This window comes from Mustelus asterias, chromosome 1, assembly GCF_964213995.1.
Source record: "Mustelus asterias chromosome 1, sMusAst1.hap1.1, whole genome shotgun sequence".
Classification (NCBI taxonomy): domain Eukaryota; kingdom Metazoa; phylum Chordata; class Chondrichthyes; order Carcharhiniformes; family Triakidae; genus Mustelus; species Mustelus asterias.
Window position 1 is genome coordinate 175,967,979 of NC_135801.1, and position 144,179 is coordinate 176,112,157.

The 144,179-nt window shown below is 43.7% G+C and overlaps 2 protein-coding genes across 11 annotated transcripts; one reads left to right on the forward strand and one right to left on the reverse strand.

Annotated features, from left to right (window-relative positions):
- Window positions 1–10,970: 10,970 nt before the first annotated feature.
- On the reverse strand, window positions 10,971–117,171 carry LOC144500542 (zinc finger matrin-type protein 1-like). 10 transcript variants are annotated; one of them, XM_078223675.1, is made up of 8 exons: window positions 117,005–117,168; window positions 86,982–87,009; window positions 30,726–30,829; window positions 26,025–26,129; window positions 21,227–21,389; window positions 18,279–18,575; window positions 14,672–14,768; window positions 10,971–12,155 (listed from the first exon to the last, which is right to left on the reverse strand). In XM_078223675.1, the coding sequence occupies exons 2-8, from the start codon at window positions 87,007–87,009 to the stop codon at window positions 11,336–11,338; spliced, it is 1,614 nt and encodes a 537-aa protein (XP_078079801.1). In that variant the 5' UTR covers window positions 117,005–117,168; the 3' UTR covers window positions 10,971–11,335. The 10 variants fall into 10 exon arrangements, with proteins under 10 accessions (XP_078079801.1, XP_078079819.1, XP_078079754.1 ...); XM_078223693.1 differs by lacking the exon at window positions 86,982–87,009 and adding an exon at window positions 101,084–101,292; XM_078223628.1 differs by lacking the exon at window positions 86,982–87,009 and adding an exon at window positions 98,293–98,340 and having other exon boundaries at window positions 117,005–117,162.
- A 10,031-nt stretch (window positions 117,172–127,202) lies between these two features.
- On the forward strand, window positions 127,203–128,189 carry LOC144479690 (olfactory receptor class A-like protein 1). The gene has a single exon (XM_078198754.1). It carries the CDS (start codon window positions 127,203–127,205, stop codon window positions 128,187–128,189), a length of 987 nt encoding a protein of 328 aa, XP_078054880.1.
- Window positions 128,190–144,179: the final 15,990 nt, after the last annotated feature.

Sequence of the window (144,179 nt, forward strand, 5' to 3'; positions counted from 1 at the left end):
CATCAGAATTAAAGGTGTAGCAACTTTATGAACAAAAGTCAGATGGCCTGGAATGGCGGGGGGGGGGGGGGGGGGGGGAATTTGCATGAGAGCGTAGAGAGGCACTGGTATGGTCATTGTTTGGACCTGGAAAAATCAATTTTGATTCCAATTTCCACTCCTGCTTAACCTTCACATCTCTGGCACTTCCTTTCCTTGGCTTCTCTGTCTCCATTTCTGCTGATAAACTGACCACCAATATTCATGACAAGCCCACTGACTCCCACAGCTACCTTGAATAGAGGTCCTCAAATTCTGATTCCTATAAGGACTCCATGCTGTTCTCCCAGGTTCTCAGTCTACATTGCATCTGTTATAGAGTCATAGAGTCATCAAGGTTTACAGCATGGAAACAGGCCCTTCGGCCCAACTTGTCCATGCCGCCCTTTTTATTAAAACCCCGAAGCTAAACCCAATTGCCGCATTTGGCCCATATCCCTCTATACCCATCGTACTCTTGTAACTATCTAAATGCTTTTTAAAAGACAAAATTGTACCCGCCTCTACTACTACCTCTGGCAGCTTGTTCCAGACACTCACCACCCTGTGTGTGAAAAAATTGCCCCTCTGGACACTTTTGTATCTCTCCCCTCTCACCTTAAATCTATGCCCTCTAGTTTTAGACTCCCCTATCTTTGGGAAAAGATATTGACTAGCTGATCTGTGCCCCTCATTATTTTATAGACCTCTATAAGGTCACCCCTCAGACTCCTACGCTCCAGAGAAAAAAGTCCCAGTCTATCCAGCCTCTCCTTATAACTCAATCCATCAAGTCACGGTAGCATCCTGGTAAATCTTTTCTGCATTCTTTCCAGTTTAATAATATCCTTTCTATAATAGGGTGACCAGAATTGCACACAGTATTCCAAGTGTGGCCTTACCAATGTCTTGTACAACTTCAACAAGACATTCCAACTCCTGTATTCAATGTTCTGACCAATGAAACCAAGCATGCCGAATGCCTTCTTCACCACTCTGTCCACCTGTGACTCCACTTTCAAGGAGCTATGAACATGTACCCCTAGATCTCTTTGTTCTGTAACTCTCCCCAACGCCCTACCATTAACTGAGTAAGTCCTGCCCTGGTTCAATCTACCAAAATGCATCACCTCGCATTTGTCTAAATTAAACTCCATCTGCCATTCATCAGCCCACTGGCCCAATTGATAAAGATCCCATTGCAATTGGAGATAACCTTCTTCACTGTCCACTATGCCACCAATCCTAGTGTCATCTGCAAACTTACTAACCATGCCTCCTATATTCTCATCCAAATCATTAATATAAATGACAAATAACAGTGGACCCAGCACTGATCCCTGAGGCACACTGCTGGTCACAGGCCTCCAGTTTGAAAAACAATTCTCTACAACCACCCTCTGGCTTCTGTCAAGAAGCCAATTTTGTATCCATTTGGATACCTCACCCTGGATCCCGTGAGATTTAACCTTTTGCAACAATCTACCACGTGGTACCTTGTCAAAGACCTTGCTAAAGTCCATGTAGACAACATCAACTGCGCTGCCCTCATCTACCTTCTTGGTTACCCCTTAAAAAACTCAATCAAATTTGTGAGACATGATTTTCCACTCACAAAGCCATGCTGACTGTCCCTAATTAGTACTGTTCAGATGATGCCACCTTCGAAAATGGTTCTTCTGACATGTCAGCCTTTTCCTTTACCAAGGTTCTCTCTCTCCCTCACCACACCCCCGTGATTGACAGGGCACTTAACCAGGTTAAGCCCATTTCCCACACCCCTTTCCTGCCTCCCAGAAACATGATAAGGTTGCCCTTATCCCCACTTACCACCTCATCAGCTTCCACACTCAAAGGATCATCCTCTGCAGTTTTTGCCAACTCCAGCATGGTGCCACCACCAAGCACATCTTCCCCTCACCCTTTCTGTCAGCAGGAACAATTCCCTCTGTGACACCCTGGCCCATTCCTCCATCACCTTCCCATGGCACCTTCCCATGCATTCACGGAAGATGTAACACCTGCCCCTTTACCTCCTCACCATTCAAGGCCCCAAACACTCTTTTCAGGTGAAGCTGCGTGTCACTTTGCCCGTCCTTCAATTTGGTCTACTGTATTCGCTGCTCCCAATGCTGTCTCCTCTACATCGCGCAACTAAACGTGGGCTGGGTGACCGCTTTGTGGAACACCTTCGCTCAGTCCACAAGCATGATCCCAACCTTCCTGTTCCTTGCCAGTTTAACTCAGCATCTTGCCCTTATGCCCACGTCTGTCCTTGGCCTGATGCCATGTTCCAGCGAAGCACCAGCTGGAGGAGCAGCATCTCATCTTATGATTGGGCACGTCGCAGCCCTCGGGACTCAACATTGTTGTTCAACAACTTTAGACTGTGACCTCTCTTCTCAGATTGGCAGACCCGCTGGGGTTTTCCAGCATTCTTTGTTCCTGTTTCAGATTCCAGCATCTGCAGTATTTTAGTGGTTTCTATGCATGTGGGTAATGTGACAGAGATGTGGATGGAGTCCATTACATGCTGATACAGCATTAAAGGGAATTACATGACACACAAAATATCTCAGAGACAGTGAGAATCCAGGCTATTCCTGGCAGCAGGAGGAGATGCCAATGACAGTGGTAGCCTCCAGTGCAATCCTGAAGTAAAGGCACTATTCTTGAACGAGATTGAAACCGAGTCCTAATCTGCCCTTTCAGCTGGCATTAAAAAAACTCAATATTATTATTCTGCAGAACATGAGAAATGGGATCAAAAGTATACAGCTTGCTACTATCGTGACTTACCCTCTGTCTCAACTCTACTTTCCTGTCTGTGCTTCATAGGCCTCAATTCCCTGGGAAACCAAAGATCTGTCTTTGGAAGTACTGCATTGCAACAACTGGTAACCAGGGCCTAACAACAATAGAGGTTTATTGATTACATGCTGCGTGTTTGCCTGCACCCAAGGGAGACCTCCCGTGCTCCCAACACATGGTCCTTTTTGTACCTGCATCATCCCAATGTCCACATGACCACCCGGTCTACATCTTCCCCATTTAAATTGGAATAACCAGTAGGACTGAGGTGTAACAGTGTGCGAGATCAGTTACAAGGCATAAACTATTTACAGCATATGAAATTGAACAGGGCTAACAGCACATAACTATTCACATTGTGCAAAACACTGATTGGCTTGCTGCATCTGGTGCATAGCCCATCATGTCTCCTTCCCCAACTCCCATCCCTTTAAAAAACAAAGTCCATTTTTAAAAATTCATTCATGGGATATGGGCATCGCTGGCTGGCCAGCATTTATTGCTCATCCCTACTTGTCCAAGGGCAGTTGAGAGTCAAACACATTGCTGTGGGTCTGGAGCCACATTTAGGCCAGACAAGGTCAGGACAGCAAATTTCCTTTCCAGTGAACCAGATGGGTTTTTCCGACAATCGACAATGGTTTCATGGTCATCAATAGATTCTTAATTCCAGATATTTCTATTGAATTCAAATTCTACCATCTGCCGTGGCAGGATTCAAACCCAGGTGCCCAGAACATAAGAACATAGAACATAGAACAGTACAGCACAGAACAGGCCCTTCGGCCCACGATGTTGTGCCGAGCTTTATCTGAAACCAAGATCAAGCTATCCCACTCCCTATCATCCTGGTGTGCTCCATGTGCCTATCCAATAACCACTTAAATTTTCCTAAAGTGTCTGACTCCACTATCACTGCAGGCAGTCCATTCCACACCCCAACCACTCTCTGCGTAAAGAACCTACCTTTGATATCCTTCCTATATCTCCCACCATGAACCCTATAGTTATGCCCCCTTGTAATAGCTCCATCCACCCGAGGAAATAGTCTTTGAACGTTCACTCTATCTATTCCCTTCATCATTTTATAAACCTCTATTAAGTCTCCCCTCAGCCTCCTTCGCTCCAGAGAGAATAGCCCTAGCTCCCTCAATCTTTCCTCATAAGACCTACCCTCCAAACCAGGCAGCATCCTGGTAAATCTCCTCTGCACTCTTTCCAGCGCTTCCACATCCTTCTTATAGTGAGGTGACCAGAACTGCACACAATATTCCAAATGTGGTCTCACCAAGGTCCTGTACAGTTGCAGCATAAACCCACGGCTCTTAAACTCCAACCCCCTGTTAATAAAAGCTAACACACTGTAGGCCTTCTTCACAGCTCTATCCACTTGAGTGACAGGCTAGCAACCTGCCTCCAGTCCGAAAATTTTCCATCCACCACCACCCTCTGTCTTTGATCAGACAGCCAGTTACCTATCCAATCGGCCAACTTTCCCTCTATCCCACACCTCCTTACTTTCATCATAAGCCGACCATGGGGGACCTTATCAAACGCCTTACTAAAATCCATGTATATGACATCAACTGCCCTACCTTCATCAACACACTTAGTTACCTCCTCAAAAAATTCAATCAAATTTGTGAGGCACGACTTGCCCTTCACGAATCCGTGCTGACTATCCCGGATTAATCTGCATCTTTCTAAATGGTCGTAAATCCCATCTCTAAGGACCTTTTCCATCAATTTACCAACCACCGAAGTAAGACTAACCGGTCTATAATTACCAGGGTCATTTCTATTCCCTTTCTTAAACAGAGGAACAACATTCGCCACTCTCCAGTCCTCTGGCACCATCCCCGTGGACAGTGAGGGCCCAAAGATCAAAGCCAAAGGCTCTGCAATCTCATCCCTTGCCTCCCAAAGAATCCTAGGATATATTTCATCAGGCCCCAGACAGGACAGCTAGTCTCCAGACAGGACAGCTCGTGAGATTTCACACAGACAATGTGAGTGGAGGGAGCATTAAGCACAGGTTAAAGAGATGTGTGTTGTCTCCAGACAGGACAGCTGGTGAGATTTCTCACTAGCTGTCCTGTCTGGAGACAAAATCTCACTAGCTGTCCTGTCTGGAGACAATACACATCTCTTTAACCTGTGCAATGCTCCCTCCACTCACATTGTCTGTACCTTTAAGACTTGATTAGCTGTAAAGACTCACATTCTAATCATTATTCATGTAAATTGAGTTTGTGTCTTTGTGCCCTGTTGGTAATCAGAACTCCCACCCACCTGACGAAGGGACAGCCTGTTCTGAAAGCTAGTGGCTTTTGCTACCAAATAAACCTGTTGGACTTTAACCTGGTGTTGTTAGACTTCTTACTGACAGAGAGGCATTCCTTTCTTCCACCAGCCCCAGGCAGCAACTGTTCTTTATTTTTAAATGAAAATGAAATTGTTTCTTCCTGCAAGCTTAGCCCCTCCCATTAACCACATGACTCTGTCTGTCAATCAACCTAATCAAATCTCACATGACTCTGCATACCTAGTTTAAAATACCAGGAGAACACAAGTAAACAAAAGGTCCATTAACTCTACAAAGCAACACATTCTAAGTTAAAATCAGTTATTATCCTGCATTCTCATAATTTGTGTTGCATGTTTTCCCAAACAAACTGACTCTTGTAACAAAACACTGCCCCTTAAAGCAGCCGCACCTTAAACAGAAAATATATCATCATAGTAACACCATGCCATAATAAATACCTGGTTTCAGAATCACCATTGAGTCTGTGCAGCAGGCTGTCTGAAGTATGGGGATGCCTTTGCATATCCTTGAATAAACAGCTGGAAGAACTTGAGTCTTGCCTGACCTGTAGGGAAAACTAGAGGGAGACTGAACTCCAAGAAATTTACCCTTTCATACCTGACATAATTTAAAAGCCAATTAATGCTTGAAAAGGAAGTTGAGTAAATGGGCTTTGAGAAAGGGTAGGGAAACAAGGTGAGGTGGCATGATTTTAACCTGGGAGAACTCTTGTTGAATGCAGTTATTGTAATAGCCTAAAGCACTGCCACCAATGATGGAGCAGGGGCAGGACAAATATTCAAGTCAAAAGAGTGGAAGATAAATCCACAACTTGAACACAAACACTTTCAGACAAGCACCGTAAGTACTGATTGTTATTGAGCCTCATAATATTGCTTCCTACCTAGCAAGTAATTGTACAGTGGTTTGGTTGCACAGAACTGTTTATGCAAGTTCTGCATTGCTGCAGCCGAGCTGATACTAGTTGCAGAAGAAAGCCACCTACAAATGGAATAGAAACTAAGGTGAGCCCAACTTCTACATGCTCCTGTTTTCAAATTAAGAAGAAACATCAGAAGGCCCACACAGTTTCTATTTTACTTCAGGTGTTATGATCTAAGTTGATGGTAATTAACATAGAAGGAGGAGGCGGCCATTTGGCCCTTCGAGCCTGCTCCGCCATTCATCACGATCATGGCTGATCGTCCAACTCAATTATTACTGTTCAGATTTTTAAAAGAGTTTTGTGCCACTATAAACCTCTTCAGCTCGGTACCTCACTCCTCCTTTTAGACACTCTGTAGAACCTTTTCTTTTAACCAAACATTTGGTTCCTTGCCCCAACGTAGTAACGTCTTTATTATCTGGCATGAGTGGGGAATGGATGGTTCTGGTTAATCAAAAATGCCATTACCTAAATATTTCTTTCTCAATTTATCCTGGGTGATCTTACGGGATACAACGCTGCATAAAATCCATTCTTGTCGACAGAGATCTTCTGTTGTCAAAATCGGAATGCCTCCATCTCCAGGATACGTACGAGGAATGAACAGGTCTGTCAACATTCCCTTGGAAGTTCCCCTCCTTGTCACTCGCCATCCTGACTTGGAAATAAATCACCATTCCTTCACTGACGCTGGGTCAAAATCCTGGAACTCCCTCCCTAGCAGCACTGTGGGTGTACCTAAAGTACATGGACTGCAACAGTTCAAGAAGGCAGCTCACCAGCACCTTCTCAAGGGCAATTAGAGATGGGGAATAAATGCTGACCTAGCCAATGACACCCACATCCCATAAAAATGCATTGACAAAAAAAGGATACATTAGCTTGTGACTAAGCCTCTCACTGTATCTGCGGAAGCTAACGCATTAACTCTGGAAACCGAGTGTCAGCGTTGTCTTTTCCTACCACTTCGCACGTTACTGAAGCCCGAGGGAATTGACAAAATCTTTGGCCTAATTGTCATGTTCCTTCACGCTGGCTTTTAACTTCCTGGTGACTTTACTCTTGAGTTTAGTGGTTGATTTGGGGAAAAAGAGAGCCGTGTGAAATTCTGGTTACTAGAGAATTCTGGTTGGTAAAGTCCCGGGTAACACAAATTTTACAGTAACTACCCTCCCCTCCCTCCGATCACCCGGAATAGACACACACAAACCAATGTGTCGCTAGCATCAACTTTGGTGGAGAGCCTTGGGATTATTTACTGCATTAAGTGCTTCATAAAAATGAATGTTACATAGAACATAGAAAGCCACAGCACAAACAGGCCCTTCGGCCCACAAGTTGCGCTGATCATATCCCTACCTCTAGGCCTATCTATAGCCCTCAATCCCATTAAATCCCATGTACTCATCCAGAAGTCTCTTAAAAGACCCCAACGAGTTTGCCTCCACCACCACCGACGTCAGCCGATTCCACTCACCCACCACCCTCTGAGTGAAAAACTTACCCCTGACATCTCCTCTGTACCTACCCCCCAGCACCTTAAACCTGTGTCCTCTCGTAGCAACCATTTCAGCCCTTGGAAATAGCCTCTGAGAGTCTACCCTATCCAGACCTCTCAACATCTTGTAAACCTCTATCAGGTCACCTCTCATCCTTCGTCTCTCCAGGGAGAAGAGACCAAGCTCCCTCAACCTATCCTCATAAGGCATGCCCCCCAATCCAGGCAACATCCTTGTAAATCTCCTCTGCACCCTTTCAATGGCTTCAACATCTTTCCTGTAATGAGGTGACCAGAACTGCGCGCAGTACTCCAAGTGGGGTCTAACCAGGGTCCTATAAAGCTGCAGCATTATCTCCCGACTCCTAAACTCAATCCCTCGATTAATGAAGGCTAGTACGCCGTACGCCTTCTTGACCGCATCCTCCACCTGCGAGGCCGATTTAAGAGTCCTATTGACCCGGACCCCAAGGTCCTTCTGATCCTCTACACTGCTAAGAATGGTACCCTTCATATTATACTGCTGCTTCATCCCATTGGATCTGCCAAAATGGATCACTACACACTTATCCGGGTTGAAGTCCATCTGCCACTTCTCCGCCCAGTCTTGCATTCTATCTATGTCTCGCTGCAATTTCTGACATCCCTCCAAACTATCCACAACACCACCTACCTTGGTGTCGTCAGCAAACTTACCAACCCATCCCTCCACTTCCTCATCCAGGTCATTTATGAAAATGACAAACAGCAAGGGTCCCAGAACAGATCCCTGGGGCACTCCACTGGTCACTGACCTCCATGCAGAGAAAGACCCCTCCACAGCCACTCTCTGCCTTCTGCAGGCAAGCCAGTTCTGGATCCACAAGGCAACAGCCCCTTGGATCCCATGCCCTCTCACTTTCTCAAGAAGTCTTGCATGGGGGACCTTATCGAACGCCTTGCTGGAATACTGTGTGCAATTCTGGTCACCCTATTATAGAAAGGATATTATTAAACTAGAAAGAGTGCAGAAAAGATTTACTAGGATGGTACCGGGACTTGATGGATTGAGTTATAAGGAGAGGCTGAATAGACTGGGACTTTTTTTCTCTGGAGCGTAGGAGGCTGAGGGGTGACCTTATAGAGGTCTATAAAATAATGAGGGGCATAGACAAGGTAGATCGTCAATATCTTTTCCCAAAAGTAGGGAAGTCTAAAACTACTTTGTGAGATGGGAGAGATACAAAAGTGTCCAGAGGGGCAATTTTTTCACACAGAGGGTGGCGAGTGTCTGGAACAAGCTGCCAGAGGTAGTAGTAGAGGCAGGTACAACTTTATCTTTTAAAAAGCATTTAGATAGTTACATGGGTGCGATGGGTATAGAGGGATATGGGCCAAATGCGGGCAATTGGGATTAGTTTAGGGGTTTTAAAATAAAAGGGCGGCATGGACAAGTTGGGCCGAAGGGCCTGTTTCCATGCTGTAAACTCTATGACTCAGTAATTTTTTTGGCAAAGTTAGTCCAGATGCAAAATTGGAGGATTGTTATATGCACGGAAATGTTTTTGTTTTTGCCATTCGGATAAATTTTAAAGTTTATTTATGAGGATAGGTTGAGTGAGCTCGGCCTTTTCTCCTTGGAGAGACGAAGGATGAGGGGTGACCTGATAGAGGTGTATAAGATGTTGAGAGGTATTGATCGAGTGGACAGTCAGAAGCTTTTTCCTAGGGCTGAAATGGTTGCCACAAGAGGACACAGGTTTAAGGTGCTGGGGGGTAGGTACAGAGGAGATGTCAGGGGTAAGTTTTTCACTGAGGGTGGTGGGTGCGTGGAATGGGCTGCCAGCAACGGTGGTGGAGGCGGATTCGATAGGGTCTTTTAAGAGACTTTTAGATAAGTACATGGAACTTAGTAAGATCGAGGGTTATAGGTAAACCTAGTAATCGCTAAGGTAGGGAGGGACATGTTCGGCACAACTTTGTGGGCTGAAGGGCCTGTATTGTGCTGTAGTTTTTCTATGTTTCTATTAGTGTTACAAGTAGGCTTACATTAACACTGCAATGAAGTTACTGTGAAAATCCCCTAGTTACCACACTCCAGCGCCTATTCGGGTACACTGAGGGAGAATTTAGCATGGTCAATGCACCTAACCTGCACGTTTTTCAGGACTGTGGGAGGAAACCAGAGCACCTGGAGGGAAACCCACGCAGACACGGGGAGAACGTGCAGACTCCACACAGACAGTGACCCAAGGCGGAATCGAACCCAGGTCCCTGGGGCTGTGAGACAGCTGTGCCACCGTTAGTCCCAGCATTTGGTACAGTTTAGTTCCACAGTACCTAAGGGTCTCCCAGAGGCCTGAACCTGGTCTGGCCTACATGTGGCTTCAGAACTGCAACAAAGGTAGGCAGCACGGTGGCACAGTGGTGGAGAAGATGTTTCCTCTGGTCAGAATCTAGAACTAGGGGATCACAGTTTAAAAATAAGTGGTCGCTTATTTAAGCCAAAGATGAGGAAATTTTTTCTGAGGGTTGTGAGTCTCTGGATCTCTCTTCCTCAAAAGTCAGTGGAAGCAGAGTCTTTGAATAGTTTTAAAGCAGAGCTAGATAGAATCTTGATTAACAAGGGGGTGAAAGGTTATTGGGGATTGGCAGGAATGTGGAGTTGAAGTTCCGATCAGATCAGCCATGATTTTATTGAATGGCAGAAGAGGCTTGAGGGACCGAGTGAGCTACGCCGGCTGCTAATTCATATGGGTGCAGGCTCAATGGGCCGAATGGCCTCCTTCTGCACTGTATGGATTGTATGAAACATTGGCTGTACAGAAAGATCAGTTCGGATGTTGCAGACATCATGGCACTGATACTTTTTGTCCCTGGAGATATTTTCTGTACATCACTAAAGACTGCTTTTGCTTCTCGATCCATTTTGTTGCTGAAAAGCGCTATAGAACTTCACATTAGACAACGTATGACACCTAGTGAGACAGTCAGAAAGTACACACAAAATCTCCAGTGCCCTACTCGCAATATGACAGGGAATGTGAGATTGCATATGAATAGGAACAATTGCACCGAGGAAGTATTATTCTGCTGTGGAAGAGTAAATGAGTGGCTCTTAAAGGTTACAAAATCTTTAACCATCTGTTTGTTGGGGGTTTGTCTATACATTCCAAAAGCTGTCCATATTTCATTGTACATACTCCCCAATACTCCAAAATGTACTACCAAAATTTGTATTAGACAGTGTGCGACATCTGAAGTGTACTAGACAGGAAATACATGCACATAAAGAGGTTGTTATGCAAATAAATGTTTTTTATAAGGATGTCTTTCCGGATCAGCTCTATATATGTGCGCCTTTTCATGTAGCATGTATACGTTGTGTCATGTTACTTAATCAGAAAACATTTAAAACTACAAGCCGTTTATTAAAAGTTGAACATGTCTGAATGGCCCAAGGATTTACAATTTACCCTTACTTATTAGAGTTCCAGTTTCGACAAGGCTAACAGCAAGTCTATAAGGACACTTAAAACATGAGTTTCAACATCAGTGTTATATTTTGTAACGAAGGTTGCTGCTGATTGGAAAATATGGTCACGACAAACAGAATTCATAGAGATGGCCAACATTGGAACAATATTAATTTACTGGAGAGAAAAGTAATAGAATCTTCAAATGCATCTATTAACAACCACATATTTTTATTCTTAAAATGCTTGAGCAAATTAAAGCAGTGATCAAGCATCAAAGTCTGCACAGTTTCTTTGCATCAAATTCCCAAAATAGATTCATCCCAAAGCTTTTCCTCTTCTGTTCTCATATCAACTTCCTTCTTCTTTTTCTGCTTTTTATGTTTTAGTTTCATTTCTTCTCTTTCTTGATAAACGTCCTTTTTTTCCTTTTTATGTTTTAACTTTTCTTCTCTGCCCAGTACTAGTTCTTCTTTGTCCTTTTGCTCTGGTTTCTGCTTTGATTGTTCCTTCCATTGTTCTAAACCCAGCCCTTCAGGGCTTCTCTCTGTTCTGTAGCTTGGATGCTCACACTCCTGTTTAGATTCGGCCTCCTTGTTCCTTTTCTCCCTTCTGCGCACCTTTTTCCTCCCCGTACTTTTGTCTTTCTTGGGTGAGCCAGTGCTGTCGTCAGAGGTCATGGGTCTACATTCGTTGGTGGACTCCACGCTGGATGGATCTCGACTATTTTCTGGGTGAGTTGGCATTTCCGCGTAGCATGCTATATGCAAGTCATTGTCTTGCTCGCGCTTGTTCCTCGGTTGGTCATTCCACAACGGAGGCCACTGTTCAGCTTCAGCATCCACAGCCGTTGGGAAAAACTGCTCATTTGGGAAGGGAATTAGGTTGGCCCCAGACATGCCCTGCCTGACCTCCAACTGGTATTCAGCAGAACGGAATGGGCTGCCTGCAGCTAAGTCCTCCATCTCCTCTTCTGCAATATGCTCACATTTTCTAAAGGACACCTTTGGCACAAGGCCCCTGGCTTTCTGAACTTTGATGAAATCATCAAGTTCATCCTGGAACGAATCATATATCTTTGACTTTGTATTCTTTACCAGGTTAACCACTTTGTTTTCTCTGTAAATAAATAAAAATAAATGTCAGCTCTCGTTTTTAACAAATCCTGTTGGTTATTTTGACAATATGGCTCAGTGAAGGATGCAAGCTCTCAGATTACAAGCTCATTATTTCACTGTGTCTATGAGGAATCATAAAGAAGTGACAGGTGCCTGATCCATTAAGATTGTACCAGACACAAATGTGGTGCCTGAAGTACCTGAAGTCTTGTTGTTTAGACAGCCCCTATCCACCAGAAGATCTGTAATCTTTTGGGAGTGGCAATAAATCAGACTAAAGCAAAATTAATCCAATTGGGAACAAAAATGATCTGGAAACAAGTCTTTTTCTGCCTGCATTTATATCTACATGTCAAAAATCAACACAATAGTTGGAAAATTTTGCTAAACAATGAAATATAATTTTATTCAAAAGCGCCAAACAGGTTGTCAGTTGAGGAGGAACTTGTAGGGTCATATAGATTTTGAAAACTTTGCAGAGAGTAAGAAAAAGCATTGAAAGACTTTTATTCCATAGAATCATAGAGGCTTACAGCATGGAAACAGGCCCAACTTGTCCAAGCCTCCCAGTTTTTAACCAGTAAGCTATTCACAATTGCTGTGTTTGGCCCATATCCATCTTACCCATATAACTGTCCAAATGCTTTTTAAAAGACAATATTGTACCCGCCTCTATTACTACCTCTGGCAGCTTGTTCCAGACACTCACCACCCTGTGTGTGAAAACATTGTCCCTCAGGACCCTTTTGTATCTCTCCCCTCTCACCTTAAACCTATACCCTCTAGTTTTGGACTCCCCTACCTTTGTGAAAAGATGTTGACTATCTACCTTATCTATGTCCTCATTATTTTATAGACCTCTATAAGATCACCCCTAAGCCTCCTACGCTCCAGGAAAAAAAGTCTCAGTTGATCCAACCTCCCCTTATAACTCAAAACATCAAGTCCTGGCAGCATCCTAGTAAATCTTTTCTGCACTCTTTCTAGTTTAATAATATCTTTTTCATAATAGGGAGACCAGAACTGTATACAGTATTCCAAGTGTGGCCTTACCAATGTCTTGTACAAATTCAACAAGACGTCCCGACTCCTGTATTCAATGTTCTGACCAATGGAACCAAGCATGCCGAATACCTTCTTCACTACCCTGTCCATCTGTGATTCCACTTTCAAGGAGTTATGAACCTGTACCCCTAGATCTCTTTGTTCTATTACTCTCCCCACGCCCTACCATTAACTGAGTAACTCCTGCCCTGGTTCGATCTACCAAAATGCATCACCTTGCATTTATCTAAATTAAACCATTCGTCAGCCCATTGGCCCAATTGATCAAGATCCCGTTGCAATCCTAGATAACCTTCTTCACTATCCATTTTGTCACCAATCCTGGTGTCATCTGCAAACGTACTAACCATGCCTCTTAAATTCTCATCCAAATCATTAATATAAATGACAAATAACAGTGGACCGAGCACTGATCCCTGAGGCACACCGCTGGTCACGTGCAAACTCCACACAGACAGTGACCCAAGCCGGGAATTGAACCTGGATCCCTGGAACTGTGAGGCAGCAGTGCTAACAACTGTGCCACCGTGCTGAGGAAGGCAAGACCAGCAGGTTTAGGCATCCACTGGAGCAACTGTAGAACCAAGCCGAGAACCAACCAGAGTATCTTCCAAGTAGCGAGGGACCAAATTACTTTAAAATTGAAATCAATCCGAACATTAACCCTGAAATCAGACTTTTATATACATTGTATGTAAATGCTGTGTAATTTCCAACATGAACCAGCCTAGTCAACTAACACTGAAAATTTAGGAATAACTTGCATTATGCGGTGCCTTCAAGCAGTCAGAACATTGTAAAGTGTTTCATCTTTAATGTAATCACTTTTGCAATTTTGGTACATATGCAAACCAATGTGCAGACGGAACAATGAGGCAATCTGCTCAAAATAAAAACAAAAATGCTGGAAAAATTCAGGCCTAGCAGCATCTATGGAGAGAGAAACACAGTTAATGTTTCAGATTGATAACCTGTCGTCAGGACTGTTTTCCCACCATTTGTTTTTATTTGAGATCTCCAGCATCTGCATTATTTTGCTCGAGTAGAGAGCGGGTTTTGCTGACATTGACTGAGAGTTTAATGTTACATAGAAACCCGACAGTGCAGAAGGAGGCCATTCAGCCCATCGAGTCTGCACTGACAACAATCCCACCTCAGCCCTATCCCCGATTTGACCAGGACACCAGAAAAAAAAGTCAGTCGCACGTCATATTTTACATCTATCCGAGCAGGCAGTCGGAGTTTCATGTCTTCCTCTGAGACAATGGCATCTCTGACAGTGCTGTACTCCCTCAGTAATGCGCTCCTTCAGCCTTGATTAAATGCTCAAGTGTCTGGCTCATAACCACCGAGCCTTCAAGCTACCTGATATATTGTCATTCAATCCAATCATTCAGGTTACATGTGCTTTGGTAGCAATGGGATTTGGCTGAAAAAATATAAAACTCTTACTTCAGTTGATGTTTGTATCCTTGCAGGTGACACTGGTATTGTTCAATGGAATTGAGTGTAACATTGCAGATAGCACACAGATGGTCACCTGCTCCTGCTACAAAACATGGAGTCAATTATTTTTCCAATCAATTTTCAGATGCCTACAAAATTAAGATTGTTACACAATTTACTGACTTTCAAACATCCAAACGTTTAGAGGTTAAGTGTGTAAATTATAATCAATGCAATCTATGCTTTTTCTATCAATTTTAAATGTTTAATAATACAGTACTTGTGTCTACTGCATATTGTACAGTTCTGAAGGAGTCCAGAGTCTCTCAGACATCTCTTCCCTCAGCTTTACATAGCTGAAGCAAGCAGGTGCATTGCTGTATTATCAACTGCGTTTAACTCTTATTATATTATTGGACCTTCTTTGGATGCCCTTCTCAATTGTAGTTTGAGTCATGCAAACTGCTCCCTCTTAAGAAAGGGACACTGAGTATCCTTGGATCACCGGATTAAATTTTAGCTTTATAGAGTCCTCAGGAACCACAGTCGTGACGCATGTTATTATACAGTTGGGTCAGTGTGTGTCTGGGAGCAGCTACATTAAACAACACTCGAGAAACTCAATGCCATCCAGTTGCTTCCTGTCGCTGGATTCAATATTCTCTCTGCCTTCTCTGGCGTATTAGGGTGGCACGGTGGCACACTGCTGCCTCACAGTGCCAGGGACCCTTGTTCAATTCTGGCCTTCGGCGACTGGGCGGAGTCTGCACGTTCTCCTCGTGTCTGCGTGGGTTTCCTCCAGGTGCTCCGGTTTCCTCCCACACTCCAAAGACGTGCGGGTTAGGTGGATTGGCCATGCTAAATTGCCTCTTAGTCAAGGGGACTAGCAGGATAGTGGGTTACTTGGATAGAGCCTGGGTGGGTTTGTGGTCGGTGCAGACTCAATGGGCCGAATAGCCTCCTTCTGCACTGTAGGGTTTCTATAGATTCTATGATTTTGACTGCAGTATGTACTATCTATGCTGAATAAACTCATGAAGCTGGCTTACGGTGTCTCCCAGCTCATTCTTACCACTGAGAATGATGAGAGTAACACCATAATTTCCCAGGTTTCCCATCACCTGTTCTGGATATATCACCACCACATCCTTATTGTCACTGGGATAAAAATCTTAGAATTCCCAACGACACCCCATAGTGGAGTTAAATCTACAGTGTTGCAAGAAGGCCGCCCCCTTAACACCATTTCAAGGTCATTAAGTTTTAGTTTATTTATGAGCGTCACAAGTAGGCTTACATTAACGCTGCAATGAAGTTACTGTGAAAATCCCTTAGTTGCCACACTCCGCCGCCTGTTCGGGTACACTGAGGGAGAATTTAGTTTGGCCAATGCACCTAACCAGCACGTCTTTCCGATTGTGGGAGGAAACCGCAGCACCCGGAGGAAATACACACAGACATGGGGAGAACGTGCAGGCTCCCCACAGACAGTGATCCAAGCCGGGAATCAAATCTGAGTTCCTGGCGCTGAGAGGCAGCAATGCTAAGCACTGTGCCACCGGGCCACCCCTAGGGATTGGAACAGGAGTAAGCCATTGAGGCCCTTTTAATGAGATCAAGACTGATCTGTATCCTAACTCTATCTAACTACCTTGGCTAGGTGGTTGAAGGACAAGGGCAGCATACGTATGGGAACACCAACCCCAAGCCACTCATCATCCTAACATGGTACTAGATCACTGTTGCTTCATTGTTGCTAGGTCAAAATCTTGGAACTCCCTCCCTAACAGGACTGTGGGTCTACCTGCTCCAGATGGACTCCAGCATGTTATGAAATCCAACTTATTTTTAAAGTTGGAAACTCCCAAGTCCTCACTGATCTCAGGTGTTTTGTGCTTGCGCTGGCTGGGAGTGGGCGGTGCACGCACAATGCAGCATTTTAAGTTCTTCAGGGCCCAATGTGCTTGTACAAAAATAAAACAGCATGGAAAACTGGGTCATGTGACCCAGAAGCAGGGCACCATAGGGGAGATGGGTCCCAGACAGCAGACAGGGAAAGGTTCCAATTAAGTTAAGGGGAAAGAGGAGCCGAGAATGAAGCTACAAGCAGACTTAGTGCCGAGGGTTCAGGTGAGACTCCGGCAATTGAAGAGGGCTCAGGAGAAACCTGGTGATTAAAGAAACCAGCGGAAGACTGATGACTCTGTGCTGCGGGCTGGAGGGACTACTGCAGCAGTAGTATTCTGCTCGGGGTGGTTGAAGAGCTGAAGTTGTGCTTGTGAGTTAGTGCTTGAGTATGTACTTAGGAATCCAGGGGAACAGAAACCCGGGAGACGAGATGGAAACCCTGCAAGGTGAGCCGTCATTGAGGCTGTCCGAGTTACAGCAACCTTTGGAGAGAATGCAAAGGTTAGATCTTCAAAGGTGAAGACTGGAATCCCTCGTGTGAGAGATCGAGCTTCAACAAGATTAGTTGACTCATAGCGGTTACTAACTTCTGTGGGTTATTGATAAATCCATGGAATCTGTCTTGTCCGCATCTGACATTTATCGTGCATTGAGATATATTTGGCTGTAGTTTACCTGTAAATTCACATGCACTTCATATTAACCCTGAATGTTAGAGTATAAGATAGGTATTGTAAATTCTTTTATTTTTCGACGCTGGCGAGCCAGAAAATTCTAGCCTAATACCTTTATTTGTGAAACCCAAGGTGCCACATGTTTTTTGCTAACTACTCTTTCAATATATCCTATCACCTTCAAAGACTTACACACAGGGGGCCCCCCAATCCCTCAGTCCCTGTACCCTTTAGAACTGTTAGCATTAAGTCTGTATTATCTCTCCCTATCCCTTCTGCTAAAATGCATCATCTCAAAGTTTTCTATCAAATTCCATCTCCCACTTATTCACCCATTCTGTTAGCCTATGTCCTGCTGCCGTGTTTTTTTAAATCCTTTTGTGGGATTGCAGCATTGCTGAGAAGGTCAGCATTTGTTTCTCATCCCTAATTGCTCTTGAGAAATGTCTTCCATCGTGTTTTGTTACACAAGGTGGCTGTTTTATATTTAAATGGTTGCATGATTGCTTTAAGTGCAGGTCACATGATTTGATCACAAGGTCATTGGGTGTTTCACAGGCTTCTGTCTGAGTTTCATTTTCTGTTCTGTGCACGGAATATCTCTTTCAATAAACCTGCCGTGTGTTACTTTGAATCTACGCAAACCACATCTTTTTCTTTTTGTGTAAGACCCACAAACCCCGAACATAGTTAGGACATTACTGGGTCATGTGACCCAGAAGCAGGACATCATATGGGAGATGGGTCCCAGACAGCGGACAGGGAAAGGTTCCAATTAAGTTACATTTAGTCGGTGGCCGCTTCCTTAAAGATTGCACAAGTGTTTTGTGATCAACAGGTTTACATTAAGACACTCGGGGCACATTTTTTTTGCTTTCCTTCCTGGCATTTTTCAGATCTTGTAAAATTGTAAAATTTTGATTTTGAGTTTGCGAAGCCAGTAGACATAACCAGAATCTGGGTAAAAACATTCTGTTGGACCTCTCCTTATCTGTTCAAATGATAATTAATAATTACAAATGGTTACTAACCATTCTTTTCAGGAGAATCCGTCTCCTTCCCCAATTCCTCCACTAACTGTCTCCTTATGTCATTTTTCTTGTGCTTCTTGCCATTATAATGCTGTTGGGCCATGAGTGGGTTGTTGAAGGAGGCACTACACAGTTTGCAGAACTTGTTGGGATCCTCCAGGTCCAAAGCTGTGGAAGCTGCAGAGCCTTCATGAACTGCCTCCTGTTTGCCCTTTTCCAGCTGTTCATTCTGCACGCAGCTCTTCTCCTCTGAAGGTGCACTTGCTTCCTCCGTGGACACTGTGATAGAACACAGCACTGAAATTCAAAGTAATGGCTGCAATGATTCAAGGTAGCTTTCAAATTTCACCCTTCACATTGCTGTTTCTGAAAATTAAACAGTGTACGGACTGGATACAAAGGCCAATTGTTCTGAGCAGCTAATAGATCATACTTATAATCAGCGTATAATTCAAGCCCCAAATTTGTGGTCTTAAAAAGACACAGGTACAATTTATGCACATTTCAAATGTTCAATCTAAGTCAGGCAGTAGTTATATTCAAATATTTCACTCCAATGTTGAATTAATGAGTACTAGATTGCAGTAACTTATCAATTAAACCCTTAATCAATTAAACCCACTGTCCCCCCGCAACGCCACCGTCTCCCCTCCCAAGAATACAAATGAACCAGTGGTGCTTTTTAATTGGAAACCAGATATTTTCAACTCTCCTAGACCAGCTACTGACAGCAGATTCATACAACTCTTCACAGTTTTAGACTTGAAAATTGAACATTGCAGTTGATATAGTCGGTAGGCTCCGAGTGTGTAAGATTGAGTTCATATTTTTAAGCAACACATTAACATAATTTCATTTCTCTGAAACACTTCAATTGATCAGTCGTTCCCACATATGCAAAACTCTAGTGTTGAAATTCTGTTCCCATAACAACAATTGCAGAAGGAAGTGGATATGAAAGCAAATATAACGTTCGGGTTGGCTGGCCTTAGTGTAAACCTGAATGTTATACAATGAACTCAATTTCTGCATCCAAGTTGAGGCTAGGGTGCAGCGAGGGTTTGGGAGAAGTGTTGAGATGCATTGCCAGGCCCTTTGGGAGCCATGCATAAAGTGTGACCAACAACTTGATAGAAAAAAACTAAGTAATTGTGCATTTAGGAGAACAATAATCAGTTTCAAGGGATGTTGTCTTTTCTAATTAAAGAAAGCTCACGACAGATGCAACCTCCGTGAGATTGACTGGACTGAATGTTAACATAACTTGTAAGTTATGCGGCACGGTAGCACAGTGGTTAGCACTGCTGCTTCACAGCTCCAGGGTCCCGGGTTCGATTCCCGGCTCGGGTCACTGTCTGTGTGGAGTTTGCACATTCTCCTCGTGTCTGCGTGGGTTTCCTCCGGGTGCTCCGGTTTCCTCCCACAGTCCAAAGATGTGCGGGTTAGGTTGATTGGCCAGGTTAAAAAAATTGCCCCTTAGAGTCCTGGGATGCGTAGGTTAGAGGGATTAGTGGGTAAAATATGTGGGGGTAGGGCCTGGGTGGGATTGTGGTCGGTGCAGACTCGATGGGCCGAATGGCCTCCTTCTGCACAGTAGGGTTTCTATGATTTCTTCTATGAAGTTACAGCCGTCTAATGCACAAAGATACTTTTAATAGCTGTCCAATTTCTAATAGGTAGAAGGTTTGTTTTAGTAAATTTGCTTTGATAAGTTAACTTAAAATTTATTTATTAGAGTAACAAGTAGGCTTACATTAACACTGCAATGAAGTTACTGTGAAAATCCCATAGTCGCCACATCCCAGCGCCTGTTTGGGTACACTGAGGGAGACTTTAGCATGCCAATGCACCTAACCAGCACGTCATGTTGCAGCTATATAAAACCTTGGTTAGGCCGCATGTGGAGTATTGCGTGCAGTTCTGGTCACCATACTATCAGAAGGACGTGGAAGCTTTGGAGAGAATGCAAAGAAGCTTCACCAGGATGTTGCCTGGTCTCGAGGGTGTTGGCTATGAGAAGAGGTTGAACAATCTCAGATTATTTTCACTGGAAAGATGGAGGCTGAGGGCAGACCTGATAGAGGTCCACAAAATTCTGAGAGGCATAGGCAGGATGAATAGTCAGAGGCTTTTTCCCAGGGTGGAAGTGCCAATTACAAGGAGGCACAGGTTCAAGGTGAGAGGGGGAAAGTTTAAGGGAGATGTGCGGGGGAAGTTTTTCATACAGAGTGGGGTGGGTGCCTGGAACATGCTGTCAGAGGAGGTGGTGGAAGCGGGCACATTAGCAACATTTAAGAGGCATCTGGATGGGTACATAAATAGGGAGGGAATGGAGGGATATGGACCGAGTAAGAGCAGAAGGTTTTTTTTAGTTTGGGCATCATGATCAGCACAGGCTTGGAGGGCTGAAGGGCCTGTTCCTGTGCTGTACTTCTCTTTGTTCTTTGTTTGTCTTTTGGACTGTGGGAGGAAACCGGAGCACCCGGAGGAAACCCACGCAGACACGGGGAGAATGTGCAGACTCCAAACAGATAGTGACCCAAGCTGGGAATTGAACCCGAGTCCCTGGCGCTGTGAGGCAGCAGTGCTAACCACTGTGCCACCATGCTGCCCTTGTTTGTACTAGGTTTTGTTACCCAGGGTGTATTGCCAAAGTATTCTAAACAGTGGCTAATACAATGTAGAAACCATTTTCAGATAATATAACTTTTTGTGAAAGGAGCGACAGGAATGTATGCGGGAAAGAGCAAATTGTAAGTTGAAAGGGTGTGTATCATGAATCGACTGGGGTCGGAATCAGATATCTGAACTCAGCGCCAATGGTTTGAGCTGCCATTCGTGAACCACAACCTACCAGGTTAACTGAGACCAGCTAATATTCTGACAAAATCAGACACTGAACACAAACACAGAGCTGAAAATGGATTCCACAGAAGAGTTTATCCTACCAGTCTGTGGCTGTGTGACACACGGCTGCTCTCCTACAAGCTGTTTGAGCCGCTTTGCGTGGATCTTTCCTTGATAATGGGATTGAGCAACTACGGGGGATGTGAAAACCATGTTGCACAGAATGCAAAATTTATTCTTGTCCACTTCTCCAGTTCCAGCATCCTGCAATCAAAGCATCAGGTACAATCTCAGTAAATATACTTGCTGTCCAATTATAATTCTGTTATTTGGCCAACTGGCTGTGCTTTGAACATCTGATTGCATAGCAACTTATATTTTTTTTACGAACATATGAACAAGGAGGAGTAGGCCAATCAATCCCTTGACCCTCATGGTGATCTATGTGCTCTGAAGTTGGCTTCAGCAGTGAAAACTGGAGATCTTTTAGCAACACAGGCCAGTAGCTATGTCTCCATCCACCCCTGCTTCTCTTTCTGTTTGCTTTGATTTCTGAACTGCAAATTTGCATTCCAGTGCTTTAATAAGAACATTTTAAAAATTCATTCATAGGGTGTGAGAGTCAATGGCAAGGTCAGTATTTATTGCCTATCCTTCTTAAGTTTATAAGATTGTTATGTCTTGGGACTGTCTCTTTAATTTAAGGTAAAATGGAAGGAGGTCAAGTAATCTGTTCCGAGTTCTGTTCAACAAGAAGCTTGGGTGCCTTGGTTGTAAAAGTTAAAAAGACCCAGGTTGTTTTACTGGGAAGGAGGTGTGGGATGTTCACTCCTGTAGACAATGGCAAGCGCATAGGCAATGACTGTGGATAGACTGATAGTCTTCGAGTCTCACTGGGAGGTGTTAGAAATGTCAGGTTTTATAAACAGTTATACTTTGTCTATTAAATTTCATGACATAATGGAGTTAGGGGTTTAAAGGATAGCTAATTAGAACAAAGAACAGTACAGCACAAGAACAGGCCCTTTGGCCCATCAAGAAGCACTTATACTTGGATATCAGGCCCATATGATTCATATTGCCTTGGGTATGGGCTTTAAGAAATAATAGTCCATAGGAAGCCATTATAGGATCAGGTTGTAGGTTTTCTTAAGGGATCCCTGAGCCTCACAGACGGTCAGTCCGCAAGAATGAGAGAGAGAGGAAACAGAGAGATGGATGCAGCCAGTGCCTGTTATTCACCGCTCAGAATATGGTTGGAAGCTCACGCTCAGATTGAAGAGACAAAGTTCATGAGTATTTAAATAAGGTTGGAAGGTTCACCTAGATTTGATTACAGGGAACAATCCCTAAAGTCATCCACATAGTGAAAGTCAGTTCAGGGATTAGAAGTTTTCCGGCTGGAAAAGGAAACAGGCAGCAAGCCACTGGGAGCTCGAAAAGCTTTGGGCTTTTCCTGGAGAATGAAATATCCATTTAAGGGATAGCGTAAGCTATAACCATAGAGGGGGGATTTTCAGTCAGCTTATAAATTAAGTGGGGATGATCTTTTCTTTAGGTTAGAGTACAAGTTGCCTGTCTGCGTTTAGGCAATAAAATAAAAGCAAAATGTTGCAGATGCTGGAAATATCAAATAAAAACAAAAAGCACTGGAAAAATTCAGCAGGTTTGGCAACATTGTCAAAGAGAGAAACAGAGTTAATGTTTCGAGTTCAATATGACTTCCCTTTATTTCAAATTTCCAACATTGGCAGTATTTTGTTTTTATTGTGCTTGAACAATATTGCTTTTAGTTTATCACAGTAAAAGTCTTAGAACCTGAAACTTTACTGTGTAATCTTTTCAGTTGGAATTCAATTTTATTTTTAAAAGTTGGTTCTTTTTGGGGATCATACAGCCTTATTGCTCATGAAAGGTGGTGATGAGCCTCTGCCTTATATTGCTGCAGTCCATGTGGTGATAGTATACCGACAGTGCTGTTAGGAGGGAGTTCCAAGACTTTGATTTGATTGGATTCATTATTATTACATGTATTAGCATACAATGAAAAGTATTGTTTCTTGCACGCTATACAGATAAGGCATACCGTTCATAGAGAAGGAAACGAGAGGCTGCAGAATGTAGTGTTACAGTTATAACTAGGGTGTAGAGAAAGATCAACTTAATGCAGGGTAGGTCCATTCAAAAGTCCTCTGGTAGCTCATTTGACATACATACCCCCTTCTGTGTAAAAAAGTTGCTCCTCACATTCCCATTAATTCTTTCCCCTCTTAACATAAACCTATGCCCTCTAGTTCTCGATTCCCCAACCCTGGGAAAAAGACTGAGTGTTTTTACATTATCCATGCCTCTCATGATCTTATACATCTCTGTAAAATCACCCCTCAGTCTCCTGCGCTCCAAAGAAAAAAGTCCTAGCCTGTCCAATCTCTCCCTATAACTCAACGCGTTGAGTCCTGGCAACATCCTTGTAAATCTCTCCAGTTTAATAACATCTCTCCTATAGCAAGGTGACCAAAACTGAACACAATACTCCTGGTACGGCCTCACCAACGTCCTATACAACTGCAACATAACTTCCCAACTTCTATACTCAATGCCCTGACTGATGAAGGCTGGCATGCCAAAAGCCTCCTTCACTGCCCTTTCTACCTGTGACTCCACCTTTTGAGAATCATGTACCTGAACTCCAAGGTCCCTCTGTTCCACAATACCCCCTAAGGTCCTACCATTCACCGTGAAAGTTCTACCTTGATTTGACTTTCCAAAATGCAACACCTCACACTTATCTGTATTGAACTCCATTTGCCATTTCTTGGCCCACTTCCCCAGCTGATCAAGATCTTGCTGTAATTTTTGATAATCTTCCTCACTGTCTACAATACCACCTGTTTTAGTGTCATCTGGCTGATCCAGTTGAGTTTCTGGATCGTGTTGAACCCAGATGATGGGGGAATCTGATGATGGCATTGCCATTGAATGTCAAAGAGCTTCTCTCTTGTTGGAGATGGTCATTGCCTGGCATTTCTGTGATGCAAGTATTACCTTCCACTTCTGAACCCAAGCCTGAACATTGACCTGGTTTCCTGCATGCAGGCATAGACTACTTCAGTGTCTGCAGACTTGCAAGTGCATCTGAACACTGCAATCAGCAAACATCCCTACGTTTGATCTTATGATGGGATGAAGGATAATGTTGAAGCACCTGAATCTCGCTGAGCAGAGGACACTGCCCTGAGGAATTCGTGCAATCTTCCTCTGTACTAAGTATGACTCCCCCAGCAGAGATTCCCCCCTCATCACCCACTGACTCCAATTTTACTCGGACTCCTTGATGTCTCATTCGGTCAAACGCTGCCTTAACATCAAGAGTACACTGCCACCCCACCTCTGGAATTCAGTTCTTTTGTCTATGTTTGAACCAAGACCGTAATGAGTTCTGGAGTCTCGAAGTCTGGTAAAATCCAAACTAAGCATTAGTGAGCCGGTTCCTGGTGAGTAAATGCCGATTGACAACATCTTCCATCATTGTGATGATCATAGAATCCCTACAGTAGAGGGATATAGAGGCCATTCAGCCCATCAAGTCTGCACCGACCACAATCCCACCCAGGCCCTATCCTCATAACCCCATGCATTTACCCTAGCTAGTTCCTTGACACTAAGGGGCAACTTAGAATGGCCAATCAACCTAACCCACACATCTTCGTGGGAGGAAATGGAGCACATGGAGGAAACCCATGCAGACACGGGGAGAAGGGGTAAACTCCACACAGACAGTGACCCAAGCCGGGAATCGAACCCAGGTCCCTGGTGCTGTGAAGCAGCAGTGCTAACCACTGTGCCATCATGCCACCCTTATTGAGGGACAATAATTAGCTAGATTGAATTTTGTCATGAAATTAGTTTTTGTTGAAAAATGATTTGGGAAAAAAAAACTCAACTTGAATTCTGTAATTTAAAATGAGACAAAACAAATGCTTTAAACTTCGAGGTGACCTCCCAAAGTGGTGAGAAAAGCATTTCCAACAGTAAGTTACTATCCATAAAAACAGACATAAGTTACAAAAATATGACTGATGACCAATCATTGAAAATTGGATGGTGCACTGACACCTGATAAAATGTAACCACCATCATATAATTGTAGAATGGTACAGCACAGAATTAAGCTATTCGGCCCATCATTCCCGTGCCAGCTCTTTGAAAGAGCTAATCAACTGGTTCCTCTTCCTGGCTCTTTCTCCATAGCTCTGCAAATTACTATCGAATTAGCTCATGTTCTTTCAGGCAGCATATTCCACATCATAGCAACTCGTTAATTATTTTCATATTGTCTTTGATCTTTATTAATGATCTTAAATTACTTTAAAAAGCATTTAGGCAGTTACATGGGTAAGATGTGTATAGAGGGATATGGGCCAAATGCGGGCAATTGGGACTAGCTTAGTGGTAAAAACTGGGCGGTATGGACAAGTTGGGCCGAAGGGCCTGTTTCCATGCTGTAAACCTCTGATTCTACTGTCCTCTGGTTGCCAACCCTTCTGGAACTGGAAATATTTTCTCCTTATTTCTTCAATCGAAAACCTTTTATAATTTAGAACACTTATACTGAATCTCCCCTTATCTTTCCTGCTCTTTGAAGAGTAAGCCCACTTTCTCTGGTTTCTCCAGATAACTGAGACCCCCCATGCCTGGTACCAGTTTAAAAAATCTGCTTTGCACTCTCTGCCAGGTCTAGGTGTCCTTCCTAAAATGTGGTGCCCAGAAGTGGAGACCATGCTCCAGCTGCGGCCTTACTGAGTGTTTGATAATAGTGCAGCATTGCTGTAAATACTTGCCCAGCTCAACTGCAATTTCAGTTCTGAGAAAGATCTCCAAGAATGTCACAATACCCACCTGAAAACCAACAGCAACATTCTCTGTTTTGAGTTTTTTTGACGGTGTCCCTTCTTCTTTATGCATTTGAAGATAAGACCGCACCTTGTTGGCATGTTTTTTGCTCTTTAAAACAAAAAGCACAGGGAAGGAGTTTAAACCTATTGTCAATTACCTTTAAACAGAAAAGAAACAGCCATGAGTAACAGGGCAATGGTGAGGCAGGGAGAAGAGGGAAATGAAGGGGAGCGGGCTAACACAAGACAACACACGGTCATAGAGTTTCTCCTACCTTTTATTTCCTTATTGTCTTTTTTTCTTTTTCCACCCCCCCCCCACTCTTTCCCCCTATTTTATCACCCCTTTTATTACCTTTTCATCCGCTTTGCTTCCCCATCCATCTTCCCCCTCCCCCCCACATCTTCATCTGTCAGTTTACCTTCTAATTTCAGCTTCTCTGCCGTTTGGCCATTCACATCTTCTATTCTCTCTATGGACTGCCATTAGCACCTCTTTGCCTTTCCCCTTGTTTTTGTGTCTGCGACTCATCTTTCATTCCCTCACCCGACAGTATAAACATCTCCCACTTTCTATGCCTTTTAGCTTTGACAAAGGGTCATTTGGACTCGAAACGTCAGCTCTTTTCTCTCCTTACAGATGTTGCCAGACCTGCTGAGATTTTCCAGCATTTTCTCTTTTTGGGCATAGTTTCTCCTTGGTTTCACCACACTGACAGACAGATTCCAAGTTAATTGGCTGAACTAACACAAAAGACAAGGGAATTTTAAACCTGAATCATACTCAAAATCACCGATGTTCATGTTGTGCGCTGTTTCAAATTCGTTCAGATCAGGATCATCCCACAAAGCTGGTCAAGCCCTCAGGTGAAATCTGTGAGGTTCTACCTATTGAGCTAGTTCATAGAATCCCTGCATTGCAGAGGGAGGCCATTCGGCCCATCAAGCCTACACTGACAACAATCCCACCCAGGCCCCATCCCTGTAATCCCATGCATTTAACCCTGCTACTCCCCCTGACACTAAGGTGCAAGTTAGCATGGCCAATCCACCTAACTCACACATCTTTGGACTATGGGAGAACCCGGAGGAAACCCACAGACACAGGGAAAACATGCAAACTCCACACGGTCACCCAAGCCGGGAATCGAACCTGGGTCCCTGGTGCTGTGAAGCAGCAGTGCTAACAATTGTACCATCATACCAGAAAGGGACTTCAGATTGCGCTCATTTTCTTAAGCACTTTTGCATCAAAACTTTTAAATTTACTTCAAAACTGACGCGATCTTTCAATGCTCCAATGAAAATATTACACAGTCCAGTGTAGCTTTTAATGCCATTTTCAGTTACTTTAAACCTGATCGTTCACAGGAGGAGGATTGGACATGTTAATTTAAAATGCTTTTTTGTTAATTACTCCATCGACACAACCATTGACACCGCAAACTGCCGGCTCCAAGTGGAGAGGAGCTCCAAGAATCTCTCGTGTGCACCATGGGTATTAGCTGCTCTTTTACCTTCTGACTAACTGCTTATGGCATACATTGCCTGACAGGTGGATATTTTTTACAGCACCATTTTTGGGTGGCACGGTGGTTAGCACTGCTGCCTCACAGCGCCAGGGACCCAGGTTCAATTCCAGCCGTAGGTCACTGTCTGTGTGGAGTCTGCACATTCTCCTCGTGTCTCCTGGTGTTCCAGGGCGGCACGGTAGCGCAGTGGTTAGCACTGCTGCTTCACAGCTCCAGGGTCCCGGGTTCGATTCCCGGCTCGGGTCACTGTCTGTGTGGAGTTTGCACGTTCTCCTCGTGTCTGCGTGGGTTTCCTCCGGGTGCTCCGGTTTCCTCCCACAGTCCAAAGATGTGCGGGTTAGGTTGATTGGCCAGGTTAAAAATTGCCCCTTAGAGTCCTGAGATGCATAGGTTAGAGGGATTAGTGGGTAAATATGTGGGGGTAGGGCCTGGGTGGGATTGTGGTTGGTGCAGACTCGATGGGCCGAATGGCCTCCTTCTGTACTGTAGGGTTTCTATGATTTCCTCCCACAGTCCAAAGATGCCTTGGCGGGTAAGATTAAGGAGAATCCCAAGGCTTTCTACAAATATGTCAAGAGTAAAAGGATGAGATGTGAAGGCATAGGACCCTTAAAAGGTGAAGGGGGAAAAGTTTGTGCGGAACCGTTAGAAATGGCGGAGGTGCTTAATGAATACTTTACCTCGGTATTCACGGTGGAAAGGGATCTGGGTGGTTGTACTGCTGGTTTGCAGTGGACAGAAAGGATCGAGCATGTGGACATAAAGAAAGAGGATGTGTTGGAACTATTGAATGGCATCAAGGTTGGTAAGTCGCCGGGACCGGATGGGATGTACCCCAGGTTACTGTGGGAGGCGAGGGAGGAGATTGCGGAGCCTTTGGCGATGATCTTTGCATCGTCGATGGAGACGGGAGAGGTTCCGGAGGATTGGAGGATTGCAGATGTGGTCCCTATATTCAAGAAAGGGAACAGGGACAGCCCGGGAAATTACCGACCGGTGAGTCTAACCTCAGTGGTTGGTAAGTTGATGGAGAGGATCCTGAGAGACAGGATTTATGATCATCTAGAGAAGTTTAGTATGATCAAAAGTAGTCAGCACGGCTTTGTCAAGGGCAGGTCGTGCCTTACGAGCCTGGTTGAGTTCTTTGAAAATGTGACCAAACACATTGACGAAGGAAGAGCGGTGGATGTGGTCTATATGGACTTCAGCAAGGCGTTCGATAAGGTCCCCCATGCAAGACTTCTTGAGAAAGTGAGAGGGCATGGGATCCAAGGGGCTGTTGCCTTGTGGATCCAGAACTGGCTTGCCTGCAGAAGGCAGAGAGTGGCTGTGGAGGGGTCTTTCTCTGCATGGAGGTCAGTGACCAGTGGAGTGCCCCAGGGATCTGTTCTGGGACCCTTGCTGTTTGTCATTTTCATAAATGACCTGGATGAGGAAGTGGAGGGATGGGTTGGTAAGTTTGCTGACGACACCAAGGTAGGTGGTGTTGTGGATAGTTTGGAGGGATGTCAGAAGTTGCAGCGAGACATAGATAGAATGCAAGACTGGGCGGAGAAGTGGCAGATGGACTTCAACCCGGATAAGTGTGTGGTGATCCATTTTGGCAGATCCAATGGGATGAAGCAGCAGTATAATATGAAGGGTACCATTCTTAGCAGTGTAGAGGATCAGAAGGACCTTGGGGTCCGGGTCCATAGGACTCTTAAATCGGCCTCGCAGGTGGAGGATGCGGTCAAGAAGGCGTACGGCGTACTGGCCTTCATTAATCGAGGGATTGAGTTTAGGAGTCGGGAGATAATGCTGCAGCTTTATAGGACCCTGGTTAGACCCCACTTGGAGTACTGCGCGCAGTTCTGGTCACCTCATTACAGGAAAGATGTTGAAGCCATTGAAAGGGTGCAGAGGAGATTTACAAGGATGTTGCCTGGATTGGGGGGCATGCCTTATGAGGATAGGTTGAGGGAGCTTGGTCTCTTCTCCCTGGAGAGACGAAGGATGAGAGGTGACCTGATAGAGGTTTACAAGATGTTGAGAGGTCTGGATAGGGTAGACTCTCAGAGGCTATTTCCAAGGGCTGAAATGGTTGCTACGAGAGGACACAGGTTTAAGGTGCTGGGGGGTAGGTACAGAGGAGATGTCAGGGGTAAGTTTTTCACTCAGAGGGTGGTGGGTGAGTGGAATCGGCTGACGTCGGTGGTGGTGGAGGCAAACTCGTTGGGGTCTTTTAAGAGACTTCTGGATGAGTACATGGGATTTAATGGGATTGAGGGCTATAGATAGGCCTAGAGGTGGGGATGTGATCGGCGCAACTTGTGGGCCGAAGGGCCTGTTTGTGCTGTGGCTTTCTATGTTCTATGTTCTATGTGCGGGTTAGGTGGATTGGCCATGCTAAATTGACCTTAGTGTCAGGGGGATTAGCAGGGTAAATATGTGGGGTTACAGGAATAGGGCCTGGGTGGGATTATGGTTGGTGCAGACTCAATGGGCCGAATGGCCTCCTTCCACACTGTACGGATTCTATGCTTCTAAACCACAAAGGAAGTATGCTTCAGAAGATCACATTGAAAATGAAACAATTTTTCAATGAGTTAGTGTCCACGTTACACAGAAAATAAAGAATGGTTTAGCACTTGTCTGTGACACAGAAGCGGCATTTGAAGATCAAGTTACAACAGCAAAGTTTGATTGAATGACACATCCCTTTAAACTGAGAGGTACAGGTGCCCTGATGAGGCATTGTACGAAATGAAACTGGGGTCTTCAAAATTTCCTTCAACTATTCTAGTGCATGAAAACAAAATACATGTTACACATACGGTGGCACAGTGGTCAGCACTGCCGCCTCACAGCGCCAGGGAGCCGGGTTCAATTCCTGGCTTGGGTCATTGTTTGTGCGGAGTCTGCACATTCTCCCCGTGTCTGTGTGGGTTTCCTCAGGGTGCTCCGGTTTCCTTCCACAGTCCAAAAGACGTGCTGATTAGGTGCATTGGCCATGCTAAATTCTCCCTCAGTGTTACCCAAACAGGCGTCGGAGTGTGGCGACTGGGGGATTTTCACAGTAACTTCATTGTAGTGTTAATGTAAGCCTACTTGTGACATCAATAAACTTAAAACTTATAAGGGGCGGCAATATGTTGTTTATACATGTTTATCATTAAAAACATATAAAGTACCTCATAATGTGTGGTCCTTTGGATTTCCGAGATCAGCATGGCACAGCAAACCTTGCAGTAGTTATCCATGAAAAGTTCACTGTCAGTGTGACCACCCATCTGGTCTGCAAAGAAGAACTTAACGTATCAATGGCAGTGTTTAGGAATCGATGCAAGTCCATCTCTACGTATTGTCCACACCTTTCAATTCAAAGTAATTTCTTTGCAGCAGAGGAAACACTTAAATTTTCCAACCATTGAAGTAAATATAAATAACACAGCAATGTGGGAATTTTGGTTCTTAAAAAAATGATTTCGAATCAGGAATCAGACGGCCATCTTCAAATTGCTCCCCTTGGAGTGAACATCATTTTTTAAATTCATTCGTGAGACATGGGTGTCGCTGGCTGGCCAGCATTTATCACCCATCCCTAGTTGCCCTTGGAGGGCAGTGGAGAGTCAACCACATTGCTGTGGCTCTGGAGTCACATGTAGGTCAGACCAGCTAAAGAGGGCGGATTTCCTTCCCTAAAGGATGTCAGTGAACCAGATAGGTTTTTCCGTCAATTGACAATGGTTTCATGGTCACCAATAGATTATCAATTACAGATTTTAAAAATTGAATTCTAGTTCCATCATCTGTTGTGGTGGGATTCGAAAACGGATCCTCAGAACATTAGCTGAATTTCGGGATTAATAATCTGGCAATAATACCACTAGGCCATTGCCTCCCGGTAGAACAAATGTTTTTGGTTAAAAAAATGCAGATTTCATGTATAATTGGGCAACTACTAAAAACTCAATGTTACATTCTCCACATTGATGAGATTGATGTTATTTTGACAACAGTCATAGCTGAGTCAAATAAAGAGACACAAGGAAAGATGATCAACAGCTTGGTCAAAGAGATTGGTTTAAAGGAGGAAAGCAAGGTCGAAGGTTATAAAATGGTATTCCAGAGCTTAGGGCCATTCAGCTGATGGAACGGCCACCCACGTGGGAACAATTAAAATCAGAAAGAGAACAGATCCAGCAAAGCACAAAGGTCTCGGCAGTGTGGCACCTAATGTTGAATTTTCACTGCACTGCAGTGGGCAGATGGAGTTTAATTTAGATAAATGCGAGGTGATGTATTTTGGTAGATCGAACCAGGGCAGGACTTACTCAGTTAATAGAAGGGTGTTGGGGTGAGTTACAGAACAAAGAGATCTAGAGTTTCAGGTTCATAGCTCCTTGAAAGTGGAGTCACAGTGGACAGAGTGGTGAAGGCGGCATTTGGCATGCTTGGTTTCATGGTCAGAACATTGAAGCGGAGATGCCGGCGTTGGACTGGGGTAAACACAGTAAGAGTTTTAACAACACCAGGTTAAAGAACAACAGGTTTATTTGGTAGCAAATGCCATTAGCTTTCGGAGCGCTGCTCCTTCGTCAGATGGAGTGGATATCTGGTTTCGCAGATATCCACTCCATCTGACGAAGGAGCAGCGCTCCGAAAGCTAATGGCATTTGCTACCAAATAAACCTGTTGGACTTTAACCTGGTGTTGTTAAAACTCTTACAGAACATTGAATACAGGAGTTGGGACATCTTGTTGAAGTTGGACAAGACATTGGTAAGGCCACACTTGGAATACTGTGTACAGATCTGGTCACCCTATTATAGAAAGGATATTATTAAACTGGAAAGAGTGCAGAAAAGATTTACCAGGATGCTACCGGGACTTGATGGTTTGAGTTATAAGGAGGCTGGACAGACTGAGACTTTTTTCCCTGGAGTGTAGGAGGCTTAGGGGTGATCTTATAGAGGTCTGTAAAATAATGAGGGGCATAGATGAGATAGATAGTCAACATCCTTTCCTAAAATTAGAGGTCATAGGTTTAAAGTGAGAGGGGAGAGATACAAAAGGGTCCAGAGGGGCAATTTTTCCTTACAGAGGGTGGTGAATGTCTGGAACGAGCTGCGAGAGGCAGTAATAGAGGCGGGTTCAATTTTGTCTTTTAAAAAGCATTTAGACAGTTACATGGGTAAGATGGGTATTGAGGGATATGGGCCAAAAGTGGGCAATTGGGACTAGCTTAATGGTAAAAATGGGGCGGCTTGGACAAGTTGGGCTGAAGGGCCAGTTTCCATGCTGTAAACCTCTATGACTCTATTTGAGTATTGGGGTGCTATCCTCCAGTATGGTAAAATGATTCCGGTTGAGTAGCCATCTGTGTGGAGTTTGTTGTTCCTGTGCCACATTGTTGGAGATGTTGTATTACAGATGACAGATTAAACCACAGAATCCTTACAGTGCAGAAGGAGGCCATTCAGCCCAAAAATTCTCCAAAAGAGCAACTCACCCAGACCACCCGCCATCCCTGTATCCCTGCGAAATTACCCTAACCTGCACATTTTTGGACACTAAGAGGTAATTTTGCGTGGCCAATCCACCTAACCTACACAATTTTGGAGTGTGGGAGGAAACCGGAGCACCTGGAGGAAACCCACGCAGACACAGGAACAACAAACTCCACACAAACAGTGACTCAAGGCTGGAATCGAACCCTGGTCCCTGGCGCAGTGCCAGCAATGGCTTTTCTGCCTCCTCAAGTGGATGTAAAAGATCCCAGGACACAAATTTGACCTGGACAATATTTATACTCAACCAACTTTGCTGAAGAAAAACAGGTCATCCGGTTATTATCACATTCCTGTTTGTGGGAGCTTACTGTGCACAAATGGCTGCCACATTTCCTATGTTACAAAACTGACTACACTTCAAGAGTACTCAGCATGCTGTGAAGCACTTTGGGAGCATCCCGAGGTCATGAAAAACACTATAGGCCGGATTTTACTTTTCATATGGCATGAGTCAGTCGATAGGGTTACACACGCTGGTGGGAGCACATCGCAATTGCAGACCAGCTGTCGTAGACTGCGATAGTCCAGATCGTGGACACTTGGACAAGTGTTGGAGGTGAGCTGGATATTAGTTGGAGGCTGATTACGAACCTCTGGAGTCATCGTCAAGCGGAAGATCTCTAAAAACTCTTTCACGGGATGTGAAGCCAGCATTTATTATTGTCCATCCTCAATTGCCTTCAAGAAGGTGGTGGTGGGCCACCCGCTTGAACTGCTGCAGTCCATGTGGTGTAGGGACACCTGTAGTGCTGTTGGGGAGGGAGTTCCAGGATTTTGACTCAGCGACAATGAAAGTCAGGATTGTTTGTGACTTGGAGTGGAACTCACAGGTGGTGGTGCTCCTATGCATCTGCTGCCTTTGTTCTTCTAAGTGGTAGAGGTTGTGGGTTTGGAAGGACTTGTCAAAGGAGCCTTGATAAGTTGCTACAGTGCATCTTGTAGGTGGTACACACTGCTGCCACTGTGCATTGGTGATGGAGGGAGTGGATGTTCAAGGTGGTGCCAATCGAGCTGGCTGCTTTATTCTGGATGGTGTTCAGCTTCTTGAGTGTTGGAGCTGAACTCAAGTGGAGAGTATTCCATCACAATCCTGACTTGTGCCTTGTAGATGGTGGACATGCTTTGGGGAATCAGTAGTGAGTTACTCTCCACAGAATTCCTCTGACCTGCTCTTGTAGCCACAGTATTTAAATGGCTGGTCCAGTTGAGTTTCTGGTCAATGGCAACCCTCAGAATGTTGATAGTGGGAGATTCAGCAATGATAATGCCATTGAATGTCAAGAGGAAATGGTTGGATTCTTTCTTGTGGGAGATAGTCATTGCCTGGCACTCCTGTGGCATGAATGTTACTTGCCACTTGTCAGCCCAAGCTGGATATTGTTCAGGTCTTGCTGCATAAGGGCACAAATGCTTCAGTATTTAAGGAGTTGCAAATGATACTGAACCTTGTGCAATCATCACCAAACATCCTCACGTCTGATCTTATGATGGAAGGGAGGTCATTGATGAAGCGGCTGAAGATGGTTGGGCTGAGGACACTATCCTGAGGAACTCCTGCAGTGATGTCCTGGGATTGAGAGGATTGACCTCCAACAACCACAACCATCTTCCTATGTGCTAGGCACGGCTCCAAACAGTAGCGGGCTTCCTCCCCGATTCCCATTGACTCCAGTTTTGCGAGGGTTCCTTGATGCCATACTCGGTCAATTGCTACATTGATGTCAAGGACAGTCACTCTCACCTCACCTCTTGAGTTCAGCTTTTTGTCCATGTTTGGACCAAGGCTGAAATGGTTCCGCCAGAGGCTTTGGCGGAACTTAAACTGAATGCAAGTGAGCAAGTTGTTGTTAACTAAGTGTCACTTGACGGCACAGTTGATGGCACCCTCCATCACTTTGCTGGGAATGCCACAACCAGGAATTTCCACTCCAAGTCATTCACCATCCTGACTTGCAATGATATCACCGTTTCTTCACTGTCACTGGGTCCAAATCCTGCAAACCCCTCCCGAACAGCACTGTGGATGTATATTGATTCGAATCTGCATTATTGCTGGAGCTGTGTCTACGAGTTGTTCTAGCTTCAGTTACGTTTCATGTCTGCTGCATCCTGTTTGGGATTGAATTGACTGACTGCTATCAAGGGAATTATTGCTCCCGTGGGTCCCTTTGGGCTGCCTCACCATTGGCACACGCACATCGGCCCTGATGCCGACACCCCGGAGCCACAAAAATTAGGGAAGTGAAGCAAAGATGTTGTTGTTTGACGAATTCCACACTCCTAGGTAAAACATCTTATTATAAGAGAGTCTCTCTGCCGTCCAAGCCTGTTGTACACTGCGTTCCATTGTTGGCTGACATAGTTCTTCCTGCGTTCTGAGACTTGTCGTCAGAGGATGCAACTTGCTCCGATAGATCATCCTCTGCCTGGACCTCCCCTCTCTGGGGCGCCAGGTTGGGTAGACCACTCCAATAGACCACTACACTTCATGATACACGAGCCAGAGAATATTGCAGAAAGCCATCTACATGGTCCAAGCAGTGGAATCTCATTTTGAGCAGACCACGATGATGGAGGTATGTGGCTCTAACTGTAACTCATCTCAGCGTCTGTCCACGGATTTCTCTCAAACCATCTCTTCATTCCTCGTCTCCAAGAAACCAACACTCTAATGATTCTGGTGGACAGAATATTCGTGGCACCCGGACGTGGCCAGGGATGTAAGAGTTGTGACTACTCCCAGGATAGCAGGCACACATCTGCAAGATCCTTTGATGATGGTCACAAGCAAGTTGGACATTGATTGAATGAAAACATTTATGATTGACAAGTACCCTTGGCTGACCCGATGGAGCCTCAGTGGTCACATGCAATGTACCACACATTGAATATGGGGGATTCTAGGAATACACAGAAAGCCCGTGGCTCTCTCGGCCTGACTAATGTCATTGGTAGTGAAGGAGATGAAATCATTCACTTGCCTGAACATTGCATCCATGACTAACTTTATGCAATGGTGCGTTAAGTTAGAGATATGTTGCAAAGGTCACTGACTGCTGCCCAGAATGACAGTGATGCATAAAGATTCAAGGCACCATTCAGCTTGACAGTGACAGACATAAGGCTGCCACCCATGCAATTCAAAACAGCTCTCCAGCCAGTCCTTCCCTGGTCTGGCCTACATGTGACTCCAGAGCCACAGCAATGTGGTTGACTCTCAATTGCCCTCGGACAACGAGGGATGAGAAATAAATGCTGGCCAGCCAGCGACGCCCACGTCCCACAAATGAATAAAAAAAATATTGTAAATTGTTCCAGTTGGTCATCTTGACTACATCTTTCCCATTATTACATTTCACTATAATGAATGAAGATAGACTTGCACTCAGAACCATAGAAAAGTTACAGCACAGCAGGAGGCCATTTGGCCCATCTTGTCCATGCCAGTCCAAGGACACCGAGGTGCCCTTTCTAATCTCACCTTCCTGCACCTGAACCTTAGCCCTCTAGCTTACAGCGCTTAAGGTGCAGATCCAGGTACTTGTCAAAAGAGTTTAGGGTCTCTGGCTCCACCAACAACTCAAGCAGCGAATTCCAGACACCCACTACCCTTTGCGTAAAAAGGGTAAAAAAGGGTCGTTCACCCTTTGATATAGAAGGGTAAAAAGGTTCTTCCTCATGTCCACTCTACACCTCCTGCCACATATCTTGAATCTATGTCCCCTGGTTCAAGAATTCTCCACCAAGGGAAATAATTTTATTCCGTCCACTCTATCTCTTTCCCTCAATGTTGTTCACCTCTGGATTCTGGGCTGGATTTTATGGAGGCAAATCAGGCCCATCCCTGCATCAGGCTGGCAGTACAACATCATCCCACCAATCTCCAATAATAAGGAAGGCCAAATAGGAAATCTGTCCGCCATTTTGAAAAAACCAACTAACAAGCTACTGAACTTGTTAAAAAGCCAATCGACTGCAATCTTTCACTGTCCACTCCATCTTTTATTAGTCACATGGGAAAAACATGGAGAGTGAATTATGCCAGCTTTCTGTGAATTGTGGTTGCAATTTAAAACCAAGTCAGTGCTGTTGCATGGCTGCAGAAAGATCAATTACTGGCAGACATGATGCTGGGGTGGAGATAGGAAGTAGGACTGCACAGATCAGACAGGGGAATAATGTTTTCCATGAAACATGACAGTGGGTGGTGGAGAATCAGAAGCAGCATGGAAAGGGCTAAACAGCTGATTGATAATGGCTGCTCAAGGAACTCACGGTGGTGTTGGCCAAGAACGGGCAGCAACAAAGTGGAAATAGAAGGTCTAAGGATGATAATACACAAGTGACAGCTGTGTGAACTTGCAGTTTAAATTAAAGGCAAAACACTGCAGATGCTGGAATCTGAAACAAAAACGGAAAATGCTGGAAAAACTCAACAGGTCTGACAGCATCTGAGGAGAGAGAATAGATCCAATGTTCCGAGTCTGGATGACCCACCCAGACTTGAAACGTAGGCTCTATTCTCTCTCCACAGATGCTGTCAGACCTGCTGAGCTTTTCCGGAATTTCCTGTTTTTGATGCAGTTTAAAATGTTGTTCCCTTTGAGATTAGGCATTCTTGCAAATCTGTCCTGATGAGTCCAAGATGAAAAGCTTCAACAGCATGTCTAGTTGTTCAGCAATACTATGGTAGAAATTTAGTGGGTTTTATGTCATTGGAATTGGGTAGGAAAAGGAAGGAAGGACAAAAGGGAAGGTCTGGGATATAGTTGAGGGTGTAAGAGATTTAAGAGGTGACGGGACAAAAGGCAAAGGGAGTGGTAATGGTTGTAGTAAAGAAACAAAGCGTTGGTTCACAGTGAATAGCAAGATAATGAAGCGCTCTCTTCATCAGGATTCTCACTAACTTTTACAGATGCACCATAGAAAGCATTCTTTCTGGTTGTATCACAGCTTGGTGTGGCTCCTGCTCTGCCCAAGATCGCAAGAAACTACAAAGGGTTGTGAATGCAGCCCAGCCTCCAATCCATTGGCTCCATCTACACTTGCCGCTGCCTCAGCAAAGCAGCCAGCATAATCAAGGCCCCACGCACCCCGGACATTCTCTCTTCCACCTTCTTCTGTCGGGAAAAAGATACAATGGCCTGAGGTCACGTATCCACCGATTCAAGAACAGCTTCTTCCCTGCTGCTTGTCAATCTTTTGAATGGACTTACCTCATATTAAGCTGATCTTTCTCTACACCCTAGCTATGACTAACACTACATTCTGCATCCTCTCCTTTCCTTCTCTACGGTATGCTTTGTCTGTTTAGTGCACAAGAAACAATACTTTACACTGTATACTAATATATGTGACAATAATAAATCAAATCAGAAAATCAAAATCTCAAAGCTGTCCTGTTCACAGTTCCACGTCATCTGTTGTCTCATCCGATGCTTTAACAAGGTGCTGGAGATGCTGGAGGTGGGTGACTGTGCAGAGTTTGCACGTTCTCATGTCTACATGGGTTTCCTCCCACATTCCAAAGATGTGCAGGTTAGGTGGATTGGCCAAGTTAAATTGACCCTTATTGTCAGAAGGGTAGATACGTGGGGTTACAGGAATAGGGCCTGGGTGGGATTGTTGTCGTGCAGGAGCGATGGGCCGAATGGCCTCCTTCTGCACTGCAGGGATTCTATGATTCTATCAAAAAACGCTTTGCTCTTCCTTTCAGGTGTTATAGGATGCAAGCTCCAACAACTCATGGATAGCAACACCCCTCTAGATTATCTTCTCCTTCACTTCCCTCTTACCCCATCCCTTTTTCTAATTTCACCTCTCTCTGTGTATTCCTCTGATCTTCCCCTCTCTGACACTGAATGACCTGTACTTGGAAAAGGACAGTAAGAAGTCTCACAAACCAGGTTAAAGTCCAACAGGTTTATTTGGCAGCACAAGCTTTCGGAGCGCTGTTCCTTCATCAGGTGAGTGAGCACTTGTGCTTGGCCCTCTCTCCACTCACATTGTCTGTATGTACCTTTAAGACTTGATTACCTGTAAAGACTCGCATTCCAACCATTATCTTGTAAATTGAGTTTGTGTCTACGTATGCCCTGTTTGTGAAGACAAGTCCTCACTCACCTGATGAAGGAGTAGCGCTCCGAAAGCTTGTGCTGCCAAATAAACCTGTTGGACTTTAACCTGGTGTTGTTGTGTGAGACTTCTTACTGTGCTTACCCCAGTCCAACGCCAGCATCTCCACATCTTGGAAAAGGACTCAGCTTTATTCCCTTACCCATCTCAATGAATTGAGCTTGGCACAATGTTGAGCTCTTCTTCTATTGCCTCCTCCTCCGGGCTCATTTTTTTGGCCAAGAGTCCTGTCCCCAATCAGCAGACCCTTTCCCCCATCTCCAGTGTTCTCTCTTCACCTGGATCCCTCCCCGCTTACCCACTCTTGATCTTTTCATTGAGAATTATCGCTGAGACATCGGCCATCTTACTTTCTTTGCTCCCCTCACTCACTTTAAGTTATCTCCCCTGGACTTGCTGCACTCCATTCTCTCAGGTGATAGGTTGTCTGGTGTAGCGACCTCGACTTGGCAGAGGCTGAATGCCAACTGTCAGACACTTCTGCCTACCTCCCCCTGGCCAATGACTCCACCACATCAGGCCATTGTTTTCAGGTCTATCGCTGGCTTCATCTCCTCTGGATATCTTCCCTCTACAGCTTCTCACCTCATAGTCCCTCAACCCCACACAATCTGCTCCTGCCACCTTCCCAAAATCTACCTCTGGACTGTCCTGGTAAACCATTTCAGTTTCTGCTCTACTGAACTTCTTCCTATCCTGACTCTATTTTTTTCTTCCCTCATCCTGCCCCTTTCCCCCCATTCATTTGTGGGTCCAACAATTTCCCAGCATTAATCGCCTCCTCCTCACTATGGACATCCAATCTCGCTACACCTCCATCCCCACGAGGTGGAGTTAAGGACTCCCCGCTTCTTCCTGGAACAGAGGCCTGAATAATCTTCATCCACCAGCACCCTCCTCTGCCAAGCTGAACTTGTTCCTTTATCGAACAATTTTCCCTCCCGTCTCTTTCTCCACAGATGCTGCCAGACCTGCTGAGTATCTCCAGCACGACCTGAAACAAACACAGAAAATGCTGGAACATCTCAGCAGGTCTGACAGCATCTGTGGAGAGAGAACAGAGCCAATGTTTCGAGTCTGGATAGCCCTTCATCAGAGCTTTAGTGCCTTTATCCAGCGCTATCGGCTTTTATTCAGATTTTCAGCATCTACAGTATTAGGCTTTTCTATCGGCAGTTAATTGTGTTTACTGACCATCTATTTAATGTCTAACCTGACAACACAATATTTTATATTTAAAGTTTTTTGGTCGTTGCGGCAAATGTCACATGGCAGAAAAATTCAGGACAACTGTGAAAGCTTAAAAGGATTAAGCCCTTATAAACCTACTGTTGCAATCTGTCAGCAGCTGCTAGTTAAATAAAAAGGGCTGGAAAATGTACATTCAAACCATTAACTTAAAACGTTTCCTCTGGATCCAGAAATGAAGGTTTTGGCTATGAAAATCATAGAGGGCTCAATGTGCTTTCAGGTTTTGGATTCAATTTGTTGAGACTTCAGGGACAGCACAGTGGTTAGGACTACTGCCTCACAACGCCAGGGAACCCTGTGAGTGTGGAGTTTGCACATTCTCCCCGTGTCTGCATGGGTTTCCTCCGGATGCTCCGGTTTCCTCCCACAGTCCAAAGATGTGCGGGTTAGGTTTATTGGCCATGCTAAATTGTTCATTAGAGTCAGGGGGATTAGCAGGGTAAATATATGGGGTTACGGGGATAGGGCCTGGGTGGGATTGGCCGAATGGCCTCCTTCTGCACTGTAGGGATGCTATTCTATGAATTCCCCGAGATTTCCTTTGCACTTCCCTCCTTTCTAAGGCGCTGACTGGTGCTGGTGCGAGGTTTCATAAGCAGTGTCGGCCTCGGTTTTAGAAGGGCTATTTGAAATGCTAACCTTCTCTGAGGTCGATCTGCCCAGCAATATCTTCTGGTTTGTGTTGTCGTTAAGCTGCATCCTCTGCAGTTATCAACTTGTAAACACTGTCACTTTGGTAAAGCTTAGTTAGGACAGCGGATGTTGGAGCCTGGTTTATAGTGGAAGGGGACGTTGTAGCCTGCTTTATACTGCATTTTGTAGGTTGACTGGTTGTGAAATAGGCTGCAATCCAATCTCACATTCGCTACATAACGGACTGGATTCGCAGGTGGTGAACCGACGTTGCCATAACGTAGATTCAATTAGATAAGATTTTACACTGGCACAGATTCAAATGCATACCAAAGGCACACAGTAGAAATGCAGCAGCAGTGATAATCCACTCAGCCTTTTAACACACTCAGGTCAATCACAACAGCAGCCTCTTGTGGTAACTGGACTGAACCCTAAGCTACCTAGTGCTGTCTCTGTTAATATCAGCTAAAAGTGCACCAACGCAGGAGCAAACCCTTTGGGTTACGTCATATATAACTACATAAATATTTCATCCAGTTGGACACCAGGAGAGCTGGGTTAGTTTAGAACCCTGTCAGACAACCTCACAGTGCCAGGGACCTGGATTCAATTCCCAGCTTGGGCCACTGTCTGTGGAGTTTACACATTCTACCCGTGTCTGCGTGGTGCTCAGGTTTCCTCGCACAGTCTGAAAAGTGTGCTGGTTAAGTGCATCGGCCATGCTAAATTCTCCCTCAGTGTACAGGCACCGGAGTGTGGTGACTAGGGGATTTTCACAGTAACTTCATAGCAGTGTTAATGTAAGCCTACTGTGACACTAATAAATAAACTTAAACTCACAAAAATAATATTCCTGCTTTTTTTCTTTTACTTTTGCCCATAAATACAATGTTTTCCAATCTGCAGCTACTACAAGAAAACTTGCATCCATGCAGCCGCTTACATTAGCTATCAGAAACGTCTCAAATTCTTAATGTATCATGTGAAAGGTGGTAACTACAACAATCTAGTATTTCTTCACTCCTGCACCATGTTGTTAGTTTAGATCGTGGGGAATGGGATTGACCCGACAACCTCCGGTTCAGAAGGGGGGATGCGACCCATTGAGCCACAACAACCATCACTCTCACAAAAGCCAGGTGCTGAAGATCTGATATGGAGACTGATAATTAGGGAAACACTCAGCAGATCGGGCAATACTTCTGGAGGGAGACAAAAAGAGAAAATGCTGGAAAGTCTCAGCAGATCTGGCAGCATCTGTAAGGAGAGGAAAGAGCTGACGTTTCGAGTCCAGGCAACCCTTTGTGGGAGAAATAGCTAACGTTTTAGGTTGATGACTTCTCATCAAAATGTTCACTCCCTCCTGTACTGCACAGCGTGCACCATATTCAACGCGCATCGTTTAACCTTTCAGGACTCATTAGGATGATCGACGTCTCCATAAAGGCACAATAATATCGGATATTAAAGGTCAGCTTTATACATCAATCTGATTAGCAAATAGACAGTAATGACTCGACTAAAAATAAATCCTGGATGTTCACGATAAAAAATGTCGTGATATTCATAATTGTTCTTGACGGTTGCAGAATTACTGTGGGATTAACACTGAAACTGTATGATTGTTTCATAGAATGCTTGATACCAGGTACCTTTGCTTATACTGATAATACATCTTCTGCTTTATGAGATGGTACAATAGTCACCTTTCTCAAAAGCAGATCTGTTCAGACAAATGAAAAAGCTATTTGGTTTTAAAGCATAAATCTAGGTTACATAGTCATTATCCAAAGGCTTTTGGACACAATTCTTGTATTTGTTAGCAATGTGCATCTGAACATCTGGCATTACTAAGAGTGGTTTATTGATGCACAGTATAAAGAAAAAGAGGATACACAGTGTACGGCACAAAGAACAGGTAATTACTTCATATTGTACAGTGATAAAGCTCTCATTATATGAGCAAAGTAACTAACAGGTCTATTTGCTCCCAGTCCCATAATGATTTCATATGTCAAAATAATTAGTCTTCCCCAGAGACCCAAAGTCATTGAAGTAATTTGGTAGAGAAACGTATTCGCTTCACTCCAATAGGCAATGATGAGAAGAGGCAATTTAGCTCATCGCTCTGGTATCCTGCTGCATTTTGAAATTTCAAACTATGATTATTTTTCTTGGCTTTTTTTTCCTGCTCAGCTCTGTCAGAGATTAACATAAGAAAAACTGAACACTTCCACACTTCCAGTGCTGTTAGATAGAGTTCAGGGAATAGATGAAGAAAAATGGGCTGAATCTTTCTGATAGCGTGTGCAGTAGTAATGGTGCAGCTTTGTGGCATGTCATGATTATAACAATGGTGATGTTACTGAACTACTTAGTAATTAGGAGGCCTGGGTTAATGCTCTGATTTGATTTTGGATTTGTGTTGATTTGATTTATTATTGTCACATGTATTAGTATACACTGAGAAGTATCGTTTCTTGTGCACTGTACAGACAAAGCATACCATTCATAGAGAAGGAAACGAGAGAGTGGAGAATGTAGTGTTACAGTCATAGCTAGGGTGTAGAGAGAGATCAACTTAATGCAAGGTAGGTCCATTCAAACGTCTAATGGCAGCAGGGAAGAAGCTGTTCTTGAGTCGGTTGGTACGTGACCTCAGACTTTTGTATCTTTTTCCCAATGGAAGCAAGTGGAAGAGAGAATGTCTGGGGTACGTGGGGTCTTTAATTATGCTGGCTGCTTTGCCGAGGCAGTGGGAAGTGTAGACAGGGTCAATGGATGGGAGGCTGGTTTGCATGGTGGACTGGGCTTCATTCACGACCTTTTGTAGTTTCTTGCGGTCTTGGGCAGAGCAGGAGCCATACCAAGCTGTGATACAACCAGAAAGAATGCTTTCTATGGTGCATCTGTAAAAGTTGGAGAGTCGTAGTTGACATGCCAAATTTCCTTAGTCTTCGGAGAAAGTAGAGGCGTTGGTGGGCTTTCTTAACTATAGTGTCGGCATGGGGGGGACCAGGACAGGTTGCTGGTGACCCAGACACCTAAAAACGTGAAGCTCTCAACCATTTCTACTTCGTCCCCATTGATGTAGACAGGGGCATGTTCTCCACTACCCTTCCTGAAGTGACGACTATCTCCTTCATTTTGTTGACACTGAAGGAGAGATTATTGTCGTTGCACCAGAGGATATGGGTTCAAATCCCACCATCCAGAGCGCTGCGGAGTGGCTCCTGGTTTCTGCATGGCTGCAGCTCAGGGAAAGCTCCGGTCAGGAGAGCTGGTGGTGGGGCCCACGGTGAACCTCAATATCGACAATACCCACAACTGACCAAGAATCAAGTACTGCAGTCTCAGTTTCTCTGTGGTTTTATGTGGTTCTGGATTTTCTGGCACCTATGGCATGATCCTGATGCGGTCATTTTCCTTATCCTGATCCCTCCAAATGGACTGATGGGGAGCTTGGTATCCCTCCAATTGATGAGGAATAACTTGGACTTGCTTTCCTGAAATGTGTTTCCTTTGTGGACATTTCTGGGGAGGTTTATCTGACACTTAGAGAAACCACCTTATTGTAAAATAAATTGGAATAAGTACATATTACCTGGAAACAAAATCCCACCACAGTATCTGCTGGAAACTGAATTCACTTAATCAGTCTGGAATGTAAAGCTAATCTCAGTATGGGTGACCATGAAACTATTATCAATTGTCATAAAAGCTCATCTGGTCACCAATGTCCTGTAGGGACAGTAAGAAGTCTCACAACACCAGGTTAAAGTCCAACAGGTTTATCATGAGATTTCGGACTGCTGCTCCTTCGTCAGGTGAATCCACCCCAGTCCAACGCCGGCATCTCCACCTCATGGTTCTGCGGGGAAGTAAGTCTGCCGTCCTTAACTTGCCTGGTCGACATGTGACTCCAGACCCACATCAATATGATGGACTTTTAACTGCCTTCTGAAATGGTCTAGCAAGGCACTCAGTTCGAGGGCAATTAGGGATAAGCAACAAATGCTGGCCTTGCCAGCGACTCTTACATCCCATGAAAAAAAAACTTTTGAAAATGGTCAAGAAGTGTAGTAGAGATTAACACTAACTTCGACACATGCCAACATTTCCTGAGCCACTCGCATCAATCATCATTACCCTCACCCAAACAACATCGGAGCGCCCCAACCCATTAAAATCAATCTTGATCACAACTTTTCTGAATGAAGCTTTATGAAGATAATAAAAGGATAAGCAGGTGAAGTTCAGCTGGTTCACTGCACGTTCCCTCCACTCGTGATGCCTGGCGCTTTGTGACTATGTGTTGTTAAATTGACTGGTGTTGCTAAACTCCGCATTGTGACTAAACATTTCCTACCTGCCACCTCCTGCTGCTTTGTCAGCTCTGGAGTCTAACCAAAATGGAACTGGAGAGGAAGTTTTCTTCCCCTCAACTCCTCAGGCAAACAGAACTAAATATCTTTAAAATTAAGGTGCTGGTGGCCCATCTTTCTTCTATCTTCCTCAAATATTAAACCGTATTGTTCGCACATGAGTGTCTAAAAGTGCTGAGTTTTGGTGACAAACCATTTTATGCACTTCTGGTTTTTAGAGCAAAGACACCTAATTTCCAATTTAAAACGCTCACCCAAAACCAGCAGAGCAACACAAATACAAAATTCTGTCCAAGTCCAGTTAATATGAAGCAGAATGGGGCTACTGCCCCTTCAATTGAATCCTTTGAACAGATGTATAACAGAAGTAATTTCTAGGTACACTAGTCTTATAGAGATCTCAAAATAATGAGGGGCATAGATCAGCTGGATAGTCAACATCTTTTCCCAAAGGTAGGGGAGTCAAAATCTAGAGGGCATAGGTTTAAGGTGAGAGGGGAGAGATACAAAAGGGCCCAGAGGGGCAATTTTTTCACACAGTGAAAAGAGGTGAGTGTCTGGAACGAGCTGCCAGCGGCAGGTACAATTTTGTCTTTTAAAAAGCATATAGACAGTTACATGGGTAAGATGGGTATAGAGGGATATGGGCCAAATGCGGGCAATTGGGATTAGCTTAGTGGTTAAAAAGAGGGCAACATGGACAAGTTGGGCCGAAGGGCCTGTTTCCATGCTGTAAACCTCTATGACGGGGCGGCACTGTGGCACACTGGTTAGCACTGCTGCCTCACAGCGCCAGAGACCCGGGTTCGATTCCTGGCTCAGGTCACTGCCTGTGTGGAGTCTGCATGTTCTCCGTCTCTGCGTGGGTTTCCTCCGGGTGCTCCGGTTTCCTCCCACAGTCCGAAAGACATGCTGGTTAGATGCCTTGGCTATGCTAAATTCTCCTTCAGCGCACCCGAACAGGCGCCGGAGTGTGGTGACTCGGGGATTTTCACGGTAATTTCTTTGCAGTGTTAATGTAAGACTACTTGTGACTAATAAATAAACTTTAACTTGACTCTATAACTGTCAGAACAAGATTGCAACAAAATTTGATTGCACAGAAAACAGTGTGAAAAGTTTCAAAACATTCCAATCTGAATTGTGAATAGCCTTATTGCTGAGAAGGGAAAACTCGATCATCAGGTGGCAGCAAAGCATTATTCTCCATGAATTGAGATTAGCCAAGTAATCACCACCATTGCTATTTATGATAAGCATTCCCCCTCACCCTTTAAGCACAGACAGACAATTGCTTTTTAGCAATTCTTTGCTTCAGCGAGTACTCTCTTTTCCATCAGCAACAGCCATCTGTCGAGTGATGGCACCTTAAAGGTCAGCGATCAGAAGGGAAAAGGAGAATAAACACTGGGATGTTTACTTTGTTTAAATCCTGGAAAATGGCACCAAGAGCCCAGAATTTGCTGCGGAAATAATGTCAAGGGTGAATGCGCACATCAGCTAGATAGTCAATATCTTTTCCCAAAGGTAGGGGAGTCTAAAACTAGAGGGCATAGGTTTAAGGTGAGAGGGGAGAGATACAAAAGTGTCCAGAGGGGCAATCGTTTCACACAGAGGGTGGTGAGTGTCTGGAACAAGCTGCCAGAGGTAGTAGTAGAGGCGGGTACAATTTTATCTTTTAAAAAGCATTTAGATAGTTACATGGGTAAGATGGATATAGAGGGATATGGGCCAAATGCGGGCAATTGGGATTAGCTTATGGGTTTAAAAAAAAAGGGCGGCATGGACAAGTTGGGCTGAAGGGCCGTTTTCCATGCTGTAAACCTCTATGACTCTGTAACATTAGTCATTACCCAGCAACTCGTAGTAAATTGAGATACATCATGAGTTGTGAATTGCTGTAGGTTTTGTGTTTGCTACTGCAACATTCATACAAGAAACAGTCACTTACCCAAACCAGCCTCCCATCCACTGACTCCATCTACACTTCCTGCTGCCTCGGGAAAGCAGCCAGCATAATCAAGGACTCCATGCACCCCAGACATACTCTCTTCCACCTTCTTCCGTCGGGAAAAAGGTACAAAATTCTGAGATGGTACCAACCGACTCAAGAACAGCCTCTTTCCTGCTGCCATCAGACTTTTCATAGAATCTCTACAGTGCAGAAGGCAGCCCATCGAGCCTGCACCAACAATAGCAGGCCCTCACCCCATGATACCACGTATTTACCCTAGCTAGTCCCCCCCGACACTAAGGGGCAATTTAGTATGGCCAATCCACCTAACCCGCACGTCTTTGGAGTGTGGGAGGAAACAGGAGCACCTGGAGGAAACCCACGCAGCCACGGGGAGAATGTGCAAACTCCGCACAGACTGTGACCCAAGGCTGGAATCAAACCCGGGTCCCTGGTGCTGTGAGGCAGCAGTGCTAACCAATGTGCCACCTTGCCGCCCATGTGGACCTATCATTAAGCTGATCTTTCTCTTCACCCTATCTGTAACTGCAACACTACATACTGCACTCTCTCCTTTCCTTCTCCCCTATGTACCCTGTGAATGTTTTGTCTGTAAAGCATGCAAAAAACTTTTCACTGTATCCCAATACATGTGACAACGATAAATCAAATCAAATCAAAAAGTTTAACGAAATTTCTCTATTTTGCGCAGTGAATACAAAATAAACTTGACACATAAAATTAAGGCTGGTACTCAACGGTGAAAGGACCCCACTAATTACAAGATTTTTCTATTTAACCGCTTAGGTACAATTAAAACTGTGGACCCTCACTCCTGCAAAACCTTCTTGGAGATTTTTAAAATTGCAGTTCTTTTTCTTAATTTTCCATACTGTCTTTCTTTCTCTCTCTCTGAATCCACTCTTCACTTCTCATTCTTTAGTTGTCTTGTATTCGATTTGACTGAGGAAATTTGGCTGAAGAAATTCCTCCTCATCTCACTTCCAAAGGGTCGTCCGTGAGGCTGTGCCCTCAGATCCTAACCTCTCCGACTAATGGAAACATCTTTCCCCCTCGTCCACTCTATCCAGGCCTTTCAGTAATGCGGTCTCAACACTGATCCCTGCTGAACTCCACTCGTCACTGGCTGCCATCCTGAAAAGGACCCTTTTGTCCCCACTCTCTGCCTTCTACCAGTCAGCCAATCTTCTATCTCATCTTCCGACAAGGATCAGGAACACTCACTGGTTTGCCTCATGGTTAACTTCAACAATCACTGACTAGCAATACTTGTGCAAACTGTCAGAAAACAAACAAGCCTAAGCCTTTAAAACATCTGCCTTCCAAAACCTCCTTTTACTGTGAAGTTGCTAAGTGGAGTTAAATGGACACATGGGGACCATTCATCCCCCATTGCCAGGTTTCCATCAAATAGGGTTTTTGGAGGGTGGGGTATGAACATCTGATTAAGGAACAGGATAGGCCACTAAGCCCCTCGAACCTGCTCCACCATTCAATAAGATCATGGCTGGTCTATTGTAACCTCTCAAATACCCCGATAACATTTCACCCTCTTGTCAATCAAGAATCTATCCAGCACTGCTTTACAAATATTCAAAGACTTTCCACCAAAAAGAATATCCACAGAATATCCACCACCTTTCGAGGAAAAGAGTTCCAAAAACAAGGGGGTGAAAAGGTCATCAGGGGTAGGCAGGTACGTGGGGTTGAAGTTACCAGATCACTTATGATCCTATTGAATGGCAGAGCAGGTTGGAGGGACTGAGTGGCCTACTCATTGGAACATAGGAATTAGGAGAGTAGGCAATTCAGCTCTTCGAGCCCACTCCACCATTCTATATGATCATGGCTGTTCTCCATCTCAGCCCAACTCCACTTCCCTGCATTTTCCCCCAGCCCTTTATCCTGCTTTTGATCAAATATTTATCTATCTCTTTCTTGAATCCATTGATTGATTCTGCATCCACTGCACTCTGAGGCAGTGAGTTCAATAGATTCACAGATTCACAAACCTCTGTGAGAAGCAGCTTCTTCTTATCGTTTTCTTGAACCTCGCCCCTCTAACTCTACAACTATGACCTCCTGTCCTAGACTCTTCCAGAAAGGGGAACATTTGGTTAACATTTACTTTATCAATCTCATTGAGTATTGCATATACCTCAATCAAATGCCCCCCCCCTCATTCTTCTGTACTCCAGTGAATACAAGTGGCATGGTGGCACAGTGGTTAGCACTGCTGCCTCACAGCGTCAGGGACCCTGGTTCGATTCCCAGCTTGGGTCACTGTCTGTGCGGAGTCTGCATGTTCTCCCCGTGTCTGCGTGGGTTTTTTCTGGGTGTTCCGGTTTCCTCCCACAGTCCGAAAGATGTGCTGGTTAAGTACATTGGCCATGCTAAATTCTCCCTCAGTGTACCCGAACAGGTGCCGGAATGTGGTGATGTGGGGATTTTCACAGTAACTTCATTGCAGTGTTAATGTAAGCCTACTTGTGACTAATAAACTTTAACTGCTCCTTTTAACGACAGCCCCTCCAAACCTGGAATCAATCTAGTGAACCTCTTCTGAACCACCTCCAGTGCCACCACATCCTTCCTCAAAGAAGGTGATGAAAATTGAACACAATACGACTTCTCGACTCAAGAACTGCTTCTTCTCTGCTGCATTAAAACTTTTGAATGGACCTACTATATATTAAGCTGATCTTTCTCTACACTCTATCTGTGACTGTAACACTATATTCTGCACCCTCTCCTTTTCTTCTCCCCTACTGTGGACAGTATGTTTTGTCTGCATAGCGCACAAGAAACAATACTTTTTACGGTATCCCAATGCATGTGACAATAATAAATCAAATCAAATTCGTCTGTTCATATGTAAAGACTCACTATTCACTACGACAAAAGAAAATCCTCATCTTGGTCTTAAATTGGTAATTCCCTATTTTTGAACAGTGACCCCCAAGTTCTAGATTCTCCCACAAGAATCATCAACTCCACATTCATCCTATCAATACCCCTCACGACCGTACATGTTTCAATGAAGTTACCTCTTATTCTTCTAAACTCCAGCAGATACAAGACTAGCCTGTCCAATATTTCCTCAATGTATTCAAGAGGTGGCTAGATATAGCACTTGGGGCAAATGGGGTCAAAGGTTATGGGGAGAAAGCAGGATTAGGCTACTGAGTTGGACAATCAGCCATGATCATGATGAATAGCAGAGCAAGCTCGAAGGGCCAAATGGCCTACTCCTGCTCCTATTTTCTATGTTTCTATAAGACAACCTGTCCATTCTTGGTATTAGTTTAGTAAACATTCCCTAAACGGCTTTGAACACCAGCAGCACAGCGCTGAACGGGGCCACTGCGCATGCGCTGATCTGATATAGCGGAGATCGGCACATGCACAGTAGTCCCACACTGCCAGTCTCCCGATTGTTGGCCAGCCCCACGACCCCGCATCACTGCCCTTGCCAACCCTCCCACCCTCCTATCGCTGGCCTCCCGGACCTCTCTGGGCCAGCACCAATATCTCCCCACCCCATCCCGATCTCCCGAGCCCCCCGCTCCTCTCCCTCTCACCACTTGGATGGCAGCCCCAATCACCCCCTTCCCTCCCTCTGCCACTGCTCCCTATGCAGAGTGGCAGCCGGACCCCCCCACCCCCACCAATCCACTCCCATAGGCCTTGCTCCCAATGGATCCCACCCCTCTAGCCCCGCCCCTTGGCACTGCCCAGTGTGCACTGCCAAGATGCCAATTGGGCATTGCCACTTTGCCCCTTGGCGTTGCCAGGGGGCCAGGCTGGCAATGCCCAGGGGCAACTCCCGTTACCCCCTACCTCCTGGAGTTCTCCATGGCCTCTGTTCGCTCCAGCAGGGTCAGCCATCAGTTCCCCATTCGTGGGGGACTGCTGTAAACCCCACCCAAGTGAATCACTCCTAGTGTGGGGGAGGGGAGATGTAGTGGGCCCAGAAACTTTAGTTCCGGGCCCGCTAATGGGACGGAAAACCAGATTTTAATATTTAAATCAGCTCCGTGCTGATTTCTGGCGCAGGGCTGATTACGGTCAAAATCCTGACCCCAGAGACACGCGGAGGCCATGGTGCCCACTAAGCAGCTTCTGCTGATGTCTCCTGGCCTGTTGCACTGGTAGAGCAATGCAGTGGGCTGGTAGAATCGCCCCCCCGGCTCCAGGCGGGATTCTACACTAGGAAACCGCTATCAAAACAAATTTTATTTAACACAGCTTAACCATAACAAATGAATTAGCTTAACCGTCAACAATTGGACAATACTTAAGCGTGACAAGATACAAGTCTTAACTGCTAACCTATCGCTATGAGTTCCAATTCAAGCAAATTCCTCTTATAGACTTAGAACCCTCTTTAAAATTAGTTAGGAAAACACAGGCATACTTGCTGTGATTTAGGTTACCAGCCCTGGAACTCTAAAAGAGGTATTTTTAGAGAGAGATAGAGTGAAAGGGGGAGCCACTGCTTTCTTCTGGCAGTCTAGGCAGCAACTGCTTGTATTTTTAAAATGAAACTGAAACAGTATTTCTTCCCTGTAAACTTAGCTTCTTCCATTAACCACATGATTATGTATACCCAGTCCAAAATCCCAGAACCTAAATAAACAAAAGGTCTATTAACTCTAAAAAGTGACAAAATGATGTTCACTTTGGCAGGAAGAATAGAAAAGCAGTACATTATTTAAATGAAGAGAGACTTCAGACTCTGAGATACCGAGGGATCTGGGTGATCTGGTACATGAATCACAAAACATTAATATGCAGATACTCAAGTGATTAGGAAGGCTAGCAGAATACTGGTATTTATTGCAAGAGGAATGGAAAATAAAAGTAAGGAAGTTTTACTGCAGCTGTAGAGGATCTTAGTGAGACTAAATCTGGAGCACTATGTACAGTTTTGGTCTCCTTACTTAAGAAAGGAGAGAATTGTATTCGAAGCAGTTCAGAGAAGGCTTACTGGATTCAATTTCTGGGATGAAGGGCTTATCTTATGATGACAGGTTAAATAGGTTGAGCCTGTATCAGTTGGTGTTGAGAAGAATGAATGGTGATCTTATCGAAACATATAAAATCCTGATGGAACTTCACAGGGTCAATGCTGTGGGATATTCCCCATTATCGGAAAGACTAAAACTAGGGGGCACGGTTTAGAAATAAGGTGTCTCCCATTTAAGATGGAGGTGAGGAGAAATGTTTTCTCTGAAGAGGGTTGTTAGTCTGTGGAATTCTGGTCCCCAGGGAGCAGTGGAGGCAAGTTCATTGAATATTTTTAAGGTTGAATTAAAAAGATTCTTGATTGACCTGGGAGTCAAAGGGTGGATAGAGCAGACAGACAGGAAAATAGAGCAGGCTCAAGGAGCTGAATAGTCTAGTTCTGCACCTAGTTCACATGTTCATAGGTGCAGATTGGTGAGTTAGATGCTAACTATCCCCCATCAGATCATCTCTAACTAGAATTTTCAAAAAGCTAAAGCAGTATTTAGTGCAATAGATCAGTGTGAAATTCTCCGAGTACTGAACTTGGACAGTGACGCCTTCTTAACTGCTTACTTGACTACAGCAGTGAGATACTGAGCAGAAACTAGGCTCTTTCCCAGTGGCAAGCAGAATTAAAAACTTAAAGAATGTCGTTCCTTGGCTACAATCGAGTAGCTAATTCTGACTGCTGACAATGATCTGGAGATAAGAGTAACAGTCACGAGCCCCAGTGGGTGCAGCCACCCAACCCCGTGGGCACACCTACCTGCCTCAGTAGATGCAGCTGCCCACCCCTGAAGCACAGCCACTGTGTCGCGAAGGATAAAATATAAGGACAGGCTGTCCAACCTTTGAAACACATTAACACTTTAAAGTATAGTAAGATGACAAACACACTAGTAAAGGTATGACTGTGAGCATCTGAATATCAATGTAATGCTAAAGTGATAAATGAGAAATGATTGTAACAAAACGTTTTAGTCACACACACACACAAAAATCACCTGATTACAATTAAGAGGGGACACAGTTCAATGTTTGTACATGTCCTATTGTAAATGTACATAGGACTTCGGAACAGGAGTAGGTCATTTAAAGTAAAGTGTATTTATTGGTCACAAGTAGTCTTACATCAACAATGCAATGAAGTTACTGTGAAAATCCCCTAGTCGCTTGTTCAGGTACACTGAGGGAGAATTTAGCACGGCCAATGCACTTAACCTGCACATCTTTGGACTGTGGGAGGAAACTGGAGCACCCGGAGGAAACCCACGCAGACACAGGGAGAATGTGTAAACTCCACACAGACAGTGACCCAAGCCAAGAATTGAACCCGGGTCCCTGGGCTGTGAGGCAGCTGTGCTAACCACTGTGCCACCCTTTGAGACTGGTCTATCCTTCAATGCAATCATGACTGATCTAGTTGTGAAAGCTTCACTTTCATGTCTGCACACCACCCCCCTCTCCCCCCATAATCCTTAACTCCCTTATCTATCAAAAATCTATCTAACTAAATGTTAAATGCCAGACGGATTCCTGGGATGGCGGGACAGACATATAAAGAGAGATTGAGTAGATTAGGATTATATTCACTGGAGTTTAGAAGAATGAAGGGGGATCTTACAGAAACCTATAATCAACAAAATGACACTAAACTTTCAGAGTATTTCTGATACTGCTGGAAGCATATAGCTAAAATATTTCTAGTTATAAACTATAATCACAACTTTACAGAACAGTGGTTAGCACTGCTGCCTCAGCGCCAGTGGCCTGGGTTCGATTCCCAGCTTGGGTCACTGGCTGTGTGGAGTCTGCATGTTCTCCTTGTGTCTGCAAGGGTTTCCTCCGGGTGCTCCGGTTTCCTCCCACAGTCTGAAAGATGTGCTGGTTCGGTGTATTGGCCATGCTAAATTCTCTCTCAGTGTAACCCGAACAGGTGCTGGAGTGTGGCGACTGGGGGATTTTCACAGTAACTTCATTGCAGTGTTAAGCCTACTTGTGAGACTAATAAACAAACTTTAAACTTATAATTTGTAAAGTTGAATCGTATTTTTTAACAATAGTCAAGACATGTGTCAACAACAGGAGAAAAATAAATAAGCAGGGTAAGGCCTAACAGTAAAGGTCAGCTGATCAAAATAGCTGTGTCAGGGGGATCAGGAGAGTAAATATGTGTGGTTACGGGCACAAGACAGTACCTGGGTGGGATTATTGTCGGTGCAGGCTCGATGGGCCTTCTCCACTGGAGATTCTATGACACATTAGGTCAGATGGCCCAAGCTTGGTCAAAAAGTAGGTTTTAAGAAGTGCCTTAAAAGAGGAGAGGGAGATATAAAGGGAATTTTCACAGTAACTTCATTGCAGTGTTAATGCAAGCCTACTTGTGACACTAATAAATAAACATAGACTAAAGTTGGAAAGGTTTAGAGAGGAAAAAACAAAGCTTGACAATGAAGGAACGGTGACCAATGATGGAGTAATTCAAATGCTCATGAGGTCATAATGAGAGGAGTGCAGATATTTCAAAGGGTTGAGGGGCTGGAGGAGATTACAGAGACAGAGATAGGACAAGGCCTTGGAGGCATCTGAAAACAAATGAGCTTACCCTGTAAAGCTGATTAGTTTTCCTTTGTCTCTACTGTAGCGACAAGCACAACAATATTATCTCCAGTATGTGTTTTTAAAAGCAATAGAATAACAACAGAGATTGCTGAGGAGATAAATTAATGATCAAGGTTGAGATGCTTACAGATGCACAGTCAGGATCAAGGAACAATCTGCACTGACTTCTTGGAATGAACCCAAAAGCCTGAAGGCAAGAAATTATCAAAGTAAATGTTGCTGAATAACTGATAAAGCCAAAATTAATGAGTGATGGTAACCCAACAATGTTTGTGAGCATAAAAATTGGTCCCATGTAGCTACTTCTCACTTTTCTGTCTAGTGGCAGGGTGACACTATAAAGTGTATTTAAAACCTAATAACACACTTGACTGAATTACCGAGGTGACAAATTGCTGTTATATACAATTGATGAATATTCTGACCTGCTTACATTTTTACCAGACAGCATTCTACTGACTAGATGGTCACCATACAAATGGTTCCCACACATCAGTAAGATACTGTGTGGTTAGCAATAGTGATACAAAGGTGGTTGATGTTGTTTTGCCTTCTAGTTTGCAAGTGGAGCCAGGCAAGACTCATACTGGGAGGATGAGGATGAAAGAACAAACTTGCATCTATATATATCTCGGCCTTTTGGCTAAGATCAAGTGTAGTTTGCTGATCCTACACTTGATAGAAGTCAGTGAGGTTACACTGAGGCTTCATTTGAAGCATTTTTAAACAAAAATGCCATTTAGGCCTTTTGGCTAAGATGAAGCTCAGATCAAGCACAGGAGGGGGTGCAATGCCTGCTCCTATCAGCTTGGATCTTGTTGATCAAGCCCAAGACAGTAAAAGTGGGGCCTGTCTTGTCAGCTTGGATCTGTAATGCCTCTCTTGTAGGGACTTTGATCGGACCAATTTGGTTTTCTGATTGGATATAAAAATTTTTAAAACTTGCACCTATATAAAGCATTTCACAATCTTGGAATCTCCCAAAAGTGCCAATAAAATATTTTTGAAGTGTAGTCATTACTGTAGAAAATTGGAGCAGTTAATTTGTGCATAACAGCATCCTGCAAATAGCCATAAGACAAATGACCAGATAGGGATGTACTTCTAAGGCTGTATAAGGCTCTGGTCAGACCCCATTTGGAGTATTGAAAGTAGTTTGGGCCCCATATCTAAGGAAGGATGTGTTGGCCTTGGGAAGGGTCCAGAAGAGGTTCACAAGAATGATCCCTGGAATGAAGAGCTTGTTATATGAGGAACGTTTGAGGACTCTGGGTCTTGTACTCGTTAAGAGTTTAGAAGGATGAGGGGGGGGGGGGGGATCTTATTGAAACTTACAGGATACTGCAAGGCCTGGATAGAGTGGACGTGGAGAGGATGTTTCCACTAGTAGGAAAAACTAGAACCAGAGGGCACAACCTCAGGCTAAAGGGACGATTCTTTAATACAGAGATGAGGAGGAATTTCTTCAGCCAGAGAGTGGTGAATCTGTGGAACTCTTTGCCGCAGAAGGTTGTGGAGGCCAGGTCATTGAGTGCCTTTAAGACAGAGGTAGATTGGATCTTGATTAATAAGGGGGTCAGGCGTTATGGGGAAAAGAATGGGGCTAAGAAAAATATCAGCCATGATTGAATGGCAGAGCAGATTCGATGGGCCGAGTGGCCTAATTCTGCTCGTATGTCTTATGATCTTATAAACTGTTTTGGCAACGCTGGCTGTGGGCTAAAATGCCTGCACCATAAGCTGGCCTGTTCCAGTTTCAGGCACAGGAACTCACAAGAAACTTTCGCTCCGCCAAAAAGATTAAAAAGCTGATTCAGAAATGTCTGAACAGGACTCTGTTATTAATTACAGAGAGTATTGCTCAATGTAAAAGACATGCTGAAGTCAGCTCCACCACAAGTTTTCCAAAGCCAGCAACAATTATTCCATTCTGCACAAGACAAATGACATTTCACAACACAATTAAATTGATTTACATACCTTTTTTATCACTTGACTGAAATTAAAGTACTATGAATGAGTATGTATTTCAGACGCTACAGTAAAATCTACTCTACTAAAAGGCATCAGTCATTATTATAGATACATATACTCACCAATATCCCATTTCACAAGGGGAATCAAGACTAAATGTAATCTTTGGGGGAAGGGGGTTTGAAGACAAGAATATAATTTAGTCCCCATTTTAAAGTCATATATTCTGTTCTTATTTTTTATAAACATTCTATAAAAGTTTCTCTGCTCACAGTTACAAGGGAAACCTCTAGTCTAAGCTTGTCACATCCACTTGCAGCATCTCAATCATGGGGAGGATGCAATCACAGGATGAAAAACCGCTTAGGTAGTTTCCATTGTAACGATAGGCAGAGGAATTTACAATAGGCAAGGATGGCAGTAACTTTGTAGATACAAATACATTATAACCATATTTTGACATCTTCATTACAAATGTATATATCAATATCCTCCTCCCCCCTTTCATAGAATCGTTACAGTGCAGAAGGAGGCCATTCAGACCGAGTCTGTACCCCCTAACCCACACATCTTGGGACACCAAGGGACAATTTAACATGGCCAATCCACCTAACATGCACATCTTTCGGACTGTGGGAGGAAACCGGAACACCCGGAGGAAATCCACGCAGAGATGGGAGAACGTGCAGACTTCGCATGGACAGTGACCCAAGCCGGGAATCGAACCCAAGTCCCTGGCGCTGTGAGGCAGCAGTGCGAACCACTGTGCCACCTCGAAGTCTGCATTGTGCAGTTAAACCCAGAAACTGAGAAGCTGCTGTTGGTAACTATCCTTCTCCAGTGGGTGCACTTCCCCAGGAATGCAATCAACTAGAAATCATTGAACTAAAGAGAACTTCCACTTTTATGCTCTTAGACGTGCTTTAAAAACCCTTGAAACGGTTACACCTTGTTGAATGAGGTATGCAAGGGGTTATAAAGGCATATCACATTCATAATTAATGTTAAAGAGTCTCACTGGCCCTGCAAGTGTTGCTGAGTGCCAAATTTCTCCATTATATCATATACTTTTGCTTGGATATTTGGCTGCTCCCTTAATCCCACGTGTATGTTGCATTCATCTATTTCAAAGTCATAGTATTAAACTAGAAAGAGTGCAGAAAAGATTTACTAGGACGCTACTGGGACTTGATGGCTTGAGTTATAAGGAGAGGCTGGGTAGACTGGGACTTTTTCCTTGGAATGTAGGAGGCTGAGGGATGATCTAAAATAATGAGGGGCATCGATAAGGTAGATAGTCAACATCTTTTCCCAAAGGTAGGGGAGTCTAAAACTAGAGGGCATAGGTTTAAGGTGAGAGGGGAGAGATAAAAGGGTCCAGAGGGGCAATTTTTTCACACAGAGGGTGGTGAGTGTCTGGAACGAGCTGCCAGAGGCGGGTACAATTTTGTCTTTTAAAAAGCATATAGACAGTTACATGGGTAAAATGGGTATAGAGGAATATGGGCCAAATGCGGGCAATTGGGACTAGCTTAGTAGTTAAAAACTGGGCGGCATGGATAAGTTGGACCTATATAAACCTCTATGACTCTATTTAGAATTAAAAATGAAGGTATTCTGCAACTTTTATTTCCTGGTTCGCAATCCATGAGAATACCTCAATGTAACTGGTTGCTTATCCTGTTTGTAGACATCACTACTGCTGGATGCCTGGAAATCCCATTGGTTTGGCACCAGATTCATAGAATCATCTCATGCAGAAAAACTGCTTTTGCCCATCAAGCCTGCACTGACAATATCTACCACTAAAGGTGCGCTAATCCCATTTCCCTGCACCTGTCCCATATCTGCAAATATTATGATATTTCAAATTTTCATCCAAATATTTTTTAAAGGTTGTTAAGGCTTCCGGCCTTGACTACCTCTCCAGACGGTGCATTCCAGATTCCCACAACCTTCTGAGTGAAAATGCTTTTTCTCAAATTCCCTCTGAATCTCCTGCCCCTTCACCCTAAAACAATGCTCCCTCCTGATTGACCCCTCAACCAAAAGGAACAGCTGCCCCCTAACTCACCCTCTCCATAATCTTATACACCTCAATCATGTCACCCATAGCCTTCTCTGCTCTAGAGAAAACAATCCAAGTCTATCTAGTCTCTCCTTATAGCTCAAACTGATGTCAAGAAAGGGCAAATCCATGCCACAGAGATCACCAGGTCTTTATGGGCAACTTTCTTCAAGGTCCGTGATGAGCGCTGTTGCTTCATCGCTGATCATGAAATCCAGTCAACTGAATCCCTAATATTTTTGATGTGCATGCATGAGTTTAGTCTAATTTCTGTAGATACATAGATACACACACAATGAATTATTTTAGCCATTTTCAGCAAAAGTTGGCTGTTGCACAGGTAAATTAAGTTTATTAGTGTCACATGCAGGCTTACATTAATACTGCAATGAAGTTACTGTGAAAATCCCCTGGTTGCCACACTCCAGCGCCTGTTCGGGTACACTGAGGGAGAATTTTTAGCATGGCCAATGCACTTATCCAGTATGTCCTTTGGACTGTAGGAGGAAACCAGAGTACCCGGAGGGAACCCACGCAGACATGGGGAGAATGTACAGACTTTGCACAGACAATGACCCAAGCCAAGAATCGAACCCAGGTCCCTGGTGCTGTGAGGCAGCAGTGCTAACCACTGTGCCACCGTGCCACAACATACCTTGTGGCATCATGTGATGTAGCGCTATGTATGCTGCACTTTTAGTCTGAGCTCATAACTTGCAGAGAGAGCTCAGATAGAAAGTGTTATCAGATTATGCCAGTAATGGTTTTAACAATATTCCTGTCACAAGATTGAATGTAAAAGTAAAGTAACAAAGTGCTACACAGACCATCTTCTTTTGCTTTTGTACACACAACATGAACTGCACATGTATGTCTGTAATGGTTATTCCAACTGCTCGGTGGAAGCATACATCAATGCGAGATTGAGAAAGAGAGAGAGACAGACACAGAGTTAAAAGGCTACAAATTTATTCAATAATTAACTACACCATTTAAGTCAATGCTCAATGGTTTGAACTTATCAATGCAAAAATCGTGTAATTCAATGTAAGGTTATTCAAGCTTACTCAGGAAAGAGATATGAGACTACCTCAGGCCTGATACAGGCTTGACTTTAAGGTATAAATGGCATGAAGTCAATTTTATAGAAACCTTAAAGTATCCAAAGGAGCACTCATAGCCATTGCATTCTTTCCTTGGCCTGAGCGTGACACAGAAACCTGACATATAATTTTAGTCTGCCAATATTGTTCCACTACGACTCCAACCAATTTTTACAGATGCAGCATATGAAGCATCCTTTCTGGTTGTATCTCAGCTTGGTATGGTTCCTACTCTGACCAAGACTGCAAGAAACTACAAAGGGTTTTCAATCCATCACGCAAACCAGCCTCCCATCTACTGACTCCACCTATACTTCCCGCTGCCTCGGAAAAAAAGCCAGCATAATTAAGGACCCGGACATACTCTCTCCTGCCGTCTTCCTCGGGAAAAGGATACAATAGTCTGAAAACACATACCAATCGACTCAAGAGCAATTTCTTCCCTGCTGCAATCAGACTTTTGGATGGACCTACCTTTGTGATTTTTATAAATGACCTGGATGAGGAAGTGGAAGGATGGGTTGGCAAGTTTGCTGATGACACAAAGGTTGGTGGGGTTGTGGATAGTGTAGAGGGATGTCAGCAGTTGCAACGAGACATAGATAAGATGCAAGAAGAAAGAACAATACAGCACAGGAACAGGCCCTTCGGTCCTCCAAGCCCGTGCCGCTCCCTGGTCCAAACTAGACCATTCTTTTAAGAACATAAGAACATAAGAAATAGGAGCAGGAGTAGGCCATCTAGCCCCTCGAGCCTGCCCCGCCAGTCAATAAGATCATGGCTGATCTGACGTGGATCAGTACCACTTACCCGCCTGATCCCCATAACCCTTAATTCCCTTACCGATCAGGAATCCATCCATCCGCGCTTTAAACATATTCAGCGAGGTAGCCTCCACCACCTCAGTGGGCAGAGAATTCCAGAGATTCACCACCCTCTGGGAGAAGAAGTTCCTCCTCAACTCTGTCTTAAACCGACCCCCCTTTATTTTGAGGCTGTGTCCTCTAGTTTTAACTTCCTTACTAAGTGGAAAGAATCTCTCCGCCTCCACCCTATCCAGCCCCCGCATTATCTTATAAGTCTCCATAAGATCCCCCCTCATCCTTCTAAACTCCAACGAGTACAAACCCAATCTCCTCAGCCTCTCCTCATAATCCAAACCCCTCATCTCCGGTATCAACCTGGTGAACCTTCTCTGCACTCCCTCCAATGCCAATATATCCTTCCTCATATAAGGGGACCAATACTGCACACAGTATTCCAGCTGCGGCCTCACCAATGCCCTGTACAGGTGCATCAAGACATCCCTGCTTTTATATTCTATCCCCCTCGCGATATAGGCCAACATCCCATTTGCCTTCTTGATCACCTGTTGTACCTGCAGACTGGGCTTTTGCGTCTCATGCACAAGGACCCCCAGGTCCCTTTGCACGGTAGCATGTTTTAATTTGTTTCCATTGAGATAGTAATCCCATTTGTTATTATTTCCTCCAAAGTGTATAACCTCGCATTTATCAACGTTATACTCCATTTGCCATATCCTCGCCCACTCACTCAGCCTGTCCAAATCTCTCTGCAGATCTTCTCCGTCCTCCACACGATTCACTTTTCCACTTATCTTTGTGTCGTCTGCAAACTTCGTTACCCTACACTCCGTCCCCTCCTCCAGATCATCTATATAAATGGTAAATAGTTGCGGCCCGAGTACCGATCCCTGCGGCACGCCACTAGTTACCTTCCTCCAACCGGAAAAACACCCATTTATTCCGACTCTTTGCTTCCTGTCGAATAGCCAGTCCCCAATCCACTTTAACACACTACCCCCAACTCCGTGTGCCCTAATCTTCGTCAGCAGCCTTTTATGGGGCACCTTATCAAACGCCTTTTGGAAATCCAAAAACACCGCATCCACCGGTTCTCCTCCATCAACCGCCCTAGTCACATCTTCATAAAAATCCATGAATGTATCCCTCCATTCCCACTCCGTTCATATGGCTGTCTAGATAAGTCTTAAACGTTCCCAGTGTGTCCGCCTCCACCACCTTGCCTGACAGCGCATTCCGGGCCCCCACCACCCTCTGTGTAAAATATGTCCGTCTAATATCTGTGTTAAACCTCCCCCGCTTCACCTTGAACCTATGACCCCTCGTGAACGTCACCACCGACCTGGGGAAAAGCTTCCCACCGTTCACCCTATCTATGCCTTTCATAATTTTATACACCTCTATTAAGTCTCCCCTCACCCTCCGTCTTTCCAGGGAGAACAACCCCAGTTTACCCAATCTCTCCTCATAACTAAGCCCCTCCATACCAGGCAACATCCTGGTAAACCTCCTCTGAACTCTCTCCAAAGCCTCCACATCCTTCTGGTAGTGTGGCGACCAGAACTGGACGCAGTATTCCAAATGCGGCCGAACCAACGTTCTATACATCTGCAACATCAGACCCCAACTTTTATACTCTATGCCCCGTCCTATAAAGGCAAGCATGCCATATGCCTTCTTCACCACCTTCTCCACCTGTGACGTCACCTTCAAGTCTCTGTGGACTTGCACACCCAGGTCCCTCTGTGTATCTACACCCTTTATGGTTCTGCCATTTATCGTATAGCTCCTCCCTACATTATTTCTACCAAAATGCATCACTTCGCATTTATCAGGATTGAACTCCATCTGCCATTTCTTTGCCCAAATTTCCAGCCTATCCATATCCATCTGTAGCCTCTGACAATGTTCCTCACTATCTGCAAGTCCAGCCAATTTTGTGTCGTCTGCAAACTTACTGATCACCCCAGTTACACCTTCTTCCAGATCGTTTATATAAATCACAAACAGCAGAGGTCCCAATACAGAGCCCTGCAGAACACCACTAGTCACAGGCCTCCAGCCGGAAAAAGACCCTTCCACTACCACCCTCTGTCTTCTGTGACCAAGCCAGTTCTCCACCCATCTAGCCACCTCCCCATTTATCCCATCAGATCCAACCTTTTTCACCAGCCTACCATGAGGGACTTTGTCAAACGCTTTACTAAAGTCCATATAGACGACATCCACAGCCCTTCCCTCGTCAACCATTCTGGTCACTTCTTCAAAAAACTCCACCAGGTTAGTGAGGCATGACCTCCCTCTCACAAAACCATGCTGACTATCATTAATGAGTTTATTCCTTTCTAAATGCGCATACATCCTATCTCTAAGAATCTTCTCCAACAACTTCCCCACCACGGACGTCAAGCTCACCGGCCTATAATTACCCGGGTTATCCTTCCTACCCTTCTTAAATAACGGGACCACATTAGCTATCCTCCAATCCTCTGGGACCTCACCTGCGTCCAGTGACGAGACAAAGATTTGCGTCAGAGGCCCAGCGATTTCATCTCTCATCTCCCTGAGCAGCCTTGGATTGATTCCATCAGGCCCTGGGGATTTGTCAGTCTTTATATTCTCTAACAAACCTAACACTTCCTCCCTTGTAATGGAGATTTTCTCCAACGGTTCAACACTCCCCTCCGAGACACTCCCAGTCAACACATCACTCTCCTTTGTGAATACCGACGCAAAGTATTCATTTAGGATCTCCCCTACTTCTTTGGGCTCCAAGCATAATTCCCCACTTTTGTTCCTGAGAGGTCCGATTTTTTCCCTGACAACCCTTTTGTTCCTAACGTATGAATAAAATGCCTTGGGATTCTCCTTAATCCTGTCTGCCAAGGACATTTCGTGACCCCTTTTTGCCCTTCTAATTCCCCATTTGAGTTCTTTCCTACTTTCTTTGTACTCCTCCAGAGCTCCCTCCGTTTTTAGCTGCCTGGACCTAACATATGCCTCTCTTTTCTTTTTGACCGGTCCCTCAATTTCCCTGGTTATCCACGGTTCTCGAATCCTACCCTTCCTATCCTTTTTTACAGGCACATGCCTGTCCTGTAACCCTAACAACTGTTCCTTAAAAAACTCCCACATGCCAGATGTGGATTTACCCTCGAACAGCCTCTCCCAATCAAGAGCTGCCAATTTCTGCCTAATCCCACTAAAGTTAGCCTTCCCCCAATCCAACACCTTACCCTTGAGACACCACTCATCCTTTTCCATCACTATCCTAAAGCTAACAGAATTGTGGTCACTATTTGCCACATGTTCCCCTACCGAAACTTTGAAGACCTGAGCGGGCTCATTCCCCAGTACTCGGTCCAGTATAGCCCCCTCTCTAGTCGGGCTATCTACATATTGTTCCAAAGAACCCTCCTGTACGCATTTTACAAATTCCTCCCCATTCAGAGTCCCAGCTCTCAGCGATTTCCAGTCTATACCAGGGAAATTGAAGTCTCCCACGACAACAACCCTATTTTTCCTATCCAGTATCCAGTATTCCTATCCAGTATCTCCTGACATATCCGTTCTTCCACTTCCTTTGGGCCTGTCTTTCAGCCTCAGGATCCGGAACTGCAAGTTAATGTTTTGATAGGTATAGCTATTATGAATGCTTGGCCGAATTTCAAGAATTTTTTTATTCAATCGTGGGACATGGGCATCACTGGCTGGCCAGCATTTATTGCCCATCCCTACTTGCCCTTAAGAAACAAAGAAACTAGAAACAGGAGTCGGCCATTCGGCCCTTTGAGCCTCCTCCGTCATTCATTACGATCATGGCTGATCATCAAATTCAATATCCTGATTCCCCCCTTCCCTCCAGGTCCCTTTAGCCCTAAGAGCAATCTCTAACTTCTTGAAATCACACAACGTTTTGGCCTCAACTACATTCTGTGGTAATGAATTCCACATGTTCATCACACTCTGGGTGAAGAAATTTCTCCTCACCTCAGTTCTAAAAGGTATCCCTTATCCTCAAACTATGACCCAGAGTTTTGAACTCCCCCACCACTGAGAACATTCTTTCTGAATCCACCCTGGCCAATCCTCTTAGAATTTTCTAAGTTTCTATGAGATCCCCTTTCACTTCTAAACTCCAGTGAATATAATCCTAACCGACTTAGTCTCTCCTCATATGACAGACCTGCCATCCCCAGGAATCAGCCTGGTAAACCTTTGCTGTACTCACTCTACAGCAATGGCCATCCTTCCTCAGATAAGGACACCAATACTCCAGGTGTGGCCTCACCAATGCCCTAAACATCTCTATGCTTATACGCAACTCCTCTCGCTATGAAGGCTAACATACCATTTACCTTCTTTACTGTCTGCTGTACCTGCGCACTTACTTTCAGCAAGTGATGCATGAGGACACTAAAGTCTTGCTGAGTATCCACCTCCCTCAATTTACTCTCATTCAAGTAATAATCTGTCTTCCTATTATTGCTACCAAAGTGGATAGCATTTATCCACATTATACTGCATCTGCCATGCATATGCCCACACACACAGCCTGTCCAAATCACACTGAAGCATCTCTGCATCCTCCTTACAGTGCATCCTCCCACCCAACTTTGTATCATCTGCAAATTTGGAGAAAATACATTTAGTTCCTTCTTCAAAATCTTTAATATATAATGTGAACAGTTGGGGTCCTAACACAAATCCCTGCGGTCCCCATTAGTCACTACCTGCCAATTGGAAAAAGCAGCTCTTTGCTTTCTATCTGCTAACCAGCTTCCTATCCATCTCAAGACATTACCTGCAATCCCATGTGCTTTAACTTTACATAGTAATCTGTTGTGAGAGATCAGGTCGAAAGTCTACTGAAAATCTAAATAAACCACTTCCACTGGTTCTCCTCAATCAACTCTACTACTTACATCCTCAAAAAATTCCAATAGATTTGTCAAGCATGATTTCCTTTTTGTAAATCCATGCTGACTTTGTCTGATAATACCACTGCCTTCCAAAGGCTGAGTTATGAAATCCTTGATAATGGACTCTAGCAACTCTAGCGACAGGCGGCACGGTAGCAGAGTGGTTCGATTCCTGGCTTGGGTCACTGTCTGTGTTGAGTTTGCACATTCTCCTCGTGTCTGCGTGGGTTTCCTCCGGGTGCTCCAGTTTCCTCCCACAGTCCAAAGATGTGCGGGTTAGGTTGATAGGCCATGCTAAAAAAAAAATTGCCCCTTAGTGACCTGAGATGCATAGGTTAGAGGGATTAGCGGGTAAATGTGTAGGGATATGGGGGTAGGGCCTGCGTGGGATTGTGGTCGGTGCAGACTCGATGGGCCAAATGGCCTCTTTCTGCACTGTAGGGTTTCTATGATTCTATGAACTTCTGATGTGGAGATGCCGGCGTTGGACTGGGGTAAACACAGTAAGAGTTTTAACAACATCAGGTTTATTTGGTAGCAAATACCATTAGCTTTCGGAGCACATTTCCACTCCATCTGACGAAGGAGCAGCGCTCCGAAAGCTAATGGTATTTGCTACCAAATAAACCTGTTGGACTTTAACCTGGTGTTGTTAAAACTCTTTCTATGAACTTCCCCAGTACTGATGTTAGGCTCACTGGTCTATAGTTCCCTGTATTCCCTCTACCTCCCTTATGAAATAGTGGGCTTACATTAGCTACCCTCCAATCTGTAGGAACTATTCCAGAGCCCAAAGAATTTAGGAAAATAACCACTAATGGATCTACCATTTCCAGGGCCACTTTCTTAAGTACTCTGGGATGAAGATTATCAGGACCTGGAGATTTATCCACCTTCAATCCCATCAAGTTCCCCCAAAACATTTCTGTACTAACGCTGACTTCCTTCAGCTCCTCACTAATAAGGTGGTGGCGAGCCGCCTTCTTGAATCGCTGCAGTCCACTTGCCGTGGGTTGACCCACAATGCTGTTAGGCAGGGAATTCCAGGCCTTTGAGCCAGAGACTGCAAAGGAACAGTGACATATTTCCAAGTCAGGATGGTGTGGGAGGGGAATTTGCAGGTGGTGGTGTTCCCATGTATCTGTTGCCCTTGTTCTTCTAGATGGAAGTGGTCGTGGGTTTGGAAGGTGCTGTCTAAGGATCTTTGGTGAATTGCTGCAGTGCATCTTGTAGATAGTACACACTGCTGCTACTGAGCATCGGTGGTGGAGGGAGTGGATGTTTGTGGATGTGGTGCCAATCAAGAGGCTGTTTTGTCTTGGATGGTGTCAAGCTTCTTGATATTGTTGGAGCTGCACCCATCCAGGCAAGTGGGGAGTATTCCATCACACTCCTGACTTGTGCCTTGTGGATGGTGGACAGCCTATGGCGAGTCAGGAGATGATTTGCTTGCCGCAGTATTCCTACCCTCTGACCTGCTCTTGTAGCCACTGTGTTTATGTGGTGAGTCCAGTTGAGTTTCTGGTCAATGGTAACCCCAAGGATGTTGACAGTGGGGGATTCAGTGATGGTTACACCATTGAATGTCAAGGGGTGGTGGTTAGATTGTCTCTTATTGGTGATGCTAGGTCATTGCCTAGCATTTCTGTGGCGTGAATGTTACATGCCACTTGTCAGCCCAAGTCTGGATATTGTCAGTACTGAACATTGCACAATCATTGGCGAACATCCCCACTTCTGACCTTATAACGGAGGGAAGGTCATTGATGAAGCAGCTGAAGATGATTGGGCCCAGGACACTACCCTGAGGGACTCCGGCAAAGATGTCCTGGAGCTGAGATGACTGACCCCCACAACGATATCGATCTTCCTATGCGCGAGGTATGACCCCAACCAGTGGAGAGTTTGCTCCCTAAAACCCATTGATTCCAGTTTTGCTAGGGGTCCTTATGCCACATTCAGTTGAATGCAGCCTTGATGTCAAGGGCTGTCACTCTCACCTCACTTTAGCTGATCAGCACCGAGTTCAAATGACCATTCTGAGTTCAGCTTTCCCTCGTGGGAGTCACGTCTGACCTACATTTGGCATCAATCTTTCCCTCCACAGGAAAGTAGGATCTATCGGAAATAGGGCAAGTCTTCCAGATCCAGGTCCTGCCCACCATTTTTGAAAGATCCCTTAGGTTTCATAGAATCATAGAATCCCTACAGTGCAGAAAGAGGTCATTCGGCCCATCAAGTCTGCACCGACCACAATCCCACCCAGGCCCTATCCCCATATCCCTACATATTTTACCCACTAATCCCTCTAACCTACGCATCTCAGGACACTAAGGGGCAATTTTTAGCATGGCCAATCAACCTAACCCGCACATCTTTGGACTGTGGGAGGAAACTGGAGCACCCGGAGGAAACCCACGCAGGCACGAGGAGAATGTGCAAACTCCACACAGACAGTGACCCAAGCCGGGAATCGAACCCAGGTCCCTGGAGCTGTGAAGCAGCAGTGCTAACCACTGTGCTACCGTGCTGCCCAGGTTCTTCAGTTTCTAAGTCTCTGTGAAAATCCAGGCCTTCGTATTTACTTAGCATCTGTCCTCCTCCATCATTCTGACTTATTATAGAAGTGGAAACAAGCCAACAAACATACTGGAATTAAATAATTCAATATAAAAGAAACCATTGAAGCTGTTTCAATGGGTTTAACTCTGGTATGGGATCCAACTGAAAAACAAAATTGCCTTAAATGCAGTGTATAATTTCACTGCTAATATTAATTGAATCATAATTCTAGAAAGAATCAGATCCTGCTCAATTGCAAACTACATGTTCAAAACCAACCCAAGGGACACCTTCATCGAAATGCTCTCAGTAATAAAAAGGCCACACTTCCAATTAACCACACTCCGCTCCTCTCATGGTGTCTAAAAAGACATGGCATGGATGTATCATTTCATATTACACTTACATACTGCAGCAGGGAATTCAATATTCCTCAGAAGATATAACAGGCTGAATTAATAAGTAAAATGACAGACCCCTCAATCGCCCAAGATGATAGAAACATAGAAAATAGATGCAGGATTCTGCCTGCATCACCATTCATTATGATCATGGCTGATCATACACTTTCAGTATCCCACTCCCACTTTCTCTCCATACCCCTTGATCCCTTTAGCCACAAGAACCATGTCCAGCTCCCTTTTGAACATATCAAATGAACTAAGGCAGCACGGTGGCAGTGTTTAGCACTGCTGCCTCACAGTGCCAGGGATCTGGGTTTGATTCCCGGCATGGGTCACTATCCGTGCGGAGTCTGCACGTTCTCCCCGTGTCTGCATGGATTTCCTCTGGGTGTTTCGGTTTCCTCCCACAGTCCAAAGGACGTGCTGGTTAGGTGCATTAGTCATGCTAAATTCTCCCTTAGTGTGCCCAAACAGGTGCTGGAATGTGGCGACTAGGGGATTTTCCACAGTAACTTCATTGCAGTGTTAATGTAAGCCTACTTGTGACACTAATAAGTAAATATTTATTTTCAGTGGTAGAGAGTTTCTCAGGTTCACAACTCTCTGAGTGAAGAAGTGTTTCCTCATCTCCTGAATGGTTTGCCCCTTATTCTTAGGCTGTGACCCTTAGTTCTGGACTCCTCCAACATCGGGAACATTCTTCCTGCATCCAGCCTGCCCAGTCCCATCAGGGGACTGAGAGGGGATCTCCATGAGAGGGGATCTCATAGAAATATATTTATAAATTATATATATATATATATATATAATATTTATATATATATTTATATATTTCTATGAGATCCCCTCTCATTCTTGATGATGATGACAATCATTTTTGATTCTAATCTTGTACCTCATACTGAATGGCAGTTCAATTAGTTTTATGAAGTGAAGGCATTGTCCCACATTTCTTAAAATTAGTTTGAGAGAATTTGTATGGTTTGAAACTCACCTTTCGCCTCAGACTCGAAGCCAAAGTCAGTCCAAACCGATGGAGCAAAAATGTTGCCTGTGGACTGTAAGCATGCTATGTGAAATTCATTTAAGTGACTTTATTTTGGCAGAAATTGTTAACCTAACTGAAAGAAGATGAAGGACGGTTTGTTTGGGAGATGTGCAACACTCACATTATGAATATAACACAAATTAGGAGCAGGCCAATTGGCCTTTCGAGCTTGCTCCATCGCTTGATAAGATCATAGCTGATTATATTGCGGCTTCAAATCTATTTTTCTTTCTAACCCCTTATAATCTTTGACTTCTTTCTTAATCAAGAATCTAACTCAGCCTTAAAAATATTCAACTCAGAAACTATAATTACACTCTATACAAAGGACAAGCGAGTTAAACCACAATATATCTAATTCCCTCTAAGTACTCCTCAATACGTCAATGCTGCAGTGCACACACCTGGAAGAAATGGCATCAAACCAGCTAGTGAAAGAGTTCAGCTAGAAAGCTGAACTCCTTCGTGGGGCATCAGGATCACTGGCTGGCCAGCATCTATTGCCCATTCCTAGTTCCGCCTTGTTCAGTGGGCAGTTCAGAGTCAACCACATTGCTGTGGATCTGGAGTCACATGTAGGCCAGACCAGGTAAGGACAGCAGATTTCCCTCCCTAAAAGACATTACGGTTTATGGACAATTTGGTTGCCGGAAAAGGTCCAAAAACACTGACACTGAAAACATGAACTAATTAATGACAGAGGTGGAATCAACCGGCTGAATTGGCCAAGGGAGGCAGGCTGGTGGCCAACATGATGGCAACTCAACATCAACAAAGGAATTGGACAATTTTATAAACAACATAACAAATTTGAACAGCTTCTTTACAATGCTGTGAGGATTGTAAAACCAATGAACTATGAACTATTTCTGCTATGGAGCACAAGAGATAAAAGTGCTGTTTATGAGATTAAAAAAGAATGAACTGTGCAACACTCTAACAATAGAGTAGGTTGGGCAATGTCACCTGAGCAAGCACCAATAGATGATAGTATCCAATTTGCATGAGGATTTCATTATATTAAGGATCACATTTCCTTAGAAAATATATTTCCACATCATAAAGCAGTTTTAACTTTCCTTGATTTGCATTAATTTCTTCTAGTCATAAACATGAATATTTTCAAAATAGTAGGAGTCATGGCGAGATGTATACGATTAATGTACACAGCAGCACGGTAGCACAGTGGTTAGCACTGCTGCCTCACAGCACCAGGGACCCGAGTTCGATTCCCGGCTTGGATCACTGTCTGTGTGGAGTTTGCACATTCTCCCCGTGTCTGGGTTTCCTCCGGGTGCTCCAGTTTCCTCCCACAGTCCAAAGTTGTGCGGGTTAGGTGGATTAGCTATGCTAAATCGCCTCTTAGTGTCGGGGGACTAGCTAGGGTAAATGCTTGGGGTTATGGAGATAGGGCCTGGGTGGGATTGCAGTTGGTGCAGACTCGTTGGGCCGAATGGCCTCCTTCTGCACTGTAGGATTCAATGATTCTATCTATGAAAACTGGCAATAACGTATTTTATCATTCATAAGCTTTTCTAAAACGATTCTAACTTGTGAAGCTATTCAGTACATCATTAGCCAGGACATACTCGCTGAGTCTATACTCACTTGATTCAACAGTGTTCACCCCACAAGACTATTTCTGACCCTCATATTGTGGAAGAAATTGTAAATTTTAATTTTATTACCAAATATTCTTCTTAGGTTAGTTGTTTTGAGAAACACTTGTGCAAGTAAAATAACTTTGGCTCTGGCATCATTGTGGCAATACTGTTACCAGAATTTAATACAATGGCAGAATTGTGCGATGTGAAAGATTTACTCTATAAATGTTTCCATCAACAGGCGGGTAGGTAACCAGAAGATACATGCAATAAGTAATTGGAAAAAAAAGCGTAGTGGGAGATGGGGACTTTTAAAAAAACTTAGCAAGACATTACGCTGATCTGGAATGCACTGCCTGAAAGGGTGGAGAAAGAAGATTCAACAGTAAGTTTCAAATAGGAATTGGGTCTTACGGAGAAAGGACAGGGCTCTGCAACTAATTGGGAGCCCATGCAAAAATGTGACACGGGCACAATGAGCCAAATGATTCTGCAATTCTATAACTCAAATAAAACCAGATAATGATGGAAATGCACAGTAAATTGGTCAGAACCTAAAAGAGAAAGACAGGTTGCTTTGGCCAACATTGAACAAAATCTGATCCACAGCAGACGCCATTGCCCTGGCCCTGCACTCAACCCTGGAACACCTAGATAACAAAGTCACCTATGTCAGACACCTTTTTAATCAACTATAGCTCAGCTTTCAACACCATTATTCCTATGAAACTCATCTCCAAACTCCATGGCCTCGGGCTCGGCTCCTCCGTCTGCAACTGGATCCTGAACTTCCTAACCCACAGGCCACAATCAGTAAGGACAGACAACAACACCTCCTCTATGATCATCCTCAACACCGGTGCCCCACAAGGCTGTGTTCTCAGCCCCCTACTATACTCCTTATACACTTGTGACTTTGTGGCCTAATTCCCCTTCAACTTGATTTTCAAGTTTGCTGATGATACCACCGTTGTGGGTCGGATCTCAAACAATGATAAGATGGAGTATAGGAAAGAGAGAATCTGGTAAACTGGTTCGATGACAATAATCTCTCATTCTTTCTGGTTGTATCACAGCTTGGTATGGCTCCTGCCCTGCCCAAGACCGCAAGGAACTACAAAAGGTCGTGAATGTAGCTCAATCCATCACGCAAACCAGCCTCCCATCCGTTGACTCTGTCTACACTTCCCGCTGCCTCAGCAAAGCAGCCAGCATAATTAAGGACCCCACACACCCCGGACATTCTCTCTTCCACCTTCTTCCATCGGGAAAAAAATACAAAAGTCTGAGGTCACATACCAACCGAGTACCAACAGTTTCTTCCCTGCTGCTGTCAGACTTTTGAATGGACCTACCTCGCATTAAGTTGATCTTTCTCTACATCCTAGCAATGACTGTAACACTACATTCTGCACTCTCTCCTTTCCTTCTCTATGAACAGTATGCTTTGTCTGTATAGTGCGCAAGAAACAATACTTTTCACTGTATACCAATATATGTGACAATAATAAATCAAATCAAATGTTTATCGATTTATGTCAAAATTCACTTCGCTCGAAGGGAGAGAGGAAAATTGCAAGTGAACAAAGAACAAAGAAGAACAAAGGAAAGTACAACACAGGGACAGGTCCTTTGGCCCTCCAAGCCTTGGTTGATCATGATGCTCTAACTAAAAAAAATCTTGTGCTCTTAATCGGTCCATATCCCTCTATTCCCTCCCTATTCTTGTACCCAAACAGATGCCTCTTAAATGTTGCTATTGTGCCTACTTCCACCACCTCCTCTGGCAGCGCATTTCAGGCACCCACCACTCTCTGCGTGAAAATCTTCCTCCGCACATCTCCCTTAAACTTGCCCCCTCTCACCTTAAACCTGTGCTCCTTTGTAATTGACACTTTTACCCTTGGAAAAAGTCTCTGACTATCCACCCTGTCTATGCCTCTCATTATTTTGTAGACCTCTATCAGGGCTCCCCTCAGCCTCCGTCTTTCCAGTGAAAACAATCCTAGTTTATTCAACCTCTCCTCATAGCCAACACCCTCGAGGCAACATCCTGGTCAACCTTCTTTGCACTCTCTCCAGAGCTTCCATGTCCTTCTGGTAAAGTGGTGATTAGAACTGCACGCAATACTCCAAATGTGGCCTAACCAAGGTTCTATATAGCTGCAACATGATTTCCCAACTCCTGTTCTCAATGCCCTAGCTGATGAAGGCAAGCATGCAAGGTGGCAGGAACACTTTGAGTTTAATCAAAAGAGTTTCAATGAGTTTCATTCCTAACCCCTCTACTTTTATCCTCCATTTTTGAGAATAAATTAGACCAAAGCTTGTTCTCCCTGGAACCCTTTTCAACCCTCTTCCCTGACCACTCCCCCCGCCACTAGACTTGAAAGGTTGGCTCCATTTTCTCCCCACAGATGCTGTCAGATCTGCTGAGATTTTCCAGCATTTTCTGTTTTTGTTTCAGATTCCAACATAGAAACATAGAAAAACTACAGCACAAAACAGGCCCTTCGGCCCCACAAGTTGTGCCGAACATATCCCTACCTTTTAGGCCTACCTATAACCCTCCATCCTATTAAGTCCCATGTACTCATCCAGGAGTCTCTTAAAAGACCCTATTGAATTTGCCTCCATCACCACTGACGGCAGTCGATTCCACTCGCCCACCACCCTCTGTGTGAAAAACTTCCCCCTAACATCTCCCCTGTACCTACCCCCCAGCACCTTAAACCTGTGCCCTCTCATAGCAGCCATTTCCACCCTGGGAAAAAGCCTCAGAGTCCTCCCGATCTATGCCTCTCAACATCTTATATACCTCTATTAGGTCTCCTCTCATCCTACGTCTCTCCAAGGAGAGACATCCGCAGTATTTTGCTTTTATCCACCAAATTATTTATCTGCTGTCTTGCCTTCATATCTGACATCCTCTTCTCTGCAAGGACTCCCAATGCCCTACCTTTCATTCCTTCAGCATAACACATCCCTACCCATCTTCAAATCCAGGCAGCCACAAGCTTTTGTATTTATGGTGCACAACTAAGATAGGCGTTTGTTGTCAAATCTGGTGAGACAGGCTAAAAAGACTAAATCAAATCTCCCTCTCTACAATTTCTCCAATTTTGTATTTATATAGTGCTTTTCATGACCAAGGTCATAGGCAGTTGACGAAGTACTCCTGAAGTGCAGTCACTGCTGTACTGTAGGAAACAGAGCAGCCAATTTGTGCACAGAAAGCTCCCATAAACAGCAATGCGACAAATAACCAGATTATCTGCGTTTAGGTGTTGATTGAGAAATATTGGCCAGGGCAGCAAGGAAAACTCTATTGCTCTTTTGCAGAACAGTTCTGAGATACTCTGCATCCACCTGAGGAGGTAAAAGTCACCTCGGTTTAATGCCTAATCAAAAAACACTCTCTAACACTAGTCAATCACAATCCACACCACCTTTGTTGACTATATCCACATAAATCCAATTCCATTTGTCTCAATTTTGCCTCCAAGGTTTTCTCCTCAGATACGTGCATGGTCACTTCTCCACCTCAATGCTTTTCTGCTGCTTTTAAGAAGTGTGGGCTTCAGTGGCAAGGCCAGCATTTGCTGCCCATTCCTAATTGCACCCGAACCAAGTGGCTTACTGGGTTCAGAGGGCAAATAAAGTCAGCCACATGACTGTGGGTCTGGAATCACATGTAGGCCAGACTGGGTAAGAATCTCCTCCCCTAAAGGATGTTAGCGAACCAGGTGGGTTTTTACAACAATCAATGATAATTTTCATGGTCACAGTAAGGAGACTAGCTTCATGTTCCAGAGTAATTACTAGAATTAGAAACAACTGCCGTGATGGGATGAGAATCCACGTCCTCACAGCATTAGTCCGAGCCTCTGGATTATTAGTTCAGCGACATTGCCATTTCCCAGTTTCCTTGCATGTGGCTCAGCTTTACCTCTCCATTTCTGCCTAATTCTATGGCAGCTGCCAAGGTGATGAATATTCTCCCTGACGTCAAACCCTGGATGAGCCACAAGTTCTTCCATCTGGACGAAAGCACACCATCTGTTTGGCTGAAAATCCATAGCAGAATCTCTTCTGCTGCTGAAAAAACCCTGAACTGATGTCTGGGACATTTTGCTATGTTAACATACGAATTAGGGGCCTCTCAAGCCTGTTCCGCCATTTGATAAGACTGTGGCTGATCTAATTGCAGTCCCTACTATCCTGTCCACCCTTTATATCGTTTGACTCCTTTGTCGGTCAAAAATCTATCCAATTCTACCTTAGAAATATTCAACGCCCCTGCCTCCACTGCTCTCTGGGGAAACAGAATTCTACATTAGATGGGAGAACCCTTATTTTTAAATTGTACTTCTGGTTTTTGTCTCTCCTACAAAGGGAAACATCCTTTCAACACCATCCTTTGTGTAAAACATCTGCCTCGTACATCTCCTTTAAACCTTGCCCCTCGCACCTTAAACCTGTGCTCCCTAGTAATTGACTCTTCCACCCTGGGAAAAAGCTTCTGACTATCCACTCTGTCCATGCCTCTCATAATCTTGAAGACTTCTATCAGGTCGCCCCTCAACCTCTGTTGTTCCAGTGCGAACAAACCAAGTTTCTCCAACCTCTCCCCATAGCTAATGCCCTCCATACCAGGCAACATCCTGGTAAATCTTTTCTGTACCCTCTCCAAAGCCTCCACACATCCTTCTGGTAGTGTGGCGACCAGAATTGAACATTATATTCCAAGTGCGGCCGAACTAAGATTCTATAACGTTGCAACATGACTTGGCAATTTTTAAACTCAATACTCCGGCTGATGAAGACAAGCATGCCTTCTTGACTATCTTCTCCACCTGCATTGCCACTTTCAGTGACCTGTGTACCTGTACACCCAGATCCCTTTGCCTATCAATTGAGGGTTCTGTCATTTACTGTACATTTCCTATCTGTATTAGACCTTCCAAAAATGCATTACCTCACATTTGTCCGCATTAAACTCCATCTGCCATCTCTCTGCCCAAGTCTCCAACCGATCTATATCCTGCTGCATCCTCTGATGGTCCTCATCGCTATCCACAAACCCACCAACCTTTGTGTTGTCCGCAAACTTACGAATCAAACCAGTTACATTTTCCTCCAAATCATTTATATATATTACAAACAGCAAAGGTCCCAGCACTGATCCCTGAGGAACGCCACTTGTCACAGCAGATCAGATCTCCTCTCATTCTTCTAAACCCCAAAGGATAGAGGCCCAACCTGTCCAATCGTTCCTCATAGAACAACCCCTTCATCCCAGAAGTTGAGCGTACCTTCTGTGATTCTATGATTCTCTGTACTGCGACAAATGTAATTTGATCATTTAAATAAAGAGACCAAAATTGTATGCAGTATTCCAGATATTGTTTCTCCAATGAACTGTACAACTGTAGCAGAGAATCTTTACTCTAAATTTCCATTTCCCTTGCAATAAACAACAGCATTCAATTTGCCTTCCTAATCACTTGCTGTACCTGCATATTAACCTTTTGGGATTCATGTATCAAGACACTCAGATCGCTCTGAAAAACAGAGTTGCGCAACCTCTATCCATTTAAATAATATGTTGCTTTTCTCTTCTTGCCCAAAGTTGACAAATTCACATCGTCCCACATTATACGCCATCTAGCAAATTTTTGCCCACTCATTAACCTATTATCCCTTTGCAGACTCCTTGTGTTCTCCTCATAACTTACTCTCTTATCTATCTTTGTGTCCTCAGCAAGCTTAGCTACCACATATTCAGTTCCTTCATCTATGTCATTGATATAAATCATAAATAGCTGGTACTGATCCCTCTGGCAGTCTACTTGTTACATCTTGCCAACCCGAAAATGACCCATATATGATGCTCTCTGTTTCCTGGTAGCTAACCAATTCTCTATCCATGCTATGTTACCCCCTAAACCATGAGCCCACCATGAGTTCTTATTTTGGAAATCCAAGTACACCACATCCAGGGAGGCAGCGGTGTAATGGTATTGTCACTTGACCAGTAATCCAGAAACCCAAGGTCATGCTCTGGAGACCCAGGTTCGAATCCCACCACAGCAGCTGGTAGAATATGAATTTAATTTTTAAAAATCTAGAATTAAGAGTCTAATGAGAATGAAACCATTGTCGATTGTCATTAAAATCCATCTGATTCATTAATGTCCTTTAGGGAAGGAAATCTGCCGTCCTCACCCAGTCTGGCCTCCACGTGACCCCAGACTCATAGCAATGTAGTTGACTCTGAAATGCCCTCTGAAGTGGCCTTGAAAGCCACTCAGTTCAAGGGCTATGAGGAATGAGTAATAATTGCTGGCACAGTCAGTGACACCTACATCCCATGAATGAATTCTTTAAAAATCTACAGGTTCCATTTATCCTTCACTGGTATAATATCAATGTAAATAGTTACTACTCTATCTAATTGGCTGTAGTGTATTTCCAGCATTTGCAAATGTTATTTCAGATTTTTAGCATTCACTGTTCTTACAATTTGCAAAGAGTCAGAAATGTACCATATACTGCCAAGCTGACAACCTCCAAAACTGATGTTTCTAAAGTTCTTTTAATTGGCCTCTGCTATTTAATTTTAATTTTTAATTTTAATATTTAAATTTTAATTGGCCTCTGCATGAATCCCAGTACATTCAGAACTGCATTGCCCACATCCTGCCCTATAAAATCCTGCACGCTTATCTGCCAATCCTTGCTGTTCCCTCTGGCTAGTCCCAATGCACTCCATCAAAATCCTGTCTTCAAATTCCTTTGTGGCCTCTCGCTGACTATGCAGCCTCTACGAACACAGCCTGCATTCCCCAAGACTGGCCTACTGAACTGGAAGTAAAACTTATCTATTCTGGCAGCGTCTGTAAGGAGAGAAAAGAGCTGACGTTTCGAGTCCAGATGACCCTTTGTCAAAGCTGGATTTTTCAGCATTTTCTCTTTTGGTTTCAGATACCAGCATCCGGAGTAATTTGCTTTTAAACTTTAGCTATCTTGCTGTTCACTGTTTTAAAACCCTTCATTTCATAATGTATCACCCTATTTTCAAAATCGTCCTTAAAATCTACCTCTGCAGCAGCTCTTCCAGACACCTTCCCTGAACTGCACAGGGTGATTGCTACATTAAAGGTGCGATAAAAATGCACGTTGTTGTTAACCTATCCCCGCTGTGGTGCATTACAGAATTTGCTGGTTTTATTTCAGAGTTCCAGCATTCACTATTTCTTTTTCAACTCTCAAGCTGGTCGTGGGGTTTGTATTAAATTGCGTGACTAGTTCTGGTATACTCTGCTCAGAGTACTCAGGTTTAAAACAGTAAGAGATATATTTAAAATGATATTTTTTTCCCTAAATCTTTGAAGCCCAAGTTGCTCTGTGATCTCGCAATCACTTTTGAAGCCTTACCTACGAAGAGGGGGTTTTTAATTGCACTAGTGTCTTCCCTTTTGAAGCAGCATAACATACACTACCTGTGTTAATTTTCTGTAATTACCTACAGGGTAAATTCTGGTAATATTTGCAGTGATTACATTAGTTTTACAACTTCACGGAGTGTCCAGCTCACTGTCCCCCTAACTCAGCGAGAATAGAACTGTCCCCACCAAGTCCAAAATATGTACTGCAAAAGCAGATGTTTCAATGGCATTAATTTAGCAGCAATAATTTCATCTTGGTGTCGAGATAACTGTTATAAACAGACTAACCTTTGTTTGTCGTTTGTGACATCATTCGACCCACTGATGACACTTCTGCCTAATAATTACTCCCTCGCACTGATTATTCCTTTTTAGTGATTTTCTTTTAGTTTCAATAATTTTGTTGATAAGAGTTAGGGAAATACTGTTATGATCAGAAAAAAAAACTTGGGACTTTGTAATCGCAGGAGTTCGCTGTGGTGATGCCACACTGTCAAAATCCATCTTTTCCACAATGATTTTCGGTTAATTATTTTTTTTAATTGAATCTACAGTGCGGAAGGAGGCCATTTGGCCCATCGAGTCTGTACCGACAACAATCCCACCCAGGCCCCATCCCCGTAACACCACATATTCACAGTCCTAGTCCCTCTGACACAAAGGGGCAATTTAGCATGGCCAATCAACCTAACCTGCACATCTTTGGACTGTGGGAGGAAACCAGAACAGCCGGAGGAAACCCACACGGACACGGGGAGAACGTGCAAACTCCACACAGACAGTGACCCAAGACCGAAATTGACCCCGGATTCCTGGCAGTGTGAGGCAGCAGCGCTAACCACTCTGCCACCGTGCTGCCTAAAAACTGCAGAAAAACTTGATTTTGTAGGAATGTTTATAATAGAATATAGTGTGGCGAGGATTAGGCGAAGAGATGGGAAGAAGCTTGTTTAGATGATCAATCTTGGCACAGAACAGTCAGGCCAAATGGCTCATTTGGGTGCTGTATTTTCTATATAAATCTAGCCAAGTATGATAACTATTCACTCTCGGAATGAGCATAACGTTTTACTCATGGGTGATCCAGTCAATCTCAGTTTTGAAGATGTGCCATCCTCCACAGCTCGGCATTATTCTTTAATATTTACAAATTAATTACATCTCTCATTAGCATGTTGCATTTCCACAATCGGGACATGCCTCCTGCAACACGTGTATGACTCCTGCTATTCAATTCTTGCAGTTACCAGCTGTGGGAACAAATCAAACTATCCAAAAGATAATCTAAAGATGTGCAGGTTAGGTGATGGCTGCAGTAAATCGTCCCTTAGTGTCCCAAGATGTGTAGTTAGGTGGATTAGCGGAATAAACCCGTAGGATTACAGGAATGGAGGGTGGGCGGGTTGTCCTGGGTTAGTTGCCCAACCGAGATGAGGAGGAATGTCTTCAGCCAGAGGGTGGTGAATCTATGGAATTCATTGCCACAGAAGGCTGTGGAGGCCAGGTCATTGAGTGTATTTAAGACTGAGATTGGTAAGGGGATCAAAGGTTACGGGGAAAAGGTGGGAAAATGGGGTTGAGAACCTTAGCAGTCATGATTGAATGATGGAGCAGACTTGATGGGCCAAATGGCCTAATTCTGCTCCCATATCTTATGGTCTAATCGGAGAGTTGGTGCAGACTCGATGGGCTGAATGACCTCCTTCTGCACTGTAAGGATGCAATGATTATCTGCTGTAGTTTATTTCTGGAATTGGGCACTGACAACATCACCGATGAATCACATAGATCATTACCCTGATTGTTATACCATTATCAAAGCTAACAATAAACTAGTTATTAGAGTAGGAGAAGCCCAGTTACGCTATTCAAAAAGGTTTGATCTATACTGTAATGGTTGGATGCCTTGACAACCAAAAATTGTCTCCATTTATCCTACAAAATACTTGTGCAGTTAGCTCTTGAACTGTTTAACGACTGCTTGGCCATCACATAACTTTTTATTGGCTAGTATAACTCACTTGCTGCACATGGGGCAGGTCTGCAGGCACTGCTTTCCTGCACCACAGTGGTGACCTGGGCACCTACCACTTAATTTGTAGACTGAAAATGGACTGTGTCTACTGGGACACAATGAACAAATCTCTAGAAGGAAAAAGCATACCCAACGTCACTTTCATCCTCTGAAGAAGTCACGCCAACTCAAAATGTTAACTCTATTTCCTCTCGCTACAGGTGCTGCCAGACCTGCTGACTTTTCCCAGCATTTTGTTTCACTTTCATCCTGATGGTCACTTTTATGTATGGCTGCATTAAGTTGTCCTGTACTGAGTTTTTATCCATCTATTGTGTGTTGCTAATGATGGATCTGCCCACGTTGCCGGGGCTGTGTCTTGTTCCCTCATGGAAAAGTTTGTACAGAGAAACATCTTTGACCACAAGTCCATCAATGGTGTGCACCAAAGATCCTCAAGGCTTTGTGGGAAAAGAGGGAAAAACATATCCAAGTGTTTATGTAGTTAGTGTGCTGTGACTTCCAAAGGTTTAAATTTTACTCTGGCCGTATCTTAAAAGTATTCAACAGCATAGAATTTAGGAGGTACATTTTGATTTTTTTTCAGAGTTGTAATGGTTGACATTACAGTGTAGTCTGAAGGAATGCTGCTCTGTCAGAGGTGGTGGTCTTTGGATGAGATGTTAATTGAAACATATCCTTCCCTCTCACGTGGATGTAAAGGATCCCATGGCACTATTTGAAGAGCAGGTAAATCCTCTCAGTGCCAGGGTCAATATTTATCCTTTAATCAGGAGAGTGACTTGCACACAATGAGCTGACCTAAGTTGGAACACCAGCAGCAGTGATCCAAATAGTCTCAGGATTGTCCAAAGATGTGTGGGTTAGGTTGATTGGCCAGGTTAAAAAAATTGCCCCTTAGAGTCCTGGGATGCGTAGGTTAGAGGGATTAGCGGGTAAAATATGTGGGGGTAGGGCCTGGGTGGGATTGTGGTCGGTGCAGACTCGATGGGCCGAATGGCCTCCTTCAGCACTGTAGGGTTTCTATGATTTCTATGATTAATTAAATGGAAGGGAATTAGACTGGATTCCTATTTTAACTGCTGTCTTTTACCAGAGCTGGTTTGGAAAAAGTCACAATCTTAATTATTGTTGTCAGGGTACTGAGTTCTGAAGCTGTCCTTGTAAGGAATGGGTTGAGATGTAATCTTGAAGTATATAAGATAGCAAAAGAAAACGTAGATCCACGATACTACAAAGTAACTTGTGGAACAAGAGAAAAAACAGGAATTCAGGGCTGATGTCACAGAGAGTGATCAAGAAAACTTACAGGCCATAATGATCAGCTTAATCTGCTACTTAAAATCTCATTCATCTTTTTGTTACCTCTGGATTGGACTATCTCTGGCACCTACGGCTGCTCTCCCAGTTTTAAAACCCTGCTCCTCGCTTCCTAATTGGCATTAAGTGCAATTCATCCATCACTCTGAGAGGGAACCATGGTTCACAAAAGAGGTGGAATGTCTTGCAAAAAGGAAGAGAGAAGCTTATGTAGGATGAGGAAACAAGGTTCAGATGGCTCGATTGAAGGGTTACAAGTTAGCAAGGAATGAGCTGAAAAAGGGGCTTAGGAGAGCTAGGAGGGGGCATGAGAAGTCCTTGGCGGGTCGGATCAAGGAAAACCGCAAGGCTTTTTACTCTTATGTGAGGAATAAAAGAATGACCAGGGTGAGGTTAGGGCCGGTCAAGGACAGTAGTGGGAACTTGTGTATGGAGTCAGTAGAGATAGGAGAGGTGATGAATGAATACTTTTCTTCAGTGTTCACCAAGGAGAGGGGCCATGTTTTTGAGGAAGATAAGGTCTTGCAGGCTAATAGGCTGGAGGAAATAGATGTTCGGAGGGAGGATGTCCTGGCAGTTTTGAATAAACTGAAGTTCAATAAGTCCCCTGGGCCTGATGAAATGTATCCTAGGATTCTTTGGGAGGCAAGGCATGAGATTGCAGAGCCTTTGGCTTTGATCTTTGGGTCCTCACTGCCCACGGGGATGGTGCCAGAGGACTGGAAAGTGGTGAATGTTGTTCCTCTGTTTAAGAAAGGGAATAGAATTGACCTTGGTAATTATAGGCCGGTTAGTCTTACTTCGATGGTTGGTAAGTTGATGGAAAAGGTCCTTAGGGATGGGATTTACGACCATTTAGAAAGATGCGGATTAATCTGGGATAGTCAGCACGGATTCGTGAAGGGCAAGACGTGCCTCACAAATTTGATAGAATTTTTTGAGGAGGTAACTAAGTGTGTTGATGAAGGTAGGGCAGTTGATGTCATATACATGGATTTTAGTAAGGCGTTTGCTAAGGTTCCCCATGGTCGGCTTATGATGAAAGTGAAGAGGTGTGGGATAGAGGGAAAGTTGGCAGATTGGATAGGTAACTGGCTATCTGATCGAAGACAGAGGGTGGTGGTGGATGGAAAATTTTCGGACTGGAGGCAGGTTGCTAGCGGAGTGCCACAGGGATCAGTGCTTGGTCCTCTGCTCTTTGTGATTTTTATTAATGACTTAGAGGAGGGGGCTGAAGGGTGGATCAGTAAATTTGCTGATGACACCAAGATTGGTGGAGTAGTGGATAAGGTGGAGGGCTGTTGTAGAGAGACATAGATAGGATGCAAAGCTGGGCTGAAAAATGGCAGATGGAGTTTAACCCTGATAAATGTGAGGTGATTCATTTTGGTAGGACAAATTTAAATGTGGATTACAGGGTCAAAGGTAGGGTTCTGAAGACTGTGGAGGAACAGGGAGATCTTGGGGTCCATATCCACAGATCTCTGAAGGTTGCCACTCAAGTGGATAGAGCTGTGAAGAAGGCCTATAGTCTGTTAGCATTTATTAACAGGGGGTTGGAGTTTAAGAGCCGTGGGGTTATGCTGCAACTGTACAGGACCTTGGTGAGACCACATTTGGAATGCAGTTCTGGTCACCTCACTATAAGAAGGATGTGGAAGCGCTGGAAAGAGTGCAGAGGAGATTTACCAGGATGCTGCCTGGTTTGGAGGGTAGGTCTTATGAGGAAAGGTTGAGGGAGCTAGGGCTGTTCTCTCTGGAGCGGAGGAGGCTGAGGGGAGACTTAATAGAGGTTTATAAAATGATGAAGGGGATAGATAGAGTGAACGTTCAAAGACTATTTCCCCGGGTGGATGGAGCTATTACAAGGGGATATAACTATAGGGTTCATGGTGGGAGATATAGGAAGGATATCAGAGGTAGGTTCTTTACGCAGAGAGTGGTTGGGGTGTGGAATGGACTGCCTGCAGTGATAGTGGAGTCAGACACTTTAGGAACATTTAAGCGGTTATTGGATAGGCACATGGAGCACACCAGGATGATAGAGAGTGGGATAGCTTGATCTTGGTTTCAGATAAAGCTCGGCACAACATCGTGGGCCGAAGGGCCTGTTCTGTGCTGTACTGTTCTATGTACTGTGCTTGCTGACCGACATTGGCTCCTGATGAAGCAAGGCCTTGATTTAATCATTCTCATCCTTTTTAATATTTTTTCCATGCCTTGCCTCTTCCAATCTATACATTTCCCTCCAGCCCTGGTTGTAACCCCGAGATATCTGTGCTCCTCACATTCTGGCCTTTTGCTCATCCCAATTTTAATCACTCCACCATTGGTGACCACGCCTTCAACTGTCCTTGTCCTAAACTCTGGAATCCCCTCCCTAAACCACTCCGCCTCTTTATCCTCTTTGAAAATGCTCCCTAAAACCTAATCCTTCGATCAAGCTATTAATCATCTGCCTAACATCTCCTTATGTGATTCAGGGGCAAATCCTGTCTGGGGCGACACGGTGGTACAATGGTTAGCACTGCTGCCTCTCAGTGCCAGGGACCGGGGTTCAATTCCGGCCTCAGGTGACTGCCTGTGTGGAGTTTGCACATTCTCCCTGTGTCTGCGTGGGTTTCCTCCGGGTGCTCCGATTTCCTCCCACAGTCCAAAGATGTGCCAGTTACGTTGATTGGCCATGCTAAATTGCCCCATAGTGTCAGGGGGACTAGCAGGGTAAATACGTGGCACTAGGGGGAATAGAGCCTGGTTGGGTTGTGGCTGTTGCAAACTCAATGGGCTGAATGGCTTCCTTTTGCACTGTAGGGATTCTGTGATAACACCCCGATGAAACGTTTTGGGATGTTTTACTATATGAAAGATTTTATATAAGTATAAGTTGCTGTTGAACAATCAGATTATTAAATAAATGCAATTGTAGTTTTTGTATAGGAGAGTCAGGAGCTCAAAGTACTTGTGGAGTGAAGGTGAAATTTCTGGAACCATTAAGAACCAGTTGGATGATGATAGTTGGAACAGGGAAGGGAGTGGAAATGGAAGAGTAAGCTAAGGTGGGTTAAAAACCTTATTTGATGATATCTATTTCCTGGGAAAGGTGAGAGAGACCAACAGCAGCGTCAGCTAGGATACGCCACAGCTGCTTCAAAACAACAGTCTGCACAGATTGGTTGATTTTTGTGTTTTCTTATTTTATATATATCTCTGAAAGTACTTTGTGCTCCTGCCCTCATTTAACAATTGGATTCACTTATTTTTTAAATTACGTTGAGGTGCAAGGATTACACTTAACAATTGTCGCAGTCACATATTGAAGAGGTTTGACATTTTTCCTTCAGCGATTTTTTTTTGCCCTTTTGTAAATTGAGATAATCTACTCAAGATTATGTCTGACAGATCGGCACGGTAGCACAGTGGTTAGCACTGCTGCTTCACAGCTCCAGGGACCTGGGTTCGATTCCTGGCTTGGGTCACTGTCTGTGTGGAGTTTGCACATTCTCCTCGTGTCTGCGTGGGTTTCCTCCGGGTGCTCCGGTTTCCTCCCACAGTCCAAAGATGTGCGGGTTAGGTTGATTGGCCATGCTAAAATTTCCCCTTAGTGTCCTGGGATGCGTAGATTAGAGGGATTAGTGGGTAAAATATGTAGGGATATGGGGGTAGGGCCTGGGTGGGATTGTGGTCGGTGCAGACTCGATGGGCCGAATGGCCTCTTTCTGTACTGTAGGGTTTCTATGATTTCTATGAGATACAGGATTTGGGATGCCAGCTTTATCTCTCCTGCTTCTATTTTCCTGACCTTTCCGCTTTTGAGGTCCATTACTTCTTTCTATGATATTATTTCACAAGTGGAGACCTATCCGCCTGGTGAACTGTGGCAGGCCTTTCAATCATGTTCCTGTTCTCATCTATCATCCAGACACTCATACTGGTCCAAGAACTGCAGCATCCCTCTCAGTGCACTCCACTAATGACTCAGATTTGGGCTACTCCTGACCTATGTAACACATTATACCACACGATGGGTGAGCTTTGCCAAAACAAATCTATTATATTAAAACAAACATATGTGCTGAAATCTTAATTTTCTTCTTTTTTGATAACGTTTCACTGTGCCAATGTTCAAATGTTTGAAAATACAGGGTACCAGGAATATAACCTCCAAAATAAAGCAAAATACTGCAGTTGCTGGAATCACTAGAGTACAGGAGGAGGCCATTTGGCACATCGAGTCTGTACCGACTACAATCCTAACCAGGTTCTATCTGCATAACCCCACATATTTACCCTGCTAATCCCTCTAACCTATGCATCCTGGGACACTAAGGGGCAATTTAGCATGGCCATACAACCTACCCTGCACATCTTTGGACTGTGGGAGGAAACCGGAGCACCCGGAGGAAACCCATGCAGACACGGGAGAATGTGCAAACTCCACACAGTGACCAAAGCCCGGAATCAAACCCAGGTCCCTGGAGCTGTGAGGCAGCAGTGCTAACCACTGTGCCACCATGCCGCCTCATCTGAAATAAAAACAGAAAGTACCTGAAAACCTCAGCAGGTCTAGTTGCATCTGTGGAGAGAGAAACTGACTTAATGTTTCAAGCCCAATATGACTCTTTGGAATTGAAAAAAGGGAGAAATGAGATTGGTTTTATACTGTTGAAAAGGGAGTGGATGAAAAGGGAAGGTCTGGAGAGCAGAGGAGATTAAATGACAAAGATACTATGGGACAAAAGACAAAGTAATAGTAACAAAGGGCGACACGGCAGCACAGTGGTTAGCACTGCTGTTTCACAGCACCAGGGACCTGGGTTCAATTCCTGGTTTTGGTCACTGTCTGTGTGGAGTTTGCACACTCTCCCCGTGTCTGCTCCGGGTGCTCCGGTTTCCTCCCACATTCTGAAAGACGTACTGGTTAGGCGCATTGACCCGAACAGGCGCTGGACTATGGCGACTAGGGGAATTTCACAGTAACTTCGTTGCAATGTTAATATAAGCCTTACTAGTGACTAATAAATAAACTTTACTTTTTTACTTTAAGCATTGGTCCAGAATAGGTGTTAGTAGCAGAATAAAGGTCAGCCCTGTATGAAAGCAAAACATGAGAACAAGATACAGACAGGCACTAGGGTGAAAAAATACAAAATGGAGGACAGAGTTCACGGTCTGTAGTTACGTTTAGTCCAGAAGACAGTGAAATGCCGAATCAAAAGATGAGGTGTTCTGCCTCAAGCTTATGGGCTTCACTGAAACGTTGCAGTAGGCTGAGGACAAAAATGTGAGCATGAGTGTAAGATGGTGAACTGAAATGGCTGCAGACAGAACAGAGGTGTTCTGCAAAGCAGACATCCAGACTGCACTTGGTCTTCCCAATGTAGAACTGACTGCATTCTGAGCAGCAAATACAGTAAACTAAGTTGAAGGAAGTACAAGTAAATTGTTTTGTCCTTATTTATTATTTGTCCTTACTTGTTATTTTTTCCCTCCAGTGCCAGTCTATATCTTGCTCTCATGTTTTGCATTCAGACAGCACTTACACTTTATTCTGCTATTAACACTTACTCTGGACCAACACATTGTTTCTTCACCACTACCACTTACCATCAGCACATTGTTTCTTTACCATTACCACTTTCTTTGCCTTCCGTTCCATGGCATCTAACCTATCCCTGACAGAGAAACATAGAGTAGGCCATTCGAGCCAGCTCCACCAAGTTTTTAGGTGTCCAGATCACCAACAACCTGTCCTGGTCCCCCCATGCTGACACTATAGTTAAGAAAGCCCACCAACGCCTCTACTTTCTCAGAAGACTAAGGAAATTTGGCATGTCAGCTACGACTCTCACCAACTTTTACAGATGCACCATAGAAAGCATTCTTTCTCGTTGTATCACAGCTTGGTATGGCTCCTGCTCTGCCCAAGACCACAAGGAACTACAAAAGGTCGTGAATGTAGCCCAATCCATCACGCAAACCAGCCACCCATCCATTGACTCGGTCTACACTTCCCGCTGCCTCGGCAAAGCAGCCAGTATAATTAAGGATCCCACGCACCCCGGACATTCTCTCTTCCACCTTCTTCCTTTGGGAGAACGATACAAAGATCTGAGGTCACGTACCAACCGACTCAAGAACAGCTTCTTCCCTGCTGCTGTCAGACTTTTGAATGGACTTATCTTGCATTAAGTTGATCTTTCTCTACACCCTAGCTATGACTGTAACACTACATTCTGCACTCTCTCGGGTCCTTCTCTATGAACGGTATGTTTTGTCTGTATAGCGCGCAAGAAACATGTGACAATAATAAATCAAATCAAAAAATCAAATCAAATCACAAATCAAATCAAATCAAAATCAACCATTCATCTTGATCATGGCTGACCATCGAATTTAATATCCTGATCCCCCCTTCCTCCCATATCCCTTTAGCCCCAAACGCTATATCTAATTTTTTCTTTGAAATCAAACAATGTTTTGATCTTAACTACTTTCTGTGGTAGTGAATTCCACACATTCACCACACGCTGGGTGAGGAAATTTCTCCTCATCTCAATTCTAAAAGGTTTACCCCTTATCCTCAAACTATGACCCCTAGTTCTAGACTCCTCCACCATTGGGAACATTCTTTCTGAATCTACCCTGTCTAACCCTGTTAGAATTTTATAAGTTTCTGTGAGATCCCCTCTCACTCTTCTAACCTCCAGTGAATATAATCCTAACCGACTTAGTCTCTCCTCATATGACAGACCTCCCATCCCAGAAATGTCAGCCCTCTGACATTCCCATTTACTCCAACTAACATTTCCTCTTTTTTCAACAGCTTAAAATCACATTTCTACCCTTCTTTCAGTTTCACTGAAGAATTATATTGGACTCAAAATGTTAAGACCTTCTGAGTTTTCCAGCACTTCATGTTTTTATACGCAGAGAAACAGATTGTGGTGCCTAGATACGTGATCAATGGCCAATGCTGATCGATGTCGATATGTTCAGGTATCTCCTGGCCACAAAAAGCAGGATAAATCCAATCTAGCCATCTCGCAATCATTAAGCAACTGAAGGTGTTGTCAACAGTGTTATCAAGTGGTGCTAACAAGAAGCGGACAAAGCAAGTACTTCAAAAACACCCTGAAGGCTTAACTCGAGAAAGGCAACAAAGGCATCAATGCCTGGGAGACCTCTGCTCAGAAGAAACGTACTTGGGAACCTTCTGATTGAAGGGACACAATTCTTTAAGGATATCCAACGGCAAGCGTGTGGTGAATGTGTAGAATTCACTACCACAGAAAGTAGTTAAGATCAAAACATTGTTTGATTTCAAAGAAAAAATTAGATATAGCGTTTGGGGCTAAAGGGATATGGGAGGAAGGGGGGATCAGGATATTAAATTCGATGGTCAGCCATGATCAAGATGAATGGTTGATTTTGATTTGATTTGATTTGTGATTTGATTTGATTTTTTGATTTGATTTATTATTGTCACATGTTTCTTGCGCGCTATACAGACAAAACATACCGTTCATAGAGAAGGACCCGAGAGAGTGCAGAATGTAGTGTTACAGTCATAGCTAGGGTGTAGAGAAAGATCAACTTAATGCAAGATAAGTCCATTCAAAAGTCTGAGAAAGAAATACCAGCATATCTAGAGTCCAAGGACCGAACCCACCCCCCGGAAACACCTGCCAAGTGTACGATCATAGATCACAGAAAGCCTACAGTGCAGAAAGAGGCCATTTGGCCCATCAAGTCTGCTCTGACCATAATCCCACCCAGGCCCTACCCCCATATTTACCCGCTAATCCCTCTAACCTACGCATCTCAGGACACTAAGGGGCAATTTGTAACATGGCCAATCAACCTAACCCGCACATCTTTGGATCAAAGATGCAGCTCTAGGATCTGGCTCATCAGCCATGCAAGGACCCACAGAACCCATACACAACACGGAGTTTCTTCAGAGGACAATCACGGGCGGCATGGTAGCACAGTGGTTAGCACTGCTGCTTCACAGCTCCAGGGACCTGGGTTCAATTCCCGCCTTGGGTCACTGTCTGTGTGGAGTTTGCACATTCTCCTCGTGTCTGCGTGGGTTTCCTCCGGGTGCTCCGGTTTCCTCCCACAGTCCAAAGATGTGCAGGTTAGGTTGATTGGCCATGCTAAAAATTGCCCCTTAGTGTCCTGAGATGCGTAGGTTAGAGGGATTAGCGGGTATATGTAGGGATATGGGGGTAGGGTCTGGGTGGAATTGTGGTCGGTGCAGACTCGATGGGCCGAATGGCCTCTTTCTGCACTGTAGGGTTTTTTAAAAAATCATACTCGTTGGTGAGTGATCGTCGAAGGAGGAGATTACTCACCAATAACCTGCTCACTGATGCTCAATGTGAATTCTGCCAGGGTGATAGGCTCCAGAATTCATGACTTCCATGGTCCAAATATAGACAAAAAAATTGAATATTAGAGGTGAGGTGTGGTGAGTTTGGCTTCCTTAATATCAAGGCAACAGTTGGTCGAGTGCGGCATCATGGAAAGTTAAAGTCAATGAAAATCAGGGGAAATACTTTCCACTGGTTGTTGGAGGCAAATTATCTCAGTCCCAGGACATCACTGATTTGATTTGATTTATTATTGTCACATGTACTGGTATACAGTGAAAAGTATTGTTTCTTGCACTATACAGACAAAGCATACCATTCATAGCGTACATAGGAGAGAAGGAAAGGATAGGGTGCAGAATGTAGTATTGCAGTTACAGATAGGATGAAGAAAAAGATCAGCTTAATATATGATAGGTTCATTTAAAAGTCTGATGACAGTAGGGAAGAAGTTGTTCTTCAGTCAGTGGGTACAGGTTCTCAGACTTTTGTATCTTTTTCCCGATGGAAGAATGTGGAAGAGAGTATGTTTGGGTACATAAGGTCCTTGATTATGCTGGCTGCTTTTCCGAGGCAGCGGGATGGGTAGACGGAGTCAATGGATGGGAGGCTGGTTTGCGTGATGGATTGGGTTACATTCACAACCCTTTGTAGTTTCTTGCAGTCTTGGTCAGAGCAGGAACCATACCAAGCTGTGATACATCTGGAAATGATGCTTTCTGTGGTGCATTGGTAAAGATTGGTGAAAGTTGTAGTAGATATGTTGAATTTCTTTAGCCTTCTGAGAAAGTAGGGGCATTGGTGAGCTTTCTTAACTATAGCATCAGCATGGAGGGACCAGGACAATTGTTGGTGATCAGAATGAACATCTAGAAATTGAAGCTCGCGACCATTTCCACTTCACCATTGATGTAGACAGGGGCATGTTCTCCACTATGCTTCCAGAAGTTAATGACAATCACCTTCATTTTGTTGACATTGAGGGAGAGATTATTGTTGTCACACCATTTCACCAGATTCTCTATCTCTTTCCTGTACTCCTTCTCATCATTGTTTGAGATTTGACCACTACGGTAGTGTCATCAGCAAACTTGAAAATGGAGTTGGACCGGAATTTGGCCACACAGTCATAGGTGGATAAGGAGTATAGTAAGGGGCTGAGGACACAGCCTTGTGGAGCACCATAGTTGAGGCCAATCACGGAGGAGGTGTTGTTACCTATCCTTACTGATTGTGGTCTGTGGGTTGCAGAAACAAGGCAGTGTCCTAGGCCCAGCTGCTTTACCAATTACTTTCCTTCTATCGTAAGGTCAGAAATGGGGCAGTTCTATTCGTGGTCCCTCAAAGAATGAAGCAGCCTACAAACAAGAAGACTTTAGCACCGTTCTGGCACTGGCTGTTAAATAGCAAACATTCATGCCACACAAGTGCCAGACAATGATCACTTGCAATAATAGTTTAAATTACCAACTCTTTACATTCAATTCTATTGCCATCACCAAATCCCCCATCATCAACATCCTGGTGCCACCACTGACCAGAAACCCAAGTGGATCAGCCACATAAACGCTGTGGCTACAAGAACAGGCCACAGGCTGAGAATTTTATGGCAAATAACTCACCTTCTGATCCTCCAAGGCACAAGTCAGGAATGTGTTGGAATACTCTTCCCCTGTCTGGATGAGTGCAGCTCCAACAGCACTCAAGAAACTCAAAATGATCCAGGGCAAAGCAACCCATCCACCAACAGTGCGCCATGGCTGCAGTGTACACCATAAACAAGATGCTCCCTCAATTTGTTAATTTGGTCTCAATGCTTCACCCCCAAAATAGTATAAGATGCACCGTAGCAACTCACCAAGACTGTTTTGTTACTGATAAACTACTGATCAGGAATCCGACCATGTGAAACCAATTGGTTGAAAAGACTTGTACCAACCAACTCAAGAACAGCTTCTTCCCTGCTGCCATCAGACTTTTCAATGGACCTACCTTATATTAAGCTGATCTTTCTCTACACCCTAGCAATGACTGCAACACTATATTCTGCACCCTCCCCTTTCCTTCTCCCCTATGCACTCTATGAACAATATGTTTTTGTCTGTATAATGCGCAAGAAACAATACTTTTCACTGTATCCCAATACATGTGGCACAGTGGTTAGCACTGCTGCCTCACAGCGCCAGGGACTCGGGTTCAATTCCAGCCTCGGGTCACTATTTGTGTGGAGTTTGCACTTTCTCCCTGTGTCTGCATGGGTTTCCTCCGGGTGCTCCGGTTTCCTCCCACAGTCCAAAGATGTGTGGGTTAGGTGGATTGGCCATGCTAAGTTGACCCTAGTGTCAGGAGAATTAGCAGGGTAAACGTGCAGAGTTACAGGAATAGAGCCTGGGTGGGATTGTGGTCGGTAGAGGCTCGATGGACCGAATGGCCTCCTTCTGTACTATTGGGATTCTATAAATAAATTAAATCAAATCAAATTAAATCTTATTGGGAGATGGATGTTGTGCTCATCTTTAGCAAAATGTCATTAAGCTGAGATGGGCACTGTTATCCTTCCTGGTACCTGGATACTGAATTTTGTGTTTAAATGCAACTCATCAATCCAATTGGGAACACAGGAGAAACTTTAGAGTGGTAAGAGCGTGGGACTTACATGTGCATTTTAAGAAAATGGCACCAGTGCATATAAGGGGAGGGTTGTAAGTACATTAGGGAGAAAATAACACATTGCTAGGATTAGCTGAAGGAGAGTTGGATCTCAACACCAGCATAGATCTGTTTGGTTGAATAGCTTGTTTCTGTGCTGTACATTGCACGTATATCATTCAATGGCATTACCATCGCTGAATCTCCCACAATCAACAACCTGGGGGACTATCTTTGACCCGAAACGGAACTGGACTAGCTATATAAACACTGTGGCTGGCAGCACAGGTCAGAGGCTTGGAATCTTGTGGCAAGTAACTCACCTCCTGACTGCCCAACGCCTGTCCACCATCTACAAGGTACAAATCAGAAGTGTGATCAAACACTCTCCACTTGCATGGATGAGTGCAGCTGCAACACTCAAGAGGTTCGACCCCATCCAGGACAAAGCAGTCCATTGATTGGCATCCCTTCCACAAACGTGGCACCAGGGTGTGCCATCTACAAGATGACTGCAAGAACTCACTAAGGCTCCTTGGACAACACCTTCCAAACCCATGACTGCTACCATCTAGAAGGACAAGGGCAGCAGACACATGGGAACACCACCACCTGCAAGTTCCCCTACAAGTCCCTCAATGTCAACAAAACGAAGGAGATTGTCATCGACTTCAAGAAGCGTAGGAGAGAACATGCTCCTGTATATGTCAACGAGGATGAAGTAGAAATGGTCGAGAGCTTCAAGTTTTTAGGTATCCAGATCACCAACAACCTGTCCTGGTTCCCCATGCCAACATTACAGTTAGGAAAGCCCAGCAACGTCTCTACTTTCTCAGAAGACTAAGGAAATTTGGCATGTCAGCTATGACTCTCACCAGCTTTTACAGATGCACCATAGAAAGCATTCTTTCTGGTTGTATCACAGCTTGGTATGGCTCCTGCTCTTTCCAAGACCACAAGAAACTACAAAAAGACAAGAATGAAGCCTAATCCATCACGCAAACCAGTCTCCCATCCACTGACTCTGTCTATGCTTTCTGCTGCCTCGGCAAAGCAGCCAGCATAATTAAGGACCCCACACACCCCGGACATTCTCTCTTCCACCTTCTTCCGTCGGGAAAAAGATGCAAAAGTCTGAGGTCACGTATCAATCGACTCAAGGCCACCTTCTTCCCTGCTGCTGTCAAAAGACTTTTGAATGGACCTACCTTTCATTAAGTTGATCTTTCTCTATACCCTAGCTATGACTGTAACACTACATTCTGCACTCTCTTATTTCCTTCTCTATGAATGGTATGTTTTGTCTGTATAGCACACAAGAAACAATACTTTTCACTGTAAACTAATATATGTAACAATAATAAATCAAATCAAAATCAAATCAAATCAAAAGCCACTCACCATCCTGCCTTGGAAATATATTGTCATTCCTTCACTATTGCTGGGTCAAAATCCTGGAATTATCTTCCTAACAGCACTCTGAGTATACCTACACTACATGGACTGCAGCAGTTCAAGAAGGCAACTCATCACCACCTTCACAAAGGCAAATATAGATGGGGAATAAACCATGGCCTAGCTAGTGATGCCCACATCTCAGGAATGAGTTTTAAAAAACTAAATTTCAGTATCAGCTAGGTCTCATAAACTTAAAATCAAAACTAGGCTGGTCAAGAGAGAAATTATTAAACACTTCTTCATGAAAAAGATGTAAGTGTGAAACTCTCCCACAAAATAGAAGATGACAGCTCAATTTATCATGTTAAATCTGAGATTGATAGATTTTTAGGAGACAAGGGTGTAAAGGGATACAGATTAACCATGATCTCACTGAATAACTAAACTGGCTCGAGGGGCTGAATGTCTTACTCCTGTTCCTATGTTGAAGTCACATTGGGTTTCGAACAGGCTGTGTTTTTAGTGGTACGGTGGCACAGTGGTTAGCACTGCTGCCTCACAGCTCCAGGGACCCAGGTTTGATTCCTGGCTTGGATCACTGTCTGTGCGGAGTTTGCACATTCTCCCTGTGTCTGCGTGGGTTTCCTCCGGGTGCACCGGTTTCCTCCCACAGTCTGAAAGACGTGCTTGCTAGGTGCATTGTCATGCTAAATTCTCCGTCAGTGTACCCGAACAGTCACAGGAGTGTGGCGACTCAGGGATTTTCACAGTAACTTCATTGCAGTGTTAATGTAAGCCTACTTGTGATTAATAAATATCCTTTTACTTTATCTTATCACATCTAAGCTAGAAGACATTTATTAAAATAAATTATGCTGGGGTTTTGTTTACCCAGTTATAATGCAGTTTTGGAGCAAGGTCCTCTGTTACCACTGGTAATGTAGATAGAAAAATAAATGTTTCCACCAGTGGAGAAGTCTAGGGCTAGGGGACATAACCTAAATATTGGAGGCAGGCCTTTCAGCTGTGAAGTCAGGAAACAGGTCCACGTGTAAAGGACAGTAGAAGTTTGGAACTATAAAATTACTGCAATCCTTGACATGAAATTGAACTGGGAACGTATCTCTTTTTTTAATGTATTACTTCTCTGAACCAAATATAAAATCCAGTATTCATAAATATCTTCTAAAAAGCACAGCATTAGCCATAAATATGAACCTGAATATTGGTGAAAAAAAGAAGGCATGCTGTCAAAGTTTTTTGTCTTGACTCATCAGGCGAGATTAAGAATGCCAAGTTTCAAAGGCAGCAACAATTTACATGACATGAGGAAGAGTACTGATTTGGTTATCAAGTTGACTCTGATTGGTTGAGGCATTGCCATGGAGAGTGCACCAGGGAACTAGGGTTCCCCCATGTTTTTGTTTAATTCAAAAGAGTGCAAAGCCTGGACATGTTCCTTTTTCCTGCAGGGTTCAGGATCCCTGCATATGTTTATACTTAGTTTCTATCAAGCACAAGTGAGCCACATTGTAAACCCAACTGATAATCTTAACTTGGTTGTTAGTATCATTCTTGGCTAGCTTGGGATTGTTCCGCAAATTCTAATCACAGAATCAGCTCTAACATCAGAGTTCTGAGTTTTGCAAGCATGGGCTGTTTGAATACGGTCAGTACTTTGCCTATTGCAAACAGCCGAAGTGATGTGCTATTTGAATCGATTAGCAGTCGTTAGGCCATCCAGCCTATGTACCTGACATCACATTGGTATTGAAATTCAAATATCACATTACTCATTTGTGCTGAAGGTCTTTTTGTCTTGATGGCAGCATCCTGTTAGTGGAAAATATCACTTGTATTACTACTACATTGTTGCAATGTGAAATGGTCAAATTGAGAAATTTGAACAACAGTTCATGTTAGTTGTTTCACACTGCTATAAATATGGACCTCTAGAAAAGATTAAGATGTTTAATTCCCTCTTCCAGTTAGTTACATTTAATGTGAATGTAAATTAATTTAATATGTTATGTGCTGCAAGGAAGATTGATGGAAAGATGAGTATTTGCAATATATCTGTCCCATAATAATCTCTTAAAATGTTACTAGTTTCTTCCCCTACCTGTGAGGAGAAAGAGCAAATTTTATTTCACTTGTCTCCTAAAGCACCCACTAAGTTAGGTCTTAGAGATGGAAGAGGAGTAGACGCTTTTGGACCAGAGGCACTACCTCATTCGTTAACCACCTACAGTATCCCTTTACAAGTAGTAACCATACTACACCATTCATTATGACTATTATTGAACACATTATGACATAATCATTGAGCTGTGACAGTTGAGTTGGTATTCAAGTGTCAGATTACCACATATTTACTATACCACTGGTTAATTAATTCATTATATGATCAACTAAACCCGCACAGAAGCAAATGCAATCTCACCCAGGTGTTCAGATGGCATCCCGATCTTTAAGCAACTGTCAAGATCCATGGGACTAGATCACGGCAATGCAATCACTCTAGGCTATCAGGCTATTGATTGCATTTCGTTTAAGCAAAAAATGGTGCAAAGAAATTCTTCATCGCTGGCAGCAGCTCTCATTGCAAACACCAGTGATCTGCATGTTCCAAGCTGCTAACATTTCTGATGACTTATAAAGTTTTTTTTCTTTATTCATTAATGTAACAAGTAGGCTTCCATTAACCCTGCATTGAAATTACTGTGAAAATCCCCTACTGAGCAAGTTTGCCAAGTTTCCCATATAAATTAATAGCTGCTCACTGGGAGATATTAAAATATAGCAAATATTGAAGTAGAAAATAAAAATGTAGTACTGATTATCTACAAAGTAAAATGTTTCACTCTCAAAAGGTATTATACAATAATTAATTTAAAAGGCAAACACATTTCAGAAAAACAATCATATGGTGCAGGACCAGACTGTAGAACATTCCTTCACACCCACTCTTGGCTTTACACTCCTACTGCCATCACCACCAGCCTACCTTTTCTCAGGCCACAGCTATTCAACCTGGGGCAAACAGGCAGGCAAGCTGATTTAGAAGATTAAAGTTTGAATAATGAACAGAAGAACAAAATCTCTGGAATCAGCTCATGAGCTACAAGAACAAAAGGCAAAATGCTGTGGATTCTGGAATCAGAAATACAGAAAATGCTGTAGGTCACGCAGCATCTGTGGCTCAAGAAACAAATGTTTCAGGGCAGACTTGACATGTTAGCTGTTTCTCGCTCCACAGATGCTGTCTGAGTATTCCCTTCATAAGAAATGACTTAAACTGTTTTTTTTAAATATTTCTCCCAAACAGGTTTAATCCAGGACAAAACTTTTTATTTTATTTTGAAAAGCATTACATCTTTAAAAGAAAGCACTTTTTTCACCAAAATCAATTAAAGGACATAAGTAAATCCAACCTGAATAGTCATCAACTTCAGGAAGCGTAGAGAAAGGCATGTCCATGTCTACATCAATGGGAACAAAATAGAAATGGTCGAGAGCTTCTTCAAGTTTTTAGGTGTCCAGATCACCAACAATCTGTCCTGTTCCCTCACGCGGACGCTATAGTTAAGAAAGCCCACCAACGCCTCTATTTTCTCAGGAGACTAAGGAAATTTGGTATGTCTGCTACAACTCTCACCATCTACAGGTGCACCATAGAAAACATTCTTTCTGGTTGTATCACAGCTTGGTATGGCTCCTGCTCTGTCCAAGACCGGAAGAAACTGCAAAGGGTTGTCAATGAAGCCCAGTCCATCACTCAAACCAGCCTCATATCAATTGACACTGTCTACATTTCCCACTGCCTCGGCAAAGCAGCCTGCATAATCAAGGACCCCACGCACCCTGGAAATTCTCTCTTCCACCTTCTTCTGTCAGGAAAAAGATACAAAAGTCTGAGATCGCGTACCAACCGACTCAAGAACAGCTTCTTCCCTGCTGCCATCAGACTTTTGAATGGAGCTACTTGCATTAAGTTGATCTTTCTCTACACCCTAGCTATGACTATAACACTGCATTCTGCACTCTCTCCTTTCCTTCTCTATGTATGGTATGCTTTGTCTGTATAGCGCGCAAGAAACAATACTTTTCACTGTATATACGAATACATGTGACACTAATAAATCAAATCAAATAATGAGCCAATGCATTTTCTCATTTGAAGGAAAATTTACTTTCTTTGTGAATGGTAAATTCTCACACTGGAGATTACTCAATTCACTGGCTTCTGAACACATCGTTTGTTCTGAAGGATTTCAATTTGTACTGATATGGTTATTCGGAAGAAATGTTAAGTTCTTCTAATTAGGGCAGTATGGTGGCATAGTGGTTACCACGGCTGCTTCACAGCGCCAGGGACCCAGGTTCGATTCCCGGCTTGTGTGACTGTCCGTGTGGAGTCTGTTCTCCCCGTGTCTGTGTGGGTTTCCTCCCACAGTCTGAAAGATGTGCTGGTTAGGTGTATTGGCCATGCTAAATTCTCCCTCAACGTACTCGAACAGGAGCCGGAGTGTGGCAACTAGGGGACCTTCACAGTAACTTCATTGCAATGATAATGTAAGCCTACTTGCGACACTAATAAATAAATTTTAAACTTTAATCCCCCAACAAGCCCTTTCAACCCCCACACCATTCGAGGGTGCAAGGATATTGTCACAACTATAATGATGCTTTCCAAGTAATAAAATATCTGGTTGAGATATACAATTCAGAACAAAGTAACTAGCTTTAAAATACCATCCAAGGACATTGATAGAAGTAGGTTCTTGCAACAACTCATGCCTTATTCAATATTAAAATTCGAGCTGGGGCATTCAGGAGTGAAATCAGAAAGAAGTGTTTTGCTTAAAGGGTAGAGGAAATTGAAAAGACTGTGGATGTTGGATTAGCTGCAATTTTCAGCACTGTGACTGATCAATTTTTGTTAGGTAACGTAGGTGACATTCTTCCCTCTGAGTCAGAAGGTTGTGGGTTCATGTTCCACTCCAGAAATTTTGAGTACAAAAAAAAATGATTGACGCCCCACTGCATTGCTGGAGGTGTCACTTTTTTCAGATGAAATGTTAAACCGAGACCCCCTGCACTTTCTCAGGTTGACAGAGTCATAGAGATATACGGCACAAAAAAAGGCCCTTTGGCCCAACTAGGTTTCCTAAACTGAACTAGTTCCATTGTCCTGCATTTGTCCCAAATCCCTCTAAACCATTCCCATCCATGTGGCTGTCCAAATGTCTTTTAAATGTTAATTGTACTCGCTTCCACCATCCTGTGTGTAAAAAAGTTGCCCCTCAGTTCCCTTTTAAATCTTTCCCTTCTCACCTTAAACCTATGCCCTCTAGTTTTGGACTCACCAACCCTGGGGAAAAGACCTTGGCTATTCAACTTATCTATGCCCTTCATGATTTTATAAGCCTCTATATGGTCACCCCTCATCCCCCTATGCTCCAGGGAAAAGGTCCCAGCCTTTCCTTATAATTCAAACCTTCAAGTCCCGGTAACATCCTTGTAAATCTTTTTTGCACTCTTTCCAGTTTAATAAAATCGTTCCTATTGCAGGGCAACCAGAATTGTACACAGTACTCCAAATGTGGCCGTACCAATGTCTTGCATAGTTGTAGCATAAAAGATCCCGTACAGTATCTTGAAGTAGAGCAGCGGAACTATCCCAATGACCTGACCAATATTTATTCCTCAATCAACATTACAATAACACACTACCATTGTCACAATGAAGTATTTGGGAGATTGCTATGTTCAAAATGTCTGCTGTGTTTTCAACAGTGACTTGTCAAAAGTACTAAATTGACTATAAAATGTTTTCGGACATTCTAAGGTCATGAAAGATGCTATTTAAATGGGAGTCATTTTTTCATCTTTGGCCTAGATTCTTGCGCTAAGTTGGCAATCATTTAGCAATTCGTATATGGCGGATCTTTTGTTGCAATAGCTCAGTTGCTTGATAAGTGAAGCAATGCTGCACTATTGAATGCACAAGAGACTATTCTGCTGCAAAGATAGAGTTATAGCCCTTCCAGACCAAAACATAGGCAGGGCAATCGGTGTTTAATGTTGCCTAGACAGAGAACTTTGCAGATTTGGAAGTGATTGTCAGTTTCAAATTGCACAATAACTCCTTGCATTGACTTGAGTCTACAAAAACAGTTACAGGGTACAGATGTTTTGACACATCCATCAACTTCCTGTTACCTTAAATAGTTTAAATAGTTGGGTTTCTCTTCAATATTTTCTGATGCGTGATACAGAAAACTGGGGGTGGTTAGCTCAGTTGGCTGTATGGCTCGCGTAATGTCAACAACGAGGGTTCAATTCCCATTCGAGCTGATGTAGACTTGGGATCTGCCTCCTTGCTCTGCCCAAGAGTGGAAGGCAGTAGCAAACCACCACTGATTAAAACCCTGCCAAGGAAACAATGGAGGATGGAGCATCAGTAGACAATGAGCCAAGGACCCGTCTTTGGGCAGAGCACACATAGAACAGAATGGATATAGAAAATAAATTTGCGTGTAAATAACACGTCCTTATTTTGCAGAGGCGTGAGCAGAAATCGTTTGCTCGCATTAAATCCATCCCCTTATCACCACAAATTCAAATTAAACAAACATTGGGTGAAGTCACTTAATTGGTTGCTATTGAGGTAATAGGTCACAACCCTTGCTTTGTCAATTTTAAGTGTGGTTGAAGCAATTCAAAGGAAAAAATTCTGACTGATATTTTCTGTTGGTGTGGTGTTTCTTTCTACATTGTCGATACCTGTCTTTGTTTCTTTATACTGGCTAATGCCAATTATGAGGCTGCGGTTATTCTGATCCCAGTTTTAAAAAATGTTTGGCCATTTCTCACATTATAATCGACAATGTTTGGAGATGTTGCACCGAAATTTGAGTACAATATGAAGTATGATGAGAGAAAACAAATAATGTTTTATGAGGCTAGATTTATGTTGACTCGCGTTAAAAAATACATCAACTTGCAATAACTGGTAAAATAAATACACAATATATTCCACTGACCATAAATATATTTTAAACTTCCTTAGAGTTTAGCTTGTAATCTGTAAACAAATAGAAAAATATTCTGAGAACTTGTGCATGATTTATTTTCTCATTTATTTTCTCTGATGTTGCTTCATTTTGATTTACTTTGGGGAGGTGAGGGCCTTGTTGTATTATTGCTAGACTATTAATCCAGAAACTCAGCTAATATTCTAGGTACCCGGGTTCGAATCCTGCCATGGCAGATGGTAGAATTTGAATTCAATCACAAAAAAAATATCTGGAATTAAGAATCTACTGATGACCATGAAACCATTGTCGATTGTCAGAAAAGCCCATCTGGTTCACTAAGGTCATTTAGGGAAGGAAATCTGTCATCCTGAGCCACAGCAATGTGGTTGACTCTCTCTGCCCCTCCAAGGCCAATTAGGATGGGCAATAAATGCTGGCCAGCCAGCGACACCCATGTCCCATGAATGAATAAAAAAAACCTACTCGTATTTTTGTTTCTTTTATCATCTCTATATTTTACTACCTTTTCTGGTGACAGAAGACTCCAGAATATATCTCTAGCAATAAAAATCAATTGCAGATACATAGTTACCTCTTTCATCAACTACCAGTGACCAGAAGTGGAATGTTGTTACCACTGTAGGCACAGATCTAGTACACAATCAATGCTGTAAAGTATGGGGGTCCATGTCATTTTGAGTAACCTAGCATTCTAGAAGGATCAATAGGTGTAGGCGAACAAAATCTATACTTGGTCTCCCCACATTTCCCAGCCTGCCAGCAAGGAATGTATACACTACCGACCCTGTGATTACATTGTGTACCATGTCAAGATGCCTGTTATTTAACATTCATTATGAAGCACTCTTACCTTCCTCCTTGCTGAGACTATAAACTTGACCCTGAACTGCTGAAACTTATAATGTACAAATTAACATAAATGTCAGCAGCTCTGGGACAACAATCTGGACTGATTGTGTTTCACAGAACATATCAGCATGGAAGGAACAATTTGTCCCCCCAGGCCTGTGTAACCTAGAAACAAGAAGCAGTAGGCCATTCGGCCCTTCGAGAATGCTCTGCCATTCATTTTGATCATGGCTGATCATCAAATTCAATATCCTGACCCCCCTCCTCCCCCCCCAGATCCTTTGATCCCTTTAGCCCCAAGAACTATATCTAATTTCTTCTTAAAATCAGACAACGTTTTGGCCTCAACTACATTCTGTGGTTGTGAATTCCACACATTCACCACCCTCTGGGTGAAGAAATTTCTCCTCACCTCAGTTCTAAAAGGTATCCCTTATCCTCAAACTATGACCCCTAGTTCTGAACTCCCCCACCATTGGGAACATTCTTTCTGAATTTACCCTATCTAACCCTGTTAGAATTTTATAAGTTTCTGAGATCCCCTCTCACTTTGCTAAACTCCAGTGAATATAATCCTAACCAACTTAGTCTCTCCTCATAGACAGACCTGCCATCCCAGGAATCAGCCTGGTAAACCTTGGCTGTACTCCCTCTATAGCAAGGACATTCTTCCTCAGATAAGGACACCAAACTGCACACAATACTCCAGGTGTGGCCTCACCATACCCTATACAATTGCAGTAAAACATCCCTATTCCTATACTCAAATCCTCTCGCTATGAAGGCCAACATACGATTTGCTTTCTTTACTGCCTGCTGTACCTGCACACTTACTTTCAGTGACTGATGCACAAGGACACCAAGATCTCACTGAGTATCCACCTCTCTCAATTTACACCCATTCAAGTCATAATCTGTCTTCCTATTATTGCTACCAAAGTGGATAACCTCACATTTATCCATATTATACTGCATCTGCCATGCAGAAGCCCACACACAGCCTGTCCAAATCACGCTGAAGCATCTCTGCATTCTCCTCACAGCTCCTTTTCCCATCCAACGTTGTATCATCCGCACATTGGAGATAATACATTCAGTTCCCTCTTCCAAATCATTAATATATAATGTGAACAGTTGGGGTCCTAGCACAGATCCCTGACTGCCAATCAGAAAAAGACCCATTTATATACCAACTCTTTACTTCCTAACCTTTGCTAACCAGCTTTCTATCCACCTCAAGACAATACCTGCAATCCCATGTGCTTTAACTGTACATAGTAGTCTGTTGTGTGAAATCTTGTCAAAAGCTTTCTGAGAGTCTACATAAACCACATCCACTAGTTCCCCTGGGCCAACTCTACTTGTTACATCCTCAAAAAATTCCAATAGATTGGTCAAGCATGATTTGTAAATCCATGCTGACTTTGTTTGATTATACCACTGCCTTAAAAATGCCGAGTTATGAAATCCTTGATAATAGACTCTAGCAACTTCCCCAGTACCGACATCAGGCTCACTGGTCTATAGCTCCCTGTTTTCTCTCTACTTCCCTTTTTAGCTTTTTAAAGAGCTATTAATTTAACTCCATACCCTTGCCCTTACAAACCCTTCACTTTTTCATTTACTTGCTTGCCTTGTAAATAAATAAAAAAATTTGTGGGATGTGGGTATCGCAGACTAGGCCAGAATTTATTCCCACCCCAAACTGCCCTCGAGAAGGTGGCGATGAGCTGCCTATTTGAACCACTGCAGTCCATGGGGCGGCACGGTAGCACAGTGGTTAGCACTGCTGCCTCACAGCTCCAGGGACCTGGGTTCAATTCCCAGCTTGGGTCAGTGTCTGTGTGGAGTTTGCACATTCTCCCCGTGTCTGTGTGGGTTTACTCCAGGTGCTCTGGTTTTCTCCCACAGTCCAAAGATATGTGGGTAAGGTTGATTGGCTATGCTAAATTACCCCTTGGTATCCTGGGATGCATAGGTTAGCGGGATTAGCAGGGTAAATATGTGGGGTTACAGGGATAGGGCCTGGGTGGGATTGTTGTCGGTGCAAACCCGATGGGCCGAATGGCCGCCTCCTGCACTGGAGGGATTCTATGTGGCATAGGTATGCCCACAGTGCTGTTATGTAAGGAGTTCCATGCTTTTGAACCAGCAGCAGTGAAGAAACAGCGAAATATTTCCAAGTCAGGATGGTGCATGAGCCATTGATTACGCTTCTGCAATGCCAGGGCAGGGCCTTCAATATCCTAACACTATTATAGAAGAGATTTCCATCTCTTCTTTTGAACAATTTGCGTAAGCTAAACCAAGTTACTGGTCAGTGGAAATTGATTTTTTAAAAACCTCATCAAACCTTTCATTTAACATTACTTAAAAATCCTCAAGGATGTTGTTAAGATGATTGACTACCAGTTTTTCTCAAACTTCTCTGTTGCAGTAAAAAGACCACCAGTATTCGCTTCTAACTAAAGCCTCTGATACTTGCTATATTGCATCTCCTCTCCATTCATTCCGGACCTTTGCGTTCTTGCTGATGTTGGTGACCAAAATTAGACACAATATTCAAACCAAGGCTGAATCAATGGCGTATCATTTCTGCGTAACAGGCAAAGGTTGAGATACACTTCTTCTTCCCAAATGCTACATCCAAAGTACTTTGCAGTGAACATGAGAATGTCAGCAAAATACAGCTGATGCTGCAATCTGAAACAACAGAGGATGCTGGAAAATCTCAGCAGGTCTGGCAGCATCTATTAGGAAAGAAAGCAGAGTTAACGTTTCGAGTCCTTTGACTCTTCGTTAGAACTGAAGGGAGGGAGAATGTGTTGGAGTTGAGAGAGATTGCAATAAAGAGGTATGAAGGGGGAGGGGAGGTTTGCACTGAGGCAATACATGCATGGGATATTTTTAAAAAGGGGTTTAAGATGGAGGAGAAAGGTCACAATCTAAAGTTGCCGAACTCAATGTTGAATCCCGGGAGGCTGCGATGTGCCCAACCAGAAGATGAGATGCTGCTCACTGGAACATTGCAGCAGAATTGTGTAAATGTGCCACCAGCTGATCCAGTAATGCAAAGGTGTTGAAATTAAGCTACCACAAAATACAATTTTATTGAATAAATTCTAAATTCTAATTCTAAGTGATATTCTGATAAATGAATTTATGTTTATAAAGTATATTCCATGCAGGTAATATTTAATTTGGATCTCCATTTTGCACAATATGTTCTTAAATCTGCATTGCTGGAACCATTTTGATCAAAATGAAGAGAAATGTATTTTTTTTCAGCAATCAAATTTTACTTGCTGGCTTCAAACTGCCCCTGTAATCATCTATCGCTGATGACCAAAAAAGATGAGAATTACACGCATAGCTAAGATTTGGACCTGAACAAGCATGCAAGTATGACCTGCTGATAACTTGCCTTTAGGTTTGCCCATCTCTCCTTAGTCAGGCCTTTTACTTACTAGTTTTGATGCTTCTCATAGGAACAGGGCTCAAACCAGAAATTTAGTGTGGAGAACTAAACATGTGCCTGAGCTTTCATTCCCGAGTCATTTTGAGCAACTACATCTCTTAAGTCTAAACTGTAAAAAGTAACAAACTCTGAACAAGGGGCTATATCTAAAATGTCACATTCTCTTTTCACAGATGCTGTATATTCTGGCATTTTGTTTGTGTTTCAGTTTCTCGCATTGTTAGTTGTTTCTGTTTTTAAATGTAAAATTTGTGAAAAATATCTGAAATGTTTCCTGCTGTCAAATAGCATTAAAACATTTAGATGATTCACTCAATCTGTCTGTAGTAGATCTGTCTGTCTGTAGAAAGTGTGAAAATAGATAAGTCCCCTGGGCCGGAGGGGATTTATCCCAGGATTCTCTGGGAGGCTAAGGAGGAGATTGCAGAGCCTTTGGCTTTGATCTTTATGTCGTCATTGTCTACAGGAATAGTGCTAGAAGACTGGAGGATAGCAAATGTTGTCCCCTTGTTCAAGAAGGGGAGTAGAGACAACCCTGATAATTATAGACCAGTGAGCCTTACTTCTGTTGTGGGCAAAGTTTTGGAAAGGATTATAAGAGATAGGATTTATAATCATCCAGAAAGGAATAATTTGATTAGGGATAGTCAACACGGTTTTGTGAAGGGTAGGTTGTGCCTCACAAACCTTATTGAGTTCTTTGAGAAGGTGACCAAAGAGGTGGATGAGGGTAAAGCAGTTGATGTCGTGTATATGGATTTCAGTAAAGCATTTGATAAGGTTCCCCACGGTAAGCTATTGCAGAAGATACGGACGCATGGGATTGAGGGTGATTTAGCAGTTTGGATCAGGAATTGGTTAGCTGTAAGAAGACAGAGTGTGGTGGTTGATGGGAAATGTTCATCCTGGAGTTCAGTTACTAGTGGTGTACCACAAGGATCTGTTTTGGGGCCACTGCTGTTTGTCATTTTTATTAATGACCTGGATGAGGGCGTAGAAGGATGGGTTAGTAAATTTGCGGATGACACTAAAGTCGGTGGAGTTGTGGACAGTGCGGAAGGTTGTTGCAGGTTACAGAGGGACATAGATAAGCTGCAGTGCTGGGCTGAGAAGTGGCAAATGGAGTTCAATGCGGAAAAGTGTGAGGTGATTCACTTCGGAAGGAGTAACAGGATTACAGAGTATTGGGCTAATGGTAAGATACTTGGTAGTGTGGATGAACAGAGAGATCTCGGTGTCCATGTGCATAGATCCCTGAAAGTTAGCACCCATAGGGTTGTTAAGAAGGCGTACGGAGTGTTAGCTTTCATTGGTAGAGGGATTGAGTTTCGGAGCCAGGAGGTCATGTTGCAGCTGTACAAAACTCTGGTGCGGCCGCACTTGGAGTATTGCATCCAGTTCTGGTCGCCGCATTATAGGAAGGATGTGGAAGCATTGGAAAGGGTGCAGAGGAGATTTACTAGGATGTTGCCTGGTATGGTGGGAAGGTCTTATGAGGAAAGGCTGAGGGACTCGAGGTTGTTTTCGTTAGACAGAAGGTTAAGAGGTGACTTAATAGAGGCATACAAGATGATCAGAGGATTAGATAGGGTGGAGAGCCTTTTTCCTCGGATGGTGATAGCTAGCACGAGGGCAGGTACAGGGAAAATGTTAGGGGGAAGTTTTTCACACAGAGGGTGGTGGGCGAGTGGAATCGGCTGCCGTCAGTGGTGGTGGAGGCAAACTCAATAGGGACTTTTAAGAGACTCCTGGATGAGTACATGGGACTTAATAGGATGGAGGGTTATAGGTAGGCCTAGAAGGTAGAGATATGCTCGGCACCACTTGTGGGGCCGAAGGGCCTGTTTGTGCTGTAGTTTTTCTATGTTTCTTTCAAAAGGGCCATTGTTATTTGTTGTGCAAAAAGGTAGCTTGTTGTCTGCTCAGCTCATCAATTCTTAAAAAATTCAACCGTACTTTTCTCTGTTGGCAGCTCATTTGCCTGAGTAAGAAGGATTCAAGTCCCACTCCAGACATTTGAGGATAGAAATCATGTCTGACACTTCAGCGAAGTACTAAGGGAGTGCCGCACTGTTGGAGCTGCTGTATTTCAGATGAGACAGTAAATCGAGGTCCCTTCTCCTATCTCAGGTGGATATGAAAGTTCCAATGAGACTACTCCGATGAGGATTGGGGGAGTTAATCCCAGTGGCTTGGCCATTATTAATCCCTCAATCAATATCATAGAAATAGATTATCTGGTCTCCATCACATTGCAGTCTGTGGGGGCTTGCTGTGCCCAAACTGTCCATTATGTTTCCTACATCACAACAGTGATTACATGTCAAAAGTACTTCACTGGCTACAAAGCGCTTCGGGAAGTCCTGTTTGTGAAATGTTAATTTTTCTTTTTCACTTTTAAGGTGCGGGTGGCATTAACGCTTGTTACTAATAAATCTGTTCCTATTTCAAATTACTAATTTTTCAGCACCTACCTGCTCTGAACAATAGTACGCCCCATGATACTTGCCACAATCTTTCTTTCCCACTTTCCATTTTCTCAATAAACAAAGGAAAATACATGGGATTTAATCTATTGAAATCTTGGGGCTCTGATACAGGTATAATATGCCTACCTTTCATCCTAATTTATTAAACCATCTCAGATTCTCAGTGAAATTACTATACTGGAATCTTTCCCTGGCACCAATTATATTCTTTATAACATCTCATAACTTATTTTGAAAAATGGTCTTTCGCCTGCACATCTCCCCAGAATATTTCAGTGACTGGGTGCTGCATTGATTTTCAACTCACTGGTAGCGACCCTGAGGATAAAACATCATATCCCAAAATAAATCAAGGGAATCTCTAACAGGACTTGTAGGGGCATAGGACTAAAAAGAAACAAAAACTATGTTACGTACCACTGAGGTTGTGGTGAGAGAGGGAGGCTCTGGTAAGTTACAAATTAATGCCATTATTTTAGCTGCCAAGTTCACAGCACAATCCTGCTCCCAATTGTGCATTATTTGCAATCTCAATCAAGAGTAACCATTTAAGATGCTGAACCATTTACAACTGGTGAAGTAGAAGGTACCAATCTGGTTTCGAGTAACGCTTCATTATAGGTACGTACTTCTTAAGGGTGAAGCATATTCTGGGAGGGAAAGTTAATAAGAGATGCTTTATTTTTACCCAGCCTGAAGTATGCTCAACCTGAGAATGCACAATGTTAAGATCAAGTTGAAAAGTGTTCCTTTTCCCTACACTAATGTTCCATGGCTTGCCAAACAGAAAGATCTAAGCAGTAAAGGCTACCTTAATTTTGACCTGTATTAAAAAATAACGTGCTGCTCTATTAAGGGGACGAGAGCATAGTTGTAATGCTACTGGGTTAGTGATCCAAAGGTCCAAATGCCCTGGAGACATGAGTTCAAATTCCACCAGGGCAGCTATGGAAATTTAAGTTCAATTAATAAATCTTGAATCTATAATTAATGATAATGAACTGATTGGACTGTCATTAAAAACCTGTCTGGTTCACCCTTCGGGGAGCAAATCTGTTGTCTTTATCTACTCTGGCCTACGTGACTTGAGATCCACAGCAATGTTGTTGATACTTAATTACCCTCTGAAATGGCCGAGCAGGCCTCTCAGTTGCTCAAGGGGCAATTATCGAAGGGCCTTCCAGCAATGGTCACATTCCAAAAATAAAAGTCTCTATGTTGCAATAATTTCCCATTTGTCCTCAAGAGGGCATCTCTCAACAATGTCTGGACTTCAAAGAATTGTCATAATTTATGCCTATGTCTGTTACTCAATTATCAGGTATCTAGATATATAATGTTGGATTCTGAACAGAGGCATTGACACAGTAAATTGACCAGATATGATGGGAGTTTATTTCATTTGGTAAAATTTCTAAATGAGAACAAATTAAGTGCTGATTATTGTGCTTAACAAGTGCAGGAGTCTGGTTTCATTACAGAAATTGGAACTCATGATTTTGCAAAGGCAGCTCACCACTCATTAAAATAGTTAAAGAATTACCAAAGACCATTCTTCTTGGCCTTTGCACTAGCCTTATAAAGGAAAAGATATATTCTTGTTTAATCAATCTTATCAGCTGAGCTGACTTGCAGAAAGCAGAATTTGGCAGCAGGGAAAGGTTGAAACATATGGAACATACCCAGATTAAATAACTCCCACACGCTGCTACGCCCAGAAATTCATCAGATTTATTCACTTGATTGGGTCATTTGTAATGTTTAAACAAAAATATTAGATGACCAAAGAATAATAAATATGAGTATTTGCCTTTAAGAACAATACAGATACTAACCCAAGGGGAAAAAATCATTCTGGCTCATTCAATTAGACCAGTAGCTACCTCAGATGTATTTTAAAGATTTTTTTACTTAGTAAGCTATGAAACATCAGTGCAGGGATACTGAAAACTTCTCCACTCAATCTCAACATTAAGCACTCAGACATGCAAGCAGATTACAGGCTCAGTGCATCTAAAGCTTTATTAATGTTTAGAACCACCCCCCCATCCGCATATAATTATCCCTAAGCGTATTGTTTGTGAAGATTTTTATGAACGTCAGCAAGAGCTTTCCAGTTAACCAAACCTAACCTGTACATTCTACTTCACCAATATAAATGGCTCAGCATCTCAAATGGCCACTTGGCGTGATTGAAAATGGTGCAGAATTGTGAGCAGTTTTGCCCGTGGACTCACACCTCGATCAGATGCAGCATAATTATTCAAAACTGGACACTTACAAAAAGTAAATAGAGATTTTCATCCTATTAGCGGAGTTGGATTCTACATCAACTGCATTTTTCTCATCCACACACATTTTCAAAAAACCCTACCAAATTTGTTACGCAAGACCTTCCTCTGACAAAGCCAAGCTATCCCTAATCAACCCACGTCTTTCCAAGTGGAGATTAATTCTCTCCTTCAGAATTTTCTCCAATAGCAGCAGGGGAACTATAAGTTCTCCAACCTCCCAGGTAATTCAGAAAAGTCGCAAGGTTTAAACATATTCCTTTTGTTTGTGGAGGGTGGTTGCATCTGAATATATGTCCCTTTTAGCAAGCGTAAGCCACACCATGAGCTTAGCTGATTATCTCAAATTAGCTGTTAGAGTGCACTCGGGATTGTTCAGACAGTGGCATCCAGTCGCAAAATCCCATCTAACAGGAGACATTTTGGTTGATAATAAACATTTTGCTAATATTGTCTATTGCTAATTTACAAATGTGCTGCTAATGGATGCAAAATAGATGTGTCCCTTTTTCTGAATCTTTATTCATTGAACTTAGGAATTTAGTAACTTGTGCAGTCAAGTTCAGTTTTAATGACATCATATATGCCCAAATAGATGGTGCAAACATGTGGTCTCCTCCAGGTCCAGTGCTCGCTAACATTTTCATCAGTTTCTATGAGAAAAGTGGTTTTGAGGGGATGAACCCTGTATCGTGCATCTTTCTGATATATTGGTGACACATTCGCGATCTTTAAATCTGCAGCTGTGTTAAGAATTTTCTTACAAACCTTATTACCCATCCCATGCTCAGATTCATTTTTGAGATGGAGCAGTCTAAAATGCTCCCTTTCCTTGATGTACTAGTTGAGAAATCTAATAATTGGTTCTCCGCCACTGCAAGCCCACCATCACTAGTTACTATGCACTTTGGGGTTTGTATAGTTCCATATGTTATAAGATTGGCCTCATCAGCACTCTTGTAAATGGGGCTCTGGCAGTTTGTTCGCCTTGCAAGCTCAATGGATCAAAGCTTTCCCGAGGGACAATGGCTATCCTGATCAAATCATTGTTTGCTGTATATTGCGCACGTGGGGCCAAAGGCTGTCACTTTCAGACCTGTAAAAGTTCTTGTCTACCTCAAATTACCCAAGAAAGGCAAAGTATTGCAAAAGAAAATGAGTTCAGCAAATCATTTCACACCATGTAATGGTCTTCCACTAATTGGTTGCTGCCATCAGTCCAATAAAATGCTTTGCCTACAATGCAGTTGAGCAACCTTGTTTATGAATTTCCGTGCCGGTGCGATACCAGGTACGTAGGCCATACATCCTAATGACTAGCTGGCAGAACGAAACAGCATAGTCCTTGGGTTGTTTGCAATAGGCAGAATACAGGTCATACTCAACTAGCCTAAGCTTGTAAAACCCAAAACAAAACACCTACTGTTGGATGTGATTCCACGATTGAATAGCACTTGCTGAACAATCCTAACTGTGCTAACAGCTACACTAACAACTAATATAAGATAAATTGAGCTTGTAATGTGGCTTATTCACTGCTCGTTTGAAGTGACATACATTCATATGCAGGGACCCATTGTCTACAAATAAAAGTAATAAGTTCAAGCCTTGCATCTTTTTTGAATTATCCAGGAGGTTGGGGAGCCTATAGTTTCCTGTTGCTTTCTCTCTGGCAACGACTCAGTCATAGTTGACATGCCAACCAATTAGTACCCTTTTCTGTGTAGTATAAACTGCTATGATTATTTGAATTTCTGCATTAGTCCTGATGAGTGCAAGACTAAAAGCTTTGGCAACATGTCTCTTTTTTCAGTACTATGCACCAAACCTAAAAGCAACTCAATCAAAGTGTCTATACAGGGTATCATCATGAAAGGTTGGAATATTGATTCTTGTAATTTAGCTGCACGCAGGTAAAATGTCAAAGACAAGGAGTGTCAGTCACTGATGCTCATCCCACTAGTACCACTAGCTAAAAAAGACAAATGTTTGAATTGTACTGGAGATGATAAAGTAAATCTTTCCATTCTGCTCACGCCAAATGTCTGTGAAACATAATTAATGGTAATAGTATTTCATGAAACAATCACTTGGAACATTATATCAGGGTTAACTTGGGACTAAAATAAAAGCAAATTATTGCAGATGCTGGAACCTGAAACAAACAAAAATTGCTGGAAAATATCAGCAGGTCTGACAACATCTGACAGCACTCTCTTCAAGAGTCATCTAGACTTGAAATGTTAGCTTTGTTCTCTCTCCACAGATGCTGTCAGACCTGCTGAGACTTTCCAGCATTTTATGTTTTTATTAATTTAGGACTGTTGAGATAATTCTGATTTTTTTTTTCATTCTTTCATGGGATATGGATGTCACTGGTAAGGCCCAACCCTAATTTAATTTTTTTTTCTCCATTCTTAAAGTTACAAAGCCAATGCACAGAGTGGAGTGGGCAAACCCAAATCTATCTCCTCGCTTGCTCCAAAAAACCAAATTCAAATTGAATCGAATTCAAGATCCCAACAACAGAGACAAACAAGATCCATGCTCACAAGGCATTGCACCCCATCTTGGGCTTGATCCAATGCTTGATCTTAGCCAAAAGGCCAAGGCTAAGTGGCTTGCTAGGCCAGTTCAGAGGACAGCTGAGAATAAACCACATTGCTGTGGTTTTGGAAGTCACGTGTAAGTCAGGTCAGGTAAGCGTGGTAGATTTCCTTCCATAGAGAACATTAGCAAACCGGGTGGGTTTTTACGACAATGATAACTGTCATTGTAACCATTACTAAGACCAGCTTTATATTCCAGAGTTATTCAATGAATTCAAATTCTACCAGCTTCCGTGTTGGATTTCGAACCCAGTGACATTTGTGTAAATAGAAACACTTGAACAAGATACCACATTTACACATTGACAGAGAAATATAATATTCTCAAGACTACACATCTCTTCCTGAAGACTGAATTTTTTTTTAATCCTTGCCAATGCATCTCACATCTGTGGTGGGTAAATTGTTGGAAGGTATTTTGAGAGACAGGATCTACAGGCATTTAGAGATGCAAGGACTGATTAGGGACAGTCAGCATGGCTTTGTGCGTGGAAAATCATGTCTCACAAATTTAATTGAGTTTTTTGAAGGGGTAACCAAGAAGGTAGATGAGGGCAGTGCAGTTGGTGTTGTCTACATGGACTTTAGCAAGGCCTTTGACAAGGTACCACATGGTAGGTTGTTGCATAAAGTTAAATCTCATGGGATCCAGGGTGAGGTATCTAAATGGATACAAAATTGGCTTCTTGACAGAAGCCAGAGGGTGGTTGTAGAGAATTGTTTTTCAAACTGGAGGCCTGTGACCAGCGGTGTGCCTCAGGGATCAGTGCTGGGTCCACTGTTATTTGTCATTTATATTAATGATTTGGATGAGGATATAGGGGGCATGGTTAGTAAGTTTGTAGATGACAACAGGATTGGTGGCATGGCGGACAGTGAAGAAGGTTATCTCCAATTGCAACAGGATCTTGATCAATTAGGCCAGTGGGCTGACGAATGGTAGATGGAGTTTAATTTAGACAAATGCGAGGTGATGCATTTTGGTAGATTGAACCAGGGCAGGACTTACTCAGTTAATGGTAGGGCGTTGGGGAGAGTTACAGAACAAAGAGATACATGTTCATAGCTCCTTGAAAATGGAGTCACAGGTGGACAGAGTGGTGAAGAAGGCATTCGGCATGCTTGGTTTCATCGGTCAGAACTTTGAATACAGGAGTTGGGACGTCTTGTTGAAGTTGTACAAGACATTGGTAAGGCCACACTTGGAATGCTGTGTGCAATTCTGATCACCCTATTATAGAAAGGATATTATTAAACTAGAAAGAGTGCAGAAAAGATTTACTAGGATGCTACCGGGACTTGATGGATTGAGTTATAAGGAGAGGCTGAATAGACTGGGACTTTTTTCTCTAGAGCGTAGGAGGCTGATGAGGGGTGACCTTATAGAGGTCTATAAAATAATGAGGGGCATAGATAAGGCAGATAGTTAATATCTTTTCCCAAAGGTAGGGGAGTCTAAAACTAGAGGGCATAGGTTTAAGGTGAGAGGGGAGAGGTACAAAAGTGTCCAGAGGGGCAATTTTTTCACACAGAGGGTGGTGAGTGTCTGGAACAAGCTGCCAGAGGTAGTAGTAGAGGCGGGTACAATTTTATCTTTTAAATAGCATTTCGATAGTTACATGTGTACGATGTGTATAGAGGGATATGGGCCAAATGCATGGCAATTAGGATTAGCTTTTAAAAAAAGAGGGCGGCATGGACAAGTTGGACCGAAGGGCCTGTTTCCATGCTGTAAACCTCTATGACATCTAGGACATCTAATTTTGTGGGCCCTGATCTGAACCAATTATTCTTATACAAAGTCAGATCATGAAGGTCACAAAGGAGTCACTCTCATTGGCAACCTTTTAAATGCCTGTTTGCCTGTAAAGTTAATCTTATAAAACAGAAAAGCCATGGAGGTAGACAAATTTGAAACAAATATAGAAAGTAACAAAATTTATGTGCATTTCTTGCCACTGCATAAACCAGTAAGTGTCAGTCACACCAACTGTGTAAGCAACAGAGTAATCTGTGCAAGGGGTGTAACACATAAATCAAAGTAACATACATCATTCCTGACCTTTAATGCACATCTCTAAATGTTTATGCAGTCGCTTCACCAACCCTAATGCTCAATGGAACACATTCCATCTGATGACCATGACACTCGGTATGTATATCTTGTCTGCACAACCTTTTACTCTGCTATAACACGTTAGCAACAAACAGGTTAACACATTCATTTGAAATTTAACAAATGTGATTTTTTATTTAAAACCATTTTATATGGGAAACCACCTTTGTTAAAATAATAGAATGAATGCATTAACAAGTTTGTTATTACACAGCAGAATATATACACTTTAAAATGTAACCAGTCTAATGAAGACTGCAAAGTGAGAAATCCTGAAGTGCAAGGTACTGTAAAGAAATAGTGGCAGGTTTCTCCCCCTATTCCACGGGTAGAGAAAGAAATCAACTACTGGCAGAGGAGGGGGAAAGAGTACTTATCATGAAAATTTACAAGCGTATTTTGAAATATTGCTGAGTTGTTTTATAAATGTATTTCAGCTACATGTTCATTAATATTGCAAGATAATACAACAGCACCCTATATAATAATTTACATAATTACTACAACAGTTTGCGCTAATGAAATATCACTTTTCATAATCTTGAAGAGTAGTTTTTTATAGTCCCGTAGAAAAGGTGGGCACAACTTGGCCACTCTTTCTATAAGGACCATAAAAAATACAGTACAAGATTTAGAAACCTATTTTAAAGCATTGTACATTTTTGTAAACTCAAAATGAATGTTAATGTGACTTTAATGTTTTATATTTAAAATTCCAGGAATTATCACCCCAAGAATAAGATGTCACCACATATATTTTCAACTCCAACCCTCAATTTAAAACCGAATTTCACAAATTTAAAACAAGCCATAAAGAGCAGGGAAATATCTCTTGGTCATCAGTAAGTTTTAAGTGGCAGTGTCCCCCTCACCCTCATGGATTGAAAATGTTATAATAAAGAGGCGGCTTCCTAAAAATAAGACGAAATATTACCTACCCCAGTTATGGTTTAGACTTTTTTTTTAGAAATCCAGTTTCCTCTTCCTCAATTTAACAGGAAAGAATCATGGTTATATTGTTGGGAGTGAGAATGATGAAGTTATTTAATTAACCACCCACATTTCCTCAACTATCCCCTGGGAAGGAAAGAGGTTAAAGAGGGGGAGAGACCAGGCTTCAACCAGCCGCCTCGCCCCAGGCGGGCAGCACTAGGCCGCTCCGCCTCGATTTGTTCGGGCGGGGGGGGGGGATTAAATTATTTTATTTTTTTCTGTTGACGTGTTGCACTGACTGCTGAAGCTGAACTCACCTTCTCGGTTCGTTTGCACGGATCTATAAATGTCCCTGTTATTACTACTATCACCCCCCGCCAGACTGTGACATGAATAGCCGGCCTTTTGCTGTCTAAAACTCTCCACTAGCTGCGGGATGGGGCCGCTCATCTCCATGCTGACCAACAACGGCACTGCGCCTGCGCTACCGGTCAGCTCAGCTCCCAGCCCAGCCCCCGCACCGACATGGCCCCGCCCACAGATCAGGACATGGCCCTGCCCGCAAACCGATATGGCCCCGCCCACAGAGATATGGCTCCGCCCACAGAGTGATATATATGGCCCCGCCCACAAATTGAGACATGGCCCCGCCCACAGAGTGAGATTATATATGGCCCCGCCCACAAACTGAGATATGGCCCCGCCCACAGAGTGATATGTGGTCCCGCCCACAAACCACTATGGCCCCGCCCACAGAGTGATATATGGCCCAGCCTACAGACCGAGATATGGCCCCGCCCACAGACCTAGATATGGCCCCGCCCACAGGTCGAGATATGGCTCCGCCCACAGAGTGATATATATGGCCCCGCCCACAAACTGAGATATGGCCCCGCCCACAGTGAGATATATATGGCCCCGCCCACAAACTGAGATATGGCCCCGCCCACAGAGTGATATGTGGTCCCGCCCACAAACCACTATGGCCCCGCCCACAGAGATACAGGGCAGCACGGTAGCACAATGGTTAACACTGCTGCTTCATAGCTCCAGGGACCTGGGTTCGATTCCCAGCTTGGGTCGCTGTCTGTGTGGAGTTTGCACATTCTCCTCGTGTCAGCGTGGGTTTCCTCCGGGTGCTCCGGTTTAGAACATAGAACATAGAACATTACAGCGCAGAACAGGCCCTTCGGCCCACGATGTTGCACCGACCAGTTAAAAAAAAAAACTGTGACCCTCCAACCTAAACCAATTTCTTTTCGTCCATGAACCTATCTACGGATCTCTTAAACGCCCCCAAACTAGGCGCATTTACTACTGATGCTGGCAGGGCATTCCAATCCCTCACCACCCTCTGGGTAAAGAACCTACCCCTGACATCGGTTCTATAACTACCCCCCCTCAATTTAAAGCCATGCCCCCTCGTGCTGGATTTCTCCATCAGAGGAAAAAGGCTATCACTATCCACCCTATCTAAACCTCTAATCATCTTATATGTTTCAATAAGATCCCCTCTTAGCCGCCGCCTTTCCAGCGAAAACAATCCCAAATCCCTCAGCCTCTCCTCATAGGATCTCCCCTCCATACCAGGCAACATCCTGGTAAACCTCCTCTGCACCCTCTCCAAAGCCTCCACATCCTTCCTGTAATGTGGGGACCAGAACTGCACACAGTACTCCAAGTGCGGCCGCACCAGAGTTGTGTACAGTTGCAACATAACGCTACGACTCCTAAATTCAATCCCCCTACCAATAAACGCCAAGACACCATATGCCTTCTTAACAACCTTATCTACTTGATTCCCAACTTTCAGGGATCTATGCACACATACACCTAGATCCCTCTGCTCCTCCACACTATTCAAAGTCCTCCCGTTAGCCCTATACTCAACACATCTGTTATTCCTACCAAAGTGAATTACCTCACACTTCTCCGCATTAAACTCCATCCGCCACCTCTCGGCCCAACTTTGCAACCTGTCTAAGTCTTCCTGCAAACTACGACACCCTTCCTCACTGTCTACCACACCACCGACTTTGGTGTCATCAGCAAATTTGCTAATCCACCCAACTATACCCTCATCCAGATCATTAATAAATATTACAAACAGCAGTGGCCCCAAAACAGATCCCTGAGGTACACCACTTGTAACCGCACTCCATGATGAATATTTACTATCAACCACCACCCTCTGTTTCCTATCCGCTAGCCAATTCCTGATCCAATTTCCTAGATCACCCCCAATCCCATACATCTGCATTTTCTGCAGAAGCCTACCATGGTGAACCTTATCAAACGCCTTACTAAAATCCATATATACCACGTCCACTGCCTTGCCCCCATCCACCTCCTTGGTCACTTTCTCAAAAAACTTTCCTCCCACAGTCCAAAGATGTGCGGGTTAGGCTGATTGGCCATGCTAAAATTACCCCTTAGTGTCCTGAGATGCGTAGGTTAGAGGGATTAGTGGGTAAATATCTAGGGATATGGGGATAGGGTCTGGGTGGGATTGTGGTTGGTGCAGACTCGATGGGCCGAATGGCCTCTTTCTGTGCTGTAGGGTTTCTAAGTTCTAAGTTTCTAAGATATGGCCCACCCACAACCCAATATATGGTCCCGCCCACAGACAGACATGGCCCCGCCCTTCGATAGGCATGGCCCCGAACACATATACACATGGCCCTGCCTACATGTAACCATTGACCCGCCCACAGATAGACACATCATGGACCACCCACAGCCACGTCCCCTTCCCACCTTTCAACTCAAATAAAAGCAAAATCCTGTGGATGATGGAAGTCTGAAATAAAAGCAGAAAATGCTGGATAAGCTCAGCGGGTCTGGCAGCATCTGTGGAGGGAGAGACAGAGTTACTGTTTCAAGTCCACATGACTCTTCTCCAGAACGGAAGGAGGATGGAAGTGATAGTTGGAGAGGAGGCTGGAGGAATTGTGCGCAAGGCCCAGTCATTTTCAGCTGCTTTCCTCCATCATAACATCAGGAATGGAGAGTTCAGTTCTATTTACAACTCCATAGCCAATGTAGCAGCAGCCTGTGCCTGCATGTAGCAAGATCTGGAAAGTATTTAGACTTGGGCTGACAAATGGCAAATAACATTTCCACCATCCGAGTGCCAGACAATGACCATATCCAACAAGATATTACCCACTGCCTCTTGACACACAGCAACATTACCAGCAAAGCCTGGGATTCTGTATTAAAAGTTCCTCAACCTCCTCTGCCACTTTCAATAATTTGTACATTTACTGGCAGGTCCCTTAGTTCCTGCATGGCTTGTTCCACCAGGGTCACTCAGCTCCTGACCTCATTACAACCTTGGTTCAAACATGGACATAAGAGCTGAACTCCAGAGATGAGGTGAGAGTCACTGCCCCTGACATCAAGGCAGCATTCAACCAAGGACACCTAGCAAAACTGGATTCAACACGAATCAGAGGAAAATTCTCCTCTGGTTGGACCCCTCTATTGATTCAACTTTGTCTCATTGCTTGTGCAGCATCCAGATGAGCTGAAATTTCCTCAAATTAAATATTTGAAAGACAAAAGTAATTGTTTATGTATTGTTTCTTGCATGCTATACGCAAACATTTTGCTTTTTTCTTCCTCTGTTTTAAGGAGATCAATAGCAAATTTATTAAATAGCAAATTTATTAAATGTTATTCTGTAAATGCTTTTATTCATTAGCAGCTGATTTTGATTTAATTTGATTTATTATTGTCACATATATTAGTATACAGTGAAAAGTATTGTTTGTTGAACGCTCTACAGACAAAGCATACCATACATAGAGAAGGAAACGAGAGAGTGCAAAATGTAGTGTTACAGTCATAGCTAGGGTGTCGAGAAAAATCAACTTAATGTGAGGTAGGTTCATTCAAAAGCCTGATGGCAGCAGGGAAGAAGCTGTTCTTGAGTTGGTTAGTACGTGTTCTCAGACTTTTGTATCTTTTTCCCGTCGCAAGAAGGTGGAACAGAGTATGTTCGGGTTGCGTGGGGTCCTTAATTATGCTGGCCGCTTTTCCGAGGCAGCGGGAAGTGTAGACAGAGTCAATGAATGGGAGGCTGGTTTGCGTGATGAATTGGGCTACGTTCATAGAATCATAGAAATCATAGAAACCCTACAGTACAGAAAGAGGCCATTCGGCCCATCAAGTATGCACTGACCACAATCCCACCCAGGCCCTACCCCCATATCCCCTACAGATTTACCCACTAATCCCTCTAACCTATGCATCTCAGGACACTAAGGGCAATTTTTTTTCAGCATGGCCAATCAACCTAACCCGCACATCTTTGGACTGTGGGAGGAAACCGGAGCACCCGGAGGAAACCCACGCAAACACGAGGAGAATGTGCAAACTCCACACAGACACTGACCCAAGCTGGGAATCGAACCCAGGTCCCTGGAGGTGTGAAGCAGCAGTGCTAACCACCGTGCTACCGTGCCGCCCACGACCCTTTGTAGTTTCTTGGGCAGAGCAGGAGCCATACCAAGCTATGATACAACCAGAAAGAATGCTTTCAATGGTGCATCTGTAAAGGTTGGTGAGAGTCGTAGCTGACATGCCAAATTTCCTTAGTCTTCTGAGAAAGTAGAGGCGTTGGTGGGCTTTCTTAACTATAGTGTCGGCAATTACCCTCCAGTAATTTTTGAATATATTGTATGATATATATTGCATATTGTATAAGTATAATGTTCAGTATCATTTGTGCCACCTCAGACATTGAAGCAGTCTGTGTCCTTATGTAGCAAGGCTTGGAAAACAATCAAGTTTATGCTGATATGTGGCATATCGCATTTATGCCGGGAAATAACCATTTCCAACAAATGAGAATCTGACCATCTCCCTTCGACATTCAATGGCATTGCCATCGTTGACTCCCCCACTATCAATATCCTGGAGGTTACCACTGACCAGAAATTGAACCATACCAACCATGTAAATACTTTGGCTACAAGAGCAGATCAGAGGCTTGGAATTCTGCAGCGAGTAATTCACTTCCCCAAAGCCTATCTACTATCAATGTTGTAAGGTATTGGGTGTAGTTTGGTTGGTCTTATTAAGATATTCATAATCTCAGGTAGTTCAACAGTAAGCATTTATTAACTACTCGAACCAAATACATAGGTACAGTATAGTCCATACTAGGAGATGTCTCCATACTAGTTTCTACACATGTCTCTGTCCAACATTATACTGACCCTTCAGTGCAGGCTATGTGTTCTCTTGTATCACTGTATGGGCAGTACTATACTCAGTTCCATGTTGACCCTTTATGAGACAAACTGTTATACTACAATTCACAAGACACAAACCAGGAGTGAGTTGGAATACTCGCCACTTGCCTGGATAAATGCAACTCCAATAACACTCAAGAAGCTCAACACCATCCAGAACAAAGCAGCCCACTTGATTGGCATCCTGTCCACCACCTTCAACATTCACTACCTTTGCACTGATGCACAGTGGCAGTGATATGTATCGACAAGATGCATGGTAGCAACTCACCAAGGCTCCTTCGACAGCACCCTGTGACCTCTGCCACCTAGAAGTACAAGGGCAGCAGATGCATGGGAATATAACTAACTGCACGATCCCCTCCAAGCACATACCATCCTAACTTGCAAATAAATCGCTGTTCTTTCACTGTTGCTGGGTCAAAATCCTGGAACTCCCTCCCTAACAGCACTGTGGATGTACCTACACCACTGGTGTAGGGCGGCACAGTGGCACAGTGGTTAGCACTGCTGCCTCACAGCACCCGGGACCTGGGTTCGATTCCCGGCTCGGGTCACTGTCTATGTGGAGTTTGCACATTCTCCCCGTGTCTGCGTGGGTTTCCTCCGGGTGCTCCGGATTCCTCCCACAGTCCAAAGATGTGTGGGTTAGGTGGATTGGCTGTGCTAAAATTGCCCCTTAGAGTTAGGGGGACTAGCTAGGGTAAATGCATGGGGTTATGGGGATAGGGCCTCGGTGGGATTGTGATCGGTGCAGACTTGATGGACTGAATGGCCTCCTTCTGCACTGTAGTGATTCTGTGATTCTGTGACCACATAGGCTGCAGAGTGGTTCAGGAAGACAGCTCACCATCACATTGTCAAGGACAATTAGGAAAGGGAAATAAATGCCAGTGACACGCACATCCCGTAAACAAATACAACTAAAAAATTGTCATCATCTCAGTCCCTTTCCCAACATTTTTAAAGGTGCTTATCAATGGATTCTCATCAGATGTAATTGCAAAAAAATGACAACAAAAATCATTAAAAATGGAAAAGTAAACTGGAAAGTTAAACTTCACAAATGGGAGGAAATACTAATTACCCGCAACAGCTGGATATTTCTCAGCAGAGCTTAACATCGGCTTTTTATTGTCTCTCTTGTAGAGATTTGCGTAACCGGGGCAACATTAGAAACATTAGACATAAATAATGGGCCAGCATGAAAGAAAATTGACACGCATGTACACCCAAGAAATATAATTGTAGTGTTCCAACCTTCAAATGGAGAATTTACATTTATATAGCACCCAATGAACTCCTGAGAAATACAATCGCTGTGCCATAACCTTCGGATGGAGAATTTGCATTTATATAGCACCTTCTATGACTTCATAGAACATAGAACATTACAGCGCAGTACAGGCCCTTCGGCCCTCGATGTTGCGCCGACCAGTGAAACCAATCTAAAGCCCCTCTAATCTACACTATTCCAATATCATCCATGTGTTTATCCAATGACCATTTAAATGCCCTTAATGTTGGCGAGTCCACTACTGCTGCAGGCAGGGCATTCCACACCCTTACTACTCTCTGAGTGAAGAACCTACCTCTGACATCTGTCCTATATCTATCACCCCTCAATTTAAAGCTATGTGCCCTCGTGCTAGCTATCAACATCCGAGGAAAAAGGCTCTCACTATCCACCCTATCTAATCCTCTGATCATCTTGTATGCCTCTATTAAGTCACCTCTTAACCTTCTTCTCTCTAACGAAAACAACCTCAAGTCCTTCAGTCTTTCCTCATAAGACCTTCCCACCATACCAGGCAACATCCTAGGGGCGGCACGGTAGCACAGTGGTTAGCACTGCTGCTTCACAGCTCCAGGGACCTGGGTTCAATTCCCGGCTTGGGTCACTGTCTGTGTGGAGTTTGCACATTCTCCTCGTGTCTGCGTGGGTTTCCTCCGGGTGCTCCGATTTCCTCCCACAGTCCAAAGATGTGTGGGTTAGGTTGATTGGCCAAGCTAAAATTGCCCTTAGTGTCCTGGGATGCGTAGGTTAGAGGGATTAGTGGGTAAATATGTGGGGATGTGGGGGTAGGGCCTGCGTGGGATTGTGGTCGGTGCAGACTCGATGGGCCAAATGGCCTCTTTCTGTGCTGTAGGAATTCTAAGATTCTAAGATAAATCTCCTCTGCACCTTTTCCAATGCTTCCACAATAATGCAGCAACCAGAACTGTACGCAATACTCCAAGTGCGGCCGCACCAGAGTTTTGTACAGCTGCAACATGACCTCCTGGCTCCGAAACTCAATCCCTCTACCAATAAAAGCTAACACTCCGTACGCCTTCTTAACAACCCTATCAACCTGGGTGCCAACTTTCAGGGATCTATGCACATGGCCACCAAGGTCTCTCTGTTCATCCACACTACCAAGTATCTTACCATTAGCCCAGTACACTGTAATCCTGTTACTCCTTCCAAAGTGAATCACCTCACACTTTTCCGCATTGAACTCCATTTGCCACCTCTCAGCCCAGCTCTGCAGCTTATCCAAGTCCCCCTATAACCTGCAACAACCTTCCGCACTGTCCACAACTCCACCGACTTTAGTGTCATCCGCAAATTTACTAACCCATCCTTCTACGCCCTCATCAAGGTCATTTATAAAAATGACAAACAGCAGTGGCCCCAAAACAGATCCTTGCGGTACACCACTAGTAACTGAACTCCAGGATGAATATTTCCCATCAACCACCATCCTCTGTCTTCTTACAGCTAACCAATTCCTGATCCAAACCGCTAAATCACCCTCAATCCCATGCCTCCGTATCTTCCGCAATAGCTTACCATGGGGAACCTTATCAAACGCTTTACTGAAATCCATATACACTACATCAACTGCTTTACCCTCATCCACCTCTTTGGTCACCTTCTCAAAGAACTCAATAAGGTTTGTGAGGCACGACCTACCCTTCACAAAACTGTGTTGACTATCCCTAATCAAATTATTCCTCTCTAGATGATTATAAATCCTATCTTTTATAATCCTTTCCAAAACTTTGCCCACAACAGAAGTAAGGCTCACTGGTCTATAATCACCAGGGTTGTCTCTACTCCCCTTCTTGAACAAGGGGACAACATTTGCTATCCTCCAGTCTTCTGGCACTATTCCTGTAGACAATGACGACATAAAGATCAAAGCCAAAGGCTCTGCAATCTCCTCCTTAGCCTCCCAGAGAATCCTAGGATAAATCCCATCCGGCCCAGGGGACTTATCTATTTTCACACTTTCCAGAATTGCTAACACCTCCTCCTTATTAACCTCAATCCCGTCTAGTCCAATAGCCTGTATCTTAGTATTCTCCTCGACAACACTGTCTTCTTCCTGCGTGAATACTGACGAACAATATTCATTTAGCGCCTCTCCTATCTCTTCAGACTCCACACACAACTTCCCACTACTGTCCTTGACTGGCCCTAATCTTACCCTAGTCATTCTTTTATTCCTGACATACCTATAGAAAGCTTTAGGGTTTTCCTTGATCCTACTTGCCAAAGACTTCTCATGTCCCCTCCTGGCTCTTCTTAACTCTCTCTTTAGGTCCTTCCTGGCTAACTTGTAACTCTCAAGCGCCCTAACTGAGCCTTCACGTCTCACCTTTACATAAGTCTCCTTCTTCCTCTTCACAAGAGATTCAACTACTTTAGTAAACCACGGTTCCCTCGCTCAATCACTTCCTCCCTGCCTGACAGGTACATACTTATCAAGGACACGCAGTAGCTGTTCCTTGAACAAGCTCCACATTTCAATTGTGCCCATCCCCTGCAGTTTCCTTCCCCAACCTATGCATCCTAAATCTCGCCTAATCGCTTCATAATTTCCTTTCCCCCAGCTATAACTCTTGCCCTTCGGTATATACCTATCCCTTTCCATCGCTAAAGTAAATGTAACCGAATTGTGGTCACTATCACCAAAGTGCTCACCTACCTCCAAATCTAACACCTGGTCTGGTTCATTACCCAGTACCAAATTCAATGTGGCCTCGCCTCTTGTTGGCCTACCTATATACTGTGTCAGGAAACCCTCCTGCACACATTGGACAAAAACTGACCCCTCTAAAGTACTCGAACTATAGCTTTTCCAATCAATATTTGTAAAGTTAAGGTCATCCTGAAGCACTATACAACTAAAGACGGACTTTTAAAGCGTAGTGACTATTGCTGTATACTGAAGTCACTTTGCACACAGCAAGATATCACAAATAGCAACATTATAATGACGAGGCAGCCTTATTTTGTGTAAATACGAAAGGATGCTGGACATCTGAAACTTAAAGAAAAGGATAAGTCTGGTGGCAACTGTGGAGAGAAAAACATCAAGGTCCATTTTTTAAATTATTCATGGAATGTGGGCATCTCTGCTGAGCCAGTAGGGCATTTATTGCCCTTGAACCAAATGCCCTGTTAGGCCATTGCTGTGGATTTGGAGTCAAATGTAGGCCAGACCAGGTAAGGACGGCAGATTTCCTTCCCTAAAGGACATTAGTGAACCAGTTGTGTTTTTACAACAATGGTTTCATGGTCATTATTAGATTTTTAATTCCAGATTTTTATGGATTTCAAATTTCACCACCTGCTCTGGTGGGATTGGAACTCAGGTCCCCAGAGTGTTACCCTGAGTCCCGAGATTACTAGTCCAATGACAATCTGACACCGCATCCCCGACCCTTATTTATATGTGTCTCTCTCTCCACAGATGCTGCCAGACCTGTTGAGTTTATCCAGCATTTTCTATTTTTATAACTTCATTTTGAGACCGAGGGATAAATTCCAGACAGGACATCAGGGAATGGCTCCTCGCCTCTTGTTTGAAATAATGTCTGGTAACTTTTTACATTCACCTTAGGGGTTTAATATCTGAGAGACAGCACAGGACTCTCTCTGTGATGGGCTATCAGATCAGGCAGCATCTGGGAGTTCCCAGGGAGAGTTCACATCTGAAACCTTTGATTTTAATTTCTCATCTGTGTTAGCTCCGCATCATGGCCAGTCCCCAGTTCCACTTTAAAAAAAAACCCTTCTGGATGGACACACCTGAAAGGATGGGCTCCACTGTTTCTATGGCGATGTAACCAAGAGAGTTCTCCCTCCGTCATTTGGTCACAGAATATAAACCACTGTGTCACCTGGTGGTGCCGAGTGAATCATAGAAAAAAGTTTCTGCAGCCACCACCCCCCCCCCCCCCCCACTTTTGCCCCCCTACAATGGGGGAAAAAATGAAAGAGAGAGAAGGGCTCCCTTTCATGTTGGCGTTTGTGGCTACAATTGTATTGGGCACCGCGGGGAACATCATCGTCCTGTTCGCCTTCATCAGCACTGCTGTGAAAAACAAGCGCTTCCCCCCGCTGGACAGAGTGATCGTGAACAAGACATTCGTCAACTTGCTGCTGTGTTTCTACCAAGGCGTCCCCAGGATGCTGACCTGCTACAGGGGAGAGTTGCTTCAGGAGACCGGCTGCATTATTCTCGTCTACCTGAGTTCTTCCCTCAGATGCATCAGCATCTGGTCAGTTTCCAACCTCAGCTTCCTCCACTTGATCCAGATCAGGAGACCCAACTGCGCGCTGGTCAATTACATCCGCAGCCACCGGAGCAGATATGTCAATGTTACCATCAGCGCCCTGTGGCTCACCAGCTTCATCTTCTACATCCCCTACACCATGGACAAGATCATCCGCCTGTCCCAGGAGAATGAGAACGGCTCGGCCAGACTGCCCAGCTACTCCCCCAGCTGCAACTCCCTGGCCAGCAGCTCGGCCTCTGACATTGTGACCTACATCACGGTCAGCCTGGACCTCGTCGCCATCGTCTGGGTGGTCGTGCTGAACGGACTGATCATCCAGCTCCTCTGCAAGCACCAACGGAGGGTGGGGGTGGCGGGGCAAGTGTCGAATTCCGGCAGCAAGATTACCCTGCAGGCCACCAGGATCCTAGTCTCTCTGCTCTGCATCTACGTGACTTGTTGGATCTCCAACGATATCGTCTGGATTATGATGATCGCGAATATACCGCCCGGTCAAGCCCAGAACCAGACTCTGAAGTACACCTCCAGTTTGATTTCCTCCCTCTACTACACAGCCAGCTCCTATGTCCTGGTTTTTGGACACAGGAATGTCAAAGATGTGTTCCATCCGTTCTGCAAGCGTTTGAAACAAAGAAAGGCCGCACATTTTCAGGATGTGGAAATATAGTGGGGAGAATGGTCTAACAAACACCAGGACAAGCCAGGCCAAGACAGTAACAATCTGTGGCCAGCCTACAGTGTAGGTAAGGACGGACCCTGGGGGGGTTAAAGTGGGCAGTTGGATGAGATTATTAATGAAATAACTGGAAATGGCCACCCTACAATTATTCAGCACAATGGGAGATTATACTGGAATCAAAGAAAGACACAGCAAAAGAAGGAGGCCTTTCAGCCCATCATACCCGAGCCAGGCCTGTGAGAGCAGTCCAATGAACCCCAGTCCTGAGCTCTTTCCTTATATCTCATGGAGAAAACAAAAATCCTTCAAGTATTTATCCAATTCTCTTTTAAATGTTACTGTTGAATTGGCTTCCACCAGTTCTTCAGGCAGTGCATTCCAGGTCACAACTGGCTGCTTAAAAGATTTCCTGTCGCTTCTGGTGCTTTACCAATTGTCTTAAATCGGTGCCCCATGTGGCCTTCCCGCCATTGGAAACAGTTTGACCAATGAAAAAGCTTCATAATTTTGAACATCTTTATCAAACCTTCTCTTAAGCTTCTCATCCATGACACCATTCTGGTAAATCTCCTCTGCTTCCTCTCTAAGGCTTGACATCTATTCTAAAGTGTGGTTCCTAAATTGAACATCACCAGCATAGGCATCCAGAAATTCTGCTCCTATATCTTATGAACTTATACCCCATCCTCAACAGACTTGCTGCCTTTCCATCATCTTATATTGATGGAAAGATGTCCAATGCCCCGATGACTCCAGACAAGGCCTAACCAGTGTTTGATAAAGATTTAGTTTAATGTCCTCGCTTTAATATTTCATCAATAAATTCAAGGATTCCCATATATTTTTTAAACAGCTTTCTCAACCTGCCTTGACATTTTGAAAGATTGGTGTACATACATCTGCAGGTTTCTCTGTCCCTGCACCCTTTACCATTTAGTTCATATTGTCTTTCTTCATTCTTCCGAACAAAATGTATCACTTCATCCTTGATCATAATCTGACCGTTTTAACTGTCTCTCTATGTATCCCCCTAAAGCTGTTACTATCCCCATCATTTGCTACATTTTTGAGTTTCATCTCATCTAAAAACTTTGAAACTATGCCCTCAATATCTGAATCCAGACCATTAAAATATATCAAGAGGAGCAATGGTCCTAATAGCCCACCCTTGGGGGATGCCATTGTTAACTCCCCTCCAGTCTGAATACCAACCATTCACTGGTACTCTGGTCTCTGTGCCCACTTCATGTTCATGATGCCAAGACACCCTTTAATCCCAGGGGCTTTAATTTTGCAAAGATGATTAAATAGTACATTGTCAAATGCTGTTTAAAAGTCGATGTTCAATATGTCAACCTCAATGCCCTCATCAACCCACTCAATCAAGCTAGTCAAATATGATTTACCTTTAGTAAATCTGTGTTGACTCTCATTAACCTATGTAGGAGTTTGATGGAATATTCTCCACTTGCATGTATCAGCACAGCTCCAATAACACTTAAGAAGTGCAACACCATTCCTCACCCAAAATATTCACTTCCTCAACCACCAGTGCATCGGCACCACCTTCCAAACCAGTGACCTCTACCATCAAGAAGAACAAAGGCAGGAGGTGAGAATGCCTATAAGTCACACAGCATCCTGACTGGGAACTACATCAGCCTTCCTGCCCTGTCACTGAGTCAGAATCCTAGGACTCCTTTCCTAATAGCACTGTGGCTGTTCCTATGCCACACAAGCTGCACTGGTTCCAGAAGGCGGCTCACCACCACCTTTTCAGTTTAGGTTTGTTTATTAGTGTCACAAGTAGGCTTACATTAACACTGCAATGAAGTTACAGTGGAAATCCCCTAGTCGCCACATTCCAGTGCCTGTTCGGGTACACTGAGGGAGAATTTAGCATGGCCAATGCACATCTTTCATATTGTGGGAGGAAACCGGAGCTCTCGGAGGAAACCCATACAGACACAGGGAGAACGTGCAGACTCCGCACAGACAGTGACCCAAGCAGGGAATTGAATCCTACTTGAGTCACAGTGCTAACCACTATGCCACCATGCTGCCCATCAAGGCAATTAGAGATGGACAATAAATGTTGGTCTTTCCAGTGATGCCCATATCCCATGAACAAGTAAAACAAAATTTCCAATTGCAAATTAAATTTGCCTGGGGATATTGACTCTAAAAGTTTCCCCTCTAGTGGCCTTAAGCTTGTTGGTGCCAGGTATATCTTCATCACCTTTTTTGAACTGTTGTCATTTATAATGGCTAATTTATAATTGCTTGTTGCAATTTTAAACCTTAAGTGAGGCTTGAATCTTTGATCAAAGGAATGAATGAATTCCTTACCCAAAGAAGAGCAAAAGTTTTTTTAAATTCATATGTGGGACATGGGCATCGCTGGCTGGCCAGCATTTATTGCTCATCCCTAGTTACCCTTGGAGGGCAGTTGAGAGTCAACCACATTGTTGTGGCTCTGGAGTCACATGTAGGCCAGACCAGGTAAGGACATTAGTGAACCAGATGGGTTTTTACAACAATTGACAATGGTTTCATGGTTATCAGTAGATTCTTAATTCTAGATATTTTTTATTGAATTCAAATTTCACCACCTGCCATGGCAGGATTCGAACACTGGTCGCCAGAACATTAGCTGCGTTTCTGGATTAGTAGTCAAGTGATAATACCACTAGGCCATCACCTCCTCTCTAGGATATCACCTCCCTTTGCAACTAGGCAGTACAAATTAAGTTCTTCCCAACTGGATTTAATTCTCACACTGCTACAATACAAATGTATCCTTTTTCACTCCAAACAAATAATGCAACATATATCAGGTTGTTTCTTAATTGACTAGGGCAGCATAGTGGCACAGTGGTTAGCCCTGCTGCCTCACAGCGCCTGGGATCTGGATTCAATTCCGGCCCCGGGTGACTGTGTGGAGTTTGCACGTTCTCCCTAGATCTGTATGGATTTCCGCGCTCCGGTTTCTTCCCACTGTCCAAAGCTGTGCAGGGGTTAGGTTGATTGGCCATGCTAAATTGCCCCTTAGTGTCCCAGGATGTGTAGGTTAGAGATGATTAGCAGAATAAATATATGGGGTTACGGCGATAGGGCCTTGTTTTTGGTGCAAACTCAATGGACCCAATTGCCTCTTTCTGCACTGTAAAGGTTCTATTCTATGACTAAGTGTTTACTTATATCTTCTATCAATGAGAATACATAGTTAGTATATACGTTATTACCCCACAATCTATTCTATTATTCTCCTTAACTTTATTCAAACCACCACCGCCTACTCTAAATTCTTCTGTCACGGAACCTCAAAGATGTGAAAATCTGTAACACTGTCAATCTCCCCTTTCTCTTATAAATACTTTCAAAAGCCTAACTCCTCCTAGCTATAGGTTTATACCTCTCTTTTGAGCTTTGATAGTGCTCTGGACTATGATCCTTGACCATTCACATTTTTTTTGTCGATTAGAACCAATGTTTATATCCATCTTATAACTCTGTTTTATAGCCTGCTGTAGTTAGCATTATACCCCTTCATTGAGCAGCAGCAGCTTATCCAGAAGGGGTTGGAATTTGCAGTAAAAATAATTGTGCAGTCAAATGCATAAATAAAACAAAGTTGTTATCCAAGATTCCCTGCTCCTCTGCAAGCTGTGCAATAAGGATAGCTTGCCTACTTTGAAGCACCAACAAATTGTATGGAATGGTGTGAAGTTGCTATATTCATGTAATTTATATATGTGGAACTCACCAGAAAGCGTTAGGCTTGTAGGGGTGGGCACAGTAAGAAGTCTCACAACACTAGGTTAAAGTCCAACAGGTTTATTTGGAATCACGAGCTTTCGGAGCACTGCTCCTTCATCAGGTGTTTATTGTGGTGTAAGTAAATTTTTTGTGGTGTGGTCTGTCTTTGCCAAACAGCCTCTCTGACACTGAAAATTAACATTAACCAGTGGGTGAAATCTCAATGTATTTATTTATTATCTGAGATTTTTTAAAAAACAAATAAACTTTTGTTTTCCCTTCTCTTCTTTCCCTCTCTTAATCCAATTCTGCACCCGGCTTGACCTTGAATTCACTATTCTAACTCACACTTCCTGGCTTGTTCATTCACAATTTTTCACTCTGATTGATCTCAGTCACATATCATGTTCACACAGCTCCCAAATCCCCTGTACAGGGGGTTGCACTCTTTTAATATTCAGCTGACTGGAATTCCAATGCAAAAACTCATAGAAAGTAGGCACCCATTTACTTGCTGCTCACTGCAGACTCCAGTCCATTGAATAGTTCACCTGACATTTGCACCACACAAGTGCTCGGCAATGATGACCCCCAACAACACAGAATCTAAACACTTCAACTTGACACTCAATTGCATTACCATCACCGAATCCCCACCACCCCATCCTGGAGCTTACATGAACTGGTGTCTTAAGTTGACCAGCCAGATGATTCCATGACTACTGAAGGTATTTGGCAGAGTGGCTCATCTCCTGACTTCCCAAAAGCCTCTCCAAAACTTACATGCCAGAAGTCAGGAACGTGATGGAATACATTCCACTCATCTGAAATCTTGACACTATCTGAGGCAAAGCATTCCACTTGATCAGTACCCTATCTATCAGCTGAAACATCTAATTCTTCCACCACTGGGGTACCGAGGCTTCAGTGTGCACAGGATGTATTGCAGCAACTCACTGAGGCTGCACTTTCTAAGCCTGCAACCTCCACCATCAAGAAAGCCAAAGGCAGCAGGTGCGTAGGAACACCATTGCTTTCAATTTCCCCTTTAAATAACACATCATCCTGATTTGGACATGAATCACTGTTCCTTCATTGTTGCTGGATCAAAATCCTGGAACTTCCTATCTAATAGCTTTGTGGGAGTAGCTTTAGCACAAAGACTGCGGCAGTTCAAGGATGAGCAATAATTGGCGACCTTGCCAGCAGCGCCCATATTCTGAGGATAGATTTAAAAAGCTCACTGCTGTACAGAACAAATATTAAACACCACTTGCCATCACTGAAAGCTGCTTTCATCACAAAACATGTAGATCTCAGGCACAATATTGTTTTTGCTAAATTATACTGATTACTCTAAATGGCATATTATTATTACCTCAGAAAAGGTGGTTATCTACAAGTTCAACTTGGATGCCTCCCAGGGTGAATGACCACATTGTATCTGCAGATACATGTGAGCCTTTCCACAACCAAAGGGCACTGCAAAGACTGTAATGTTTGGTGGACTGGCAATAATATTATTAAAGTTTTAAGTTATGTAGGTTTCATTTGTTTTATGCTTTAATTTTCTATTCTGTTACTCTGGGACAGCCCAGTGTCTCCTCATCATTTAATAAGAAAATGCATACTTTCACGACACAATCCATGTGTTTAAAATACTGCTTGTGTGCATTTCCTAATTTTCTGAGTTGTCTCTGTTTAGACCCCTGTGCCTCATTCACTTTTGCTATTACAGATTAATGAGTAGTACGGGTTTTGATTTAAGCTACCGACAGCTTTTCTATATTTAAGAAGTATGAAATACATTTTGCCTACACTCACTAATGCTTAACTGCTTCCTGAGTCAAAAACTCTCATCAGCATTTTACATTTATTTGAGGTTTGGTAATCTATCAACCAGGAGAGGTGTCATAACAACCAACAAATGAAACTGTCTGGAAACTCAGGAATTACCACAGTCAAGCTTAAGATCCAATTATTTTTTAAATGTGCATATTCACTTCATACAATTTGTTATATCATTTTATTTTGAACATTTGTCAGTCTAGCAATTACATTGTGGAATATTACAATATGCAACCATTCCATATTTTAACAGTAGGGCATTAGTTGAACACTACACATGCATGAACCTAGGTGTTAATTGCCAAGCAAATCAAATCCTAGAGGAAAACTTGGCTTATGGACCATAACTTTTTTTGTATTCTGACAATGATCTCAGCACTATAGAATTCCAGTGCCTCTTCTGGGATTTTTAAAAGTAAAAGAGTTATTAACAAGAAGGAAAGAAAACATAAAGATGCAAGATTACAGTTACACTGTTAAAAATAATTTTACAAAAGACTCTCTACTTGGTCAAACCTATGAATAAACAACTTCCAGGCAACATTAAAGATGGTAAAGATGTTTAACTATAAAAATATAGTAATGTTACCCAAGGCAAAATTGCTGTCACTATTGTAAAGATATACTGCATGACCTGTCTAACCTTTCCACTGTTGTGGAAATCCAAGAAACTTCAAAAACAAGACTGCTGACTGAAACCCAAGATTTGTCTGTTTTGACTGGATGGCTGATTCAACTTCACATCTTCTCCCACCATAGGGCTGTTCCCAGGAGGTCTTTCCCACACAACTCAGCTTAACATCTTTCCTAAAATATCTTTTTACCCTTTCACCTTTGACTCTAATGTCCACAGTACCTCTTTGAACTTAACCTTTCCAAAATATAAATTTCTTTCACTTTTCTTCTTTCGCCTCCTCTTTTGAGTCACATAAAATTTAACAACTTTTCATTGTTTACCAAGAAACCTTTGCAAGCTGCAAAAAGCCTTACTTCCCTTTGAAATTTAACAGTTGAAAACCAAGTCCCTTCCTAATTCCTAATGCAAATTTCTAAACCGTACTTATTACACCCCCTTTTAGCACAGCTTCGTTACATTTAGTACCTCTACTCCCTTTAATCTATCAAACTCTTCAGACAAGTTAGAATCATAGAATCCCTACAGTGCAGAAGGCGGCCATTTGGCCCATCAAGTCTGCACTAACCACAATCCCACCCAGGCTCTATTCCCGTAACCCCACATATTGGTCAATTTAGCATGGCCAATCAACCTAACCTGCACATCTTTGGATTGCAAGAGGAAACCGGAGCACCCGGAGGAAACCCACGCAGACACGGGGAGAATGTGCAAACTCCATACAGACAGTGATCCGAAGCCGGAATTGAACCCTGGTCCCTGGCGCTGTGAGGCAGCAGTGCTAACCACTGTGCCACCGCGCCGCCTATCAAGTTGACTCCATTAACCTTTCCCCAGCTTAACTAAATCATTTACATACACACACACAGCCCTCTTTACAGAATAATATATTTTCTCCAAAATATTAGAAAAAACAAACATCCATCCAGGGCCCACACACCCTCAACTATGCCCTTCAAGTTATACAAATATGTATTAATGTAAAAGGAATAACATTTGTAGAAGCCATGTGATCAAAATCTCAGTTGTTACTATTTATACAAAGTGCAATGATGTGATTATAATGCGTAAATTGCGTTTACAGGTTCGACTCTGTAAAATGATACTTCAATGTAATTATTATAGTGTGACGTCTAAGCAGCTCAAAGCTTTTACATCATTTATTTGAGACAATAAAAACTTATAAAGTTTTTCTGATCTTTTGATGATTTACCGAAGTAAATATAAGTCTGTGGGATAGTAAGCCCCAAACATGCTCGTGATATAAAAGCTTGGTTGAAGACAGTTACATTGCAAATGATTGGCTCAAAGTTCCTCTTTCAATAAGAAAAAGGTGAAGAAATTATGGAAACACTGAGCTTTGAAACACGCAGGACGTGATTCTCCCGAATCGGGACTAAGTGCCCACACCAGCGGGAAAACCGGATGGGTGCAAATTGATACATTTGGCGAATCACGCCGACCAGGCCAGCTTTTCGGACGTCTTTTTAAAAGGGTGTTCTGATGTCCGCGGTTGTAGTTAGACAACCGTCCAAAAACGGAAATCCTTCCTCACTGACCAAGGGAGCATCACCAACCCCTCAGCAAAAAGGGGCAACCTCCCGCCACACCCCCTCCCCCGTCAGCAGAATGGGATCAGTAATTAGTGAGAAAGGATCTTCGATCAAAAGGTTAAGACGTAGAATCAGTTTGGGTGGAGCCAAGAAACAGCGAGGGGCAGCAAACTTTGGCAAGTATTGTTTATAGGTCACCAAATAGTCGTGGTAATGTAGGGCACGGTATAAACCAGGAAATTAGAGATGTCTGTAACAAGGGTAATCACAGCAGACTGCACTCTCCATCTGGACTGGGTAAACTTAATTAGCACTAATGCTGAGATGTAAACGTGATGTTTTTTTAGAACAGTATGTTGAGGAACTGACCAGAGAATAAGCCATGTTAAATCTGGTATTGTGCAATGAGAATGAGTTACTTAATAATCTCACTGTAAGGGAACCTTTGGGAGAGAGGGGAAAATATTAGTAAAGGCAAATGCCATTACAAGAGAGAACGGAAAATTTACATTGAGAAATATTACATTGGGCTGAGAAACTAAACAAATACTTTGGCCAGAATCTGGGCTTGTATTTTTAGCATTTTGAAGAATGAGAGGCGATCTCAAAGAACAAAGAAAATTACAGCACAGGAACAGGCCCTTCGGTCCTCCAAGCCTGCACCGACTATGCTGCCTCACTTAACTAAAACCCCCTACGCTTCCGGGGACCATATCCCTCTACTTCCATCTCATTCATGTACTTGTCAAGACGCCCCTTAAAAGTCACTACCGTATCCGCTTCCACTACCTCCCCCGGCAACGAGTTCCAGGCACCCACCACTCTCTGTGTAAAAAATCTGCCTCATACATCTCTTTTAAAACTTGCCCCTTGCACCTTAAACCTATGCCCCCTAGTAATTGACTCTTCCACCCTGGGAAAAAGCTTCTGACTACCCACTCTGTCCGTGCCTCTCATAATCTTGTAGACTTCTATCAGGTCTCCCTCAACCTCCGTCGCTCCAGTGAGAACAAACCAAGTTTCTCCAACCTCTCCTCATAGCTAATGCCCTTCATACCAGGCAACAGAGAGAACATAGAACATAGAAAAAATACAGCACAAACAGGCCCTTCGGCCCACAAGTTGCGCCGGTCATGTCCCTACCAACCTAGGCTTATATATAGGCTTACCTATAACCCTCAATCCTATTAAGTCCCATGTACTCATCCAGAAGTCTCTTAAAAGACCCTATCGAGTTTGCCTCCACCACCACTGATGGCAGCCGATTCCACTCACCCACCACCTCTGAGTGAAAAACTTACCCCTGGCATCTCCTCTGTACCTACTCCCCAGCACCTTAAGCCTGTGTCCTCTCGTAGCAGCCATTTCAGCCCTGGGAAAAAGCCTCCGAGAATCCACCCAATCTATACCTCTGAACATCTTGTACACCTCTATCAGGTCACCTCTCATCCTTCGTCTCTCCAAGGAGAAAAGACCGAGCTCCCTCAACCTATCCTCATAAGGCATGCCAACCAATCCAGGCAACATCCTTGTAAATCTTCTCTGCACCCTTTCAATCATTTCCACATCCCTCCTGTAATGAGGCGACCAGAACTGACCACAGTGCTCCAAATGGGGTCTGACGAGGGTCTTATAAAGCTGCATCATTATCCCCCGACTCCTAAACTCAATCCCTCGATTGATGAAGGCCAGCACACCATACGCCTTCTTAACCACCTCCTCTACCTGCGAGGCCGATTTAAGAGTCCTGTGGACCCGGACCGCAAGGTCCTTCTGATCCTCTACACTGCTAAGAGTCTTACCCTTGATATTATACTCCTTCATCCCATTTGACCTGCCAAAATGGACCACTACACATTTATCCAGGTTGAAGTCCATCTGCCACTTCTCCGCCCAGTCTTGCATCCTATCTATGTCACGCTGCAGCTTCTGACATCCCTCCAACCTATCGACAACATCACCAACCTTCGTGTCGTCAGCAAACTTACCAACCCATCCCTCCACTTCCTCATCCAGGTCATTTATGAAAATGACAAACAGCAAGGATCCCAGAACAGATCCCAGGGGCACTCCACTGGTGACTGACCTCCAAATAGAAAAAGACCCATCTACAACCACTCTCTGCCTTCTGCAGGCAAGCCAGTTCTGGATCCACAAGGCTACAGCCCCTTGGATCCCATGCCCTCTCACTTTCTCGAGGAGTCTTGCATGGGGGACCTTATCAAACGCCTTGCTGAAGTCCATGTAAACCACATCTACCACTTTTCCTTCGTCAATGTGTTTAGTCACATTTTCAAAGAACTCCACCAGGCTCGTAAGGCACGATTTGCCTTTGACAAAGCCGTGCTGACTACTTTTGAGCATACTAAACTTCTCTAGATTTCATAAATCCTGTCCCTCAGGATCTTCTCCATCAACTTACCAACCACTGAGGTTAGACTCACCAGCTGGTAATTTCCTGGGCTATCCCTATTCCCCTTCTTGAATATAGGAACCACATCCGCAATCCTCCAATCCTCCGGAACATCTCCCGTCTCCATCGACGACACAAAGATCATCGCCAGAGCCTCTGCAATCTCTTCCCTCGCCTCCCACAGTAACCTGGGGTACATCCCATCTGGTCCCGACGACTTATCTATCTTGATGCTATTCAAAATTTCCAACGCATCCTCTTTCTTAATGTCCACATACTCAATCTTTTCAGTCCGCCTCAATCCTGTAGTACAGCCACCCAGGTCTTTTTCCACCGTGAATACCGAGGTAAAATATTCATTAAGCACCTCTGCTATTTCTTCCAGTTCTGTACAGACTTTCTCACCTTCACATTTTATAGGTCCTATTCCTTCACATCTCATTCTTTTACTCTTCACATATTTATAGAACGCCTTAGGGTTCTCCTTAATCTTACCTGCCAAGGCCTTCTCGTGACCCCTTCTGGCTCTCCTAATTTCTTTCTTAGGTCCCTTCCTACAAGCCGTATATTCATCTAGATCCCTATCATCGCCTAGCTCTCTGAACCTTTTGTACTCTTTCCTTTTCTTTTTGACTCAGCGTTTTTGGTTCAGCGCAGCTTTCGTGCACCATGGTTCCCATAACCTACCAAAACCTCCCTGTCTCATCGGAACGTTGTCATGCAGAACTCCAGACAAACATTCCTTGAAAATCTGCCACCTTACTTCGGTACTTTTCCTCGAGAATACCTCCTTCCAATTTACGCCTCTAATTTCTTGCCTGATGGCTTCATATTTCCCCTTACTCCAGATAAACACTTTCCTAGCTTGCCTGATCCTATCTCTTTCCAATGCTAGTGTAAAGGATATAGAGTTATGATCACTATCCCCAAGATGCTCCCCCACTGAGATATCCGACACCTGTCCAGGCTCATTAGCCAGTACCAGATCGAGTACAGCCTCTCCTCTTGTAGGCTTATCCACATGCTGTGTCAGAAAACCCTCCTGAACACACCTAACAAACTCCTCCCCATCCAAACCCCTTACCCTAGGGATATTCCAATCGATGTTTGGGAAATTAAAATCTCCCATCACGACAACCCTATTATTATTACATCTCTCCAGGATCTGTTTCTCTATCTGCTCCTCAACATCCCTGTTACTATTGGGCGGCCTGCAGAAAACACACAGCAAAGTTATCGACCCCTTCCCGCTCCGAACTTCCACCCACAGAGACTCCGTAGACAATCCCTCCACGGCTTCCACCTTCTCTACAGCTGTGACACTATCCCTGATCAGCAGTGCCACAACCCCCCTGGTACATCCTGGTAAATCTTTTCTGTACCTTCTCCAAAGCCTCCACATCCTTCTGGTAGTGTGGCGACCAGAATTGAACACTATATTCCAAGTGCGGCCTCACTAAGGTTCTATAAAGCGTCAACATGACTTGCCAATTTTTAAACTCAATGTCCCGGCCGATGAAGGCAAGCATGCTGCATGCCTTCCTGACTACCTTCTCCAACTGCATTGCCACTTTCAGTGACCTGTGTACCTGTACACCCAGATCCCTCTGCCTATCGATACTCTTAAGGGTTCTGCCATTTACTGTATATTTCCTATCTGTATTAGACCTTCCAAAATGCCTTACCTCACATTTGTCCAGATTAAACTCCATCTGCCATCTCTCCGCCCAAGTCTCCAACTGATCTATATCCTGCTGTATCCTCTGATGGTCCTCATCGCTATCCGCAAATCCACCAACCTTTGTGTCGTCCGCAAACTTACTAATCAATCCAGTTACATTTTCCTCCAAATCATTTAGATATATTACAAACAACAAAGGTCCCAGCACTGATCCCTGAGGAAAACCACTTGTCACAGCCCTCCATTCAGAAACGCACCCTTCCACTGCTACCCTCTGTCTTCTTTGACCGAGCCAGTTTTGTATCCACCTTGCCAGCTCACCTCTGATCCCATGTGATTTCACCTTCTGCACCAGTCTGCCATGAGGGACCTTGTCAAAGGCTTTACTGAAGTCCATGTAGACAACATCCACTGCCCTACCCTCATCAATCATCTTCATCACTTCCTCGAAAAACTCGATCAAGTTCGTGAGACACGACCTCCCCTTTACAAAACCATGTTGCCTCTCACTAATACCTCCACTTATTTCCAAGTGGGAATAAATCCTGTCTCGAAGAATCCTCTCCAATAATTTCCCTACCACTGATGTAAGGCTCATCGGCCTGTAATTACCTGGATTATTCTTGCTACCCTTCTTAAACAAAGGAACAACATTGGCCATTCTCCAGTCCTCTGGGACCTCCCCTGTAGCCAGTGAGAATACAAAGATTTCTCTCAATGCCCCAGCAATTTCCTCCCTTGCCTCTCTCAGTATTCTGGGGTATATCCCATCAGGCCCTGGGGACTTGTCTACCTTGATTTTTCTCAAGAACCCCAATAATTCCTCCTTTTTGATCTCAACATGACGCAAACTATCTACACATCCTTTCCCAGACTCATCATCCACCAAGTCCTTCTCTTTGGTGAATACTGACACAAAGTACTCATTTAATACCTCGCCCATTTCCTCTGGCTCCACACATAGATTCCCTCCCTTGTCCTTGAGTGGGCCAACCCTCTCCCTGGCTACCCTCTTGCTCTTTATATATGTGTAAAAAGCCTTGGGATTTTCCTTAATCCTGCTGGCCAATGTTTTTTCATGACCCCTTTTAGCTCTTCTTACTCCTTGCTTAAGTTTCTTTCTACTTTCCTTGTATTCCACACTTGCTTCATGTGTTCCCAGCCTCGAAGCTTTGACAAATGCTTCCTTTTTCTCTTTGACTAGGCTCACAATATCTCTCGTTATCCAAGGTTCCCAAAGCTTGCCATACTTACCCTTCATCCTTACAGAAATGTGCCGGTCCTGAATCCCTATCAACTTACACTTGAAAGCCTCCCACATGCCAGATGTTGATTTGCCCTCAAACATCTGCCCCCAATCTACATTCTTCAGTTCCTGCCTAATATCGTTGTAATTAGCCTTCCCCCAATTTAGCACCTTAACTTGAGGACTACACTTATCTTTATCCATCAGTACCTTAAAGCTTACTGAATTGTGGTCATTGTTCCCAAACTGCTCCCCTACTGAAACATCGACCACCTGGCTGGGCTCATTCACCAATACTAGGTCCAGTATGGCCCCTTCCCTAGTTGGACTATCTACATACTGTTTCAGGAAGCCCTCCTGGATGCTCCTTACAATCTCTGCCCCATCCACACCCCTAGCACTAAGTGAGCCCCAGTCAATATAGGGGAAATTAAAATCTCCCACCACAACAACCCTGTTACTTTTACACCTTGTCAAAATCTGCGTACACATCTGTTCCTCAATCTCCCACTGGCAGTTGGGTGGCGTATAGTAAACCCCCAACATTGTGACTACACTTTTCCTATTCCTGAGCTCTACCCATATTGCCTCACTGTATGAGCCCTCCGAGGTGTCCTCCCGGAGTACAGCTGTGATATTCTCCTTAACCAGTATTGCAACTCCACCACCCCCTTTTACATTCCCCTCTATCATGCCTGAAACATCTATATCCTGGAATGTTAAGCTGCCAACCCTGTCCTTCCCTTAACCAAGTCTCTGTGATAGCAACAACATCATAGTTTCTAGTACTAATCTAAGCTCTAAGTTCATCTGCCTTACCTGCTACACTGCTCGCATTGAAACAAATGCACTTCAGTCCACCAGACCCTCTCTGATTTGCAATCCTACCCTGCCTGCTGTTTCTCTGAGTCTTACTGGCCCTACTTGGGCGGCACGGTAGCACAGTGGTTAGCACTGCTGCTTCACAGCTCCAGGGACCTGGGTTCGATTCCCGGCTTGGGCCACTGTCTGTGTGGAGTTTGCACATTCTCCTCATGTCTGCATGGGTTTCCTCCGGGTGCTCCGGTTTCCTCCCACAGTCTAAAGATCTGCGGGTTAGGTTGATTGGCCATGCTAACAAATTGCCCTTAGTGTCCTGAGATACGTAGATTAGAGGGATTAGTGGGTGGATATGGGGGTAGGGCCTGGGTGGGATTGTGGTCGGTGCAGACTCGATGGGCCGAATGGGCTCTTTCTGTACTGTAGGTATTCTATTCTATTCTATTCTACTCTCTCGTTCCCCTTCAGCTAATTCACCTTTGCTTTGGGTCCCACCCCCCTGCCAAACTAGTTTAAATCCTCCCGTGTGACACTAGCAAACCTCCCGGCCAGAATATCTGTGCCCCTCCAGTTTAGATGCAACCCGTCTTTCTTATACAGGTCCCATCTGCCCCGGAAGAGACCCCAATGGTCCAGATATCTGAAACCCTCCCTCCTACACCAGCTGTTTAGCCACGTGTTGAGCTGCACTATCTGCCTATTCCTAGCTTCACTAGCACGTGGCACAGGGAGTAACCCTGAGATCACAACCATAGAAGTCCTGCTTTTTAACTTTCTACCTAACTCCCTAAACTGCTGCTGCAGGACCTCATCACTCTTCCTGCCTATGTCATTAGTACCAATATGTACCACAACCTCTGGCTGTTCACCCTCTCCCTTCAGAATGCTTTCTGTCCGTTCAGAGATATCCTGGACCCTGGCACCAGGGAGGCAACATACCATCCTGGAGTCTCTTTCATGTCCACAGAAACGCCTATCTGTACCCCTAACTATAGAGTCCCCTATAACTATTGCTCTAATCCTCTTTGTCCCTCCCTGCTTAACAACAGAGCCAGCTGTGGTGCCACTGCTTTGGCTGTTGCTGCTGGTATCCCCTGATAGCCCATCTCCAACAGTATCCAAAATGGTATACTTGTTAGAGAGAGGGATAATCACAGGGGATTCCTGCACTGAATGCCTGCCCCTTCTGGCGGTCACCCATCTATCTGCCTGCACCTTCGGTGTGACCACGTCTCTAAAGCTCTTACCTATGACACGTTCCACCTCCTTCATGCTCCTAAGTGCATCCAACTGCTGCTCCAACGTATCCATGCGTTCTGTAAGGAGTTGCAACTTCCTGAGACATAGTCGTCTGAGACGTTGGAAGCGTCACGGATCTCCCACATCTCACAAGTGCAACACTTAACCCCACTGACCAACATTTCGAGCACCAATTAAATTATTTGAAAAAAAAATTATAAAACTCTTACCTTCACTTTTACCTTCTCACAGTTCTCATTGAAGTGTACAATCTTCCTGCAGGGCTTGACAGGGTAGATACAGAAAGGATGTTTCCCCTGGTTGAGATGGGGGAGGTCTAGATTTAGGGGACACTGTCTCAGAATAAGAGGTAGGCCATTGAGGATGAAGATGAGGAGAAATTTCTTCAGTTGTTGATAAATCTTTGGAATTCTCTACCCCAAGGGCTGTGGAGGTTCAGTCATTGAGTATATTCAAAGCAGAAGTAAATAGATTTCTCGATACCAATGACATAGAATGATATGGGGATAGAACAGGAAGATGGCATTGAGGTAAAGGATCAGCCATTATCCAATTAAATGGTGGTGCAGACTTTAGGGGCCGAATGGCCTACACCTGCTCCTATATTCCGATGTTCCTATGTTCTTACCATAGTCTACTCTCTTTGTTACCTCCTCAAAGGATTCAATAAGTTTGGATAAGAAAGATTTTCCATTTTGAATTTCAGGTTGACTTCCATTATGATATTTTTCATTTCTAAATGTTCTTCTATTCCCTGCTTTAGTA

Coding starts and splice junctions, on each gene's coding strand:
- LOC144500542 (XM_078223628.1), bottom strand. CDS start 117,143: ATGGAGATGAGCGGCCCCATCCCGCAGCTAGTGGAGAGTTTTAGACAG. Junction 98,341..117,004: donor CGTGCAAACGAACCGAGAAG/GTGAGTTCAGCT, acceptor CCATTGATGTAG/ACATGGACATGCCTTTCTCT. Junction 14,769..18,278: donor GGATTCTCCTGAAAAGAATG/GTTAGTAACCAT, acceptor CATGTTTTGTAG/CAGGAGCAGGTGACCATCTG.
- LOC144479690 (XM_078198754.1), top strand. CDS start 127,203: ATGGGGGAAAAAATGAAAGAGAGAGAAGGGCTCCCTTTCATGTTGGCG.